At 44.1% G+C, this 135,803-nt stretch overlaps 10 protein-coding genes across 19 annotated transcripts in view; 6 read left to right on the forward strand and 4 right to left on the reverse strand.

Annotated features, from left to right (window-relative positions):
* Nucleotides 1-5,952, forward strand: part of hip1 (huntingtin interacting protein 1) — a 20,837-nt gene extending 14,885 nt beyond the window's left edge. For both annotated transcript variants that reach the window (XM_011618060.2, XM_011618061.2), the window contains exons 18-31: nt 1-86; nt 166-313; nt 391-477; nt 769-876; nt 1,007-1,143; nt 2,053-2,163; nt 2,265-2,323; nt 2,583-2,676; nt 2,897-2,997; nt 3,078-3,183; nt 3,264-3,387; nt 3,516-3,577; nt 3,787-3,901; nt 3,977-5,952. The exon at nt 1-86 is cut by the window's left edge and continues 109 nt beyond it. In XM_011618060.2, the coding sequence (XP_011616362.2) occupies nt 1-86; nt 166-313; nt 391-477; nt 769-876; nt 1,007-1,143; nt 2,053-2,163; nt 2,265-2,323; nt 2,583-2,676; nt 2,897-2,997; nt 3,078-3,183; nt 3,264-3,387; nt 3,516-3,577; nt 3,787-3,901; nt 3,977-3,987 (1,349 nt within the window). In that variant the 3' untranslated portion in view covers nt 3,988-5,952. The remainder of the gene's footprint in view (nt 87-165; nt 314-390; nt 478-768; nt 877-1,006; nt 1,144-2,052; nt 2,164-2,264; nt 2,324-2,582; nt 2,677-2,896; nt 2,998-3,077; nt 3,184-3,263; nt 3,388-3,515; nt 3,578-3,786; nt 3,902-3,976) is intronic.
* A 2,664-nt stretch (nt 5,953-8,616) lies between these two features.
* LOC101067200 (protein yippee-like 2) lies at nt 8,617-18,711 on the reverse strand. Of its 4 annotated transcripts, XM_011618059.2 has the most exons (8): nt 18,494-18,710; nt 15,851-16,076; nt 15,646-15,758; nt 12,138-12,369; nt 11,578-11,621; nt 11,294-11,402; nt 10,176-10,311; nt 8,619-10,094 (listed from the first exon to the last, which is right to left on the reverse strand). In XM_011618059.2, exons 3-7 carry the CDS (start codon nt 15,648-15,650, stop codon nt 10,222-10,224), a joined length of 480 nt encoding a protein of 159 aa, XP_011616361.1. In that variant the 5' UTR covers nt 15,651-15,758; nt 15,851-16,076; nt 18,494-18,710; the 3' UTR covers nt 8,619-10,094; nt 10,176-10,221. The 4 variants fall into 4 exon arrangements, with proteins under 4 accessions (XP_029700182.1, XP_029700181.1, XP_011616361.1 ...); XM_029844322.1 differs by lacking the exon at nt 15,646-15,758 and having other exon boundaries at nt 8,617-10,094; nt 15,851-16,073; nt 18,494-18,711; XM_029844321.1 differs by lacking the exon at nt 15,646-15,758 and having other exon boundaries at nt 8,617-10,094; nt 18,494-18,711.
* A 4,353-nt stretch (nt 18,712-23,064) lies between these two features.
* Nucleotides 23,065-38,773, forward strand: pak1 (p21 protein (Cdc42/Rac)-activated kinase 1). Of its 2 annotated transcripts, XM_011618058.2 has the most exons (16): nt 23,065-23,299; nt 28,554-28,612; nt 29,360-29,580; nt 29,858-29,952; nt 30,652-30,799; nt 30,929-30,966; nt 32,169-32,282; nt 32,380-32,614; nt 34,900-34,963; nt 35,062-35,110; nt 35,248-35,360; nt 35,445-35,562; nt 35,958-36,057; nt 36,161-36,357; nt 36,549-36,686; nt 36,801-38,773. In XM_011618058.2, the coding sequence occupies exons 3-16, from the start codon at nt 29,388-29,390 to the stop codon at nt 36,885-36,887; spliced, it is 1,689 nt and encodes a 562-aa protein (XP_011616360.1). In that variant the 5' UTR covers nt 23,065-23,299; nt 28,554-28,612; nt 29,360-29,387; the 3' UTR covers nt 36,888-38,773. The 2 variants fall into 2 exon arrangements, with proteins under 2 accessions (XP_011616360.1, XP_011616359.1); XM_011618057.2 differs by lacking the exon at nt 28,554-28,612.
* A 1,457-nt stretch (nt 38,774-40,230) lies between these two features.
* Nucleotides 40,231-49,720, forward strand: LOC101066977 (glycerophosphodiester phosphodiesterase domain-containing protein 5-like). Of its 3 annotated transcripts, XM_029843792.1 has the most exons (18): nt 40,231-40,399; nt 41,800-41,979; nt 42,723-42,828; nt 42,949-43,052; nt 43,709-43,793; nt 43,865-43,924; nt 44,010-44,102; nt 44,440-44,533; nt 45,226-45,371; nt 45,448-45,530; nt 45,997-46,147; nt 46,344-46,562; nt 46,740-46,897; nt 47,015-47,162; nt 47,289-47,371; nt 47,909-47,988; nt 48,239-48,347; nt 49,027-49,720. In XM_029843792.1, the coding sequence occupies exons 7-17, from the start codon at nt 44,019-44,021 to the stop codon at nt 48,331-48,333; spliced, it is 1,341 nt and encodes a 446-aa protein (XP_029699652.1). In that variant the 5' UTR covers nt 40,231-40,399; nt 41,800-41,979; nt 42,723-42,828; nt 42,949-43,052; nt 43,709-43,793; nt 43,865-43,924; nt 44,010-44,018; the 3' UTR covers nt 48,334-48,347; nt 49,027-49,720. The 3 variants fall into 3 exon arrangements, with proteins under 3 accessions (XP_029699652.1, XP_029699650.1, XP_029699651.1); XM_029843790.1 differs by lacking the exon at nt 48,239-48,347 and having other exon boundaries at nt 40,232-40,399; XM_029843791.1 differs by lacking the exon at nt 48,239-48,347 and having other exon boundaries at nt 40,232-40,399; nt 41,851-41,979.
* A 329-nt stretch (nt 49,721-50,049) lies between these two features.
* On the reverse strand, nt 50,050-74,277 carry myo7aa (myosin VIIAa). Of its 2 annotated transcripts, XM_029844376.1 has the most exons (51): nt 74,156-74,277; nt 72,025-72,088; nt 67,404-67,517; nt 66,586-66,738; nt 65,825-65,842; nt 65,151-65,335; nt 64,941-65,062; nt 64,428-64,570; nt 63,700-63,813; nt 63,558-63,626; nt 63,344-63,428; nt 63,140-63,216; nt 62,909-63,028; nt 62,650-62,792; nt 62,342-62,552; nt 62,136-62,271; nt 61,922-62,028; nt 61,577-61,714; nt 61,171-61,329; nt 60,293-60,385; nt 59,472-59,566; nt 59,062-59,146; nt 58,722-58,940; nt 58,507-58,614; nt 58,220-58,429; nt 57,936-58,139; nt 57,654-57,830; nt 57,430-57,519; nt 57,232-57,359; nt 56,916-57,042; nt 56,710-56,829; nt 56,219-56,392; nt 55,706-55,933; nt 55,321-55,488; nt 55,041-55,158; nt 54,839-54,965; nt 54,579-54,748; nt 54,230-54,420; nt 53,910-54,034; nt 53,636-53,793; nt 53,188-53,341; nt 52,877-53,032; nt 52,694-52,799; nt 52,499-52,612; nt 52,285-52,375; nt 51,983-52,089; nt 51,696-51,881; nt 51,441-51,557; nt 51,139-51,222; nt 50,947-51,066; nt 50,050-50,763 (listed from the first exon to the last, which is right to left on the reverse strand). In XM_029844376.1, exons 2-51 carry the CDS (start codon nt 72,040-72,042, stop codon nt 50,671-50,673), a joined length of 6,555 nt encoding a protein of 2,184 aa, XP_029700236.1. In that variant the 5' UTR covers nt 72,043-72,088; nt 74,156-74,277; the 3' UTR covers nt 50,050-50,670. The 2 variants fall into 2 exon arrangements, with proteins under 2 accessions (XP_029700236.1, XP_011616358.1); XM_011618056.2 differs by lacking the exons at nt 65,825-65,842; nt 74,156-74,277 and having other exon boundaries at nt 72,025-72,042.
* A 205-nt stretch (nt 74,278-74,482) lies between these two features.
* nlrx1 (NLR family member X1) lies at nt 74,483-81,643 on the reverse strand. The gene is made up of 12 exons (XM_011618055.2): nt 81,449-81,643; nt 80,727-80,780; nt 80,057-80,154; nt 79,590-79,980; nt 79,168-79,399; nt 77,918-79,085; nt 77,379-77,562; nt 77,163-77,258; nt 76,670-76,756; nt 76,004-76,252; nt 75,706-75,910; nt 74,483-75,344 (listed from the first exon to the last, which is right to left on the reverse strand). The coding sequence occupies exons 2-12, from the start codon at nt 80,741-80,743 to the stop codon at nt 75,207-75,209; spliced, it is 2,865 nt and encodes a 954-aa protein (XP_011616357.1). The 5' UTR covers nt 80,744-80,780; nt 81,449-81,643; the 3' UTR covers nt 74,483-75,206.
* A 951-nt stretch (nt 81,644-82,594) lies between these two features.
* efhd1 (EF-hand domain family, member D1) lies at nt 82,595-87,419 on the forward strand. The gene is made up of 4 exons (XM_003976995.3): nt 82,595-82,949; nt 85,374-85,521; nt 86,297-86,431; nt 87,101-87,419. The coding sequence occupies exons 1-4, from the start codon at nt 82,669-82,671 to the stop codon at nt 87,233-87,235; spliced, it is 699 nt and encodes a 232-aa protein (XP_003977044.1). The 5' UTR covers nt 82,595-82,668; the 3' UTR covers nt 87,236-87,419.
* Nucleotides 87,420-87,972: 553 nt separating this feature from the next.
* Nucleotides 87,973-97,983, reverse strand: kcnj13 (potassium inwardly rectifying channel subfamily J member 13). Of its 2 annotated transcripts, XR_003889963.1 has the most exons (4): nt 97,809-97,983; nt 94,192-94,755; nt 91,084-92,601; nt 87,973-89,917 (listed from the first exon to the last, which is right to left on the reverse strand). XR_003889963.1 is itself a non-coding variant. In XM_029843593.1 (3 exons), the coding sequence occupies exons 2-3, from the start codon at nt 94,706-94,708 to the stop codon at nt 92,027-92,029; spliced, it is 1,092 nt and encodes a 363-aa protein (XP_029699453.1). In that variant the 5' UTR covers nt 94,709-94,755; nt 97,809-97,983; the 3' UTR covers nt 87,973-92,026. The 2 variants fall into 2 exon arrangements, 1 of the variants encoding a protein (XP_029699453.1); XM_029843593.1 differs by having other exon boundaries at nt 87,973-92,601.
* A 3,487-nt stretch (nt 97,984-101,470) lies between these two features.
* Nucleotides 101,471-112,611, forward strand: ngef (neuronal guanine nucleotide exchange factor). Its single transcript, XM_011618054.2, has 15 exons — nt 101,471-101,949; nt 103,138-103,237; nt 104,551-104,868; nt 105,042-105,103; nt 105,954-106,204; nt 106,435-106,595; nt 106,679-106,831; nt 108,348-108,477; nt 108,559-108,633; nt 109,139-109,228; nt 109,881-110,044; nt 110,131-110,289; nt 111,113-111,192; nt 111,292-111,396; nt 111,489-112,611. Exons 1-15 carry the CDS (start codon nt 101,742-101,744, stop codon nt 111,731-111,733), a joined length of 2,301 nt encoding a protein of 766 aa, XP_011616356.1. The 5' UTR covers nt 101,471-101,741; the 3' UTR covers nt 111,734-112,611.
* A 7,243-nt stretch (nt 112,612-119,854) lies between these two features.
* Nucleotides 119,855-121,442, forward strand: LOC101065853 (trace amine-associated receptor 1-like). The gene is made up of 2 exons (XM_003976993.2): nt 119,855-120,333; nt 120,427-121,442. Exon 2 carries the CDS (start codon nt 120,447-120,449, stop codon nt 121,440-121,442), a length of 996 nt encoding a protein of 331 aa, XP_003977042.1. The 5' UTR covers nt 119,855-120,333; nt 120,427-120,446.
* Nucleotides 121,443-135,803: the final 14,361 nt, after the last annotated feature.

Consider the following 135,803-nt stretch of genomic DNA (forward strand, 5'->3'; position numbering starts at 1 on the left):
TACAGCGAGTTCAAAGCACCCTGGTGACCGAGAGGGAGAGCGGGGTGAAGACGGCAGAAGTCCTGCAGAACCAGCTCAACGAAAAGGTGCCAAAACGAACCTTTGGGAGTCGATATCCTCGAGAGTGGCTCGTCAAAATCGGAGTTAATGTGTTGCTGTCCACAGGAAAGCAGGGAGCAGGCACTGGAGAGCCAGGTGGAGGAAGCTCGTCGGTCCTGTCTTCAGGGAGCTCTGGAGGAGGCACAGAAGATGGTCCAGGATGCTTTAGCTCAGATCGACGACCCGGCACACATCAGCTGCACCAGTTCTGCCGGTAAGACACGCTCTGGCTCATCGATGGATGCTGTTAGCAGTTTGTGTTGTCACCGTGTCTGTCTGGGACCCCTGCAGATTACCTGGCGTCGCGATGTCAGGCCTCTTTAGACGCTGTGGAGCAGCTCCGCAAGAGCAGGGAAGCTTTCATGGCTGATAACTCAGGTGAGTCCACCGTCGGAGGGGCGCAATATAAACCTACGTGATCAGAAGGCACAAGTTTGGCCAGCTATGTCCTTTTTCTGGTGGAGCTACTTTATCCTCTTTTCTGCTATCTGAGGTTAAAACCACTAGAACTATTAGGTCATTGGTTCAACTTCTGCAGAAACACGCAGAAGCTTCTAAAGCCCCTGTAGCTTCACTGTGTGAACAGAAATACAGCCTGTTTAGCTGTATACAACTATCTACAGAGGCGGGAGTGCGAGCGGTGTCTTAAACCGTCCGCCTTTTGTTCAGGTTTGCCTGAGCTGGTGCGAGCGATCTTTCAGTGCGGCCACCTGATCAGCGACACCATCGTCCAGGGCAGCGCCACGTCCCACATGGTGCCCGTAGAGAAAGGTGAAGGTGAGTCGGCCCGGAAAGACTCGCACACGCGTCTGTTTTGGAAAAGGCAGATTTGACCATCCTGAAGTGAAGCGCGAGCGACTGCAACCTGCTGTAGACACGGGCCTGTGTGTGTGCCTGTCCTCTCTAGCCCTCTCGGACAGCGTCAGGTCTTGCGGGGCTGAAGCTCTGTCTCTGTGGGCTCGGATGAAGCAGCGCGACGGCCTGGCTGCGGCAGACGGTGGCGAGCTGGGGGCCACTCTGGAGGTTATCCTCGCCGCCGCCGAGGTAAAACACTCCACACCAATCCCCAAGCATCCTAAATCAAAGAGTCTCCTCAGGCTCTGTCTACAACCTTCTGAGTTTAGATCTCTCCCAGCGAGTGACCAGGATCTTTGTTCACTTTAAATAGATAGCCAGCAATTTTAGCTCTGCGATTCCCCTTTGCGTAGTTTCTGAGCAGCATATGGAGGCGTTTATGAGTTAATGGGATGTTGAAATAAAAGTTATTTCTGATCAGCAAATATACAAGTGCAACCAATAGACCTAAGACTGGGTCATAAACTAGATGTAAACATGGATCTATTAAGACAACAGGAAGCAGGGACCCTGCTGGCCAAACTGTGGTACTACAGAGATGGCGTCGGTCACGGGCTTCCATTGGGGACCCAGAAGGTTTTTTCCATAGGCTCACGTGGTGAAATAGATGTTTATAACAGCCAATTAATAGTTTGTTGCTACATAAATCTGCTGTAAGGACTCTTAAATTACCAGCTCATGAACGCGCAGCTACAACCACGGAAACTACCGAAGGCTCCGCCCCCAACACGGTATCCACTTCTCTTTATAGATCCATTGACCAGGTCAGCAGTCCTCTGACATGTATAGTTGGACCAGTTTAACCTGGAGGAGACGGTTAAAGTGATAAATAGCAGCATTCTGCAGGATCCAACCATCAGAAGATGATGCACAGACACCGCTTGGCTACAGTTGTCTGTAATTTGTGGTGCCAATTACCAACAAATCCAAACTGGTCGGAACACGTTTCCTTACTGGTGTTGCTGTATTGATGCTACGGCTCTTGTTGTTAGCAGGTCTTTTGTTCCAGTGAGCGCACGTCTGTTAGTGTAAGCATTTCCCTACGAAGAGTTTGAATAAATGTTGAATTGTTCAGTGTTTATTTTTTACTCCATGCAGAAACTGCGTCCTCGGGGTTTGGAGCTCCAGCAGGGGGAGCTGGGAGATCTCGTAGAGCAGGAAATGGCTGCAACTTCTGCTGCGGTGGAATCGGCAGCTGCCAGGATAGAGGTGTGTGTGTGTGTGTGTGTGTGTGTGTGCACGCGTGTGTATTCATGCCCATATTCACAATCCGACATCAAAGTGTCCTTTTTGTGTCTGCATGCTAACAGGACATGCTGAACAAGTCTCGAGCTGTGGATACAGGAGTCAAGATGGAGGTCAACGAGAGGTAAAAGCCTCCAACAGGAGGTTGAAAATTGACCCAGATATCTGGACAAAAAGATTAAAGAAGAGCTGAATTCCTTTTTATTTTGTCAATTCTAGATCCACTAGTGTTATCTTGTGGAGGTTGTGTATTAAGTCCATAACTTAGATGGGGACTGGAGGAGTATTTATTCACCAAATCGCCATCATTTTAGGACAACGAATGACTTTCCTGATGTTTTTATGGTGTTTTTATTGGTGTTTTGGTGTCTGCCGCCCTGCAGGATTCTGGCCTCTTGCACGGACCTCATGCAGGCAATTAAGGAGCTGGTTTTGTCTTCCAAGCATCTGCAAAGGGACATCGTGGAAAGTGGCAGAGTGAGTAATGATTCTGATTCTACCACCCGCAGTCACAACGCACTTTTGGGGACAAAACCGAGTTTTTATTAAACTGAGAACAGAAAACTAGTGGCATATTGTGGCGGCGGTTAGAGCTTCAAAGAGAAGAAACACAGTCCAGTTGACAGAGAAAACTACCTTGGACAACAAGAGCTGTTCTGAATGTTTTCAAATACGCAATTACCATTTCCTCCACCAGGGGGCGGCCTCCATGAAGGAATTTTATGCCAAGAACTCCCGCTGGACTGAAGGCCTTATCTCTGCTTCCAAGGCAGTGGGCTGGGGGGCCACAGTTATGGTGTAAGCATCAGCACCCCCAGAGTCAGTTAGCAGTCAATCCCACGTCCCTCCTGTGAGACGATGGTGCTTTGTTTGTGCAGAGATGCAGCCGACCTGGTGGTGCAGGGCAAGGGGAAGTTCGAGGAGCTGATGGTCTGTTCGCATGAAATCGCCGCGAGCACTGCTCAGCTCGTGGCCGCGTCCAAGGTGAGTCCCGTCGGACCCCGCGCGCTTCGCGCTGTAGACCGACAGATCCACGCGAGCGTTTGCTTCTGTTCACCATCCAGGTCAAAGCAGACAAAGACAGCGGGAACTTGCAGCGCCTGCAGCAGGCGTCCCGGGGCGTCACGCAGGCCACCGCCAAGCTCGTAGCCTCCACCAAGTCGGGGAAGTCTCAGATCGAAGAGACGGGTGAGACCCTGTCCCAGTCGCTCGCCGTTAACGGATTATTATCTCACAACTCTACCTCAGCCGTCACTGATCCTGTTTAGGTTTAAAAAAAAAAACTCCATTTTTATATTTGCCTCTGTGTGTTTTAGACACGATGGACTTCTCCAGCATGACGCTGACCCAGATCAAACGGCAGGAGATGGATGCACAGGTCAGAACTCCGCTTGTCAATAGACACTTTCCCTTTATTGCATTATTAACCTCTGACCCCTGGATTCAATAGAATAGAGAAGAGAAACGCCCCTAATCTGAATTAGAAATAGCACCATAGCTGCGTCTCTGCTGCTTGTGTCCCTCGATGGGAAGAACCGTAGCTAATCCTGTGGTTATTAACGGGGTGCACGTGTCCGTGCGTGGCAGGTCCTGGTCTTGGAGCTGGAGACGCGTCTGCAGAAGGAGCGGGAGCGTCTGGGCGAGCTGAGGAAGAAGCATTATGAGCTGGCGGGGGTGGCGGAGGGCTGGGGCGAGGAGGAGGGTAAGCGCGTCCGACAGGGGGCGCCAACGCTGCAGCGACGCCCCTAAAGTGACAAAGATTCTTTCTCGTTTCCAGGCAGCGTCTGAGTCCTCCCAGTGTCACCGTCCCTCCTGGAAGATGCCGGCGCCCGTCTGTCCGTCTGTTTTAGTCGCCGCCTTTCACCCTTTCCTCCCCTCGTTTTCTGCCGCGTCGCCCTCGGTTTGGTTGTTGTTTAAGCCAAAATCAAAGGTGCGTCTTTTCTAAACGTGCTTCCTGACGGGAAGAGACAACGGCGATGTCCAACACAGGGTTCTCCTCTTCTGTGCCATCTCTTTATCAGACTGGTTTCCCTCTTTGTGTGCGGGTGTTGATTTATTATTTTTTTAATTAAGCACAATTAGGCGTGAACGGCGGCGTTGCACAAGGGCCGAGCTCCCGGTGGAGAGCACCAAGTTCTCTCCTCCATCTTCTTTTCCCCTCGGGGGTCTTCACAGCTGCCATCCTCCTCGTCCTCTCCTCACACCAGCTCACTCGGTTGTATTTCGGTTTATCACCCGCCTTTTTCGCCCGCCTGCGACTGTTACCTTAAACCGAGCGCTGCCATTTCTGTACTCCCCACACATGAGGGTTGTCTCTGAATCAAGAGCAGATCCTCACTTTTTAAGGGCGGTGGTGCTTTCTTTGGTGCACGAGTGGCGAGAGCCTCTTCTGCCGCTGCATTCGGGGTCGGTCTTGCTCTGAAACAGCTGAATCGGGTCAGCGCGACTCACCAAATATCTTCCAGTCTGACAGAAGATGAGAACAGAGAAAAACGCTTTGGAGTAATACCTTTTTTTTTTTTAAATCATCGATTCTTACAAGTTTTTTTCTTAAATTTTTGTTTTATCGGAACCTTTTTGTTTGGTGCAAACTGAGGGAACGACTAAAATCCTCGTAGATATGATGTTCTCCTATAAACGTCAATTTAAGTGACTCCTAAAACATTAGACAGCATCCTGAATATATTAAATAAATGTAATTATTATGATTGCAGCAGATTTTTTGATTGAATTGGAAAAGAAAGGTTATAGTTTGTGCTAATTTTAAAGCATAATAATGGAGCTTTGTGCTTTATAATAATGAATATATGTATTTTAAGTGTTATAAGGCATTAAAGACATGGAGCTCATAGAAAGCAAAGCTAAAACTTCTTATATTAAATAAAAAGCAACGAATCTTACGTAGTCAAAGCGTTAGATGGGACTTGAACCAGCAGGAGCTGGAGCTTAGTCGGGAGGACTAAAACCATCCAAAGTGTTTTTGTGACATGCATTTTATTGTGAAAGGGCTACAAAAGGCCCACTGGCCTGATTATGGGGGCAGACTGATGGACGCCGACGTGGACGGCAGAGGAACTGCGATGTCCATTACCTCCTGGAGACCACGTAGCTGTGTATGGACTCTAAAGACCTTAAACCTTGGACGTGATTTGCTTTCTTCTCCTCCCAGTGCAGTTTTCTCTCCTCTTCCTGCCGACGCCGGCGGATTCTGCAGAAAGACGGACGGTGCCCCGAGTTAAGGACGCGTCTCTCTGCTCGCTTCTTCACGATCGTCTGCGTTTTAACTCTCTCCGTGTGGACGTGGACGCTGGGGTCAGCGGGCCGGAGCCTCCGTCGGTTCCTTTTCAGCCCGTTCCTCCTTGTTTTCTAATGCTGCTCTGGCCTGGTTGAAACACAGAGAGTTTTATTTTCAAGACCGTTCGGTCCAGGATTGTATTTAATAACGATTTTTAAAGTGCTGCGAACCACAACCAGTAATCAGCTGCATCTTTGCCCACATTTGCAGATGTGCTGTGCTTCAAGTGTCTTGGAGGCACCTTGGTTGGTGGGACCCGCTTCTGTTTGTCTGTCCTCCTGTCTGTAGTCCTACAGCTCAGCCAGCCTTTCAAACTGCCTCACAACACTCGCATAGCAACGGTGGAAGCTATCGTCATATGATATACTAAAACTATGTTGGTTGTTTTTTATTTGTACTATTGGGGTTGTTTTTTTCTCTTTTTTTTCAGTTTTTAAAATAAATATTTCAGCTCGTAATGACTGACCTCCCCAGTTTGTTGGTGTTTTGTGGAACGGTTGTCTGTTTTTCCAAAATAAGTGGAATAAAAGTTGGGTTTCTTCAGGACCAGTGGACTCGTCTGTCCCAGTCCACCTTCGCAGTGGTTCCCAGCCTGGGATCTGCCCCCCCGAGCTTCATCTGTTGTGAGGTTATAAAATGATATTTCAGTTTTAAAGATCCCAACATCCCAATCGGACAGTCCAATTTTCTCCTAAATTAAATTCAACCATATTTTTGGCCCATGTCCAAATTCTTGAATCTGTTAAATACCAACACATGTGAGATCCTGTTTGCAGAACAAAGGAAACCCACGTTCCTTTGATGTGTTCCTGGGGCGCCGCTCAATGGGGGCTTTAAGGGGGACCCACCGGGAACCACTACAGCATAGAACACACACACGGTTCACACACTCAGTTTTAAGACTGAAGTAACCAAACTGTCAAAGGAAGAACATGCAAATGGGCTCCTGCTGGCGCCCCCCCTCCCCGGGGCCCCTGCAGAGGTCAGGTTAAATGGATGGAGTGTTCTCTGCCCGCTCCGTCTCCGACCAGAGGGAACTCTCTGGATTTCAGCTCTCTCCGTGTGTGTTTGGCTCCTCGACAGCTCATCAATAACTTGGCGTCTCCGTCGGGACGGAGCTGAGATCCTGGTGCTGTCCTCCATTGTTTTAAAAATCTTTTTTTAGGTTTACGGTAAAAGCAGCGACTCGAACTTTAAAGTGCTCTGTTGGCATTCTGGCGAGGAACCGCAGCAGACGACACAAATCTGTTTGACCTTGGAACATTTTGAGGTGCTCTAATGGTTCCTGCAGTTCCGCAGTGGCAGGATACCAAAGGGACGTTCCATCTATACATACAATGAAAATACACGAACCCTCAATGGTGGAAATAACTTTTTTTAAGCCTTTATCGGATTAGCGATGCTCCCCAGTGATGGCGACTCCTCTAATGAGCATTTAAATCCAGATAAGTTGAGAAAAAGGTGAAAGATGATTAAACAGTTGTATTTTGACCTGCCTAAGAGTGTTTTACAGTGTTAGGAGCAAATATACCACTTTAAATCTGAAGCCTTGTTTGTGTCATTAGTGATCATCCTGGTTTGTGTTAGTGCTGGTTTGCTTGCTGGTCCCAGTTATAGTCCCAGTGCCTCACTAGCCAGAGGCACCAGATCACACTGAAACGGGCAGTATGGCGTCAGTTAGCACTCGACATAGGCGGCTACGACACGATCTCTTAAAGTGAGGCGAAAGCTTTTATTCTGAAAATCTCTTGGGCAATATCTGATGTTTCTTCCTCTGGGTGTGTTGGTTGAGAGCTGAGCGTCGATAAAGTGTTGGGATCGTCTGTCAGATGCATCTGGAAAATCAAATCCAAGCAGTTAATGTTTAAAACCTTTCAATAAATGTGAACAGATGGAGTTGTGGCTATTTATACGCCGACGTGACTCAGGCCAAGCCAAAACTCTCCAATGTGGGTCAGGCAGAGTTTAAAAAGATGAATCTTGTGTCCCACTTTGGGATGTTTTACATCAGTTCTAATCCCGACAGCGGCCTACTTCTGCGGTTGGATCTGGACGTAAACGTCAGCTCCTCTGCTGAGTCACGTGACTCCAGTTTTCCCCTGTGATTCTCATGTCTGTTTGCAAAAACATCCGAATTATTGCAGTACCATCTCGGAAAACTGCTCTTCATTCTATTGTTGCTGTTTTATTTTGGTAAAAACCTTCCAGGAACCCCAAAAGCCCCCGCTAAAGGCTCTTCTGCTACGCCTCCCTCTGTGGTAGATTGTGTCATGACTCATGTTTAGAGGAACATTCATTTCGGTCTTTTTGTATGGAGCAAGAGGCATCGTCCACCAGAGGTTCTGGTGCCGGTCGATGCGGTTTGCTAATGTGTTCACTTTCCTCTCTAATTTATTGATTTGAACCCTTCGTCTCCTTCAGTGTCTGACTCATCCTCGTCATTCCCTGAGGAATAGGAGAAGGCTGAGAAGGAGCTTCTGAGGAATCTCTCACTCACCGCTGATCTTTGAAGCTCTTCCTCGAGGTTCTGCCCCAGTTCTTGCTCTTCATCCTTTCCATCATTTCACTTCCTAACAGCCTGTGATGTGACGCTGTGCACGCGCTGATGAAGCCTCGGAAGTTGGGTGTTTTGATTTAGATACCAAATCAGGTTTAACTTTTCACAAAAACTCTCATTGTATTCTGTCAAAGTTCTTCTGGTGTTTCCCCCATTGGGTGCTCCATCATCCCCTCCATGGCGCCACACAATGCACGTTACCATGGGAACAACATGTCATCATCTTAATATCAGATGGGAAGCAGTGAGGTCGAGCAGCTGTTGCCAGGCAATAATAACAATATGTCAGATATTACCTTGGAAACATTTGAGAGTATCTCAAAAATCTAGAGGACTGATCCAGATGAATCCTTCCAGAACCAGTGTGTTTAGCTCTCAGATGCTGTATTAGATGCTAATCAATCTCAAGTGAATTATAGCGACTGTTAACCTTGTTAGCTAGTTTTCCTTGTTTTGAATTATTCCTGAGTGCAGAACACAGCCTGATGCAGATTTAGATCAGAACCTCTTCTGCGACGAGCCAGAAAGCTCTAAAACAACCGAACTGAGGAAACCCGACTAACTTGTTGAGATATTGAGATCAAGGCACAAAAACACCACATTAGCAGCCGTTTAATGAACCTTTAACGTGCTGTTACATAATATTTGTGCTGTTTGGTGTGTTTAACAATCCTATCCAATTATTGATGCTACGACATATTAACAGGTGTAGAACCCTTAGAACATGTCTTTATTTGTCATGTAAAGTCCTTAAAACATGTTATAACATTATTATAACACAGTCACAGTGATGACAGTAAAGCTTATAATCTTTATTTTTACTTTGTCTTTGGAAATAACACATATTGCCAATCAACAGCCTCGTCTTTTACAAAAGTAATAGTTTCAGTAGAAAACAGTATCATACATGTGTGCGGTGGGGGGCATGACTTAAATCATATTCATTGCACATCTTAACAATTATAAATTAAAGACAATACACATGGAGTATTTACAGGCTGTAACACCGGTTAACATGGATGTCCTTGAATATATTGGTGCCTCTAGTTATAAAGCTGTCTCTGGGATCAGAGCGAAGGCTCCGCCAACACGGCTGTCAACATCACACACCCTCCTTTGTTAGTGGGGCATTAGAAATGGTTTCTGACCTTGGGGTTGCTATTGTATGGTCACTGTTACTGGTTCTGACCGAGCAAACGGAGGCCCATTTTTACTGCTAGCGCGGTGCTAGCTCGGTGGGACCAGGGGCTCGCTGACAGAGCAACATAGTGCACAAACACGGACAACACAATGCTGCCGCTTGGACGACGGAAACTCGGCGGAGAGCCGAGTTCGATTCACACGTGCATCAGGGTTGGAGCAACCGGAAAGAATCGGGAATATAAGATTACCGAACCGAAGGCAAGAAAAACGCAAAAACCCTCCTGGAACCAGAACGGATGGGGGAACATGGATTAGTCTGATCGTTGTGTTGCTCAGTATGTTTTTTATGACAGGGAAAGCTGTTGGCCGTCTGGATTTCCTTCACTCTCCACCAAATCTGCCATCAGGACGGAGAGTACATCCCCTCCGACAGCCATCCAGTTACCACGGAATCAAGTCAGGAGCTTCCTGTCCTGTTATCCTTCCATCCAGATGCTACGCAACTCTACACCCATCTGGACGGGACTCTGTGCCAGCTCTCCCCACCAGACCTTTTCACTGGGCCTGCTGGCGCGGCCCTCAACATCTGGTTTTGCTGTAATCATCTTACGTTCATTCAGAGACAGTGAGTGACCATCAGCTCTTCTGAAGACGCCAGAACTGCGTCACAGCAGCCACGCTGGCGTCCTCCTGATCAATGATCTGAACTCGCGTTCTGTGACTATTATTCACTGGACAAAGTGAAACGCTTTAGATAATCTGCAGGCACAAAGGTCAAAGAAGGAGTGTTGTCATTGTTTGAGAACTATGTTTCAGGAAACATTTGGAAATGGGTTTTCTGGCTGGCCGGCCAGTCACCTGGTCCTGCTGCGTGTGACACCACTGACTCTCTTTGTCAAGCTGGAGGGACGGATAGAGGGATGAGCAGAGGTTACAGAGGTTAATGGTAAATAAGCCAACCCGAATCAGTCCCTCACTCACCACCCCACTCCTCTCCCCTCCCGGGCCTTTCATGGCTGCTCATTCTTTAGTCCCAGCCGTTGTCCTTAATCATGTGGGCCAGCTCGATGATGAACTTGCCCTCTTTATACTTCTGGCTGCTCTCAAAGGCGTGTTCCTGCGGGGCACAGCGCAGGAGCGAGACTTCTTATTTCCCATTAGAGAGACAAACGTTTACACATTTGACGGAATAAAACTGGATATCGGTACAGGAGACATTCAGTTTTGAGGTTTCCCATTAAAGAAATGAATATAACATTTTCAGCATAGCTTTAAATGCCTTTAAATACCTTTAAAAGACAACATGCAAATGGAATAAACTGGAGAGTAAACAGAGAAATAACCACTGGGAAGCTGGAACTCCCGCTTGCTGGCGTTGTCACTGTAGATCATTTAATCAAGATAATGTTTTACTGTCTTAACGGTCCCTCATAGCTTCAAACTGGCCCTACGCTGCGGCCTGATGCTAATTATTTTAATTACTTCATTATTCAAGTGTTTTTTGGCTCTTCGCATGGAAAATGTCTACAACAGGCTAATCCAACAAAAGCGATCAGCTAGAATATCTGCGGCTTCAACGGAGGGTTCCTGGACTGATTTAGTCTGGGTTAAACGGCGCCAGTCAATTTTATGCAGATTTGGTTCCTTTTTTCATTCATGTTGTAAACATTCTTCATAATGCTCATGTAACCAGAAAGCCATGACCTCTGCAGGCTCCTTTCATAGCTCGACACAGTCTGGTATTGACGAGTCCTCTAGCAGCTTTCAGATGTCAAATCAGATCAGCTGCTGGCTGGGGCAGCGAGGACTTCAGCAACACTCCGCCCAACTGCGAAAGTTTGAGAAAGCCCGAGGAGATCTGGGTTCACCTTGAATCTTTTCTATTCAAGCTAGAAGGAAAATCCCCTTTTTAACCCCTGGACACTCGGTGTCATATTAAATAACAGTCACAACTGTGTTGCCTCAAAGGTGCCCCACATCTACAGTTTCTTTGCAGTAAGTTTCTGTTCTCCAGCTTAAAAAAAATCATGTTTCGGAAAATCCATCGGGAATTTGAGGGTAAGACTTGATCGGAAAGGAAACGAGGGTTGTGCACTCACGTATTTCCAACCCAGGGTGGTCTTGCAGTTTTCGCAGTAGATGTCGGCAACGGCGTGCAACCCTGTGAGCAGGACCCTCTCCTCAGCTGGGCCACACCCCACGTTCACCCTGAGACACAGCCAGACAGTGTGTTGTGTATGTTGTGTGAATGCGTTGGATTGATGCCACCCACACGCTGATTATCACAGAGCTCCGAGGTTCAAGGTGGTTCTGGTCAGGTTGTTTAAAAACACACCAGGACGTTAATGACACCCGATAGAAATAGGAGTCTTAAAATACTCACACCGAGTTGAACAGGTAGGCTCGACCTTGGCTGCCTTGAAACGACTGCAGAAACAAGAACAAAAGCTAATGTGGCTATTTTCTTTGATGTCATAAATGCTCAGAAGTTCCAGGTCTCATTGATTTTAGTACAATTCTGAGGACATCATCACAAAAGTTTTGTGTCACAAAGTCTCCTTGCAGTTTTATTGGACTGGTCCAACAAATTCCAGGTGGGTAACCCTTGCATTACTACATGTTTTCTCTGCTTGATGATCAGTTGGGGCTATTGATCCACTGCCCTTTAAAACAGGCTGCCATCAGGTAGAACTTCAGCCAATTAAAATCTTTACAAAGTGGCTCACTGTTACATTCCTATTTAGGCCGGAGCCGCTGCGGCCACAATATTCTGACTTCAGGTTGTGGAAGAAATTGTGATGATTTACATTTATTATTTACACTATTTAGAAGCAATAATAAAGTTACAGAGCAAGTTCACGCAATTAGGTTGATGTTCTATATCGGTAAAAGTGTTATACATCCTTCCAGGGGGAGACATTTTGTTACCATGTCGACACTTACCTTGGAGATGAGCTCATCGTGGTTGGCTAGGTGAGCTCTGCAGTGGATGCAGCTGTAGGTTCGATGGCAGCTAGGCAGATATGCCTGAAAGGTCTTCGAGCGCGTCATTCTGACCATGGGCGGAGTTGGCGGGCGGTGCAAAAATGGACTGCCAGCCCAGGTCGGCTCACAGGGGAAGCACCGCAACACACAGGTGAGTGCCGTGGTGGGAGCTGGGTAGGGCAGTGAACACCTGAGCAGAGGGATGACAAAGTAACAGAAGTGTTTACACATTTGAGAGAGAGAGAAGAACCTTTACAACCCAAACAGAACACCTAGTTTGGCAGAGTAGCGACAACAATAGCTTCCTTAGCAAAGAGAGTCTGGGAATGCTTGATGCCGACCAACACAAGATGAAGCAACACCCAAATATGGGTGTTGACACTCTCTGACAGTCGCCAAACATTGACTCCATTTGCACGCCATTAATATAGACTCAACACTTTCCATCTGTGCTGCCTGGAAAGGATTCTGGGAATCATCTGGCAAGATGCTTGCCTAACCAGAACTTTCTGGCACCGGCAGGAATACCAAGCATGTTTGTGTTGCTCAAGGCGCCAGGAAGACCTACCTTCATTTGCAAATGTGATATGACGGCACACAACAAGCCAAGAAGCTGGGAGGCCTCAGCTACAGACCAGGGTTAAGAGAAGAGAGACAAACAGTGGGACGAGGGGAGAGAGCGTCGATCACAGAGGACAGCGCCAACTAATGAAAACAACACCTGCAGTGACGTCAACCCATCCTGCGGCTCCAGAATTGATCCATCTAGCCCCAGCTGGTGCTGCATCACCACCGCTCACTAATCTCCAGTGCATACTCATTTAGCTTCTGAGTAAAATAGAAACAAATATATCTAAGTAAAAATATGCCGGTAATCTGAGCAATTTGCATTTCCACTGCACCTAAAAGTTCCAAAAATTAATCAAGAAAGGTTGATGACTGGGGGAGTGGTATAGCAGATGGACCAACCACTAGCTTGTTGGCCATTCTTCCTTAGACACATTTCGAAAACCTGCTGAATTTCTTCCTCATCGAATGCTCTCAAAAAGCATCTGAACTTCCAAAAGATCAAGATGCAAACATACAGTCAAGTGGATTCCACCAGTCAATATTCTCCAGCATGCAACCCCAACCCTCAAGAATTCTGGGTAATCTGACAAATTCTACCCCATGACTCTTTTTCAGGGAAATTAGGGGTTGAGCTAGAGTTTTTCTTCCCCGGTTAGTAACACACCAAGCTTGTTTTTAAGGGGGGTGGCTTCTGTCTTATGGTACACAGGTTTAGGGTTCATCCCACTCATGTTCTCTTGTGTTTTTTTTCCCTTGATGTCTGAATCTTATTGGAATTGACATTTTGATGGGTTAGGGTTTGTCCTCTCTCTGACTTTGCCCTTGAATAGTTTCAGGGACCCGTAGGCCTATATGCTACAGATGATATGGAGGCATCAGAGTAAGGATTCGTCTACTCAGTTATTCTACCAAACTACTTTTTTGCTTATAACTATGTATATCTCTAGAACCACATGTTATGACATTTCATGAGTTTTGTTATGCTGCTACATTGTGGGCACTTCTTTGTTTGTTTCTGTGATGGCATTTTGAAAACAAACAAACAAACAGAATAGAATAGGTATTTGTGACTTCTGGAAAACAACAAAAGAGGATTGGCCTTTTTACTCTTCGGCAATATAATCATTTCCAGTGTCAAACAGAGGCAAATAATGGCTCCTGGGCTTATGAGACAAACTGAAGGACATAAATAAATAAATAACGCAGTGAGCCATGCCCTTGTTTTCTCTCCTCTGTCCTGATGCCAACAGCGTGGGGGTAATGGCACAAAGGCATGCTTTGTACAGTTGTCACAGTTGACCCCCTGACACAGTCACAAACACAAACACACACTAGAATGACATTTTCATCGTCAATTTCATGTTGCCATTTAACCAAAGAATCTTCACCAATGTTGACTGCAAATGTTTAATTATCACTCTTGAGTCTGTGGAAGGAAACAGAAGAACCTAAAGAAAACCTACACAAGAACAAACTCCACGAAGGCCCTAAGAACTCAGTGGTAAAAATGTGAGAAATGTGGAAAAGTGAGCTGAATTGATGAGCATAGCATCTCTGTTCATTGCAACACATCCATCAGTTTCTCAGGGGGGTGAGACCAGTCTTACTGCCCTGTTGGGGCACCAGGGGACATGGTGAGGCTCCACTTCACTGCCTAGGAGCAGTTTATTTATGCTCAAATGAGTGTCTTGCCACGAGAGTCTTGTTGAGAAACAGGAGTTGATTACCTTGATGTGTAATGTAAACTTTGCGGTACGTCTCAGTTATTGTAAAATCAACCATTTTTCACATGCTGATCAGCTTTGGATTGGATGATAATCATATATTACCACACAGATGTGAGGATCAGCAAAACTTTAAATCCACAGCTGTTAAAGATAATACTGAACAATAAGAGAGGCTCTGGAAAGGCAGCTGCAGAAGATACAAATCAGAAAGATGACACCAAGCACAAGGCTGCTGCACTCAACCCAACTAATCGATGACTGTAATAATCAGCCTCTTCAGCAAGAAAGCAATTTCGCATTAGCAACCAAATCTAAGTGATTCCTGCAATTTTTTTGAATACTACTATTGTTTTCAAAGTACACCTCTTCCACCATTTTGCTCACTCACCATAATCATCTGCTGTCTATGAGAGATCTCACCCTCAAATACTGTTAACTAGAATAGAACCACTGCAACACCGTTCCATGGATATTGAGCACTAGCAAGAATGGCATTTATTGGGGCAAGAATGGCCTTTATTGGCCAATTTTGGTGATGGATTCAGATTGTTTTGGTTGCATCCTTGGCAACATCTTGAGGTCCCTGTTGCTGGGGCTGGGGAGAGAGTTGTAAGAGAGCTCCAACTGAGGAAATTTCCTTGGCCATGCCAAGGGATTCAAGGATGAGAGGCATCAAAGACAAGACTCAAACTCCTTCGTGCATTCAACTTGTCCATTGGCCTGAGGTCAGTAACCCAAAGTGAGGTCGGTGGTGTTGCCAACTCACAGCAGAAAGATTTCCAAATCTATGAGGTGAACTGGGCAGCCCAATCCTATACCAGGTTTGTGGGGAAGCTCAACATACAGAACACCTACTGTATGAGTGCCGCAACTCTTTTCTTCACATGAGTAACGGGGCGTAGGGTATTTACGATTGTGAGGAGTACAATGTGGTCATCGGAGGAAGGTAAATCAAAGTCCCAAAGTCCAGGGATATGTCTGATCTGTGAGGGAAAAGGCAGCGGTTGCTGATGAGAGAACTTGCTCTTGGTACAAGTTGGGCAAGCAGCCACGAACTCTTGGACTTGTGGTGGCTTGCTACCAGAATCTCTCTCAGATTCACAACATGGTGCACAAAACCTCTGGGTGCGAAGACAGAGGACAGCTATGTGCCCAATATATAACCTCACCTCATAGCTGGGATGGGACAAGTAGATGTTTGGGTGTAATCAGATGTAATCTCCTCAGTCCTTTGGGTCAGGACTTGGCCCTCAAGGGACCACGTTATGCAGCTCTTCCAGTGCTTGAAAGAAATGCAAGAGTACACCAAGGTTTGCGTTCTTTGACCTGAGTCTGAAAGAAAGGTGGAAATTAAAGTGGGAGAATAGGGCCTACCTTGCCTGAAAGGGGCTCAGCCTCTTCATTAGTCCAGAGTTATTCCAAGTTACGATGGTCTGTCCGCACAAGGAATGGTTGGGAAGTTCCTTTCAACCAGTGCCACATTCTTCCAGAGCCAGCCTGACTGCTAACAGTTCCTGATCATCCACATCATAGTTCTGCTTGGCAGTATACAGGATAGGAAGGCACATGGGGGAATCTTTGAGAGAGGAGGCTTTCTCTGCTGAAGGGGACCAAGAAAAATATGCATTAGATGAGGTATAAGGGTATGGCCCTCACAACTAAATCCCAGAACCAAGTGTCTCTGGAAATTTGTGAAGCCAAGGGAGGGTTGCCACTTATTTGGCTTCAACCATCGGTTACCACCTGTATGTTCCTGAGGTCATTGCCCCTGAGCAATAAAAGTAAGATATGGAGAGATGGTGACATTTGAATAATTGATAACAAAGTAACGAAGTAACTTCTCCAAGACATGGCAGAAATGAGTGTCTAAATCTGCCCCAAAAATAATCCAAATGTTGTTGAAATGATTGAATGTGAACCAACTGAGCATATTGTTATTGAAGGCTTAGTAAACAGCGGGGGCACTAATTAATTAATCCAAACGGTATAATTTTATAATGCCCGCTAGGTGTTGGGTCATTTTTTTCATAGATTTGAATGAGGGTGTATGCATTACAGATATATTTCATTTGGAAAAAACTTTCCCCATGCAGCAGAGGCCCGTGGAGATCAGAGAGGGACGCGGGTAGCGGGTCTTTGTTTTGATGCCATTCAGCCCTCTCGAAACCATGCATGTGCTGAGAGAGCCATTCATCTTGCCTACAAAGGAAAACCCCGCTTCAGTCGGCAAGGAGGAGGGGCAGATAATGCCTGACTGTAGAGCAGCAGAGATGTTCTCATCCATCGGCCTCCTTTCTGGTCCAATCAAGGGCGTTAACAATGATACGGGTTGATAGCACAGTCGTCCACTTGACTGTAATGGTCCCTGGTTACGGGGGAAAGATCTGGAGTTTCCTTGAGGGCAGCCAGAAAAGACTTTGGGAAGCAGGTAATGAAGGGAATGGATTCCCATTCAGAGATCTTCAATGTTGCTCAATGAATGGATGGAACGTGCCTAAGTAACCACTGGTGTCCCAGCACTAGCTGGTAGACCAGCACCTGTTCTGTGTGGCCATCTGAGCGTGTTACTACTACTTACAGTCACTGGGAGCACTGGAGCATAATGGTTTACTTCATTTCACTTGTTGAAAGCTGTTTCACTGAAGGGAGTTTTTAAAAGGTTTTGCTTGGAAATTGAAAGTGAACAGCGAGGTGTTTCTCAGCCTTAGAAAACAAAGACTGATTCCAGAACGCTGGTAAGATCAAGAAAAGTCCTGGTTTGGAACTTGGAATGCAGGTTTCACTAGTAATGTTCGGTAATTCCAGGACTCAGCCAAAACGCTTTCCAGCCTGTGGAGGTGAAGATGGGTTGCCCAGGTGAGTGAGCAGGAGCATTGGGAGGCGATGGCTACAGAGTCATCTAGCCACTGGAGCTGCTTATTGAGCTGGGCCTTCTATATATAGATATGCTTCCCTAGTTTACACTGTTGACCTCTCGACTGCAACGAGGAGGGGACGGATCTCCCAAGTCAGTAATCAGGCCGTTTGCTTACAGCACCACATGAGTCCATGACTGGCCAGACTGCGCTGTCAGAACCAGTTAGGCTCAACTCCAACTCAGAATGCAAAACAACCTATAAGGAGGACTTCAGGGTTTTATAGCAAAGGTTGACCCAGCAGACAAAGCAAGTCAGATCAGTAAATACAAATGAAAAAAGCATTGTGCAAAGATGGGAGCACGAGAATTATACTATACATTTAGAAAAGACTCTTCAGGCTGTTGCAATGCTACCAAACTCTGCAAACACTAGATTTAGCACTTAAAAACAAAACACGCCACAACGTTGCCAGTTGGATGAGAGCTTTCAAGGAGTGCAGCACACAGCTGTTAGCCTGTTGTAGAAGTGTAGTCCACCATCATTCATGCTGTTATAACTAGCACATTCATGTTCATAGTGTGTTGCTCGGATACTAAGTGAAAAGCTGGTTCAAACTGCGAAAAGGCTGCGGCTGTAGGAAGCAATGGGCGTGCGTGCGCGCGCCTCGACGCGTTCCAGTTTGCGTGTGCGCGTCTCTGTGGTGAATCAGGCAGTGGCGCACAAGCTGAACTTTCGTCACCATGGAGCAGAGATGATGGGGATGCCGCGGCCCGATGTTGGAAAACACACGCTTGCGCACGCGGGACACCCTCCCTTCCCTAAAAAGCACCAAAGCAACAGCACCCCCCCCCCCCCCCCCCCAACGCACGACAGCCAGGCCAGCACCACAGGGGAGGATGATGCAGTTACTGACACGTCGTAGAACGCGCACCAGGTTCTGAAATCCGAGCTCAGCATCGCATCCACGCAGGCGACACACCGACCCACGACTGGCACGGAACGCGCACAACTGCCAACATAATCAAGACTATTATCACAGCAGACTAATTCCCGCAAACTGCGCACATACATAGATAGATAGATAGATAGATAGATAGATAGATAGATAGATAGATAGATAGATAGATAGATAGATAGATATCAAAAGACATTATTTTACCTGTGAATAGAATAAAAACGAGTCTCCGCGCTGCCAGGAAAATGCCGCACGTCGTTGTTTTATTTCAGTGCCAAAACAGAGGTCCCTTCAGCATTACTGTCCAGACGAATGCCCTCTCCTCCCTGGTTCGGCCCTGGGAAGTCTTGAAAAGACGCAATGTTTTGACGCGCAATGGTGCCCGACAGAGTTTAGGACACCCGCACAGAGAGAGAGAGAGAGAGAGAGACACACACACACACACACACACAGAGGCACACAGAGAGTGAGAGAGAGAGGCACAGAGAGAGAGAGAGGGAGAGAGAGAGGCACTGAAAGAGAGAGAGAGGGAGAGAGAGAGGCACTGAGAGAGAGAGAGACAGAGACAGGAAGAGAGCGTTCTCTTCTACTTACTTCCGGGTTCGCTTATAAAACGCGGCCAAGCTTTTAATAACAAAAGCACGTGACACTCACAATAAACAGAAATTACATTTCGTCTTAATTTACATCTGTTACCATCTAATATAATAATCTATATAGTATATAATCTAACAATGCCCGCTAGTCTGCAGACTAGTAGACATAACTAAATAACTCCCTTTTTAGATTAGATTAGATTAAATTCAACTTTCTTGTCATTACACATGTCACAAGTACAAGGCAACGAAATGCAGTTAGCATCTAACCAGAAGTGCTTAAGTAGCAAATAAAACTGTGATGGGTATATACAATATATACACACAATGAATATGTTTATGATATCAATCTATATGTTTGTATTTACAGAGTTTACAGATATGTAAAGGGTATATAAAAGTCATTGCAACCAAGATAAATATATATACAGGCTGTAACTATGGTGCTGAATTTCCTACAGGGTCAATAGAGGTTATTTATGCAGTTTTTAACTACAGTGGGGCAAAAAAGTATTTAGTCAGTCACCAATTGTGCAAGTTCTCCCACTTAAAAAGATGAGAGAGGCCTGTAATTTTCATCATAGGTACACTTCAACTATGAGAGACAAAATGAGAAAAAAAAATCCAGAAAATCACATTGTCTGATTTTTAAAGAATTTATTTGCAAATTATGGTGGAAAATAAGTATTTGGTCAATAACAAAAGTTCATCTCAATACTTTGTTATATACCCTTTGTTGGCAATGACAGAGGTCAAACGTTTTCTGTAAGTCTTCACAAGGCTTTCACACACTGTTGCTGGTATTTTGGCCCATTCCTCCATGCAGATCTCCTCTAGAGCAGTGATGTTTTGGAATGCCCTTGCTGATGGTAAAGTGGGAGGGGTCAGAGTTCAGCAGGGAGACAGCACTGGACTCACACAATAACGTTACAGTTCTCTAATTGCACACTGAATATTATATATTTTTATATGCATGTTCTTCAGGTAATCTCCTTTCTGTACTATGTGCTGGTAATACAAAAATACCCATCCATTTACCTTGGATTATTATTATACATTTTTTAATACATTTTCTATTGTTATTTTTTTGTATTATATATTTAATATTATTACTTATTGTTCTTTTTCTATCCTTGCATTTCTGAATGTCTTTTCCTCTGTGTGTCTTTGCTGCTGTTGCCCCGTAAATTTCCCCATTGTGGGACAAATAAAGGAATCTGAATCTGAATCTGAATTGTCTGTACAGACACCCAGGGCCGGATCACCAAACAAGCGCCAGTGACAAGGAAGAACCCCTGAGCAGGATCGGGCTCATATGGGGGATCCTCCTGTTGACAGTGTTATATTGAATGAAATCAAAGAATCAATGTTCTTCACTCATTTGTAAGAGAAATGTCAGTCTGGAGATCCTTCATTGCAGATTCAGGACTTCTTATAACCAGCGCAGATGTGCGCAGATCCCTAAAAAAAAAGGTGAACCGGACCTGATTGCATCCATTGCCATGGTCTTAAGGGGTGGCAGATATGTTCACCAACACACCGCTGCTCCACTCTGTAGTCCCCACACCCCACCAGCACCCTGGTCTCTCGGGAGTCCGAGAGCGACTGCCTGAATAACTTAAACCAGCTCACCTCCCTCATCATTAAGTGCTTTGAGCAGTTAGTTAGAACATCCATCACATCCCAGACTCTCCAGAACAACTTCACTTTGAAAGCCAAGCTCCATCGTAGGGGGAAGGTCAGAACTCTGATATCCTGGTACCAGAACAACAGCGTCCATTACAACATCAGTAAAGCCGAGGAGCTCATACTGGATTACAGGAGGGTGGCGAAGGACATGAACTTTTACATACAGCTTTATAGGTTCCAATTTTGATCAATAGCAAAATCAGAAAATACCAGCACATCAGAATCAACGCAAATAGAATCATGGAATCAAAGCAAATATAACAATTTAATATATTTTCTTATCCAGTTCTTTTCATACCCAACTGGACTGGTCTCAAATTAGAATACTTTGCACCATTCTGTTTTGCTTTTGTTTAAGTCAAGGTTGATGTTTAAGACGATGCGTTATGTGTCTAAATCTACAAAATCTGTGTAGTTCCCCCCGGTCGGTAACAATCACATCCGTCAGTGGTTATAATTAATATTTTAAAATTACGGGTATTTTTTGATAAATGACAACTGTAACCGCGAATGAGAAGCCAGATTCGCCATAGCAACACTGACGCCATTGGCTGGGGACGATGCAGGTAGGTCATTAAAATTCCCCCAAATGTCATTTTTTAAAATCACATTCCTGCACTTGGAAGTAAACATATTTAGGATAAAAGCATAGCCGTCGTAGATCGTTTCTATGATTGTGTTAAAGCAACATTTGTTCACTTTGCTTTGCAACGTTCTTCGGGTCCTCAGCGCCCCCTACTGGCGCGGTTCGTGGTTACCGAATGCAGGTCTTGACATGAAGTGTACTGTAATTATTCAAAAGATCAATTAAATAGATCCGTTGTTTCGTTGTTATTTATTGACGCTTACAAAGTCTTTTTTTTAGTTTATAAGAATTTCAAGTTTTATTTTTTCTTTCAAAGCAGCAGCGTTATAAATCTGGTTCGGTGAAAATCACAACACATATTGTTAACACATCCAAATATTCAGTTACACATTTATTAGAATTAACATACTAATGAAAGACTGACTAAATATGAGTGTCATGACCATAATATGATGGTCACAAAATGCGCATAATTATATTTGAATTGACACAAGGAAAATGGCAACTGAGAACTGATATTTTAACACTCGATCCACACATTAGCTAAGTAGTTTATCAATACACGAGGGAAAATGCTATAATTTATGTAGTATTTTGTGAGAAATGTTTTCTTTAGTGATTAAGAAATCTCATGTAGTTCTTTTTAAACGTTTGAAAAAAATAAGCATTACCTTTTAACACAGCAGGCTTACTTTACAGAAGTTATAAAGCAGTGTTTTTGAAAAACAGCCTCTGAAAAAATGAAAAAGTCTAAGAAAGAAATATGTGAAATGACGTTGGAGTGTTCTTGCATACATACTAGAGCTTATATTTGCAATATTGCTGCCATGTGCCTGTAAAGATTTAATCAAAACAAAAACATACGATTATTTTGTCACGTCATGAAGCCTCCAGCACCCTCTAGCGGCCAATCACCGGGACTACTACCCAGAACTGGCTCGTCGCTCAAGAGCGTCATGTTAGGGTCACAATTTAATAACAAATTAAGGCAATTTTGTTGAAAAAATACCCTTATGTATGTTATATACCATGTATTTAACCCACTAATTCTTTACGATGGTGACCAGGATAGGACGGCAGCTTACGGTAAAACTCAACGACTAGATGTATATTCTTTTATTTTTATTATTGAGAGTTAAGGTTATTTTACTATAGAGGAATGGAAAATCTCTGTTTTGTGCAGTCATTTAGACTAGGAAACCTGTACTACAACATCATTATTAATTATGAATCAATTCTCTGCGCAAAAGTCTGGGAAGCACCTTGTTTTGCAACTGAATAATTTGTGGCTCCAAAATATTATCCTCCTTCGGAAAGCAACTCCAACCGTCTTGTTAAGTATTGAGAGTTTTCCGGAAGTGTATAGATAAATAGATCTTTCAAATAAGTCCAAAGTCCAGCAGGGTGTAGCAGAGGTAGGGCTATTAAATCTGTGCGGGAGATCCCGTCAGCGTTAAATCCTATCTCGTATATTTGATCTATAAATGGATTGGGGAGTGTTTTCGGATGCAGCCATGCATCATTTAATAATAGAGATCACCACTCCGCTACTTTTCACGACGCACTGACAAATTCCTTATCCATCCATCCGCATAAATAGCTATTAGGTTTTCATTTATCCATCAAGTGATTCATTTATATTCACCACAAACTACATAAAAGCCGTAATCATGATACCACGTATTCAATAGTTAAAGAGTAAATCTGACGACATCAAGAACTAGACCAGCCCAGGTTGTTTGGACTTGCTTTGTCTGACTTTTACCCGGCGTAAGTGAACGCATCGTGGCTCTCGCTGCAGTGATTGGTCGGATCCACCTGCCGTCCCCGCCCCGGATTCGGAAGAAGCCTCCTTGTGGGCCAATCAGACGCGGAGAATGCAGCTCGCGACCAATAGCGTGCCGGTAGCGCCGCTGTTTTGGGCGTGGGCTTTTCTGTGCGGTCGGGCTCTCTGTGCGGGCTAACAATAGCCCGAGATCGGCAAGTTTACTTCTTTATAAATCACCCAGCGGGCGGCAGCCGGGGCTCAGCAGAGCGGCGCTGGTTCGAGAGGCAGAAGTGTTGATCGGATAGATGAGACAGCGTGTCGCGGCGTCGGAAATCATTCAGCAGCATCCTGGGATTTACCAGACAGGTTTGGTGAGTGGACGCTTTATTATAAACCTCCACACTTTCGTCATCTTCCCATCCAGACACGGTGCGCTGTGGAACGGGGCTTTGCTCGTGGTTACTGTTAATGGAGTCAGACTGTTTCCTCCCTTTCTTCATCTCCATCAGTCCTTTAACGCCCCCAAAGGCCCGTCGGCACTCACAACGCAGGTTCTTACACTCAGGGCTGGATGGATGGTGTGTTTCTTTTATGAGACGCAGGTTTCCTCCCAGTGAAGCAGCTATTTCTGATATGGTCAGAAATGCCTGGTAGTGAGTGAATGAATGAATGAGTGAATGAATGAATGCAATAAGTTCTGCGTGCTTACAGAACAGTGTTGGGTTTTCTGTCTCACCTTTCCCTGAATCAGCATCAAAACTTACCTGTGAAGGTGGTCACACCTGCACATAAGCTCCCCTTTTTACGCCGATGAAGGAGCAGTAAATGGAGCTGTTCAAATTCCTCGTAATTTACCTGACTGCTGCATAAATGGGAATCTTGAGCCCCACTTGACCTTTGTCGTTCCCATCGCACACGACCAACATGCGATTAAGATAAAATTCTTGTTTATGTTTTGTACTAAGACCAAAACTATTCGTGATAAGAACACTTTACTTCCGCCACAGTTGCATAATCCGAACCTCAGAATTACTCTGGCGCGCCAGGCTGCTCGGGCGCTTTGTACTTCATATTTCTTTGGTTCTGCAGCAGCTTGGTGCTCTGCTGCACGTCCAGCTCGTTGCTATGGTTTAACAGTGGGGACTTGAAAAGATCCCCCCCCCCCCACTCCAAAAATCTCTGCCGGGTGACACATTTCTGCCTTTGCACCGTAGATACCAACACGCTGCCGGGCCCTGTGGTCTCCACATAGTAACTTTATGTTCATTTCACTCCTGTAAAGTTGGACATGTTAAAAAATGTCCCTTGGATTTGGTTTTAAAAAGACACAATTCAGCTTGTCTGAAGATTGTATTACTTGAAGGTAGCAACGGTCCGAAGAGATGATGGAACACAGAGGAGCCTGTGGACAGTATCTGGTCAGGCTCATTTATGGGAGTCGACTGCATTGTCAATAAAGAATCCAGATGCAATTACGGAAGTTCTTGTTTCCATCCGGTGTCCCAGCATAATCAAGTAGCGTTGTGTTCAGGCGCCAGTTGGTTTTGTTCTACTGAACAACAGGTGACAAACTTCTTGTCTCATATTTTGTGGTCTCTACCAGAGGTGGTGGGTTAAACCTGCGGACTGGGTTAATTGGTTTAAGTTTGAGAACTGAGGTGCTGTGGTTGCCAGGGGAACCCAAGAGCAGGACTGGATCGGGGCCTGTGATATACAGTGGACTGTTTTTGTTCTTGTTCATAGCGAACTACAATCATTAGTCCCAGGCGCCACGTTTAAACGCAGAGTTTTGTTTGTACATTCTTTCCTCTGCTGTGTTGCTAACCCCCGTCGTTCTGTACCGAGATTATCTTTAGCTGCAGACGTTGATCATTGCTGTCTTGAAACAAGTTGCGTGTAGAGGCATTTTTCTACACTTTACATGGGTAAATAACTCCCAGTTTGAAGAGAACATTAAGAACACCACCACCACCGTGCTAACGTCCTAAATATGCCTAGTCGGGCATGACGGCCTGACCTTTACACGATCCCCCTCCACAATAATGGTTGACATAAGAGACAAGCAGTCAGCATTTATTAGCTCTCATAGAAGAACCCTAAATAAATTAGCTGGAGAGGCTTGCGCTGCTGGTAGCCCTATAAAACTACTGACTGTTGAAGGACCTGCTGCTTTAAAGTCTGCGCAAGAATTTAAAAAAGAATCATGTGCATCAGTGGGCAGCTTGTCAGGTTTCATCAGATAGCAGCATACTCGGCAGAAATAATTAGGCTTACAGCTATGAAACACGGTCATTGTTCTATTTTCTTTGTGAGGCACATTACACATACTGTGTGTTTGTGTGTGTGTGTGTGTGTGTGTGTGTGTGTGTGTGTGGGATTTTCACGCTCTGGTCTTTGATGCTTCAGACTTTAATTGAAAAGACAAAGCTAATTTGGAGCTCAACCTACACAATCTGTTCCAGTAATGATGCTGCTGTGAAATATAACAGTGAATCGAACATATAGAGCACTGGATTGTGCACGTTTCTGTTGTCTATGCAATTTTCAATAAGTTCCTATAAACGGATTATGTGGATAATTCGTATATTGTGGCTTGTTTCGCGCATCAGAATGCCTTTGTCACTGTTGACCCCTTCTGAGTGAACTCCCTGCACCAAGAAATGATGAAATTTACAATAAATGAGATAATAAAATCCTTTTTTTTCACTCTAACTTTGGCGGCGCGTGTTAGCCTGAACTGGTGCATAGCATGTGTGTGTCAGACATCTGCAGCTTAACGGGAGGATTGGTGATTGGAATGGATTATTATTAAAGCTGCACAGGTGAAAGAACAGTATTCGCAGGTAATTATGTCGAATTAACCCATGTTAACGTGTGTTTAGCAACACCTTAATCAGACGTAATCCAGGGCTGCGCTTTTCATCGCCATCCGACCGCCGAAAGGTGTTTTTTCATTACGGTGTTAATGTGTGGACAGCTGCCAGGCCGACTCTCACCTCCTGCCCTCCTTCTGTCTCTTCTGTCGCCGTCTTTCCCTGACAAATCTTCATCTGTTCCCTCTCTGAGCTCCCGATGACACCATCTTGCTGTTTACACACTCACTAGTGACAGCACCCGGTTTGTTTGTGGTGGCACGTAGACTCCATTTGCTCAAAAAGGCATGAAAAAACTGGGGGGGGGGTTTCCCTCGTGTGAAGCAGCGAGCTCCAAGAACAGAAGTCGCTTTTGCCTTATTCACCTGTGTTGTGACGGACATTTTTCACATCGATCTGTACGGAAAGCACTTGTGTAGAGGCGGAGGAGTGAAGCTGCCTCTTCCTGGGACAGGGCGGGAACGGTCCAATCAATGGAGGAATGTGACTGCACCATGTCGAACCCACTGGAGGTAGACGGCAGAAACCTCAGACAGGTAACGGCTCCTTTTGTGCCGTCATCTGACTCTTGGCTGGCTTGAAAGAGAGACAAAGGAAGAAGGTGTATTATAATGTGGTGCTCGGTCCACAGGAACCTCCAAAAGAGTCTGTGGAAGATGATATTAGTAAGTCATTGATGCTGGAACATGAGACTAGTCTGTGCATAATGGGAGGCCAGGATTCATGGTCTCTCATTGTAAGGGATACAACCCCATAGCTTTAATGGAGACTCCTAACTTAGGATGTGGTTCTCTTCATAACATTGGTGTTACTGCAGCCTGGACAAGCCAAAGATTCGTAGATTTAATAACATACAATTCCAAGACTATCAAGACTAGACGATTTGGCTTAAGGGGGAATTTGTAGCAAAGCAGAATTATTTTGAGTGCGTCAGTTGAAGAGGCTGCTTTTCTGCCATGATGGCTCCCAGGATGCTGTGTAGCTTTTATTATTTATGGTGTTTCCATAGTAATGAGGCAGGGGAGGTGCATACTCAGACCGCTGGTAGATTGGCCCAGCCCCTGTGTGTGTGTGTATGTGTGTGTGTGTGAGAAAGTATGAAGGGCTGTCCTCATGAGAACGGGGGCTCGGGTCGTTTGCCATGCATTTTTCCTGCACTGCATCATTTCACGTGTGTCACCAATCTGACCAGCAAATCCCGCTGTGTCAGCAAATCCTGCGGCTGATTCACCGAGTGATTTCAGTTAAAACCAACTTTAAGTCACGCATGGAAACGTGCACGTCAGACACATTTCCGGGATCCTTGCTGGGAGTTTGTAGTATAACTCCTTCCTTAGTAATCATCAGTCCCACCCAGTCCCACCCAGTTGTGAGGCGCACCGACCATTGGGATAGTTCGGAGTCTCTAATCGGCCTCAAGTTCAAATCTGTGTTCTTTGGGAAGACATTGGAGTTGGAGGAGGAACAAAAACATTACAAAAACCCTCAGCCACATAGCTAACTCACAACCGCCTCATTAGGCAAGAGTACTGTGGCTTTTCCACTCGCACCTCGACACCAGACAGCTTTTTCCACTGGAGGTACGAGGTATTGAGAGGTGCTATATGGATTGGATAGGTAAAAAGTACCTAATCTGGTCAGGTTCCAAGCACTCTGTTCGTGCCAATTGACCAGGGGAGTGATGTTTCCGAGCCACCAGCCCAACAGCCTTGCTATGGGGGCCCCACCCACGTCCAGGTGGTCCTCAATCGTACTGGAAAATCACCGAGAACCAACCGTTCCGTGCAGGGTCCAGCCACGCGCTGGCGTGCCGACAGTGCGGAAAAAGGCCTCATTACTGCCGCGGCACGGCGGAATTGTTTGGGTTACTCTAATCATTTCTGCTTAATCTTAATTGGTTTGTTCCTACAGAGTTTTCCAGTTTATGTGTGATTGTTGTGGCCACAATTCCCGATTTGTATAATTCTCAGATTTAATGCTTTCAAAATTAGCGACGTCGGTGTCAAGAGATGCTGAAAGCTGTTTGTGATGTGTCTGCACGTGCACGTGCATTCTATTCCCACGAATGCAGAAGCTGACGCGGCATTTTCTTGGAAACGTCTCATGGCGGCACACGCGTTTTTATCTATATGGTACTTTTCCCAAAGGTCCGATTTTTGAACCCTGCCCTCGAGACGCTGGTGCCAAACCTTTCAATTGTGGTTTTTCTCAGCTACGATCAGATAAACCGCGTTGTTGCTGCTGATTCCTCACATGCTCAAGCGAAATCATAGAGTGGAAAACATACATTTATGCCCTCCAGGTTCACCGCGTGGCTTTTAAGAAGCTTGTGCTGTGGCTGCTTTGTGCGATGAGGAGAAAAGTATTCTCCGGTGAAGCAGCGTCATGGTGAACGGGATTGAGTTTCGTCCCTCATCCGGGTGGGAAAATCCCCAGAAGGCTTTGACATTCCCTTTACTCATCCGTTTGCCGACTATTTACTGTGTTTGCTAGTTCAGCAGACAACAAGGGAGGTATTACTTCCTCGCGTGGGTGCATGTATTTGCTTTATTTTCCACTTCCTCATGTGACTCTACTCGTGGCGTCACGGTGTGATGTCACAGCTTTGGGTTGGCAGACATGTAAAAAAAAAAAAAAGGTCTGTGTCACTGCGGCTCACTTCACTGTCGCTTGGGTGCAGATTTTCAAACATCTACCATAGAGCTGCTTAGCAACTGTATTAGCAGTTCATAGCAGGTTTTTTTCTTTTCAGGTTTCCCTGCTTCAGTCAACAGTGAATATTCTTCAAACTGGGGAAACACCTGGAACCAGGTAATGCGGTTGTCATCCTTTCATTTTCAGGACGGTTCAGGATCATTTCTTGTAAATCTAACCAGGAAATGAAAGGATGATGGTTGTGGTTTGATGAGACTTTGGTCTCCGTTGGTTTTTAATTCATTGTTAAACCCAAGTCAAAGTCTTTGAAGTGGTGGAAGAGAGAATTAGTCAATACTAGAATAATAAGGTGTAGTATAAGGCATTCCCAACTCGGGTACGGGACAGTGCCGCCCCAGTCTCAACAGGGTTCAGTCAGATTAAGATGTTTGGGGCTGAAGGACCTGAAGGACGTTTGCTCAGGTTGTCTTTCTGTAGCTTCAGACTCTGCTTTCTAAATGCTTTTACTGTTTAAAAGCACCTAACTGAGAAATGTACTGGGAAGCCTGAACTGGTCTCTCCGTGTTCACTGGACTGGTTTTTGATGACCGGTGCCAAAATGAACTAGTTTGTGCCGGACTTCCTTCCAACAACCGACGGTGTAAGATTTACAACCATCGGTTGGAAAAAATGTGTTTTTTTCCCCTTAACTATTTGGAAAAACCAGCCTGAGCTCTTCCAAAGGTTCAGGATGTCAGAACTCGGAACTCTCAATCCTTCGATTTGGGGCCGCATGGCATCGTGTATCTGCAGCTAAATGTTGTAATTGAGAGAAAATCAGGGAGAAAGTAATCAGAGGAGTGAAGAGTGTCCAAGATAAAGTTAAAATCGTCACGTGTCCACGTGTCTTTACTGTTTTCACAGGCGAGGTGTAACTGCAGCATAACTGAAAATGTCGGATAATGGGGAGGTCGAGGACAAGCCCCCAGCCCCGCCCATGCGGAACACCAGCACCATGATTGGCTCCTCCATCAAGGACCCCACCCCCCTCAACCACAGCTCTAAGCCCCTCCCACCCAACCCAGAGGACAAGAAGAAAAAAGACCGGTCCATCCGCTTCATCCTGACAGGAGGAGGCGATAAAAGTGAGTGGCACAAACATCCCACCCAGTGTCCCCAAATATTATTACCCAGGATCTCTTAAAATCTTCGGAAACATTTTGTATATTTGTAACAAATTCTTCCAATGCCAGGTCACAGAAAAAAGAAAAAGAAATGTAAAGTCTGTTCCCGTCTTTGCTAGGCTACGCTTGCCATGTTAGTCCATTATGGAAAGCTGTTGATCTTGGCTGGTCATCATAGTGGGCAGAAGATCTCCTCACCAGTATGTCTCATCTCCTTTGTTTGTGTTTTTTTTCCCAGCTTACAAGAAGAAGGAACGTCCAGAAATTTCCCTGCCGTCTGATTTCGAACACACCATCCATGTTGGCTTTGACGCTGTCACGGGAGAGTTTACTGTAAGTGTGTTGTGACATTATCAAAGACACTTATAGCACAACAAAGCCATGTTCTCATGGAAAAGGGACCTTCTTGTTGAACGATTCACCTGATCAAGCTTCAGCGGGAACGCGGACACAGGTGACTTGAGGGACTTGAGCCACGTGTAAGAGCTGTCTGTTCATCACAGAGCTGAACCGGGTAGATGTAAAGGGGAATGTGTGATGGAGTGACCCAGAAAGGAGAAAGAGAGAGTGGGAGAGAGCTGCGAAATAACTAGATGTGACCTGAATATTCATTCAAAGTACAAATATTGTATGACAAGCCAGCTTTGTTCGGAGTCTGCGTGAAGCCTCCCACTCTCTAAAGCCAAGGCCTTGGACGGCCGTTGAGGGGTTTTTTTGCTCTTAGGACAGGTAGCACGGCTAACCGCCACGAACTGCCCAGGCACAACCACCTACGTTTTAGACGCCTCCCTCTGTTGGTGATATGGTGTACAAGGCATGAGCGACTTTCTTGGCAATCATTAAACATCTGGTTACAAACCCCCTCTGAAGTCTCTGAGGACTTCCTGGAGATGGTGTGTGTTCTTGTACTCTCTACAGAGAGTTTGAACTGGGGTTATGTTGGGGTTAGGGTAAGGGGCTGGGTAATGCATTATACCTATGAAAGTCCTCAGAAAGAGACAAGAACGAGGATGTGTGTGTGTGTGTGTGCAGGGGATGCCGGAGCAGTGGGCCCGACTCCTTCAGACATCCAACATCACCAAACTGGAGCAGAAGAAGAATCCTCAGGCTGTCCTCGATGTTTTAAAGTTTTATGACTCAAAAGAAACGGCCAACAGTCAGAAGTATATGAGCTTCACAGGTACACACACATACATGCGCACAGATTTGAAAGTCTGTTGGGTTTTTTTGTTCATTTGCTTGCTAATAATTGTAAAAAATCCATCTGAATTTCTTTTTTCTTGACTTTTCCCTCTGATTTTCTGTGCAGATAAAAACACAGACCCCTACTGCTCTTCCGCCACGATGGTAAGTCCTCGTCGGCTCCTCTCAATCCACTTCCACATGCATTATTCATCTTCTGCAGGCGGGTTTGAGCAAACGGTGGATCGTGGGTGAAGCCAGTGCATTAATTGAATGTTTTGCTTGATCTGTCAGACCTTTTGTGGCATCAGCTCTGCCACTTAAAAGCCTTTGGAATTCTTTATATCTCCTGCAGAGATCTACTCACTCGCTGCTGCGCCTGCTTGAGCTTCTCCCGCATTCACGCACGATTCTCGTCCTGCAGATTTATCCACAGTCATGATTAATCTGATTTAAAATAGTAACGCGGTTAGCCCATCTGCAGCGGAGAAGGATTCTTTCGGGCAGTTTGTCCAAGTCGATTTACCATCACAGTTGATCCGGTTGTAACAGGCTACAAACGATACAGATGGAAGACGGTAAACAGCGCGTGGGCCCTCTCGATGGACGAATAACCCCACAGTGGAACAGTCGGCCGACATTATATACTATGCACGCTCTGCTGGAAAGAGTTTTCTTTTCAGCGAAGTGTTTCCAGCTTAAAATACCACATTAACGGGATGCTAGTCGGCATTCTGCTAGCGCTTCAGCTAACCCGCCGCCCAGCTTGAGATAAACGACCCTCCCTTCTTTCCTGAGTCTGTTTGCTCATGCAAAAATGGTAAATGATTAATATAGATTAAAAATCATTCAGCGCCGAATCGCGATTAATCGAAATTAATCCACAGAAACCTTGTGATTAATCAAATTAGTCATTGGAATCGTTTGACAACACTAATATGGATACGTGGTTTATTTCAAGTCAATAGATTTGATTTTGTTGTCGTCAATTCTGCCTGCGAGTTAGCTCAAATGAACTGATATTTTCTTATGTCGGAGGTGGAGATGTGATAAAGCAAGCTGAAACACAAGGTTCTTTTACTTAAGTGAATCATAACAAAGAAAAATAATCACTCCCTCACTGCAGCATAGTCAGCACTTTTGGTCTCTTCACCTGCTGCCTTGCTCAGATGTGAGTCAGGCTGTCAGAGAGGCAGAAAACGGGAGGGCAGACACGACCTCAGGCATGAAGGGTGATAATGAGAGGGCGGCGAGAGAAAGGGGGGGTGAAACGACGGCTGAGAACGCGACCGCGCGGATGGGTCCTCGAGACACTTGGCGTCTGTACGGATGACAATGCGTTTGACCTTTCACCCCGTTTCACACAGCGCTCCAAGGCCGTGTCTGAGATGCCTGCCATAGCAACCGTGTCTGAGGACGATGATGAAGATGAGGCAGAGCCCCCTCCGGTGATCGCCCCCCGTCCAGAACACACAAAATCAGTAAGGATACACACACACACACACACACACACACACACACACACACACACACACTCAAACAGGGTGTTTTACGAAGCAGCTTTTCTACATCTCTTAGATATACACTCGCTCTGTGATCGAGCCCCTCCCCATTCTTCCGACCAAAGACGCCGCGACTTCTCCCATCTCGGCGCCGACGGCGGCTGCCTCCGGCGTTACCCCGACACCTTCGGCTGAGGGGGCACCCAGCAGCCCTCCTAGTGCAAGCCCCGCCCCCGGGCCTTCCGCAGCCCGCCCCCAGGACAAAACCAGGAAAAAGAAAATGTCGGATGAGGAGATCCTGGAAAAACTCCGTAAGTTTTTCAAACCTGCAGAACGGTGGAGCAAAGTTATTTTAAACCAAAGTACAACAGTCTGGATACTATCACATGTTTTTGAATTCAAAAAAGTAAAGATCGGATGGCAAAAAAGACTAAAAATACTCAAAACAAAAGTTTCTGGACTGGATTATTATTCATCATGTGTGAAAGGAACATTGGAAAGCTCTGATGTTGCTTCAAGGGTTAATCAACAGCAGTTAAATTTAAAGTTTAAGAAGAGTTTAGTCAGGGGCCCCAACCTTCCCTCTGTGGGAAACGGAAGTGAGGCGCTCCCTCATTTCGTGAATTTGAGCATTTTGTGTTATTACATGCAGCATTATTGTTATTACATGCACAAATGTGTGTGTGTGCTTTTGTTACATTGAGTCATATGTAGTGTTCAGCTGTTCAATAGCCGTTCTAAACAGTTGGATGTCAGTGCTGTGTGAAATGCTAATTGTTTATTACAGTGAAGGGATTCATATCCAGAAGCTCGATAGCATCTTGAAGAAACACGTTTAGAATCAAATTGAAAACAACGATGGACGCTGATTGGATAAATTCCCAATGCGGTGTGTGAAAATCAGTGATTGGCAGCTGCCCTGACTTGGAAATTAGATCTTTGCTTTTAAATCTATGATATATACACATTCAAATTTACAGTTTCAAACTAGAACTGAAGAAACCGAGGTTGGGGTGGCGCCCTATCGCCCTCTGTTGGCCAGACATTTCCCACAGGAGTCTTATTTTTTGATACATTTTCTGTATCATTCATACGCTAAATAAGTGAAATTGCCATTTTCAATGTCCATTATTTTGAATGGCATTATTGGAATGGTTTGAAATTGACCTTGAAAGTCCTTGAAATGAACTTGAACTTGTCCATAGAATATGCTTTACAGCCCGCTTTACATGCCACGCCACACAGTGGCGACCAGAATACACGTTATTCGTGTATTAAAACCATTTTAGGGATGCCTTACATCAGTGAAAGTCCTCTAAATGATAGAAGGGGGACAGAAGAAGTTTGTGTGTGTCTTCTAGAAAATGTCGCACTGTGGGGAGAAGTGAGGACATTTTGGCTGGTCCTCGCGACTCCAAAGGCTTGTCCTCACAAAGATAGGACAAATGTTGGTGTGTGAAGAGGAAGGGCCTGTGGTGTTATAGCTGCAGAGGTTCACTGAGGACAGCTTGTATGTGCTAAATTTAACTGCACCGCCCCATCCACACACAATCACTGAGGTTTGAAGTTATTTTAGGCCTAATCTGGTTGGTTGGGCCTTTAGAACCAGATTTATGAATAATATTTAACTGCATTTTTGTATAAATTAATAAGTGCACATTTTAAAGTTGCCAAAATCAAAATTACTCAACATAGACATGCTTTAATAAGTTATAGAGATGCAGGTCCTCCTCTAAAATGCAGTTTTGCTTTGTTTGCCTATGACGTTAGTGTATCAAGACAAGTCCATCAGAAGAAGTTTGTCCAGTCTGTCTTGGAATGTAATTGAAAGTTTACTAAAGAAAAGAGCAGTGTGTGGTTTTATTGTGACAGGTGACTCATATTCTTCAGGTTAACTGATAACAACTGATGGAAATGTAAAAGAAAAGGAATTACACTTTTTGTTACACTTATTATTAGTTATTTTTCTAAAAGAACACTTAAACCACATGGGTGTCATCGTTTACCATAGAAATGTAACTTTCCAGAATTACTTTTGGAGCATTTAAAGCAAAACCTTGCATTTAGTTCCCCTCCTGTATGTGTCCCATTATTAAAACAAGCTGCTGTGGTTTTGTGCTCATTAAATAAAAACCTATTATTTTTAAATCATGCCCACGCCTGCCTAGATGTGCTCAGAGCTCCCTCTGCTGGTAAGAACAGGACACTGCCTGTATCTGACAGGCGTGTCCCCGCCTCCCATCCTCACATCTGATTGGTTGCTCCTGTCTGGTCTCCTGATTGGCTCCAAGTTTTCCCCTTCAATCTCTTTCCTGCTGAAGAGTTATTTAGGATTTATCCTTTCAAGTTCTTTGTCTTCTCCCTCCTCTCTGTTATTGATTCTTCTTGAGATTGGAACATTTTCCTTCACTCCGTTCTACCTTTGTCTTCTCAGCTCTCTCTCCCAGTCAGCATGTTGCATTGAATGCAGTGAATATGTTGCCGATTGGATAAAAATACAGCAGAAAAAAAAGCTCAAGAAACTTTTTAAGTCTTTTTTTTTTAAAAAATCAATCATGAACTGAGGTGTTTTTTCTTTTCTTTCTGTTCGTCGCAGGGACAATTGTGAGCGTAGGAGACCCTAAAAAGAAATATAGCCATTTTGAGAAGATTGGACAAGGGTAAGCCACAAGTCAGTTAGGTAACAATGAGATAGCTGATAATCATTAAAGAGTTGATGTCGGGTTTGCCTGTTTAACCTGGACGTCTGTGTTTTTAGAGCCTCTGGAACTGTGTACACAGCGATTGACATCGCTACAGGACAGGAGGTGGGTGTCATGTTTCAGACCATTTCATTTTCTTCATTTACAGACCATTTTCCTCTCTGCTTTATTCATACTTTAATCAGTCTTGTTGATTTATCTGGGAGTGCTTGCTGGGTTTAACTGTTGTTTATCCCCTTAAGGTTGCTATTAAACAGATGAACCTGCAGCAGCAGCCCAAGAAGGAATTGATCATCAATGAGATTCTGGTGATGAGGGAAAATAAGAACCCAAACATAGTCAACTACCTGGACAGGTGAGAAAATGCTCCAGCTAAAAATACGCAGTAATTATGTAGCATGTTGCATCCACAACACTGTTGATTGTCTAATTTGCACAGTTACCTGGTGGGTGATGAGCTGTGGGTGGTGATGGAGTATCTGGCCGGGGGCTCATTAACTGATGTCGTCACGGAAACCTGCATGGATGAAGCCCAGATAGCTGCGGTGTGCAGAGAGGTGAGCGCTACCTGTACCCGTCTGCGTAGGTACACGCATCCCAGTTAAGTTCCCAAGGTCTTTCAAAGGTAAAATGTATGAAAGAACAGCTGATTTATTGTAAAGAAAATGAAATGTTTAGTGGAGCGCTCACTGCTGTTGACACCTCTGATCTGTTGCCCTCAATCACAAGTGTTTGTCCGTTTCACGCGCCACAACTCAAAGGTCTTTTGATCCACCAGTGGACTTCTGTCCCACCACCAGCAGGTCTATAAACAATAAGATCTGAAACGCCCCAGTCCCCGCGAACACTGTCTACGCCCACTGAACTGGTTGTTATCGTACGGTTGGGTGTCCAGTACAGTTTGGCAGATATGTTGCATTTATGGAACCTTTCTGTCCGTTCTCCTCTGCAGTGTCTGCAAGCCTTGGAGTTCCTCCACTCAAATCAGGTGATCCATCGGGACATCAAGAGTGACAACATCCTGCTGGGCATGGACGGCTCCGTCAAACTCAGTCAGTCTAAAGCGCCTCATTATCTTCCTCCTCCGGTTTCACTCGGACCTGTGGGGAGTCATCGTTGTTCCCAAACTTATGTTTTCATCTCTTATTCTCCCAGCTGACTTTGGCTTCTGCGCCCAGATCACCCCTGAACAGAGTAAACGCAGTACGATGGTCGGGACGCCGTACTGGATGGCTCCAGAGGTGGTGACCCGCAAAGCCTACGGCCCCAAAGTGGACATCTGGTCCCTGGGCATCATGGCCATAGAGATGATCGAGGGGGAGCCGCCGTACCTGAATGAAAACCCACTCAGGGTGAGTTTCTGCGGGGACCAACACCCGGATGAGAACAGCCAGAGGATGTTTTTCGCAAACAGAATCAGCTTCCATTGCAAAGCCACTCCCCCCTCCCTCTTATTATTATTATTATTATTGGAGCTGAACATGAACTAAAAGGTGACGTTTGATGGTAAAGTCCTTATTCTCATCTGCCATGTGTTGCTCAGGCGCTGTATCTCATAGCAACCAACGGTACACCGGAGCTGCAGCATCCGGAGAAGCTGTCGACGATATTCAGGGACTTCTTGAATCAATGTCTGGAGATGGACGTGGAGAAGCGAGGCTCGGCCAAAGAGCTGCTACAGGTGTGTGAAATGTCTACTGATTTCCTGTTTTAACACAGAAACGGTTCCGTTTGTCCTGATATAACAGTAAACGTTTACACAGCGTTCAATGCGATTGCCCTTTTTGTCTTCCAGCATCAGTTTCTGAAGATGGCAAAGCCTCTCTCCAGCCTGACTCCTCTCATTGTGGCAGCCAAGGAGGTTGCCAAGAACAACCGCTAGCTACCTTTGCACTCATTTTGTCCTTTTTCCACCCGTCTACCATGAGGAGGGTAGAGGCCATCTTTACTGTAACGGTTCTACTTTTTATTGTGTTTACGTCATCATCTCAACTTTTGACTCCCACTGCCTGAAAAATGAAGGAATAAAAAGACGGACAGCTTCTTGCTTTAAGGAACTCTGATAGAAGAACGAGGAAGAACAGTGGTGCAGCGATCAGGTAATGGAGCCAGTTGCTTTACCCCCGGACTGTCTCTGCAGTTTACAGTGAAAACAATATTGGAACACCAGAAATCGACATTAGTCACTGATCAAAAACACCACCAACACAAAGTCAATGCTTTATTCCAGATTACCATAGCAATTCCAGAAGGTAGAAAGACGCTAACGCGTGCTGACCCCCCAGGGACCGTCTACAAATCAGCAGAAAACCTCAACACTACTTGCACTACGCTCGATAAAGCAGCCTCGTCTACTGTATTGTTTATTTATTTTAAGTTGCTATTTCAGGTGGTCTGTGCTGGTTGACCTCCTCCAGTAACGAAGTCCACACCAAACCTCCCATAACTATCTTTCAGGCCCACTTTTCTGTGGAAGAGCAGATAAAAAAGTTCTTGGTCAAGATGAAGGTTCGTTAGCCTGTCAAATTGTGCTCTTTTTTTACTTCTTCTACCTCTTGTTTTTGCTCCAGTTATATGCAAATTTACTCCAGTGCTTAAGGAAACCTGGAATGAGCCGTTGATTGTGTGTTGGTGGCGGTTCAGAATGTCCCAGATTTGTTTTTTCTCGTCAGAATCTCCTCCTCTCGGTGTCTTGTCGAGCCGCAACGGCCCGTCTCTGCCGTCAGAGCTCGGCAGATTCTTGTGAATTAGCTCCCTCTCGTGTCTCTGGTGTTCCGCCGGACTGGTGTCATTATCTCCTACCTGGAAGTGCATTGCATTCACTTTTTTTAAAACTGATTCGGAGTGTGTTTGAATGGATGTGTGTATATTTCGGAGCACACTGGGTTCGTGATTGTGACGTTAACCTGTAGTTTTTGTCATAGAGCAGTGGTGGAGGTCTGCGTATCTGAGGAGAGCTGCAACTTTGCAGTAAACTATACAAAAAAACAGAAAAAGACTGAACATGTTCCCAAAGCCATAGATGGAGTGAGGTTGATCTCAAGCGTTTTCCCTTTTGGAATAATTCCTGTTGTGGAAAACTCAATGATTTCAGATCTTTTTATTCTAAATCTAAAGACTTGCTCCACCTATAGCTCTGGGCCATGACCTTCTGCAGGCTCCTCTGGGACCAGACAGAGAGAATGTGCATGTGAACAACCATTTTTTTTATGCGGTACATGTAAGAAAATAGTTGTGCTTATGACGATGTGTTCAGGATGCTAGGGTAGCGTAGGAAAGAGCATATCTTTTTCCTATTTTCACAAGAATGAGTCAAATAAATCCTGTGATGGCACAATGGGTCGTTTCCCTTTTCCTGACTGGTGGACAGTAAGATGTCATTGTTTTTCTTTGTTTCCTGCTGTTCAGAACTCATTGGTTTGGTTTTTGTTTATTTTTTTATGTGTGCTGGAATCACTGTGATTTCCTACATGCACTGAAAAAGATGGTTCGACATTTGCTTTGATCTCTTTTATTTTGCTTTAAAGGTGAAAGGCAATGCTGGAAAAGCAGAGATTCCCTAAACTTCAGACTATTTTAATTATCCTTTTATGACTCGGATAACTTAATTTATCAAAACAACTGCCTTGGTTTGCCGATCTTTAAAATCAAGATTTGATAATCGGATATTAAAATATGTTGCAGTTTAAAAAGTTTTGTAGGTTAAAATAGAATAGGAACTGAAGGTTTCAAAGTCAGAAAAAATGCATTTTCCATGGTTCCTTCCTTCATTCTTTAATAAAAACAGGATTTCAATTTGTGAGCGAGCATTAAATGCAAGAGTGGCAGGAAAAAACTGCCATGTGAAGAAACTTTAAGCCGTGTTAGATGGCAACATGTCCTGAAATCCTACTGAAAATGTAGTTTTCATTAGTGATGCACAGAAATTAAGCTGCTAAGGACGAAGGTGCCCAGTCTGTACGCTGCAACAAAAAATGTAAATCTGCTGACTCAAAGTAAGAGAGAGAGAGAGAGAGATTACATAATTTCTGCTGCAGAGGGAAAAAACAGAACACTAACTGCTCACTCTCTCTCTCTCTCTCTCTCTCTCACACACACATACACTGGGAAATGGCTGTGAGGAAAGCAGATGAGTGAAGATTGCCGTGAAAATAAAGATTGATTCTTGAGGGTGTAGCAAGCGAGCAGCAGTTTATCTGTAAAGTGCAGAGTCAGAGGAGGATGCACATTCCAGTCGGCGTGAACAGGAAGAGCACTTCGGCCAGCGGTTCATGATTTAGGAACGGCATTAATACCACAGTGAACCTCAGGTACAGCAGCTGTTTAGTCCTGTATCTTCTGTCATGTCATATCTTCTGAACACCTGCCGCCTCCACTGAGGTACAGGTGTCTCCGCAGTAAAAGAAAATGCCAAAAAAAAGGGCAAGCTCGCTGAAATCCTGCCCCTACTGTAGTTACGTAAGTGGACCCTGACATTTCCTGCAGGTGTGTTGTCGGCAGTGATTCTCTATTCATCCCACTGTGATGGAATCATCGCTATAGCAACTCCACTGGTGCACAACACATTCACCAACAACCAGCTGGTGGATCTTTATACGTGCTTTTTCTTAGGCTCTGCTTACCCTTAAGAGTCCACAGGAGGGGCTGCAGGGGTGGTAACATAATTACATCCCTTAATTATTTTTTTTCCTTCTGGTCTGACCAAATGAACATTCCATTAAAATATAATGGTTACCTGTTAAGTCATCCCAAGTCTTTGTTTCACACCTGTCAGTCTCTCTTTACCTCACATAATACATTTTTTAACACCTTCATTATGCAACATCCAGCTTGGTCATCACCCGAGCTCGGAGTCATGTTTCTGGCTGAAACTCCATCCTGGTGATCCCAACAAAACAACCAAGCGCTTGCTAATTAGCTCCTATCTCGTGTTTCTGAATTCTGCTTGATGCGCAATGATCGAAGCGGTAGAAGCTTACCTGTGGGTTTAATGTGAGCAAAAACAATGTTAAAAATCAACATGAAACACTCATTTTATGAATAAATCAACAAAACAAATAGGAGTAAAATGGATATTATCGTCTAATCGTTTTGCGACAGTCGTCTCGTGCCAAAACACGGTTTCAGAGAAATGCGGGTAAGCGCTGCGGTGACGTCAGCAACAGGTACGCCGCGCACCGCCGCAGACACTGGCCTCGCGCTTGCGCAGCAACGTCACCGGGCTGGAGCGCGTGCTGCAGGGTGTCGAGTCCAGTGCGCACAGCTGTCGTCGCTGCGCGAGGACTGTCGTGAGCTCGCGCTTCAGAGTAACAACAGTCGTTTGTCGTCTTAACAATAACAACAACAAATAAAATAAAATAAAAACCAGGAAGGGCAGACGGACGGAGGAGGAGGGTAAGAAAACCCGTCGTTTTCTTTCTTAGATGTTGACGTTGTGTTTTCAGTATAGAAATGTCGGTTTGTCTGTGGTTGAGTATTGATCGATCGAGTAACGGCCCCTTCGGGTTCCAGGTGACTATTGGGGATAATAGGATCGATGCGGATCCAGTTTCCGTCTTTCATCCTGCTAAAAACCATCCTGCTGAGTTTAAACCGACTCATACAGTTACAAAAGATGAATTGTTGACTTCGCTACGTTTCCTAAATAGAAAAAAAAAACCCATTAACTATCAGGGAAGCTGTGTTTTTCACACCGTTATTCTTTATTACGTCTTAAGGTTTTGTCGCAACTGTCACGCGGTCTGCTGACATAAGTTTTTTTTTTTTTTTTTTTTTAATATTGCAAACGTGATAGCGATTTTTGTTATGCCGTGGCTTCTTACAAGGAAAATGTTATATAATATCGATGGTAATCGACAGACGCACGTTTTAACTGCGATTGTCGGGCTGTCTGTCCAGGGTGACGTAGCCCGACCAGACGATGGACACTACTGTTAGACCCAACAGAACCTCCATGCAATTCCCTGGCCACTTTAGTACATTTTGGACTGGGCTTGGTTGGATTGTACGTTCCGTCAGCAGTGTTGTAGTTAAAAAAAATAAAATAATAAGGTGTTCCCGACAAAAACATGGATCACCGTCGTCATGACGGCATCAGACAATTACTGCAGCTGCCCTTCACAGCTCAAAGGTTCTGCTGGCGACTCTGGCTGGACTTTATCACCTTCAAGAAACATTTTTTAAGAAGCTCATCTTTTAAATTTCTTGACAGTCCTAAACAGGATGCAGCCATAACAGGATGGAGCTGGACGGTCAAGACAAACTTTGTACATTTGACGCTGAGGATCTCAGAAGAAAGGGGAATGTTAAATATCTATTAAGAATTGACGATGCGAGCAAAGATGCCAAGGATGTTGTGTTGCTAGCTGATGGGAGAGGTGGTGCTGCGGTCTGCTGCCGCTGGAGGCCAAAGGTTCAAAACTGTGGTGCATTCAGCGACGTTCTCATAGACACTTCAGCTCAAGGGGTTTATTTTAGGCAGCTGGTGTCCGTCAAACTCAAACCCCTCAACCCAGCGTCCCCTGAGCTGTGGAAGCTGTGGTTTATATGTCGAATATATCACTTTATCTACAGCTACTTTTCTGCTCTAATATTAAAGATAGCAGAAGCTGCTTCGAAAGGCGCCATTGCTCTTATGGAATTCTTTGACGTTCCTCTCTCACCCTAAAGGCTTCTTCAGGTTTTTGCCATTTGTCTTCAACCATCTGAAAGAAGACTTGTTCCATTAAAACAGAATAAAGAGAGGGACAAATAACTCCATTGTTTTTAAAAATTGAAAACTTGTCTTTTTCTAGGTGAATCTTGTGAAGTGCTCTCTCTCTCTCTCTCTCCCACACACTGTCTAGCTCTCTCTCTCCCTCTCCCTCTCTCTCTCTCTCTCTCTCTCTGTTATGCTGGACTGTGGCTGAGTGTTTGACCATAACCACACCGAAGCTGGGGAAGCTAAAGGTGGTGCGGCGGCAGCTGCTGCAGAGGTAAACTAATATCTCATCACATCTGCACCACATTCCAGACATCTCAACAGGTTTCCTCCGGAGGTACCGGAGCTCTTCACGCTGTTGACCCTTTGTGGACCTTTTTATTTAAGGTTAAAAGTACTCGTGTCAGCAGCCATCTCGTCTTTCCTGCTGGCCTCTCGTATTTTTCACGATAGGGGCATCCATTAAGACCTAGCAAAGAGTCAACTGGACTGTTCAAAGCCATTGGAAGATGGTTTTTTGGGTGTTGGAACTATTTAAGCTAATACAGTATGAAAGCACTGAATAGGTTTCAGAAATTGCTGCCAGTAAGGGTAATCAGCTAGCCAATGGCCCATAGGGACCTCTTGATAGGGGTGCCCATCAGGGGAGTCACTGGGGTCACCTGTCCTCAGAGAGAGTCCAGTGTCTACACCCAGGTGTGAATGGGTGTTTACCTGCTTGGGGCGAGATCTCTGCCCTATGTAGGTGGATGAAAGGATAGGAGGAGGCCTTAAACCCACCACAAACCAACAGCAGAGCCGAAGAAGCGACTTCCAGTTGCTATCATCGATCCAGTTGACACTCTGGCAGAACTTAAAGGATTAAAATAACCTGGATGAATGAGGACCTACATGGACTTCCTGATACTTTGGTCATCATTTCGTTGTCATTATTATTCATATTCGTGTTCTGAAGACATTTTCTGTGCTCCCCTCAGATGACTAATATTTGCTTGATTGGCTGCCTGATTGTACCAGGTATGAACACCAGCCATTTGTATCTTGTCTGGCTGGCCTCTATGGTTGCCAATGGCGACGATACCAACGGGCTCGAGCACAGCCAGGGGAGTGCTGCTGCAGCAAGGTGAACACAGTAAAAAGAGTACAGACAACTCTAGGCAAAACCTTAAATGTCTAATTTTGGGTTTTGTAGAATGTTTATTTGTGCTCGCAGATGGCAGCTAAAATAATGTTTGTGTTGCAGGTGGAATGTGGCAGTTTTGGCCTCCTAATCCTCACCTTCTTCCTGAGTCTTTTATTTCTGTGTCTCTGGATCGAGGTTCCGAAAGATTACAACGATTATGACTGGTGGGCCTCAACACAGCTCAGTTTTTATGTCGCGGACCGGTCAACCGTGTGTGGCGAGATAACCAGTACTAGGTGGCGATTCGTCTTACTTTGATGTTGTTGTTGGGCCACACTGGTTGATCTTCTACATCACACAACAAGCATTCATAAAACAATTATCCAGCAAATTAGCCGCCAAAGCTAAATCAACGACAGTGATGTATGAGTTTACGGGTCATTATTTAGTGTTTGTATGTTCTGAATCAGCATCATCGTTCCAAAAATACTTTACCACGCTTCACTAGGTTCCTCCCAGTTGCTGGAAACAGAAATCTAGCACTCGCGCACTTGCGCAGATTCCATAGGCTAGCTCGCCATCCATGCTCTCACGTAAATCGACTCACAGCTGAGCTGTCTGGTGATTTTAATGTGACTGAGTTCTCTGGGTCGATTTTAATCGAGCTACGGCGTCTACGTGCATTCGATGTTATGGATCCAACGTGTATGTCAACACACTATACTATAACTATAACTCAGCTAAAACTTAGCCTCTCTGGCTCACATAATTAGTCGAGGTCAGCGTTCAGCCTTTGTCTCCAAATTGTTGAGGAGGTTTTAAGTAGCTGTTAGTAAAAAGTAGCCAAATGCACAAATGACTGGGTCATTGTTGTTTTCAGGATTATCTTGGGGTTCTGGTTTCCCTGGACTCTGGTCCTGCTGGTTGTTGCTGCTGCTCTCTTCACATACATCACCCTGCTTCTGGTATACACTCAGTTTGTTTTTAAATTCCTCCACCTTGTAGTTGCGATAATAAAGGTGTCACTATGTTTAAGGTGTTGGCGGTGTGTCTGCTATCAGAGGGTCAGAGGTTGTACCTTCACTGGAGCCACAAGGTTTGTCATTCAGAAAGGCGCCATCCGCTTGTTTTTGTGGTCTCGTCTTTCAGTTTGTATTGAACTGTTTGTGTGTTTATTTCAGGCAGGAATCATGGTGACACTGATATTTTCCATCATGGCTACCTCCATCCTGTCTGATAGAAAAGCTTGGAAGACTCTCCTCCTGTCCCTGCAGGTTAGAAGAGAGACCAAACAAGATTGTAACGGTCATTTTTGTATATGTTCATGTTACATGACGCCATGCAGACTTGGGAAACATACCTAACGTACATCTCCAAACCTGATTTCCAACACTGTAACCCAAAAACCCCGTGGATCAGTTAATCAGTATCCTCTGAACCCACAGTTACTTCCACCTGATTAAGATTTTGTCCATTAAAAAGCCTTTAAAAGTGATACACCGGATTTCTCCTGGTCAACTCCAGCGACTCGTGTTTAAAGTTTTGTGAAATTTTATTTCTGTCTTATGCATTTGAATGATGTGTTGAAAGGCTGCGATGTCGCCCTGACAGGTGACGGCACCTTTCCTCCACGTGGGTGCAGCCTCGCTCATGACAGTTCTCTCCTGGCCAATAGCGTTGCACTTCTTTCGCATGAACAAGACTGGTAACCAAGTCATTTTCACTACTTCCTGTCACACCTTATTGCAGAAGATTGCAGCTGTAACAGCGGTGTAATATGGTGGAATGGCTGAACCAGGCTGACTATAGCGTTACAGCTTTATAAAAGTAAATATATGAAGCGTGGGTACTTTAATATGTCAGTGTGCTCTCCAGAAATTGGTAGTTGTACTGTATGGTAACAGTTTTAATTCAACCCTTTGGGTTTGCTCAGTAACAGCACCTAATACAGCAGTTATCATAAATTACTGATTCCTTATGATAATGGCCACAAACATGTGAGTTTGCACATCCACGGTGCTCCTGGTAGTGTGCATGCTACGCTAACCTGGGCACTCTGTTCCTGCTAAAATCAAATACCCAGGCAGTCACATGGGAAAGGATTATTAGGTTGTTTCAGAAGTGGCATGTAATTGAGCAAGTGAGGTCTGCATTCCCTGTGGGATTTAAACTCCAACCGCATGCCCATCACTCTGCCCACTCGGCTGTTGTCAGTACTAGACCACAATGTTAATCTCAGCATGCAGTTTATTTAAGATAATCCTGATTATTCCCGCATTGTACGTTCTGATCAGGGACGTAATTAACGCTTGAGCTTTATCGGCGTGTCTACGTGTTTTGGCTTTAGATTCAAACGCTGTCCAACGCTTGACCTTTGTGTTACTGTGTGACCTGCAGTGCGCCAGGTTGTCGTCCTGGGCCTCTACCTGTCAGTGCTGTTCACCGTCTACCTGCTGCCAATGGGGATGTTCTCGCCATGTATTAAAGAAAGAGGAAAGCTGAAACCTACACCAAAACTCATCGCCCACGGAGGAGCACCTATGGTAACGGAGGCATGGTTAGCTTAAATGTTGCCGTAACCGGGGAGTTTTTAAGGTTTGTGTGTTTGTGTGCGTGCAGCTAGCCCCAGAAAATACTTTGATGTCATTTGAGAAGGCGTTGGAAGCTGGAGGAGACGGTCTGCAGACTGATGTCACCATCAGGTATTTAACGTGCCTTATTTATTTCACTTACTCTAATCTTGTTCCAACCAATTAGACGACAGGACTGGTGTCCTACACCGGTCACGTTTTAAGCCGGTGAAGGGGAGGGGCCAGACGGCCTTGAGTCAGTTTGAAAATATTATGTATTTCGCTCGGAATCGCCGATACACCGTGTTAAGGTGATTACCGCCTCTTTCTGATTCAGTTGGATATCAGCCTGCCTGCAGGGTTAGCATGCTGTTTACAACTGAACCAGGGAGGATTAGCACCAGGGCATAGTTCAGTCGCAGCCTCTTTAGCGGTGTCTGGCTTCCAGTCTGGTTTAAACTCTGGTCATGTCTGTGTATGTGCACGAGGAGTTTTGATTTCATGTTTGACTATGTGGTAAATATGGTAAAAAACTAAAAGGAAGTTCTGGTCTTCATTATTTAATGGACGTCTGACTGTTAAATGTCGGTCTCTATAGTTACGACGGCGTTCCCTTCCTGATGCGCGACTCCACTCTGAAGAGAACCACTAACGTTGCTGAGGTTTTCCCGAATCGAACACACCTCCACGCCTCCATGTTCTCCTGGGCGGAGCTGCAGCAGCTAAACGCTGGCGACTGGTTCTTAGCGGTGAGACCGTCCACAGACACGTCTTGGCATCTCAAACAAACTCACACGCACCACAAGCGCCACTTAGCTCTAATGTTACCGTGAGTCCCGTGAAGACACCTCAGGGAGTTTGAAGCTTCCTCCATCGGGGTTAATTTAAATATCCAGATGTCAACTTGCGGAACACGTTGACTTAAAGGGCTTCCCTGCGCTGCAGAGGGATCCCTTTGGCACCGCGTCCTCACTGTCAGAGCAGGACTGCTCACGAGTTCACAACCAGTCCGTCCCGTCATTGGCTCAGCTCCTGGAGATAGCGTCTCGTAGCGGCAGCCTGGTGCTGTTTGACCTGCACAAGCCCCCACACGGACATCCCTACAGTCATTCCTACATCAATGTGACTCTTCAGGTCGTGCGCGACCACATCAGCTCGTCACAGGTGAGTGTGCAGAGTAAAAAAGATGAAGATGTGATCAGGTGCTTCGAGACTACAATTAAAGATCCTGAATGAGCTCCCCTGTCGGTTCTGATCATTTCACAACGCTGTGAGAGGACAGGCCAGACCATCCTAGGGTGTCTTCCCGTTAAGTCCTTGTGCACGTCGGTGTGCTTGTAGGTGTTCTGGCTGCAGCCCGAGGACAGAAAACTGATCCATCTCCTGGACCCAGAGCTACAGCAAACCTCCGGAGACGAGGTTTCAGTCCAGGAACTGAAAGACAACAAAATTACCAGACTGAACTTGCACTACAGCGCCATATCGCAGCAAAAGATTAGGTACAAGCACACACACAAACACACACACACACACATGTGGTGCTTGCTTGTGTATTTAATTACAATTCAGTAGTTCTAATTGACTTTTGTTCACCCGCTCTCCCTCTCGGTCTCCAGTAAGTACCAGTCTGAGAACATCAGCACCAACCTGTACGTCATCAGCCAGCCTTGGCTCTTCACCCTGGCCTGGTGTGCCGGTGCCCAGTCTGTAACCACCAATTCAGTCCACATCCTGTCCAAGGTCAACAAGCCGCTCTTCCTCATGGTGAGCTCCTGCTATCATCCACCATATTGCTCCTAATCTGCAATTACAAAGCAGCGGCTAAAGGTTCTCGCAGATGTAGTTTGGGGGGAGGAGAGCTTCAGACAATTAAACTATTTGTCTCTGCAGACTCCCCATGAATACAGCCTGATGTGGATTCTGACCGATGTCTTGTCTGCTTTCCTCATAGTTATGGTTTTCATATTCCATTGGTGGGTACTCACACACACACACAACTTTGTACTTCTATCTTTGTGAGGACATTTCTTGGCATTATGCATAAATACCTAATTATCTGACCCTAACACCCAACCTTAAAACCACGTTTTAACCCTCAAACAGCCCTTTGAGGTTGTGATGACCAGCTAAAAATGTCCTCACTTTGCTAGCAGAATGCAGATTTTTGTACTCACTATGTAGCAAGTAAAAGAACACACACACACACACACTTGACCCGACCTATTTTTTCACAAACCTGAGTTATCCCCGTGAAGTTTTATTTGCAGTGTCCAAATGTAAATTCACATTAAACAACAAAATGATTAATCTCTTTTCATCCCCCACATGTTTTATTGTGTGTTGTGTCCAGATCTATAATTCAGATGATTTATTACAACCTGACATAATTCTGGTCCAGCTTACTTCACTCAAATCCTTCCCAATGTGTCCTCTATCACCAGATTGAAAATGACCAAAATTCCAAATGGTTTCCTAATGAGTTGCAGGCTGACCTGCTGTGTGTCTCACAGGTGGAGAGAACAAGGACTTCCCTTCTGGTCTGGGACTCACCAGGCTCATGAGAATGGAACCTACAGCAAGTTCAGGACAGGTGTGGCACCTTTCGACCTGTCTCCGGTCAAAGTTTGGTTTCAAAGCTCTGCAGTTTACAGTATTGGTCAGCTTATCTGAATTAAACCAAACACACATGTAACAAGGACTTCCCTGTGAAAACAATTGTTCTTAAATGCTGCTAAACAAGAGTCATTCGTTTATTATTGGTACCAGTTCTATGTGTAGCCTGTGCTGTGTAATGCATGCAGTCATTTGCTACCGTGTGTGCACGTGTCCGTGTGTGGCAGACTCTTCAGAGGTCATGTGTGTTCGCTGGAGCCCCCTGCAGTCTGACCCCCCTGCTGGAGCCCTTGTCTCCCTCCCCTTGGTCTTCAGTCCATGACCCCCCTCCTGCATGTGAGCCTCACAAAGCCTGTATGAACCCTCTGAGGTTGAATGTCTTTCAGATAATGGAGAGCATCACTGGGTCTCATGGAGGCTTTGGACACATCCATCCATCCATCCATCCATCCATCCATCCATCCATCCATCCATCCATCCATCCATCCATCCATCCATCCATCCATCCAATCCATCCATCCATCCATCATCCATCCATCCATCCATCATCCATCATCTATCCTTTCATCCATCCATCCATCCATCCATCCATCATCTATCCTTCCATCCATCCATCCACCCATCCATCCATCCATCATCTATCCTTTCATCCATCCATCCATCTACTTGTTTGTGTAGAATGTGCAGGCCACAACTGTGATGACTGCATGAACAACCCTAAACAGCCAGCTTTGTTAGGATTGCACACTTCACCATCAGGTCACAACAAATACCTTATCAATGATTTCTTACATAATTCCTTTTCATTTTATTAATTCGTAGTCAAAGCCCGGTGTAGCCTGGAGATGGACAGCTGTACATATGATGGCACATGAACTTGGATACAGGACGAAATGAAAACAGATTTTCATTGCTCATCTGATTAAGCCATTAAGGATCACCCTGAAACCCCAAATACATGTTGAATAAGGCGCAACCTGAACAAGCGCCTGCAGTTACTCCGTTTGTTTTGCAGAGCTGAGTGACGTGTGGTCCGTTTCCAGCGTCAAAGTGCAACCCGACCAGCCTGGTTCACACAGCAGCCCTGAGTTGCCCACCATCGTAGAGGAGTGACGGATGAAGGGACGGCGAGGGGGCCGGGTCACAGAGCGATGGAGCCTCTTAAATTAGACAGCCGTTGGTGTATCTATATTTTTGTGGGAAATGCAACAAAGCAGGTTTTTTGTAAAGTTGTTTGCATTTTAGGGTTGCCTTGCTGAAAATAGAACAGGCTTTATTTTTCATGAAAAAAACACCAGCTGTTGCTATCAGAAACCTCCATTATGATGCCAGATGTGGAGAGTCAGTGTAAAATGTCTGTAACAACAGTCACTCTGTTTGGCTCAGTGGACAAGAAGGTGTGAGTGAGTCCATTTTTTTAAACATATATAGAATCATCTATGCCAACAACCTGTCCAGGGTACACGCCTGCCTTCTGTGACCCCTGGGTCAGCTTCCAGAATGGCCCCTTGACCCTGACCATGAACAACAGAATAACGATAATACCATGAACTCCTTTCTTCCTTCAACACTCCAGATCTGAGAGGTTCATGTCGCACATTTCTAAGATCACCAGGACAAATGCAGACGGGACCAATAATCAGATGTTAAATGTGAAAAGATTTTGGACTAATTCATGGAAACAAATGAATAAAGTGCTTCAGTAGTGTCAGAACATCTCTGTGGTCCAGAGCAGTTTTTTCAGGATTCGCATTGATCTTTAATGTGACTATAACAATGAACACTGAGAGTGTAGAAAGCCACTTTCCAGCCCGTTGTCATGACTACTGCTCTGTTGTATTAACTCCTGTCTCCCAATTCTTTTAAGTTTAAAAGAACATTTAGTCATTCTTCATTATTTATGGATTTGGTTTATAGCTGTTTGGTTCCTGTTCAGGTTTTAGGATGGAGATCTAAATGATCACACTCATCAAAGGTTGTATAGTTTTCTGCAATCATGCAGCTCAAGATGCAATTATGGGATGATTCTATTGCATTTTTTTTTTTAATTATTTAATTCATGTTTTTACCAGTACTTGCAAACAAGTTAAGGTAGCGTACATTTTCATACAAGATAAAAAGACACGCCAGTGAAAACGGATGGTCTTTCTTTATCTGTAATATATCATGACATCTAAAAAAGACACTCTGCTCCTGTCACAGGAACATGACAGTATTTTACAAAAGCTTCAAAGCTCCAGCATGGAAAATAAATTATCTATTGTCAAAATCAAATATAATATGAACAAACATGTTTCAACAGTATGAGCGGCATACAAGTAATAGAGGTTTTTAAAAATAACAACACGTGTCCACCTCCATGAGACATGAAGAAACTCATGGACAACCTGTGCTGGAACTCTTAGAGGTAGTCATCCTCACTAGACGGCTCATCTTCATCCACGTACGGGTGGCACTGGTAACGGTTGCTGGGGCCTTCCATGGGGTCGTCGCTGCTTGCGGCGGAGGAATTTGCAGTGGAGTTGGTTCTGTCAGAGCTAGCAGAAGGACTGAGACTCATCCTCCACAGCTGGTGGGCAAAGGTCCGCCCCCAGCTGCAAGGCTGGCCAATAGGGCGCAAGAGCCGGATGAGCTCGGTGGCCTCCTGCCAGTAAGAAGTTCACTTGGTCTGAGACCGCCCAGAACGCTGCTTGTTCATCGTGGTCAGCATCTGGCTGATGTAAGAAGTCAGTAGGTCGTCCATTTTGTAGCCCTGTAATAGACAAACAGTAAGTTTAGTGCATGTGTGTTTTAGTAAAGACTAGACCAGCAAAGTGAGGACAATTTCGGCTGGTCCTCGCCACTTTTGTGGTCTGACTGAGGGTTGGGGTAAGGGGCTGTGGGATGCCTATGTAAAGAGAGTCCTCACAAAGATAGAAAGGCTGCTGTTACCCACCAGTGAGGTTTCACAAAGCAGCTTGCTGCCTCTGACCAGGTTGCCGATGGTGATGTGAAAGTAGGTGTTTCCGCTGCTCCAGTTGGAGATCTTCGTGAAGGGGTGGGTGGTCAGGATGTCCTGGCCGAAAACAGAAAAGGACTCTTTGATTTTTCTTGGAGACCCCTGGGGGCCGACTTTACTGGCACCAACCTTGGTCTTCGGGTCAATCAGGCTGACTCCATGCTTGTTGATGGCAATCAGCAGGATCTCTGGAAAGTTGGGCTCTGTGGTTTGCTAAACACAAAAGGCACAATAAAGCGTGTGATAAAATCGTGTACGACAAAATCTTGAAACCAAAAATCGTGAAGTCAATAAAGAATTAATCTGCAAAGAAGAAATTAGAAATAAAACTACCTAAAATGACAGTTTAATATGGGTTTTAAGCATCTTTTCCCATCAGCCATCAGCCATTGGTACTTCGGAGACAAAATAGTGTCATTACATAAGTTTACCTTCACTTCAAAGAAGGCCGAACCAAAGGTAGGCCACTTGTAGATGATCTTCAGAAACATCAGTTTGGCCTCTTCTCGTGATTTCCCAGCCTGTTTGTTGAAGTATGCGACCACAGACTGGAACCACAGCAAAAATTGGTGACAGATAAATAAAACCAGACGGCCGATCCCCAAAGCGATATTTCAAATACGTACGTTGGTCAAGAGGATGTGGGGAAACCTGAGTTAAAGAAGAGTTCAAATGAAAAGCTTTACCCGTTTCCAGTCATCTGGTGACATCTGGCGAATGAGATCCTGGGGAACCAGCTCACGAAGCATCTTAGGAATCGTGGGAAAATGGGATTTGTCGTCTTCGAACTTGACTCGGTAGATGAGGGCCGCAAGTTGAAAGACCTCTTCCCGTGAGCACTTGTGATAGCCCCGCAAATATTTAGGCAGTTCCTAATGAAAAAAGAGAACAACCTGAAACTGTTTTAAACTAAACTAATTTAAGCTTCAAACACGACAAAGTGAAAGCTGCCGGAAAAAAGTCTTCGGTGAACCTGGTAGAAGTGAAAGATGGAGTCGGCAAAGGAGTCCTTCCCTGGAACGGTGCTGGTCCATAACTTCTTCATGAAGAACACCTGGTAGGTCAGACACGGGATGATACCTGCACTCAAGAAGAGGTTCATTTAATATTCTGTACTATTACATAACACCACATTATGTTTTTCAGTGCCTGCAAACCAGTGGAGTAATGCAAATGATGCAAAAAAGGTGCTGATGGAATGATGAAACCACTTGAACTTAGGCCACAAAGCTGGTAATAAATTATTCCTTTTCTTGTTCTTGACTTTACACGAACCGTCTTTAGTAGCTGGTCTTGATTTCTTGATCCAGTCTGTCAAATGTCGCACAAAGTCAAAGAAGAAATCCCCCTCTGGTACGCTGATTACCTACAGAACAAACAAACAAACACACACACACACACACACACGCAGAATGTAATGCATAGTCCAATAGAGTAATCTACTAACTGTACTGCATTCAGACAGCAGGGGGTGATCGAGGTGTCTCACCTTGTCTGAGATCTTCACAAAGAGGCTGAAGCCTTCAGCAGATTTGAGCAGAAGCCTTGTTGAGATGTTCTGACAGAAATCCTTGGCTCGGGTGCTGGACTCCACCTCAAAGGCCTGCAGGTTTCACACACACAACCTTTGTCAAAGTCTTGTTAACACCCAGGGAAGCTGGAACATTTCCAACGTCATTCCTACCTCATCTGTATCATCAGGGAAGTAGACTTTGTGGAAGATCTGCGTGGTCTTATGTTGGATGGCCTCCACTTCCACCAAATGAGGGGGGTACTTCCTGGATCCATTTCTGTTTTTTGGTTGATTATTACAAATATTCAAAAAACGAAGAGTCTGTCTGCTCGTGAAGAGTTCAACAGGCCCTACCGCAGAGCTTTGTGCAGCCTTTGCATGCAGTCTCCAGACAGAGGGTGGTGCTTCTTGGACTGGAGGAAACGCTGAATATGCGGCAGCAGAACGTTACTGGGAGGAAAGAGCCCAGTACACAGCCAGAGCAGCTCCCAGCCTTTCTCCTCACTGTACCTGCAGCATCCCAAACACACGGTTTCATTAGTCTGAATCTCAATACTTCCCAGCCATCTGTGAAGGTTCCAGTCCGAACTTTGCTCCCAGGTTCGGTCGGTACACAGAACAGAGCTAAAGGAGAAAGATCGGTGCATTGACGTCAGGGTACACACTTGATGTGGTTGTCGGTGAGCTGCTTGATAATCTGAGAGTAGATCTCATCCTTGAGTGGTTCAGCCTTCAGGGCTGCTTCAAAGATCTGGTCCGTTAGCTCATTTACTGAGCGCGTCCTTTTGGATGGGTAGTCACCTGTGTACTTCATGATGGGTGGGGCGGCAGTCAAGGAAAGCAACAATCGCAGTACTTTCAGTACTCAATCAGCAAAGCCAGAGCTACTTAGAACAAAACGTCTAGATGTCCCACCTCCCAGGACAAACATCAAGCCGATTCAATTAACAGTTTGGTAAAGGAGTGCCATATATCCAGGTAGACTCTGCAGTAGATTCCCAGATCAGCACTGTTGAGGGCCACTTTTTCAGGCGATCAACCGACATGGCCGTCATGGGGAATCATGCTGAACGAGTGGACGTTGCACACAAGATTGCACCGTTTTAAGGATATCTATAAAAGACAGGCAGGCCTCCTGGGACAGGTCCTCGTGGTTGACAACCTTCTTCAGAAGCGGCTGCTTCAGCGGCTCTCTGGTGCAGCTCCATAGCTTGTCTTTCCCACGATTCTTCGTGACCATCACCCTGCTCAGGGTGTGCTTGGGAGGAGCCCTGTAATGCAGCTGCAGGTTAGTCAAAAGTGTTGCTCTTCAAGAACGAACAACGCAATCAACATACACTGGTCACTCATCACCAGGTATAGTGTGTGTGCACATGTGTGTTTTGACCTAAAATAATCATAGGAGAACTCCTCCAGGGTGTAGGGTTTCACCCGGTCAACACTCTCGGGCAGGACAAGTTGTGACACGCGAACCGACTCCTGACGCTGGGCTGGCGTCATGGTAACCAGCGCCTAATTGGTCAGATTATATCCATCAGATTGCACGAAGACAACAGTAGATCAACTCATGCTTTAGAATTTTAGCGTAAACACCACAAAAAATGCTGTGTGACGTTATCAGAAAGAGGTCCTGTGTGCCTCACAGGACTATTAGAAGACAAGAGAACGCAGGTCTAAGGGTTTAACGTCCGCCATTAAAGTTCTCACCACGAGTTCCTGCTGAGGGCGGATCATGGTGGGCAGGACGTAGACACAGTCAGCTGGGAAATCTCCCCTCTGCTTGCTCCGTTCATTGACGCCGTGCGCCCAGCCAGAATTCAGAACCTGTTCGCCTGTGTCCTGGTCCAACACAATCAGGTCTCCCTTCATGAAGCTCAGGAACGTGGACTCCTCTCCAACTGGGGCAGGAGGGGGAATGATTAACCGGAGCTCTCTCTTTAAACATGCTACCGGTTTGAGGCCCGCTTTATTACCGCAAATACAAAACGTGCAGGTCTCTCAGATCACAACCTACATCTTCCAACCAATCACCTCCAGCAGATTGTTGGAGACTTACTGGGGTTGGGGTTGTCCTGGAGTGCAACCACAAACGTGGACCTCTTCCTGAGGCCTTCCAGGAAGAAGACGACCAGATCACGGATGTCCTCTGCGTTGTTGGACGTGAAGGTGTACTCGTCGCCTTTAATGGTTGCTAACGTGAAACTCTGACTCTGCAGTTTGCTTCCTCTTGAAGACAAATCCAGATTATCACATGTAAAAAAGTGATCATTCTTCAAAACTGTAAGAAATCACTCAGACCAGGCTGGGATTTCTCACCTGCTGCTGGAAACTGCAGTGATTTCTGGGAAGGAGAGCTCCAAAAGCACCTGCTCCTGCTCATCTACAAAGTAAACTCCGGTCCAGTTGACCGCAATGATCAGATCGTTTTTAGGCAAACTGGGACCTTGAAGGAACGTGAAACATGTTTTATGCCGCTTATGATGATTTGTCAGCATCGTGTGTGAACAAGGCCGCTCACCTGAAAACTTGAAGGCTTCGTAGAAACGAGAGAAAAGCAGCGGCCACTTGTGACGAGCAAAGTCAACCACTTCCTCCTTCACCTTCTGGGGATCAAACCTCTTCTGAGCGTAGATTCCCTGCAAACATGTACACGTTTCATTGAGGATGAAATCTAGTCAGAATCTCAAGGTGGCTCCTAAAAGTCCAACAGCTCACTAAAACCATCTGGCTCCATTTGAGTTGACTGACTTCAACTAGAGAAAAAGGAGGAAGAGGTAATTTCCTCTGTTTCCGTTTGCCTTTTTATGTGCAGCCATGATGAAATGAGCCCACTTCTCCACAGTCCTGGAGGTGCTGATCTCTCTGTCAGGAATGTAAGAGGGGATGAGGCTCAGCAGGCGCTCCAGGAGAACTTCGGAACCATAGTCGATGTAATACTGTTGAGAGGCCAGTTCTGCCAGCTCATCCTGGAAAGGCACAAACGGTCAGAATAAAGATGCAGATTTCTGAAGATGAGGCAACTGGGACTAAAGACACCTTCCATGATGTGTGGGATGGACAACTAGCATGAATTAGAGATATTTTAGAGTATTAACCAATGACTCCTGTAAAATGTATGGAAATAAATAAGAAACTGTGTATCACACTATCTGATCAATGGAGTTGTTCTCTTAAAAAACTAACCCTGTCACAGCGGTATTCTCCAAATTTGACCCCCCTGATGATCTGTTGGTAATTGAGGTTGGTGGCGATGAGGTCATCGGAGGGACAGTGCCATGGCGTGAAGATCTCCTTCCTGAAGAACAGCCGCCAGGGGGCGTTCCTCTCCTGGGCTCCCTGTTCCTTGGCGTACTGCTCGCACTGCGACACGGCGTCCATCACGTGATCATTTCCACTGCCTAAAGATGACACCTGATGGAGGAAAAGGCTCATTCGCTGCTGACTCAGATGAGAAATGCTTCTCCTATGTTGATAAAACCAAACGCATCACAAAGGTTAAAAAAAAATCAACTCTGTGGATACCACAGGCCTGTTCAGCAAGGACAGATGAATAGCAAGTATTTCATAGTTTGTATTATATAATGTATATTAAGCATTGAGTACATATGCAACTGTACACACTGAAATTCCCTTTAACCAATAGCTGAGGTCACAGCGACCTTTGACCCTAAAGCTTTTGCCAAAATTTGAACTTACTTTGTCAAATAGTGCAATGTAGAGAGAGAAGCCAAATCGGTCCTGCAGGTTGACCTTGTCAGACAGGGCGGTGCAAAGTTCCTTGGCTGTGGTGGCTGAATCAGCCAGCAGAGTTTTGGTTGTTCCGTCCATAAATGTCACCGGCAGCATGATGGGCTTCTTTGACTTAGTTGCCTGGAAATGAGGATGTCATTGATCAGCTGAACCAGCCCCCACCTCTGAAATGTCTTTTTTGTTATGGGTGATGTCATGTGTGAGCGCGTAGTCGGATATGCAGCCACAAGGGGGCACTGCTGAAAATTTGTGTGTAAAAATGTGTCGATTTAATAAGTCATTTTTTATTCAAATTAGGGTTGAAACTTGCATTTCTTGCAATGGGATATTCATTTTTTGTATTATCATGCTTTAAATTATTAATATTGGTATTACATCACTGTTTGTTTGTGTGTGTGTGTGAGTGCGTGTGTGTGCATATGTGTGTCCGTGCACACCTGCAGCTCCAGCCAGGATGGAGGCTGTGTCCTTGTTCCATTAACAAAGGTGCGTCTCAGTCTCTCTTCACAGTACGGGGCGTACCCCGGGGGCCCGTTGCTGATGAAGTTCCTCAGGTACTAAAGCATAAGACAAACATGACAACAAAGCAACAGTAAATGAGAAATTGTAATCGCTCTCTCCTCAGTGGCCATTCAACTCTCACCTTGACGAATTTGTCCGAAGGGGCGAAGCAGCCGACACACAAAGAGATGAGGATCCAGCCCCGAGCATGAGAGCTTTTGGACGGGTTTTGACTCAGTTGCTTACAGATCTGACAATAGATTTCATCCCTTAAAGACACACACACACACACACACACGCGCACACAGACACAAATTGGCTTCGGAGACTTCTTGTTTTCAGAGACTCAGACTTAAGTCATCATTATTTGGGTGGTTATGGACCCTTCAGCTTAAGGAGGAAGGATGTTATCTGTCAGATAGATAACACTGATGCTAGGGGTGGGGGGTTGGGGGTACCTCAGTGCCGGTCTCAGGATTCCGTTGCCAATGATAAAGTGGAGTTTCTCCAGGTTGGAAGTTGGCCTGTCCTCCAGCATGCTGTTGCCATGGAGACTGTACTCGCCATCATTCAGGCGCTTGGTAACCTGCAAGGCATCCATTATGACGTCTCTTGGCCTGTATGTGAACGCTGCACCAGGGCTTTGGGCTCCTCACCTCCTCGGTGATCTTGGACTTCTTCTTCAGGGTCAGCGAGACCAGTTTGTGCCGAACGCTGTTCTTCTTGTGGCCGTCAGACTGAGGAATCTGGAAGCAGGAAGTCTCAGATGAGCTCCTTCACGTGCATATGATGCACAACAATGGAAACTTACCGACTTAAAGCTGGAGCCGATGTAGCACAAAAGTGGCATGAACAGGTCATGTGAGCGCCTCTATCTTACCTCCCCCTCCCTTTGCAGTGCCTGCAGCTCTCTCTTGTAGGTTTTCTTTCCCAGCGTCTCGTAAATCTTGGTCATGACTGGGATCTTCTCACTGCCGTCGATGATGGCCGTGTGGTATTTGGGCTCTGGTAGGTCTCCCATGAAGCGCAGTATCGTTATCCAAACTGCTAAAGCAGCCTAGCCGAGACAAGAACCGGCATGGAGGTGGTGAACAAGTCCAACAGACAGACAAGCAGACATGGCAACTCTTTGATTTAAGAGTGTGAGAGATTTGTGGCCTACCAGCTGATCTCCCTCGTCATCATGGAACAACAGAGGCTGTTTCAGAGGCCGTCGAACATAAGTATATGAGGTGGTTCCCTGGAAGTAGGTGGCGGCAAATTTGGCAAATTTGTACTCGGACAAATCTTCCTCTTCGTCCTCAGGCAGAGGAAGAGCCTCATCCAGGTCCTCCTCCTCCAGCTCCCGATGAGTCCTTTCCAAGTCCTGTGACATAGAGAATAAGTTGAGTTTAGAATTCTGGAATTAAAGCCACATAAAAACAGTAAACAAAACCAACAGATCACCTCAAAGCCGGCGGGGGCTTGACCCTCTTGACCTGGGAGCGAACTCGTGGTCCCCAGAAAGCCAAACATCTTGTCCACCATATCGGAATCGTTGACAGGCTCCAAACGGGCTTTCTCCATCTGTTCAACCATCTCCTTCTTTTTGCGGGCGTCCTCTCGTGCCTTCTTCTCTCGCTCTGCGTCCTCCTTGGCCAGCTGGGCCAGGCGCTCCTAGAAGCCAACAGTAGAACTGAAGTTTACGGACTTCCCAGGAGATCCAAACACAGAAACGGTTGCTCTTCTCTTACCTGGTGATTGCGTTCGGCTTCAGCCTTGGCTCTTTTAGCAGACATCTGATTCCTCAGCTTGACCTCCTCAGCAAGACGCATCTTCTCAGCCTCCAGCCGTCTGTGGTACTGATGGGGATAGAAACAACTTTCTGTTCGAAACCCCGACCACGACGGACCGCGGAAACCCCGGCCGGTACCATCAGTGCTGTAAATAGAACCGTGTTGGTGTCTACCTCTCCTCTCAGCCTCTTGTACAGCCGGCGAGCGATCATGCCTCTGGTGTAGGCCTGGATGGTTATGACGGCTTGCAGGCGTCGCCTGAAAGCCCAGCGCACTAAGAAGCCCCGGCAGCGACCCTGGAAGTAGGCGATTCGCCGACGGGCCACGTGATAAGATGCACACAACTTCCTGGAACGAACCAAGGCTTGAAGGCGAGAGAAGCCGGCTCGCATCTGCAAAACCGGTCAATTCAAGTACGTTAAGGCAAAGCTCAGTGTCTGCGCGGTGCATTCTGGGAACACGGTACGAGTGGTGATCCAGGACAAACATTTAAAGAACAGAGAGGTTGCTCACAGCTCCATAGTTCTTCCTACACTGATACCCTCGCCACGTCTTCTGGATCAACACCGCTGACTTCCTCATCTTCAGAAAGTTGGATCTGATGGTGGATCAGGATAGAATTAGAGCAAGAGGGGGAATTAAAAACGTTTAAAAAGCCTCAAATCATTGTGAGGACATTTACTAACCAGCCTAAACAGAAGCACCTCAAAACGTTAATTGTTCAAACCACTCATCTTAAAATGTGCCAAGTTAGGGATTAAATTTACTTTGACCAAAGTTTATGTCTTGGCTGTTTTTTGTTTTTTTAAATTTAGGCGTGCACGTGTGCTGTTGGATTTTTGAGTTTAAAAGATTTACTGTATAAGTGTTTTCATTAAACAAAAGGGATAAAGAAAGACAGAGGGAAAGGGTTTGAAGCGCACCTGTCTTTGAAGCCTCGGACAACCTTTTGGATGAGGATGACCTTGTCTGTGATGGCCTTATCTCTCTCGATTTCCAGTAGCATGTCATGGTGATCCTACACAGAAGGACAGCTGTCATATTCGGAGATACTGCACGGCGATATTTCGTGGCAATTAGCCTCATTCATTCAGCAACACAGCTAGATGTTGGAAAACCTCTCTTGCATAGGAAAATCCATCCAGTGGAGATGTTTCAGCCCAGCCTCAGCATGATTTCACATTCCATTAGTGCTCTAGTTTGTAAAAGCCACACTGACATTGAGTCTTTCCTGAAATGTCTTTCTTTCCTGCCAGGAAAGTATGCCTTCTGCCCTGTCCTCTCCTACTTCCTGTCCCCGTTTCCTGGCCAGTCCATCAGGAAGCCCTGATTGAGGCGACCTTATATCCAGTCCAGCCTATGTGTACATTTCTCAGTATGTGGTATCACAAATTAATTCTCCACATACGCAGATGTGAAGCCCCCAGATGTTCAGATGGTTTAATGGCATCAAATCAGATTGTAGAAACAAACCAGGTCCAGAGATACAACGGTTCCACAATAATAGGCTGTAAAAACAAACCACTGGGTCTATAGCATCAGCAGATCATGCGATAACCCTGTCACCATGGAAACCAACTGAAAGTCCTGCCATATTGGTGACTGAAGAGATCAGACGTGAGATCAGAGTTACAGGAGTCACTACGGGGGTTCCTTCTTGTTCTTAAGGGTCATTTGGCTTAAATATGTCACTGTTCCAAACCAGCTGCATCCAAAACAGAAAGACTCTTTAATGAAGATTCACCTTGAGGAAGATTTTTGTCTTTCCCATCTGCCAGTCGTCATCTCTGCCCAACACCACCTCTGAGATCCTCTGACAGGTTCCTTTGAGGTCCTCCTGATAAGAAACAGCAAGAATTTAATCCGTCTTACATCTGACTTAATTACAACCTATGTGGAAAGTGTGTGACAAATACCAATAAGTTTGATACGTATCAGGTTTTTAAATAAACTATTTTGTCTTCGATCCATTTACTTGTCAGTGTGACATGATGTCAGACAAGCATAGATATAAAAAAAGACGGGTTACTGGGGTTACTGAATGGACAAACACTTTAGTTTCATTTAGATGTAATCTACTCAAGAGTCAGCTAGCTTGAAGCTGCTTAAAGCTCCGGTGTCATCTAGCCCCCCACTGGACCTGGACCCTTAGCTGGTTAGCCACAGGGCTGCTGGGCTCGGACCTGCCGGCTGCCTGTCAGATGCAGCTCCGGAGTGGTCGAACCAGAGATTTCTTAATTAAATAGCATTGCAATTAATTGCTTACATTTCTTAAATAGCATTGCTGCAGAGTGGCTCTCTCTCTTCCACACAATGTCACAATTTAGGGAAGCTCATCGAGTCTCCGCAGGAGGAAACATGTCCACCGACAATTGAGTTTTCCAGGTTCCCTTTCAACTCTCCGGTTTAATGGTTTTAAAACAGACCTTTCTCCAAACAGCCACGAGCTCTAAACATGACCTATAATGATAAAAGAAGGAAAAGGACCTGCAGGGGGGCACCTGACTCACGACGTCCATGCTAACCAGGCTGGCACTTAATAATGTAGAGCTTCTAAACCTAAAAGTTCAGTCTTATATCGATCCTATAAGAGGGTTTGTACCTAAACAAACTACACTGTACCTGTTTGTATGCCGGCTTGACTCCAGGCATGAGGACCCTGTACCTGTCCACAAACTCCACAAAGGTGTAGCGGATGGGATATCCGGCACGGCGTATCCGAATAGTCTCCATCATACCAGAGTACCTCAGCTGACGCACGCACAGGTCCCTGTCAAACAGCTGTGGAAAGAGACAAACCTGAGCTGGATCTAGTCACAGTTTGGTGAGCATTTTTAAAGAAACATTTGAATTCACTTTTGCCATTTTAAAATTACATTTATTTTTAATGCTCTTTCTTTAGCCGATACATAAAAACAGCACACGTATTTGCCCCGAACCTGCTGACCGAGCAGCTTAAGCTGAACAGAGAACTGTTGCCCTTCAGGGTTTGTTTAAGTGTATCCAAGTCCAAAGTGCAGAGACTCACCATGGGTTTCTTGTATTCATTGGGCTTGATGCAGCGGACAAAGAACGGCTGACAAACGCTTAAAGTCCTCATCAGCAGCTCCAAAGATCTCTTGAACTGACTGCTGAGTGTGGGCGAGCGTTTCCTGGTCTCGGCTCCCTACGGAGACAGCGTTAGCGTCAGGGTCACGCTGCAACAATGTCCTTTCTCTCTTCCTGAGTGCTGACATTCATCTTTCTCTCTGTTTTTAAATAGGGCCGGTAAACATCCACAGTGTCGCCGCGGCAGCACCGGCACATACAAACACTTGGATACACTGTAAAACGGAACCAGTCAGCATTTACTATATTTAATCATTGTCTTTACCATAGCAACATCGGCCTGGAAGATTTGTTTGATGAATTTGTTCTTCGACGAATGAACTAGTTGAATGATGTCACCATATAAAGTGTCCCTGTTCTTCTCCAGGAAGCCTGCAGAATGTGCAAAAAGGAAAATGCACACACATATTTTTAAAAGTTGTGCAACTAAGTGGTAGAAAGATACATTTTTGAAGCTTTAAACAGGTACAGTGACTCACCTCGAGTCTCATAGTAAACCACACCCGCAAAGTGATGGATGCCAAACTGAGTTTCGTGGTTGTTTTTGGGGGGGATGTAGTTGCTGTTGAGTTTGTGCTGGAAGTTCAGCTTGTTCAGCATTGTGGCATCTGTCCCCTGGAAGACACGAACACGCCAGATGTGACCAAAGTATTCGATCTGTGAAAGGGGTGCCGTCTGCGCGCACCTTAGGGAACCTGCTCTCCTCGTCGATGAGGGAGATGATGTTCATGGGTTTGATGGCGATCATGTCCAAAGCATCCTGGTTGTCGGTGAACTCGATGTGCTGCCAGTTGATGTGCTCCAGGTTGTACTCCTCCTGCTCCAGCTTGAAGACGTGGCGCACGAAGAACTGCTGCAGGTTCTCGTTGGCGAAGTTGATGCACAGCTGCTCGAAGCTGCAGCGACAAAGAATTTCAGAGGGACTCGGTTCAAAAGGCGGAACCGGACCCACTTGTGCGTGTGCGTGTGTGTGTGCGCATGTGTGTGTCGTACCTGTTGACGGTAAAATTCTCAAAGCCAAAGATATCCAGCAGTCCGATGGAGCGTCTGGCGTATTTTGGCTGCGAGAACATCGGCTTGTAAATGGCTGCGTTGATCTTCTCCACGATCCAGACGAACAAACGGCCGTAAATTCCCTGTACACACAGAGTTAACTCTTTAACAACCAATAATACTTTCCTCTCCTCTATTTAAACAATTAATTGACACTACACAACTACATTTCTGGACCACCCTGGAGCTCCATCTGTACCTTGACAAAAGCATCTCGTACGTCCAGCGCTTGATCCATGCTGAGCGGAGTGGACACGGTTTCTCCTCTGGTGATCAGAGTTCTGCTGGTGAGGCAGTTCATCAGATCCTTACAGTCCACCTGCACACAGGAAGGGTAGAGCTTTCCGAGGGCTTCCAGCAGCAGCTGCACATTTCACAGTCAACCAGAACTTTTTAAGGGTTTATGAAGTCACAATTTGAGATCTTTCACCTCGAGCAGAGCAGCAGAAGTGGTCAGATGAGGGCTGCGGACGACTTCGCAAGCATCCAGGTTGTCATAGGTGCGAGCTGCCGTGTTTTAAAGAAATGATACTCAGGTTAAAGATGCCCCAAAACACTTTTATTGAACGGATTTCTATATACATTTCACGATTGATGTCATAAATGGAGAATCTTTCTTTGCTGTGTGCTTTACCATCATATCTAAGGTTTCCCATGTGTAAAATAGCAGCCAGGAGTTTCGAAATCTCCCAGTTCTCTTTCTCTGTGAACATCAACACCTGTGGTAAAGAGAAGATGTTTAAAGAGGTGGAACCTATTTTAAAAGGATTTAATTCTCTGTATACACCCACATATGGAGAACACGTGTCTCTTAACAGCTTAACAATCAGCCTGTGTGGAGTCAGTACCTTCATAGCAGAACGGATGTTGGAGTACTCTTTCATGTCATCGCGGCCGTCACACGTTGTGCAGTTGCCCTGGCAACAGTGAGGGGGGGGGTTAGCGTGACGACAGCAGCTTTGGCGTGGATGAGGCTCAGTTGTAAATTACCATGGTCAGGTAGGTGTAGTCGCCGGCCCTGCTTAGCCCCAGTTTCTTCTTCTCATCAGCAGTCATTCCATTCAGCATGCAGTAAAATATGTGGTAATTCCTCTCATCACAGGCCTGCAGGTACATGAATACACCAAACAATTAACTTAAACTACTGGAAAGAATTTGAGTGGAAGATTGTAACTTGATCAATCAATCAATATTTATTTATATAGCGTCTTTTACAATCAAAATTGTTTCAAGGCGCTTTCCAGAATCCCAGGCGATACGTGAGGACGCCTCAAATTCTGAGGGCTCTAAAGTTTCATGTAAAGTTTTAAGTGATTTCTGGGAAGATTCTGTTGGAGAACTGTCAAACATCTATGGAAATCACTTGGGAAACTTCCAGGAGAAGATGATGAAGAACCATGTTCATTGGATTTTAATTACAAGAGTAGCATTAATTAAACAAATGACAAGAAATTGGCTAAATAATGATAGTTTAAGATCCTGACAACCAGCTATACAGAATGTAATTGTAATTGTAAATGTATCTTTTGATATTATATATATTTGATATTTTTATACCTGTAATGAACTCCTCATTGTTTTAAATATGTGTTAGTTGTTATGGGATCTTGAGCCGATATTAAATATTGTTAAATATTTAACAGATCGTTAAAAAATATATCCTCTAACTTCACTGAACTAGTTTTATCGTGTGCTTATTAGGCGTCAGTGTCTCGTACCTGTCGGCAGACTCTGGACTTCTCCAGCAGGTACTGCTCTATCTTGGCTCCTTCTATTGCTCCTCTCTTGTTAAAGTGGATGTCAATGTATTTCCCGAAGCGAGAGGAGTTGTCATTGCGGATAGTTTTGGCATTGCCAAAGGCTACAAAGGGACATAAAACACAAAACTAAATTGTACTGTAAACAGTTTGCCCATTTAGAGGATCATTTTACATTTGCTTGTTTTTATTTGCCTCCTGTAAATACATTGTTGGTTTAAAATGAACCTCATTATAATTACTGTCTTGTCAGTAATGTCAGTCTGAGGATGTTTGATGCAATGTATGGAAATACTTGAAATGACGCCCTGTAAAATAGTAATGCAACTACACCAACTTAAATACAGAACTGGAGTAAATGCACTAAGTTCTCTATTGTTTGATCTTTTTGGACAACCTTTCCAGTGTTCGTATCTAGCAAGCTTCTGTTTCAGGCGTTAAAATGATTGTGCAGGGGAAGGTGTGTGCTGCTACCCTCCAGGATGGGGTTGGCCTCCAGGACCTGCTGCTCTATCCAGGAGTGTTGACCACTGATGGCCGCCAGAAACTGAAGGATCAGTTTGGTGCTCTCAGTCTTTCCAGCTCCAGACTCGCCGCTGAACACCAACGTAGCCGCAAATACAAATAGTTACGCCAAGCGTCCGGGTTCAGAAAAGGTCAAAGGTGAGAGGGACCAGCCTCTACCTGATGATGCAGCACTGGTCACGGTTGTTCCTCTGCATGTTGAAGTAGCAGTTGTCAGCTATGGCGAAGATGTGAGGAGGCATCTCGCCAATCTTCTTGTTGGTGTACAGGCGGATCTGATCAGCTGTGTAGATCGGCAGCAACTGGTACGGATTGACGGCAACCAGTATGGAGCCAGTATACGTCTGCAGGGAAACAGGAATTGGTTTCATGATCCTGATTAAGCCGAAAACGGAACAGTATGGAAATAATTTGAAATGTCTCATCAACCGTTACTCCAAAAATGAAGATGTTAGATATATATGTTAATTTCATAAACCCTCAAAAGACATTTAAAACTCTCTGGGTTGAAGACAGAACCCAAAAAAGGGTTAATGATGAAAGTCACTGTGTTGATTTAACATGGAAGATAAAGTTTTTAAACAACCACAGAGCTCTGGTGTAGCTACACCCAAAGATAACGTCCAGATATTAACGTAAAGTATAGCACTACTGTTGGACAGGTTCTGGGACTTGACCAGTGCGCTGAAACAACTGGTTCAAAGTTTCCACGTGTACAGAATACACACTGCAAAAATACACTTATGTATAGTAACATAGCTTTGCTTTTAAATTCTGTCATTCTCAGCTCAGATTAGCGTCCAGGCAGGCGGGGGTGTAGGAGCTACACTTACCCTGCCACCACAGTTTGTCTTCAGAGAGAACAGCAGAAGGAGGAAGGCAGGAGGACAGAAAGCGGAGCAGGTGCAAAGCACAGAAACAGAGATTAGAACAGAAACATGTGGATTTAAGGAAATGCTGAGGGACAGATAAGAGAAAAGGTGAACAGAAGCACTCCTTTCTAGAGAACAGAGGGGGTTGATGAAAGTGTACTGGTCTGCTGTAATGGAACCAGACATGGGATACAGGCCTCAATTAAAACAGGTGCTCTAAAATGTAACTGGAGACAGAGTGTGATGATTTGAATGGAAACAGCATAAAAACATCACATCAATGACTGAGATTGTCCTCTGCGCAGTATCTACTGGGATGTACTGGGATGTACTGGGATGTACTGTGCTGTGTAGTCTGTGGCGATATGTCCTCTTTGCATCTTTCTCAATTACTGTGTGTTAGTGGGTTTGGCATCTTTGAACCACTGGAACCGGCTCCTTGTGTTTCCGCTTTAGGACTTAATGGAGGATGTCACGTAGCACCTCAGCGTGTACATTTAAAAAAAAAAAACTTTCATTATGTGACAGAACTGTTTCTACAGGAACAAAACTATTTGTATATGATTATGGTGCTGCAATACTCAATGGGGTTTGTAATGAAACAAACATTTCTTTCATACACTTGTTCCTCAAGAATGTCGGGCAATTAAAGTTGCCATGAGAGCTGCGGTTTACCCATGATGCAACATCTCTCCAAATCACCACCTTTCAAGAATATTTACATATATGAGTTTTTCTCTGTATCTGATGAGCAGGTTGCGGAGGATTCCGGCTTCATTCAGGTCACCGAGGCGTATCATGTCCTCCACGCCGTGGATGGAGGTGGGGTGCATTGGCTTAATGTTGGTGGCGTTCTGGGGGGAGATCCAGTGCTCCTGCAGAGGAACGGGGCTCGATCATCAAACACACCTCATACTTTGTTCAGTTTTAGAGGGTAAATATACACTGATATTTCAAATTTATGTTCAAACTAGTGCAAAATAACATTCAAAATAAGTATTTATTGTCATCAGATTTGTGCAACTTGATCAAGTGGAGAATAATAATCACATTTATTTGCTTGATGTTGTTTCTATGCAGATAATACCATTTTACATACAACAAGTTCTTGTTTTGAACTTGGTTGATAAACTCAAATGGACAAATTTTCAGTATGTGGACGTGTGAAGTACGTTGTTAAAAGACATCTTAATAAAGAAACTGTGCTTAAAAAGTAAAGAGGAAAGTTTAGGCTGTGACGGGTTTCTATGTCAAAACATTACACATTTTAACATTTATTGTGTTGATTATAGTTTACTGTTTATAAAAAATTCTGCTCTGTAGAGGATCCTACATGCCTTTGCAAAACCAGATCATCTTAACAAAGGAAGTCTGGAAGCCCAGGAAGCAAGAATGTTGGTTGTATTGTAACATTGGTATCCAAGCTTTCCTTTACCTGATCATACATACTCATAAATACTGGATTCGTAGCCAGTCGACACGGTCAACATATGTCGATGTGATTGAAAATATCAATGCATCCTGGTAATCTAACACTTACATTGCCTTCGTCATCCGTCACCTGGATCTGTCCCGAGTCACAGAGTTTAACCACGGCACCGATGGGCACCTCAAACTCCCGCCCGCTCTTTAGGTCCAACCAGACGTAGTCACCCTGAAATAATACAAAAAAAAAGGTTTCAACACAAACTCTAAGAACACACAGATAGACCACAATTCTTTTACATTTTTAAATTTTAAAAATTATCCAATTTAAATTAGTTAAATTATCCACTGATCATCTGTTTATTTCTTATATCACAGTAATTGTTATTGTCCAGTATCTGTTATCAGAGGTTTTTTTTTTATGTAACTTTGACAGGTTATGTTACAGAATTCTTGTGTCTAAATGGTTAAAATCCTGATCTCCACGTTATGGAGTTACGATTCTCTTCGATCAACTAGAACTGATGTAATTCAGTTCTGTACTATTTTATCTGCTATTTCTGATGTTATATGTTTCTTTTAAATCAGCACACACAGATATATATATATATAGCTTTTACACTAAATATTTGTAAACGAATGAGCAATAGCAACACACACACACACACACACACACACACACACACACACACACACACACAGTGTACCGGTAACAACGTGCTGTGTTTCATCACAGTATTGACGTTGCGCAGCAGAGCCCATTTAGCCTGGTCCTTCTCATAAATGTCCACATATTCCCGACGCTTGTACATCTTCACGTGCAAACGTGTGACTGACAGAGAAGTCTGATGCCGACAGGCTTCCACACCCAATCAGATGCAGTCTAGCATCACAGGACACAAACTGTCAATAACACCCTGCGGATCGGTCCAAAGGACACGGTAAGTCCTGTTTCAGCAGACACGATATAGAAAAAGCTGAGATGAGCTTAAGCACGGAGAGAACCTGGTCCAGCATCAGTCATCAGGAGGATCAAACATCCTGGCTGGTGACCTGTAGTATGAGACCACGTCCCGTCCCTGACGTTACCCTGCAGCAACATTTTGAGATGACTGTCCAGCTCCCTCACACTTAACCCAGCCCCCCATCACAACCTCCGTGGTCACCCTTAGCAACAGGACATTGCTCCTGCTATCCTGGTGTTGGATTTCTGGATGAAGCAGTCCAAACTGCTTCTGCAGTGTCCCCAACACAAACATGAGCAGGAAAATTTTTTATCTTGGGAGAAATGGAAAAAACATTATAGCAAATACCCCAGATATCCAGTTGTGTCTGCAACTTTACTGTTATTTGATCATTTAGTATCATAATCAAACTATATAATATACGCTTGTAATTATTGAGCTGTAAAGGCAAGACTCATAAAGTCTGAAACTGTAAATTTTTGTACAGGATCCTCTTAAGCAAGTTTGAATCATGTTTAATTTGTGCAGTTACAGATCGCAGACATAAAAACTGAGAAGCAAATTAAATTTCTTTCAACTCTCGGTGGATTAGTTATAAAATGTGTGTGTGTGCGTGTGTGTGTTACATATACCGTGTTCAATAGTTTTGTTTAATTAAGTTAATTCTCCATCGGTCGCGCTGAACATTACACCAGCAAACACCCGCTACAAACGTTAACACACACTAAATAATTGAAGAGGGCGGATCTACAATGTCTCTCCCTTTGTTTCCTCTCTTTCTCTCTTTTCATTCAGCAGCACATCTAATTATTCACACACCTCTTCTTCACTTTGCTCTCAGACGTGACGGGACAAGCAGAGTGACCTTCCATAAGAACAAAACCTGAAGACGAAGCACTTTCACTGGATTTCTAATAGATTTAAATGACAAAGGTTTAAAAAGGTGATAATTACTCAATACCTGTATAAAAGAAACATGTTGTGCATCATTCAGGTAAACAGCCCTAACTGAAATAACTCACTGAGTGATGTGGGTGTGTGTTGTGGGTGTGTGTTCTTGTCTCATCCCTCAGATTAATAATTTAGAGCAGACGTGAGTCAGGTATTTACTTACACCTGCTGATGTCACTGATGTGTACAAATACCAATCCGGCTGCTGTCATTTAAAAAACCTCAACAAATGGAGTTGCAGATGCAAATAAATGCGTGTTCGGAGTTCATGAGATCACAGATTAGATTAATGGGCCCGTAAAGTTTGATTTCTCTTGCAATAGAGGGTCTGTCGTATAGAAAAAATGTGTGTTTGTTTAGTTACAGCTGAGAGGATCTGCCCTCTGCTGGGCTGTTTAGGAGAACCTGAGTTTGGCTCTATTCACTATTTTTCTCTGCTTATCAAACAAACACAAAAGAGAAGGAAAAACAATCTGGGAACAGTTCCAAAAAATAGTCAAGGTTTGGAAAAATACCAAAAAATGAATTTAACATCAAAACACTACAATATAGCTGCATGGACGGGTGTTCTCCTCGATGGGCACTTTGTAAAAATGGAAAAAAGTAAAAAGTTAGTTGTAATAATTATGTAAGGCATCACAAATTCTTAAGTTTAGAGGTTTTGATTTGCTATTCGGGCACTCTGCCACTGGTTTAATTTTGCATATTTCTCTTAAATTGTTTTCTTCCAACTGAAATCTCTGAATAAAGCAGTAATGCCTTAAATGGGTGTTTGTATGAGTGAGTATATGTTTGTGAGTGTGAGAGAAAGTTGTAGGAATATGTGAATATCATCAGCATATTGATGAAACCCCAGAATTTCTTAGTAAAATCCCCCTAAAGGCAGCATATAAACACAAAACAGACCCCAACCCAGACTCATTAAAGAAGTGGATGAAGCCCGTCTAGGTCTCCCAGGGATGTTAAACAACCAAACTGACAGGCAGGAGTGAAAGACGGACTGGAAGGAACCGAAGACCCGGCAGCAGCAGAAGCCTCGCTCCATATTACAATAGAGATCCCTGTTGTTGGGGCAGTTTAGATGCCCTGAGATGAATATTTACTCTATGTCAGGATGAAGAAATATGCACTCTGGTCCACTGACCCCCCCCCCCCCCCACACACACACACACACACACACACACACACACTTACTTCATTTGCATTTAAATGGACTATTTAGATAAAGGACACATGTTCAGTGAGAGTTAACAGTGGTGATCTATGTCCCTGCATTAACTCAGACACAAGTGACCCACTGGCTTTCCATTTGAGTGGACAGCAAAAATGACCCCCTCCCCCCCTTCTGTTCCCATCGACACGGAGAACAAGAAGATTAGCAGCGCACTGATTTACTATAGAGGCAGAAGATGAATTTGGATTTTTATTTCTGCTCAACTAGTAGCAGTTTGCAACAATAGAAGCTTAAAGCAGTGCAGAGCAGCCTTCCCTTAGACAGCTTTGACAGAATATAACCAAGTTTACTTCTTGTATTCAGGGGTAAATTGAAGTAATTGTGCTTAAAGTACTGCATCTTGTAGTATATTCTTACAGGTTACATCACAGAAGGGTTGTTTAAATGGGTCCCCAATAAAATGTACATTTCCTGAGGAAGTAGTAGACTTATAATGTCTGATATGGTCAAACGTTAATTAAATAATGGATCTGTACTGAACTGTGACTGAAAGTATATTAAACACGAAACCTTCTGTTTCTGTTGTAGAAAGAAATGTAATTTTATTGTAACATTAAGATAAATGATCGATATGACTGTTGACTCAAATGTTTAACGTTCTCATCTCCAGGATGAAACCATTTCCCCCAAAAGAGGCAAATGTTCTGATCTCTCGTCTCTTCTGGGTCTTACCTGGATGAGCGTGGTGCATCTGTAGCTCAGACGGCGTATATTCTCCTTCCAGCCTTCTGGACACTCGCACCCATTAGTTTTCATTTCCTTTGTCATGCTGAACAGGAAATGTCCTGCTTTTATGTTAATTAGCTCTTATTGAGCTATGAAAACTGAAAAGTTGTTGCTATAAACCGAAATAAAAAGAGAATGTTGTGGAAAATCTAGACTCATCCAATTCAAACTACCTAAAAAGGTTCAGTAGAAATGTTTTTCCCTTGTTACATTGTGTTAAATCAACGGTTTAAAAAATAGATTTCGTTTGCCCGAAGAGTAGGTCCTGCACCATCTGATGAGGCCGGCGGATGATGTGCAATGAGGGTAACATCTACATCCACAGCGTGTGTGTGTGTGTGTGTGCACGTGTGTGTGCATGCTTTATTGGTTTGTCCCATTTGGGCCTCTACAGCAGGGTAAAGCTGTCAGAGCTGATTACTTGATCAGAAGGCCGACATGTTTAACAAGGCCGAAAGTACACACACACACACACACACACACACACACACACACACTCACACTCACACTCACACACACACACACACACACACACACACTCACAGTCACACTCACAGTCACACTCACACTCACACTCACACACACTCACACTCACACTCACACTCACACACACACACACACACACACTCACAGTCACACTCACACTCACAGTCACACACGCACACACACACACACACACACACACAACTTCTTAACATTTTATTTTAAGACTTCAGTTTACATTGGGTTGCGATGGGTTGATATTACAGCTAGTGAGTTGGACCAAGTAGGTTGGAACAAATAACCGAGGATCTAACCTGGTTTATGTGATCAATTATTCAGATTTTTTATTGTGTGTGTGTGTGTTTGTGTCTGTTTACCTGCTGTAAAATGACCATGTTCTCTTCTTGGTCCTTATGCCCCGACGTTAACCCCTGCAGAAACCTTAGAACGACACACACACACACACACACACACACACACACACACACACACACACACACACACACACACACACACACACACACACACACACAGTAGTTATCTAGTAAATTAGAAAGCTGCTCAATTAATGGACAACAGAATACCAGCGCTCCACCAGAGTGTGGAATTTAAAGTGGTGCAACAGAAACACCCTAAAAATAAAATAAAAGAATTTGGCAGCACATTGTGTGGCTACTTTCATGCACCCGTCTGCCTGCGTGTTTGTCTGGAGTTATCTGTACTCTACTGCCAGTCTGAGCCCTCAAACAGCCATTTGAGGTATCTATAAAATATATAATATGCTGCTTGGTGCATGATTCAGTCACTCATGGTTCAGCTTTGTTTGGGTGTTACAAAATCAGTTACAGTTACTTGTACAACAAAATCTGGGGGGAAAAAAGTCAAATTTGTCCAATGAATTACAAAATGACAGAACCACAGAAGAAAATAGAATAAAAAACATGATTTATTCCTAAGGGCAGGGCTACGGTGTGTTGATGGTAGGTCCAGCCTGTGGTCCTGAGCACTCTGGACCAGGTTCTCATGAAGCCTATCTCTGTATTTCACTCATCCCCCACCGGCCTCTCTGTCCCAGCTGCTGGAAAACACCCCCACAGCGCAATGCTGCCCCCTTCAGGCCCCCCTGGTGATCGCGTTCTTCTTTGCTGATGCTTTTCCTGCAGTTTTGTTTTGGTGGTTACTTCCTTCAGAAGCTAAATTTCATGCTCTATAGTTTGAGTTGGAGATTGCCTGGTCCAGTTCAACAGCTTCGGCCTGTGTTGTCTGTTTTGGAGCTCCCATTTCAGGTGTTGCACCTTTCTGTCGTGTTTCTGTAATCGCCATGCGTTGCGTCATTAATGAAGCTTGGAAGCCATGACACAAACTTCAGGCTTTCAGAGGAGCTTTCATGTTTGGGATCGTGAGCAGATCTTTTCCTTTACCAAACTTTAGTCTTTCCATCATGTCTGCGAAGGATAGTTGTTGCCTGTCAAGCCATAAAACCTCATTTTAGAATTTTCGAGGCTCATCTCGGAACTTTTTGGTCACTCCAGCCTGGATATCCTGTTCTTCTTGCTAATGAGTGGTGACTGTGACGCCTTCACTCCTGCCCTCTGGAGGTCTTTGCTAATGTCTGACACCCGTTTCAGGTTCCACCAGTGGTCATTTCAGATGGTTTAACTGGCTGTGGTCAATATTTGGAATTTCAAAAAGTTCTAATCATTAGGGAAGAGCTACTCAGGTGATTGTAGGGCTGATCTGTTTAACGCTCTAAAGTTACATCAAATTGGACTATGTATTGATTAATTAAAACCACAACTAGATAAATTGTGTGAAAGCCACACGTATGACTTGACATAGAAGCGGCATCGCTCTCTCTCACGCCACAAATACACACAGGCCATAAATCTTTCAGGAGCTAATTACCCCAACCACAGGGGCAGCAGTCTGGAACAAAGGTCATGTTCCTCTCAGGTTGTGCGTTTGTGTTAAAGGCAGAATGTGAACAACATGCAAAAAAAAAGAGGAACGACAGGGGAGAAAGAGGTTGACACCCCAACAGAACAGCAGTGAGGGACATTTGACATTGTATATGTCAACCCTGGGTACCTTCACTTCAGTAGCATCTCCGTAACATCTCCTGATGCATCCAGAACCTTAAAAATAATCTGTCTTCTTATTCTGAAAGACCAATTTTAGCTAGATTCCATTTCCAGTAACATCAGTCTCATTGGTGTGACAGAGATGTTCCACAAACAGAATCTAAAATGTCTCTTTGGAGCATGGAGGATGTTTCAAATAAATGTCTAAAGGATGATTCAAGGGAGCTGAGGACTGTTTCTGCTAACACGGACGAGGTGAGGGCACTTCACTCACCTCACACACACACATGACCCAAATAATTGTATTTTGGATCTTTCAAGTGATTCCTAAAGCCTTCCAGAAAAGGAAATATACAAGAAAAAAGGCAGAAAATTGTCACAAGAGGAAAAAGTTGACATAGACGCAAGCCTGAGACCTTGAACTCACCTGGACTGAAGTCTGAATTCCTTCTTCTGCTGCTGTGAATCGATTTCTGCAGGAGAGGACTTCAGCTTTTACCTCTTTTGGCCATCACCGGTCTCCTCACCCTCAGCCCCAACAAGGGTTTCTTCCCCCATGAGCAGTTGAGCTGAAGCAGAAGTCAATGACTCTCACTCCTCCTTCCTCGCCAGGATTCATAGCATGATGCTAATTTACAGCCAATCAAGCCTGAAAAGCCAGAGAGGGTCAGTGGAGGTTGTAACCAGACACCAGAGACAGACACGGGGAGAGAGAAAGCTAGAGGGAACAACAGACTGAGAGAAAAACCACGGATACTTGGTTGAAATGGATTTATTGATTGCATCAGTAGTGGCATTTCATCATATGCAACATGTTGTTTTGAGCACCGGCCAGTTTTAGCATTGTTAAAACACAGGTGTGTCTTCAGACAGGATGGAAGCTGTTTGCAGCAAAACAAGCGACGGATCCAGTCTTAATTATCCCCTGTTCAAGTATTTAAACCAGTTTTCCATCTGTGCATCCTTTGAAATGACTTTCAGCAGTGGGAAAACAGTTTAGAAGGCATCAATATTTCATGAAAGGCTGTGAATTACAACGGGGACCAAGCAGAGGCCGACCTCTTCAGGACAGATACGGATCATGCGAATCTCTTCAGAAAACATGATGGCGCCTTGAAATGAGAGCACGAGACGACATTTGCTGTTACTGTGTTTGGATGCCCCCCCCCCCCGTGTTGGCTGTCATCAGTGCGACCCTGCGCACGACACAACAGCCTGACGGAAATACTTTAAAAGAAATTAGTATCTAAAATATATAATGGATGCAAACGGATTAAGCATTTTAGCTTTCCCAGCACCAATTTTTTACAGCATTTATTGAGGTTTTCTTTCATTTCTGACATATGTCACCTCATCCTCACTGTGGATGAGGTGGAAGAAGGCTGGTTCTTGCTTTTATGGGCAGCAGCAGCATATTTTAAATGAGCGGTTTCATTTTGAGCGGTGCCTGAAGCCCTACAACTTCCTGTTTTCACTTGTCACGCGGACGGAGGCGGACAGTCTTTCTCAAGGATTTGCAGAGTCTTTCGAACCCCCATCTCCACCCTGCGGAAGTGCAGCCTCTTCCAGAAGCTCGGCTGCTGCTGGCGTCCCCACTCCAGATCCCTGAGGAAGGCCTGATGACAACAAATGGCGGAGAGATGAACAAAGCGCGTGGGCAACTTCAAAAAGATCCACAATTGGAGGATTTTCCTCATCCGCATCATCAAACTTTTCAGCCCTGACGGAAACCAAAGAAGAACCTGGGGGTTCGGAACATTTTGTGAACTGATATTAGCATTGTTTCTATTCGGGACTGCGTCCCCCCTCCTCCCTCAGTCCCTGGAGCAGCCACACCAGAACATCATTTAAACTAAACAAATGCTGTTGGACTCAAAGAGACTGATGGCAACATAGTAGACGTCCAGGCCTGCTTTAAATACTGTAGGAAAATGGCAATACTGCACTGGAAATATTAAGCCAGATGAAGCCGCATACCTTCAGCTGCTGCGTGACCCGGCTGCGGTCCCAGGAGGACGCGTTCTCCCGGATCACGCTGAGGATGGGGTGCCAGTTCTCTGAGATGTCTGAGCCTTCGGTGACAGAAGCCAGGACCTTGACCTGCCTGTCGCTGGGGCTCATGGCAACACCTCGGACATACAGGGACTGCTTCCCTACAACGCTGAGTGGGTTCAAATACAAGCTACAGAGACACAAGCAGAAAAAAAAGCGTCCGAACGATTGACAGGTGGTTCTGTAGGCGTGGAACGCGTGGGTTCGGTGACGAGCTGCTTACTGCACAGTGTGAATAGTGGGATGCTCCCTGCAGGCGTCCACCAGAGCCAGAGCAGCATTGTCTCCGATGTTGTTATAGGCCACATTGAGCTCCTGCAGTGGGTGGTGCTGGAGCTTCTGAGCCAGCTCCAGCGCCCCCTCGTCCCCGAGCCCAGTGTGCATAAGGGACAGGTGCATGAGAGTTTGGTTCTCTGGCAGCGCCTCCAACAGGGTGAGGAGTCCAGACTCCTGCAGAGGGTTGTCACACAGCCTGCACCACAAATGAAAACAGCAATCAGGCGTTTCCCAAGCTAACGCTAACAGTCAAAAGGAATCTTATTAACAGGATTTATTTGTGATTTGAATCACATCCTTATGCTTTTTTTTAAAATTTTGCAGTTTATGCAGTAAGCTGGTGAGCTGGTGTATGCAGAGAAATTGGTCACAGCTTTTGGTGGATTATGGAACCTATACATTATTCTGTATTAATGTAAAGCGATTGAGGTCATCCTGCATGCCGAAAAAGGATGTTAGCTGCACATCTGTCGTATTTATGAATAATAGAAAATTCACTAAACACCCAAAAACAACAGTTAACCTTAAATCTCGGCCAATAATAATACGAATTTTCTGAAGGTTGTCATATTTTAACAGTAAACTCCTCTTAGAAATCAGAAATCAGCCTTACTGTAGCGATCTAACAGAACTGTTGGGGTCTAGCAGCAAATCTCTGAGAACGATGCAGGACTCAGGACCCAGGTTGTTAAACTGCAGACTAGGGACGACAAAGACGGGCACACAGGACACTCACAACGTTAACAAGACATGCCAGACGTGCACTGGTCGCATTCAGCTGAATAGAATGCAGATTCATTCAATTTAATGCCTTTTTAGTACATCCATGATGCCTTTTTTGTCTCTTTACTGAACTATTAGACTTTTTCAGCCTCTCTTACAGCCAGGTGACACCATATCTTCACGTTGATGGCCTGGCAAATATAGAGACGAGAGGATTTCGCAGCTCTGAACACGAGCGCGATGCTGCCAAGATGCATTCGGAAATCAACCGTAAACTCGTTCCTTAAAAGAATAAAAAACTTTTCCACGTAATTAGGGTTAGGCACATCATGAGAGGCATCTTCACTGCAAACCAAAAGCACTGGATAAGGAAGTTGTCTCACTTTAGACTCCGTGTGTGCCTGAAAGCTGGCCCCAGCATCTGGAGCAAGTCCTGGGTGAGGAGGCAGGAGGACAGGTTGAGCTCTTCCAGGAGATAACTACAAAGAACAGCAAACACAACAATGGGCTTAGAGATATGAAATCAACAGTTTATATAATAACAGTAATATGTTGCTGTTTTTAAGCTTTTTTATTTGTCTTATAGAGCTTCCGTGCACCTTGAAGGGGCGCATGACAGAACAGAACTCAGTATGAAGCATTTGAGCGCCGTCATACGGATGTTGGTGAGACGGATGCTTCGGATCGAGGCCAGAACCTCTGCAGTCAGTCTGGGGTTCTGAAACTCGTACAGCAGAACCAGCAGGTCCATCAGCTCTTCTGGTGGCTGTGGCTTGCTGAGCTCTAAAGGTGAATGAAAAAAAGAAAATGAAAGCATATGAAATGTTTTGCTCGTTGCTGCGCAGGCTAACACTGGAAAGCTGGTCATTCTCTTCTCAGGAACAGAGGCAGAGCTGGAGGCCCCATATTATGGGTATTTATATGTAAATATCACATGATCTCTATATTATGATATTAGGTTCATTACAGTCTTTCCTGCTCTGCATTACTGCACAATAACATGAAAGGAATGGAAATGACTGAAGATGAAACTGTCGCAGCGCTATTTCACAACGTTAGCAGGCACTTTTTCAACAGTGTTGGTGTATAGCATTGATGTTTGACGGCACTACAGGACGTGCTGCCGCGGGTCCGTTACCTCTGACCAGATACTTCCTCAGGACGCCTGTAATCTGCGACACAGTCAGGCTCTGGATCTCACAGCCAAGCTGCTGCAGAAGGACGCGGTTGCCGTAATGCAACAGCCCTCCCATAAAGATGGGATAAAGCTCAAAGGGTGGACCTTCGCTGTACTGTTTAGGCTTTGGCCCATGGACTCCCAGGAGGCTTTGCTCCATCTGATCCAGCACGTCCTCGTTGTAGCTGTCTTCGCTCCGGAACATCTCCGCCACCATGGTTCGGGCGATGGTGCTTCTGTTACGGCGGCTGAATTTCTCGTAGAGGTTGGGGAAAAGCTTGAGGAGGTTAAAAACCGCAAACACGCGCAGCGGGATGAACTTGGACAGGATGTTGACCAGGGCGCTGACGTCCTCGCTCGCCTGGCCGATGACCACAGACACTTGCTTGGTCAGCTTCTCCAAAACCGACTTGTTCTCTCCTAAAACCACGTAGAGCGCCGCCAGATACTCCTGCATCCCGTGGACAGCAAACACGTACCGCTTCTCCTCGTTCCCACCGGGCTCTTCCGACAAACGTTTGCCATGTTCTACGCAGGGAGCCAGGAAGAAATCCAAGACGTCGGTCCGGAACATGGCCAGCTGACGCAGCTCCTCGTCCGTCTTGGTCTTCCCTCCCACCCACTGCTCCAGTTCCGCTTCCGAGAACGAGGTGCGTTTGTCGGCCACGCCGTCAAACGCCAGTTTGCCGAGGGTGCGGACGACGTACAGCATCAAAGAACTGTGGTGCTCCTGAATGGGCACGGTGGTTCCCGTGCCGGGGCCCAGCACCTCGCCGCCGAAATTCAGTCTGAGGAAACTGGTGTAGATGCTAGTCAGCGTGCGGGTCGGAGACGCGGCGTCTGTGAAATGGAGGCAATGCAGAGTGGCACATGTGAGCCAGCAGTATGATGGCAGGAAGCAGGCGGCGGCCAGCTGGCTCTCCCTCTGGAGGTTCAGGTAGAGCAGCTCTATCAGAGCTTCAGCCTCCTGTTTACGTGAGGTTCCCACGGTGTCCTGCAGGAGACGCTTGGTGAAGTACGCCCGCTGGCGGTCCGGATCCATGAAGCCGCAAATCTGCGCATAGCGACTCACGTACCTCTGGGGAACGCGATCCACGGCGGAGAGCCTCGTGGTCACCAAGATGCTGGCCTGGCGGACACAGAAAAGGAAGGGATGAAGGCGCCAAATGAGCAAACACTCTGATTTATCTCCACAGGCTTGGGCGTCCCACCTCCGGCAGCAGGTATTTCCTCAGCAGGTTCACTACCACTACAGTCGGGGGCAGAGCCTCGTTAGGATCGCTGCAAAGTTCAGTGGCTCCGATCCGAAAATCCAAATTGATCTTCTCCATTCCGTTGAAGAGGAAAAGCACGTCTTCGGCCTGGTTCCCCTCCCCGCTCAGAATCGGGTGCTTTCTCAAATGCAGGTACTTCCTACTCACGAGGTCCCTCAAGGAAGCCGCCCTATAGGGAATTCAATAAACGCCAGATGAGTTTCACGCCATACATTGTAGATTTTATAGAATAAATACTAGAGGACCACAGCCCTGATCTAGGAGGGGGTTCTGAATAGATCCTGGCTGGTTGTGGAGCTGCAACGTGGCGTAAAAGTCCACACATCAAGGAAAAAGTCAATAACTGAACGGTGTCTTACTTTGTCATCTGGCTGAGGTCTTCACAAGAAAACGGAATCAGCAGCTTGAAGTGGTTCAGCGAGGTCCCGCGACACCAGTCCAGCACCAGTTTCCGAAAGACCGTGCTTTTCCCCGTTCCGACGGCGCCGTAAAGCAGCACGTTGACGCCGCGACCCACGCTCCTGTCAGCGGGCTCAAACAGCTGCTCTACGGTCACGGAAGAGCTGGAGAGGTCGCGGGTTCGGAAAGGGGAGCCCAGAAGGCCGACCCGCTCCGCGGCCTTCCTTTCCACGATCAGCGGGTCCACGTGCATGGTGTCGGGGCTGAAGTAACCGCCAAACTGCTTCTCTTCTCGGGGAAGATGGCTGAACCACAAGAAGAGTTTCCTTTTGTGGATCTCTATGGGATCGGCTAAAAGGCAAAGAGACGATTGATTTAAACGCCTTTTAACATCTTCTCCCTCCGGAAAGTCCAAATCATTTCCTACTTGGTTCCGAGGAGGCGGAGCAAAAGGTGCTGCAGGGAAAGGTGGTGGCTGAAGGCAGTCTCTTCCATCTCCATACTCCACACAGCTGACTCAGCTGTCTAGGAAAGAGGAAACACACGTTTGCTCAGCCTTCGTAGCCTGTGAGAATCATTCCCGTAGAAAAAGGAAGAAAGGTTACTCCCATTCCCAAGGCAACATTCCAGCAGGACCTCATTCTGCCTCTAGTATGTCGTGACATTTACATGTTGGTGCAGGTACAACATGGACAAATCTCCAGGGCATTTAAAATAAAGGAGGCCAGCTGAAGGACCCACCCTGTTGCTCTTTGCACACAATAAGATATTGCTTATCAGAGCTTAAATGTTTAAGACCTACTGGTTCTTAATGACTCGCAGTGGAAATGTAGCCTAGCGTTACAAAGCTAAATGCTATGATCCAAATGTGAGACTCTTGTACAGACTGGGGCTGATTTAAAAACCTCCCCTCTTCCCTCCTCTATCACCACCTTTACACACATTTCCTTTGGGATTAAACTGGGCTGGAAGAGTGGACATTTGTTATGTTGACAGAGGTTTGTTGTTAGCATAGTTATTACTTTGATAGAGCACATCCAGCTTATTCTCCCAATCACTAAATGTGTCCGTGGCCATAAATGCAGATGTCAACCAACCTGTGCACGCAGCTCATCCTTCTCTTGCGCTGCCTCCTTCTATCAGAACGCTCTCTGCTCACAGAAGTCAAACCATCGAAAGAAGAATCAAATCAGACAGAAATAAACCAAAGAATTCCCTTTAGAAGTTTACGGGCAACGACTGACATTCCAAATAGAAGCGGAAATCTGAGGCAAATCATAATGTTGCTTGACTTTGGTGACGTTTCTGAGACTCAGAGATTGAGTAGTGATGGATAAAGGTTGGAATAGTTTGCAAGAATAGTCAACAATACAGAATATACAGTGGTAAATCTGTAGAAACTGACAGAATAATTAATAACAGAGCAAATTCCATCACTGTGCTGGGAGATGACAGCACTTGAACAGCATCTATGTCATTTCTGCATGTTAATAACACCATGCAGCAGAATTAACTCCCCTAATTTTTGATCCTGGCCCTACACACGTATTTATAAGTGACCCCCCGATTTTAACAGTTGCGCTTCAATCAAATTCGAAATTCCATGACAGTCACGTGACGTCACCACATTTCATCGATTTAAAAACTAACGGGAACTAAAGTGGACGTCGTGTCACCTACAGAAAACCCGCCCTGGTCAGGGAACACCAGCCTGCTGTCTGGAGTCCCACAGGTCGGTGTCTTTCTCGAGTGTGACCCTTCGGAACCAGAGCTGCAGGACCGCTGCTAACGTATAAGGGAAATATAGCCAGTTACACACCAGAATGCTTCGGTCCCGTTTGCTCTTCTGGTCTGCACCTGTTCATTTACTCCCGATCCTGTATCCCAAAGCTTCTCATGACACTTGCTAAACCAGCTTCTTAACCCCGAAGACATACAGTACGTTATGTTCCGTGTTCCACTACTCAATTTTACTATCCTGTAGGTTTCCGCGATGTCCCGCCTTCGCTCTGCTCTGATTGGCTGTGATACAGGAGGCGTTATTCCTATTGGTCAGCTGCTAACCAATTACAGAGCCGTAGTCTTGAGAGCGCCTATATAAGCAGAAAACGACCTGAAGATACAGCTGTCATTCTTAGACGTGACCTCGTCGGAGTACGTTTTAAAATTTAAATAACGGTACTTCATTTTATACATTTGCCTGTTTTGGTAGGCTGGGGATCGATCGGAAAGAAGGAACTAGCAAATGCGTGCTGTTGGTCACTTTCTTCCGCCCGTCATTATCTTCTAGGTTCTTTACATTTAATTGATTAATTGACTAATTGATCACATGCTTCTCCAAAATATAATTGCTTACTGCATTTAAGCAGGGCAGTCTGTATGTCCGTTGGGTCTGCTATCACAGTGATTAATTAATGTGTTCCTGCTTTACAGAGGGGCTGGAAAATGTCTGTCACCTCATCGGCAACTTATGGACTCGATCACAAGTTGCACCGAAACTGATGTTTTCATTCAAAACTCAGTCTAATGGATCTGTTGCCATAAAAGCTGTCTGCATCATTGTGGATGGAACTGGGAAGGCTGCCTCTGTGCAACAGAGTCTCAGTGAACGAGCAATTCATGTGGACACCCCGCAGGCTCAACCACTGGGACGGGACTTTTCTCATGATGGGAAGACAAAAAGGGATCACTGCCCCTGAAGCCATTCCAGCTCTGCCTTGGCATGAACATCAAGCTGGAACTCGCTAACCCGCATTGATAAATCCATTTTAACAACCGTCGGGGTGAACGGATATCCTTGCTATAGGCACTTATTGGTCGTGGTCGTATCCGTGGCAAGTGTGAAACAGCCTTTCTATTCTTGTTATCGCAAATTAAAACCAATTACAATGCGAATTGATTTTATTTTTCGGCGTACGCTCTTCTTACTTTGAAAGGCCACCGGAAGCGCGGCTGCCCTCGCGAGGGGCAGCTTGACAGTGGTACTACAAACGCGTCCCCCTCTCAAACTAGCTCAGTGAGCGTTGTCGCATCTCCGTCATGGCATCTGATGAGCTTGTGAGGAAGCTGCAGTCGCGGATGGACGCCTCGCAGCAGGATGAGACGAAGCCGGAGCCTGGATCGAGTCCAGTCCGGCCCAAACCGCCCGCACCCGAAGGATGTGGCGACTCGACCTCGGAGCTGTCAGCCAAACTGACCCGCAGACTTGACATCAACGAGGGCAACGCCGCGCCGCGGCTCAACCGCGTCTTCAACCCTTACACGGAGTTCAAGGAATTCTCCCGTAAGCAGATTAAGGACATGGAGGCGATGTTTAAGAGGTGAGCCGTGTTGACTCGCAGCCGCGGGGATTGGGCTCGGGAGCCCGGAGATTAGAGAGCTGCTGCTGACATGATGGCGCCGGCTGTCAGTCTGATCCGCGCAGGCCCTCCGACCACGAGTGTGAGCTCTTATCTGGACTGCATGCGTGTGTCGTGACCAGGGTTGAGCAGGCCTAAACTGGCAGGCTGCGCTGGTCCAGCCATCACCTAATGGAATGGGTTCGATCGAGGGCTGGTGATTGGCCGGGTTCGGCTCAGGGTGCCAGTGTGCGCCAATGAGACGCGCAGGCTGTCGGGTCGCGTCCTCCCCGTGGTAAAATACAAAAACAGGAATCAATATTACATATTTAACTGCATGATTTCACGGGAATTACCATGACTGTTGGACAGCCTTCATCATTACCAACAGTAAAAAAACGTCCGAGAACAACTGATTAGTTGGTTAAAATCGATTGAAATTATTTTCATCCATCACGGCCTCTAATATCTCATTTATCTCGTGGAAAGTCTCCCTCAAACAGCTGTAAACTCATCTTTCGGCGGGGAATTCCAATTTTTTTTCTCTTAAAGAAGCCGCTTCAAAAGGAGATGCTGGCCGTCCTGCAGCAGCATCTCAAGCTTGTTCTGGAAAAGTGCTTCAACGTGCACGAAAGGAAGAAGTGAACCCTGGAATTGGAGCTCAGTTTAACTGATAGAGTGAAACCCATCAACGTTTCTGCTTGTTTTTGATTCTCGGCTGTTTGGCCTGAACGCCACGTTTGATGTGTCACACTGTGGCGGTCATAAATGGCGCGTTCTGCGCAGCACGCCATATTTAAATGAAGCAGAAAGGACTCCAGTCCACTAACGAGCAGCTCCACATGTGGAGGGCACCCGTAAATCAACAAGGCTTAAAAATACAGATTGCTGAGAATCTTATGCACAAGGAACAGCGCAAATGCCAAACCCTATCTGAGGACTCTATTTTAAATTTGATCGTAGGACAATGTGGCCAACGTTTTGTTGGATTCGGCCTGAGTTTGCGAGTAGTGTAATAACACCGGTTAGAGTAGTGTAATAACACCAGTTAATGTCACGGCTTCATAACGCTAACGTGTTGGTGTGGCGTCAGTAGTGTCCAGCTTTGTATAATTGTGCCCGGATAAGTAAAGCGCAGCGTTGAAATCTATCTACTTTTACCTTCTTCCGAGCTCAGGTAGCGGCTAACTTGGCTAGGCCTAACCGCTAACACGGGGGAAAAAAACGTAAATGGGCACGGGTTAACACACAATGGACTAACAGTTTATTATTCTTTTACAACGGCCCTTTTGTCGTCTCTTTGACAAGTCCTGGTAATTCAGTAAAGTTCTGTAAAGTTCCACGACGTTCACCAGGGGAACTTTGGCCTGTCAATCAAAATGCAACGTGATGGTTTTGAAATTGCCCAGCTCAGTTACACCAAACATCAGGATTTTTGACTGTCTCTTGTGGCATAAATGCACCGTTTGTGATGAGTTTTATTGAGAACTATTGACGATTTGGATATCCTTTTCTTGATAACTGTCTTAAGTTGCGAGTTTTTCTGACGCACCCACAGGTGGAAGCCTTAGATATAAAAAGGCTTGTCTTGTTTTTCCCCCTTCGTTGGCTGATATCTACTGATCTGAGGTGTTGTGACACTGATGTTCCCTAACCCGTCCTCGTTATTGCAAGACAACGTGGTTCGCGGCCTCTAAATGTGTCCCGCGCGAGGTTTAGCAACCTCAGATGTTGGGTTCTTTTGCTTCACTGATCCTTTTCACACACACCACATTCCAGGGGCCATCCAACTCGCTCTGACCTTGTTTTCGTCTGCTGAAAGGATTTGGCTCTGAGACAAATGACGATTGTCCCACAGTTTTAACAGTGTTCCAGATTCAGATTCTTTCTTGTTTTACCGACGATTCAATCGCTATTCTACTCACAACACGCCCAATTATTTTCATGAGAAATAAGGAATGAATTATGGTCCAAAAGGTGAAATCATTATGGGCTGTCCTCAACAAAAAGACTTGGCCAAATTAGTCTGGAGCCAATTGGACATAATGTAATAACTGGCAGCAAATGGTTGGACTTAATGTGCAGAGATCAGAACTGATTTATGGATGTTAAACTTGCTAATTAGCTGCAGACAGTGGCCAGAACCATCTGGCAAGAGGAAAAGCCCGAAATGATTGACCCATTTAATGAGGCTCATGTGTGAACAACAGCCGAGAGACGCGGTAATAGTGAAATGATCATTTACTTTAAGGCACAACTGACACCTTTTAGTTCAGCAGGACGGCCTCTAAGATCTCCTGAAATGACCCAAGGCCACCAAAAAAATCCCAAATCTTTTCTTCAGTCAGGAATGAGAAACAGCAGCAAATGTCCACACTGAAGTCTGAAATCATTCGTTTTCTTTAGGTATGACACTGGTAGAGACGGCTTCATCGACCTAATGGAGCTGAAGCTGATGATGGAGAAACTGGGAGCTCCGCAGACTCACCTGGGCCTCAAGAACATGATCAAAGAGGTGGACGAAGACTTTGACGGCAAACTGAGCTTCAGAGAGGTGAGAGACAGGTTGTGCGGACGGACACACGGACGGTGAACACGGTTTGGTCGCTCTGTTGGACTGAGATCTGGTGCCTGGGGACACAACTGGAGCATAGCCACAGCCACGTTCCTGAAACCAGTTTGAGATGGTCAGGATTTGGTCCATCATTCTGAACCAGCCACCAGTAGCTGGTCCACTGTGGTCCTAAAGGGATGGAGCTGGTTAGCAGCAATCCTCAGGTCGGCTGGTATCAAGAGGTCCAAAGTGTGCCAAGAACACCCCCCCTACACCATTACAACAGCACCAGCAGCCTGAGCCATCGATGCCAGCCAGGATGGATCCATGTTTAAGTTTTCGGACCGTTCTGAACACCCTTGAGATGCTTGTGCGTGAAAATCCCAGTAGATCAGCAGTTTCTGAACTACTCAGACCAGCCCGCCTGGCCACGTTCACCGTGACTTAAACCCACTTCCTGCTTGTTCTGATGCTGGTTTGAACTTCAGCAAGTTGTCTTGACCCCCGGCTACCATCCTAATCCCCATCACATCCAGGCCTTTGCTTCCCCAAGTCCGATTTCTTATGTACTGTTAGAACAAGTTAGAATGAAACAGCAAGTTTGAAGGCTTCGACCCACTTTACAAATTTGGGCCAGACTTAAAAATATGTCTGCAGCTAAAATAAAGCGTGCTGGAACGTCTGACTGTTAAGGAGGTTAATAGCTTTTTCGATCTGATCAGGTTAGCGACGTGACTCCGAGCCGACTGATTGAACTGACGGCATTTTCTTGTAGTTCCTGCTGATTTTCCGGAGAGCGGCGGCGGGGGAGCTGCAGGAGGAGAGCGGGCTGATGGCGCTGGCCAGGCTGTCGGAGATCAACGTCTCCACGGAGGGAGTGATGGGGGCCAAAGATTTTTTCGAAGCCAAGGTATCAGTGTACCTGCGAGACATTTACCATCTTGTGTTTTCATGTGTTCACCAGAAACATGCAAAAGTATTAAATGATATCATTGAAGGCTGAATTATTACAGACTGAAGCAATAATCACTCCATCTATATTTCTAAATTTCTGTCTTCTTGACATCAACGTTGGCTTGTGTGGATTTTGTATCCACTAAAAAATTGTCGGTGTTTCTCAGGAGTAGCTGGGGTGGAGACAGGTGAAGGCGCTAGCTCCAGATAGTTCACCCTAGCGTTCCTGAGGGGGTCGTCTCTGGGACCGCTGTTGAAGTGCTGTTTAGCCTCAAACCAACCTACAAAGCGTCTCATTTCCATTTGCTCTTTTATTTATTGTGAAGATTTATCATGTTAGCAACGCTTACTAGGAGTTTGTTGTCGTTGCTCACACGCAGATTAATACCCGGCACCGCTGTGATATACGCTCGTTATACCACAGCAGGGTAAAACTGGGTAATTGGCACATCGGCGGCCCCAGAGAGACACAGTCTGCTGCATCATCTCACCTTTCCAGCTTCTAGAGGTTTCTAGAAGAAGCTGGAAATGTGCATTTTTCTTGCATTTGCACTGGGGATTGTTGAAGTTACTGGTGATTTGGGTTTGACGGACAGCCCCCCCTACTGGGGTTGTATGTTTCCAGATGCAGGCGGTGTCTCAGGGCAGCAAGTTTGAAGCTGAGATTCGGGAGGAAAAAGAGGAACGCAAGAGGCAGGAAGTGGAGAAGAAGCAGAGACAGGCGGCTTTCAAGCAGCTGCAGTCCGCCTTCTGCTCCTGACCTGGCAGACCAGCACATGCAAAGTGTCAGAAATGCTGACATTTTTAACGCCATCACTCACAATCAGGCACTTTATCTCATCCATAGATACTTTCAAGTAGCTACTTCAATAACAAAAAACTAAAAAAAAAACAACCTCAATCTTATTTTTAAAGGATAATTTAAAATAAAAGTAGAGAGTAAACACAAACAAAGGAAGATATATTTGTGTAATCCGACTAGCATCCTTCTGGGACCTTTCTCTTTAAAAGAATTTTAACGTGTAAGCGGTATTTGTTATTTTTGCTTGTGAAATGTTGATGTCATCTTCCACCTCCCGCATGGTTGATGTCAGTGGGACTTGACATTCCTACCCCAGTGATCTTTGTTCAAGATAGATGTGTTTAATTAAGCAGCGGCTTACAACCTGTACAGCAAAGGTAATAATGAATAAGTCAGTCGCACACACACACACACACACACACACACACACACACAGTAATAAACCAGGAACAAAAGGTCGTGATCCCCCCATTTCCCGACGCATGAAAAGATGACCCACGTTTTGAGGACATTTTTCTTCTTTATTTTTTCTCCTGACAGTGAGATGATTCTCATCATGAGTTAGCGTAACAGCAGGCTAGCTACGCTCGTTAGGGAATTGAAAAACTGATGAACTACCTGCTGTTGATGAGCCCAAATGGTATGAAGTGAACACACGTCCTCCTCTTACTGTCAGGCGTGACGTCATCACGCGGGGATGCTTCAGGTAGCATTTCACACTTGATTGAAGGATCAATCTGAGGGACGCCGCAGCGGCGCCACACAGTCCACACAGTGGTGTGTATGCAGGTTTCCAAAAGGTCTTCTCAGTTTTAAGTGGACGCGGCGTCCCAGCGAATGTCTCAAACACAGTTCAGTTGTCTCACAGAGTCCCATAATATTACCCGTGCTCGACAGATGTTCCGATGTGCTCCTTCAGTCAGGTGGAATCACCTCAAACTCTGGGAAATACTGTAGCAGTCAGGCATCGGAGGAGCGCTGCAGGCTTAACTCCAAAGACCAACTCCACTTCAAAGGCATTATTTTTCCTTTACTCGTCCTGGTGTCTTCGGCGTGTCTGTCTTGACTCAGCCACTCACGCGTGCATGTGAACGCATGATGGACACGGCAGGGGTTCCACAGGCAACAACAATCACAGCATCATGCGATCGGTCAGATTTAAGAAGCAATTAAAGCCTGTAAACTTTCTGTTGAAACAGGACATAACAGGGTCAGCAGTATGTATCCACTCCTAATTAAAAGAGAATTCTGTACATATTTTAAGCACCCAAATGCATCTGGGATGAGGATATATCATTGACACACAGCTAAAATAGGCACAGTCCAGAAAAAACGCTCTGATTTTACTGATATTAACTTAAATAACAGCAGGAAGGCGACACAGGATGCACAAAAGGTCCCTGCACACACACGCAACATATCAGGTCTTTGCTGATCATCAGACGTGTGGCTGAACTGGAGTGTCTCACGTCCTCAGTGTCCATCCTGTCCTCCAGGGGTGCAGGGTGAGAGTGTGATATAGGCAGCGCTTATTGTTAAGTGCACTTTGTGTAACCGATGGCCTTTTCTTTCCTCTGCAGTAAAGTGTCGTTTGTAGTCATGAAGCATCCTTTTATGTCGCATAACTTCTTTGTGGAAATAAATGAGGTATTTTTTCATAAACCTTTAGAAGGTTCGGTGAAACCTGTCCTTCATCACTCGTAAGCGTGTCGTTAAACTCCCTGTCAATGCAAATGTTTGACATGAATTCAATAAAGGACGGGGAAAAAAAACCAACAAGTGACGACTTTTATTGTGAGTCCAGGCAAAGATGTGTATTCTGGGATGAATGTACACGCTAAACATATAAACAACACGCCTATTTATACGTGTAATAGCAGGATCCAATCGATATTTTATATATTCTTCATTTTTTACTTAATCCATAGAAAATGGAGATGACTACTTAATTCAGAAATGTGACATAAATAGACAAAAAATTCTAAATTAATAAAACTATATCTGAATGAACGCAAAGCTAAGGAGAATCACACACATTACTGACACCACTGTTACCATGGATACTCACCAAAACAAGCTTGTTTAGAAAATATTTATTTAATGTATTTTACACTGTACAAAGGCACTAAAGCATGAGAGATACACAGAAATCTCTTTCTTGACAATCACAGAACACGTTTCCTCCCTTATAGTCATCTTTAGCAAAAAGATTTCATTAAAACCAAATAAAAATAGACAAGAACTCGTCTTATACAATCAGCCTTGAAAGGGAAACTTTTACATCATCTCATCTTCCATTTGCTTAAACTTGACATGTATTATTAGAGAAGCAATACATCCTTTTTTATACATGATTATGGCAATGATTTGTCAAAAAAATAAGGCAGCCGTGTGCACCTCAGTCAGCGGACAGTATCATCAGTCACTACAGGACAGAATGTCCTTTCATGGAAGGACAGGACAGCAGAAAACACAGCGGTTTTAAATATTGGCTCTTGATTCTGCTGCTCAATCCAACACGGAAAGCTTTTTTCATGTCGGTTTGGCCCCCAAGAGGAGGGTTTGTGGCTGCTTTAGTCAGGCCTGTCAGCGGCGTCTGACTGTTACGAGGCACCGAAGGAAGACGCGTTCTAACGCTCGCTGTGAGAGGTAGAATAAGCAGAATTGGATTGGAAGTATATTTCACCAAACAGTGATGCATCATCAAAAATCACAAAAACGGAACCGAAAATGGAAAAAAGCCAAATGCCAACGCTTGTCTGAAGAGCCTAGATGTTGAGATTCCTGACCGGATGCTCGGGACAGCCTCTGGATAACAGTACCATGGGACAAAGAGGCTCTAACAAGGACAAACATCTCGTTTTCTTGACTTCACTGTTTGAATTACATGAAGCCAGTTGATCCAAGATAAACCAGAGAACATGGACACATTCGTTCTCCTGCATCCCAGCATCTCTCACTAACTGTGGTGTAGCTCCATGTATAGGTCATGATATATGATCTGGGTTATATACTACAGTATAGCCAAAGGCCGAGCATTGCTGCGTCCCCTTATAATCAGCATTATATTTAGTATTCCCCTACAAAAGCATCCTAAAACTGCCTCCTCTTGTTTGTTCTTGCTACTGGCTACTCACATTAGCAGATAGCAGGATAGTAAATAATTACTCCTCAGGTTCTACACTTTACTGAAAAACTATGACGCTGTTGTCTGAATTTAAATAGGTTTGAAGTCCCTAACATTGTGTTAAGGCTGATATTTCAGCGTTAATGCCCCTTTTCTCCTCTCCATCACATCTGAGAGACATGTCTCACTGTGACCTTTGATGAAGGAGAACATTGTAGAAGCGTGACGTCAATGAATCATGACGTCATAAAAACACGACATGACAGCAAAACGAGAAGCGCTGGGACTGAAGTGATATGTAACATCCGTTATTGTGGTAGCTAACATCAGTTAGCTGTCAGATTCTGATGACTACCTTCATGGATTTGGTCTATCAGATATTCTTTAACTGTTGAACTTGTGGTCATTTAATTCCCCACAAGATGCATCTTGCCATTATTTTTATTAATCTGTTCAATGTCACAATTTTCAAATTTCCTGCTAATCGAGTCACTTTTCACAAACTAGCCTTGTTGTTATTTAGCTCACTGAGTTTACAGACAAGATCTTTACGTAACATCTTCCCATATTTCTCTCGTCTGGCCCGATCTTACATTAGTGCACTGCTGCTGCGGTTTACTATTGCTGTTTTATGTCTGATTATTTTAGATAGGTTAGATTACGGAGGCTGGAACATCACCTGTTCTTTAGCGGTGGCTCAACTTCAAAACAGAGTCAGACAGGAGCAATCGATCACAGCACAGGCTAGCGTGCAGCAGCCCCACATAGAGGAGCACCGAGTGATCGATCAGACAGGCCACAGCTAGTGGAGGAAGATATTTACTGTCGTTGTTTGATGATTTTTCTTATAATAATTGTAATAATAATAATAATGATTGTATCTTTAATTGTGATAAGTAATCTGAAACGGAAGCCTAAACTATCATTAATTAATTTAAGGAAAAACACTTATGCTTCATGTCATGTTACACATTTCTAGGATGCGGCCAATGAACTGAGAGAGCAAAAGAACGATAACACAGAATGTTTTAGATGTTTTAAACGCAAGAGGGGAAGCATTTAACCAAATTTCAATCTATTCCTGATCATAACGTAAATTTAGAAAAGAGAATCATGTTGTATGTTTCTATTTATTTACATTTTTATAAAAGCTTCGCTTTGCTCTATTATTCAAAAAATAATTGTGCAGGGACCTGACATGTTTGAGTAAGTTCCTTTTTTTTCTTTTGTTACATATAAAAAATTCACAGTGTGTTAATAATAAATATTAATGACTACAAAATTACATGGAACTGAATTTGAAATTTGAAATTATACCTCCTGTAATCAGCTATAAGCATAATTAAGTACAGTCACTTTATCATAGCCCGACACACTGGGTTTAGTGTGGGTCTCTAGGATATCTCAAACTGTTTGCTACTCCGAATCATCAAGGAAGGAACTGGGGAAGGTGGATTTGTCAACCAGCTGGATTTCATTTTATTTTAATTAGGTAAATGTACATTTCTATTTAAGCAAAAAAAGGCATAGCTTCAAATAAAAATGATCTGCCCCATTCTTGCCCTTCCTGAAAATCCCATCACAAACTCATTCTGTCTCCAGGAGACTCCGAGTCAGCATCTTTACTCTATCCTCTCGTTGCCTTCACCATTGATTTGCACCACAAAGTCCTTGTTTGATGTTTCCTTTGAATGGGCCATGTCGAAATGTTGCATTTTCATCACGTATCTACCCTGTTCGTCCAGCGCCAGAGCGGGGATGAAGCGTCGGTCAAACTGGATCTCTTGGCGCAGGTAGGAGGTTCTCTTCTGGCAGAAGTCACCAGTTCCTTCTTGTAATGCTGACAGGAAGACCACCAGTTCAAAGTGGTTGTTCCTGCCTTCACACAAGGTGGGGTAGAGAGGGCTCTGCCGGTCCAGGGGGTGGTAGAAGGTGAGGGGGAATATGAATAGGGGGCATGGCTGTTGGCCCAGTTGGTCCAAGTGGAAGTCCACAGAGGTCTGGTGCAGGACCTCTCCTTCATACTCCTCATACAGCACCGCACTCACCTTCACATCGACGAGAGGATGCTGCAGCAGGTTTGTGGCTCGGAGCATGAGGCACGTCTGGCTCTGGTGCTGACCTACCACCGCATAAGGGCTAAACCGGATGGCCCCAGCCCGCATCTGGGGGCGAGCGATTTTGGCTACAAATGCACCTGCGGGATAAGAACAATAAGACGTCACTTTGTATAATGACACTCCTCATTTAGCAATGCAAAAAATCTTAAAAGAGTCATAAATCTCAATCAGGGCAGCAGGAAATAAACTCCAAGCGTGGGCAAACTCAGTGTGAGACGCACATTATCAGTTTCCAACAAGAGTCTGGGCTTAAGCTTCTAAGCAGCCTGGCTCCCATTATTTGTTATTTAGGAGTCCCTCATGAAGATATCATCAAATGGACAACAATGGTGTTCATGGCAGAGCTGAAAACTGAGACATCCTCAACATTCCTGCCTGTTTTCAGTTTAAATGGACACGTGCTGATGCTAAAACTGCAGTTTCTGTGCAGTTAGATGGGATTAAAACAGACTGAAACAAAAACAATTCTACTAGGAGAAAGAAAAACATAATTATTTGAACCACACCACATCTGTGAACAAGTGAGCTCGTTATAGTGATGATTTAGGCCTGTTTCTGGGCCCTGACAGGTCACCAATGATGGGACAATCAACTCTGGATTGGCAGTGAATTTAAACAAAAATGTTAGAACACCTGTGATCTCAGTGTCTGAAAATATACCATTAAAGAGAAATGAATAAAAACACACAGCAGCTTCACATGTAACACGATCAACCTTAAACTCACCCTTTCTCCAGCCTAATTTGCCTGGGGCTCCTTCACAGGGAGGCCTCCCTCACCATCTTAATCTTTCTTAAATAAACATACAACTGATCATTGATTATTGTAATAGTACGACTGTAGTACATGAAAATTGAGATTAATGAAATACGTATTTAAAAAAACCTCCCATGAAAATGCAGTACTAAAAGTGTCCATTAGATGTCACAATTTATCCCCAAATCACTATGAGAAAGAGACAACCAGCGTCCTAATATAGGACCAGTAGATTTGTTCGATTTTACCTTCAAACGGACTTCTACATTTTTCTGAAAGTCAGAAAATAGGGACAAAACAAACTCCAGATTGGACAGTTTTGTTTTTAAATCACAAAAAGACTCCCTCCAGAAAGATGTTTCATCCTGTGCAGCGTCGGTCACAGTTAACTTTCCAGCATGCACTTGACAAAGGTGCACGAGCGCACGTGTGATGGCATTATTGACAATAGAGGCCGTTTATGCATTTACGATTGAATATTTCCACCACATTCTGCATCAATTACACCGCTGTCCTCGCTTATCAGGCTTGTCTGCACGTTGTCACCCAGTGAAAAGCGATAATGGAGTGTAATTTATGATAAAGGAGAGTCCAAACTATTGATTTCACACACACTAACAGAGGGTTGTGTTAAAAAGAGCTGAAGCAGCAGAGTTGACAACAAAGAGTTGTAAACATGTCCCTGGAATGACCCCAGTTTGGTTCACTGCGGTTGCGATATCAACCTGAGAATCTAGTTTAAACACTAGAGTGAGTTCAATCCTCCTTGTTTGGTTGCTAATTAAATAAAGTGTTTTGCTCATGCAATCACCACATTCTGCTTCATTCCGCGTTTTAACTAGCATCTGAACTTCTTACGGCTCGAGCGGTCAGAAGGTCCCTTGCTTTCGTTAGAGATAGATGAGGTTTACCTGTGATGAAGGCTTCCAGCATGAGTCCCAGCAGCATCTGCACAGCCAGAAGAGCTATGGCACTGGGACAGTCTCCACTGGGGAACATGGTGCCATAACCAATAGTCAGTTGCGTCTCCAAGGAGAAGGAAAAGGCAGCCGTGAAGCTGTTAATGTGCTTCACGCACACCACATGCCCCTGCGGGGGCGCGTCATGGTCCTTGACAGCCAGGTCTCCGTTTAGGTGGGCCAATAAGTACCACAAGCAGGCAAAGAGAAGCCAGTGGGACAGGAAGGAGACACAGAAGGCTAATAGGACCCATCTCCAGCGTAGAGCGAGCAATAGTCCCCACAGGTCCTGCAGGGCCAGGAGCCAGGCGCCACGTGAGAACCAGCGCTTGGAGCCAGAAGGGTACAAAGAGGGTGGGAGCGAACAGTGTCCATCTTTGGTGACCAGACGCTGGCGAGGCGGAAAGGACAAGAGAGGCGAGCAGGAAACCTTGCCACCCAGAACGCGACTGTTGGATGTGGTTGTCATGGTTACAGGTGGATTTCAAGCGGGCCGACGCGGGATGTGGGAGGATTCTGAAACAAGACCAAAATAAGAAAAGAGAGATGTTTTTATATGACCACGAGAATCTGGAATAAATCAGCCTGCGCCTTAAAACCGCTCTTTTGGTCTGGTTTGCTCGGGGACACGCGGACACTAACAGCAGTAGCAGCTTAAAAATATTTAAGAATTTGGACCAGAAGAGCGTCCATTTTCATACACATATCTTTAGAAAGCACATAAGATGAGCATGCTTTGATAAATTCACTGTATTAATTTGACCTTTATGGCAGTTCTGATATAGATGAAAGTGCATTTCTTCTTCCTTTCGCGTCCCGATGACCCCACCTAAACCCACACCTGAAGGCTAACTCAGAGAGGTGCGATAACAAAGGAGGGGACACGAGGAGCGCACGACTGAAACATACTGAGACTGGACCATCTGGCACAGAGGGGAAGGGGACCGGGCTGACAGACCTGAGGAAGGAACCAAACAAAACCCAACTCATACAACACAATAACAAACACCGTTTTTTAAACCGTGTATAAAAATAAAACCCAGCAGAAAAACGCTCGTAAAAAGAAAAAAAAATGTAAGGAAGTATTATTAAAGTAGTATTAAAGCGGAATGCATTTATTTTGAAACCAGCACTTGACTGAAGTAGTTCTGAAAACCTGGACAGATGTGGAAACATAATCAATCCTGTAATGCAAAGCTGAACAAACAGATCCGCTCGGATCTGCCGAGCTGTGGAAGCCTTCCTTTAAATCCCGGACCTGAGTTTGTGTCTATAGACCCATCGCGCTAGTAATTTAAACAGGCTCTCCTCTGTGGAGGACCTTTGAGCACAGATGTATGTGCAGCCCTGACAGGCAGACAGCTAGAGTTCTGTCCCCGTCAGAGTCTCTATTTCTATGTCAATATTGTTGCCAGGAGATTAGAGCAGGTCCCAGCTGGGAATCTGTCTGAGGAACACGCGACACGCAGAGTAGGAATGTGTCTTTCATCTGTGGGAAGCTTTAGACTCACTACGTTACATGACTTTCCTCTCTTTTCCCCTCAGCCTTGGAATATACATCCATCTGCATTTAATCCATGTTTTACTGATGCACTGAGAACTCAGGGTCACGGGTGATGTTTATGGCCTGACTGCTTGGTGCTTATAAGAAAGGCCCGATGATGCGTCCGCTGCCAGTGTCAAAACATGAGTGATTGGCGAGACGAGGATGGTAACAAGCATATATAAAGACACGAACCCACTCAAATAAATGCTGCTGCTGGACATTTTTAACATAGTTCAATTTGAATGAAATGGATGTGAATGGTCAAAATCACCCTTTAAAGGCTTTAGCATTTCATCCTTTGGTTAATGTTCAAATCCTCTCTGATGTTATGTCCATATAAGTATTAATGTTTATTGAGGAGGGACAAATGCATCCAACATATCATAAACCACACAACGCAGGTGTCGTCCATACAGGTATCGAGCCACTGTTTAGAGCAGCGACTGTGCCATGCTTGTTACGTGCGCTTGTTACAGCGCATGTTACGGCCAAACTGGTCCCCAGAGCAGTTTCCTATCGGCTCCTCTCAACCGGGCTGCAGGTATTCCGGATCCATTGTGCAAATGTCAGAGATGTCGAGCCGGTTCGCGCGTTTGTGCACGTGGTGATGAAAAATCAATGCTTGTGGAAACTTCCACTAATGTGTGACAGGCGCCATTGTTAGGCGCCATTGATGGTTAAGAATCCACTGGAGACAGAGCAAAAGCTGGCGTACACGCTCGCACCTCTGTGCTCGGGAAAGTACACACTTTGTCGCTGCCCAAAGAAGAATTGCATTGTGGGATACCTAGCTGGCCCTCAAGTCCTCGCACTTCCACCTCTGATGCCTACTTGATAGAACAGGAAGAGGAAGGGCGCTTCTGGGAGAGCAGGAGCAGACATGGCGGCTGACCTTTGGAGGTGAACAGCACTCGGGTGGCCGCCGATGATGTTACACAAGAATGTTTGGCCACCGAGTGGATGGCAGCTGTCACGGTTATCTCTGGTTACTTTATCCAGTAATTCGCGTTTCTGCTTCCAGATGTTGGTGGCACTTTGTTTGCAGAGGCTTCGGTGTCCAGGATGAGAATAATAAAGGTTTACTATTATAATGTTTGATGTCAGAAGGGATTTATTACGTCGCTGCTAAAAAACCAAGTCAGAGGTCAAGGTCATCGTGACCTTGTGTTCTGACTCTGTGGTTGTAAAATGCTCTCAGATGTTTGTGGATATGGAACCTAACCTGGGACTGGTCTACTGAATTTGACCCATCTTCTAAATTCTAAAGTTCCCGACTCTAAAGTTGGAACTTCAGAAACTTTTTCTCACAATAAATACTTGAGATGTACAAACTTTGGCAACAAATTCACCAGGAACTCAAGGAGAACGGAAGGCGAAAGCGATACGATCCCGGCCAGACGTCACCGATCGACATTTGACTGTTAGATGCAAACACGAGTTTACATCACTTTTTTGTTCAGGCAGCACTAAAACTGAAAATCATTAGCGCTTTCCTTCCCAGCCCACAAACGAGACGACCAATTGAACCGTTTCCATTGTTCAAAACTGGCAAAGTTGGGAACAGTACCTGGACTCAATGGCTCTACTTCTAACAATCGCCTCAACAACTGAACAACTTCATGCTACGTTCGCTTCCTTTGACTTTACTCAATCAGGGAGGGCTTCGAAAATGTCTCGCTCGAAGAAAGAGGACAACGTCCGCCGTCTCATACATGACACCGCGGACAAAAAGTACTTTGTGAGAGCGTGGCGACAAGACACTAAGCAATGACAGCTATGCCACTGAGTGGAGTCAGCCATTTTCCGATGAATTTACCAAACTTTCAGCGCCTGTCGTCTCTATTCCCAACAATAAGACCATGAAACATCGCTGCAGTCATAAAACAGCCAGGTTTTCTGCACACAGACTGCTTACAGGAGAAAGAAATGCACATAACTAATGTGATCAGAATAAATCCCCCTTTTTAATCATGGTCTGATTAGATCACTGATCACTCACTGTCCCGGTATCAGCATCACTCACCTAAATCCGTTCAAGGGCCCTAGCACCTTTTCACCTTGGAGGTTGATGTAATCGGGCTCTGATTAGGTCCCTGATCGTGCGGTACTGTCCCAGAGGAGTGAAGCTGGTCTCGGTGTGGAGCCGGACTGAGCAGAAGACTCTGATCTGCTGCTTCCAGCTCTGGCCAGAGGATCATTCAATTGGTCACATTACTCTGCATGGAGCCTATTAGTGTTCCCGGAAGACAGAAGACGGAGGAGGAGGAGGGAAGGGGGGAAGCAACACCTTGTCACAGTTCATTCAGAGAGTTGCTTGTTGCTGGTTGGTGTCCCACAGCTGCTGCTGTGAGAACCTGGGCTGGACCATGAGCGTTTAACCACTTTAACCACAAAACCGGGGCTTTCTTACCAAGTCCTCATCCGGCCCATTGATTTTGCTGCAGCGGAAATAAATAAATGAATAAATTGTTGTTTCTAAAGGGAGACAGCTGAACAGTGAATTCATTCGCAAATGTCTGAGAAATCTATGATTTTTGCCTCTTGCTGCTTCTCGACGTGACTGCCGTCCCAGTGCAACTAGCAAACTGGAAAAATAGAAAAAGAGCAGTTACTGAATAAGGGGGAGGTAAAAGCTCGACGCCACAAACACCAGAATAACTGTAGAAATGTCTTTATTGATTGATTTTAAATGTGAAATGAGACAACGTGATCTCAGAACAGTTAATAAATTAGCTCAGGGTTCAGCGAGAACTCATTTACTGTTGACAGAAGAATAGCACAGCCACATGACAACTTAAAGTCAACACTGTTTTTGACCCCGAGCAGCAGGACGGAAGTATGGGTCTGGCCATTTAACACTTTTTACAGCGTTGCCTCCACCACGTTGCTGTTTGGAGTCGCCCTTTTGGTCCGATATATAATTATATGTTTTATTTTTGGCCCATTCATTTAAAAAAAAAAAAAAAAAGATACGATCTTTTACTTTGACTCGTATCATGTAACACTTACTTAACTTTTCCACCATAATAAAAAGAGAAAAAACAACAGATTTGAGCCCTAGAAAAAGAAATCGCAATGACAAAAAATGAAGTATGTCAGGTGGAGGACGTCAGAGGGAAATACTCAGACAGGAACTGGATCCTGTATAATGGCTGTAACTGGGGCCCATTTACTTTGAACTGGCCTCTCACCTGCTCCATGACTAGCTGCATTAGCAAACGCACGGATATCTGCCGAGTGGGCCGAGGACTCGCCGCCACATACGTACTGAGCCAGCCCACATCCTTAAATCAACAAAGCAGAAATGGATCGCAAATGCCTGCAGTTTTAAGATTAGACCACGGTGGAATGAGTCTGTGGCTGAGCTCTGCAGGGAGGCCAGAGGAGCGTTTATACAGGGGGTTTATCGGATGCCCCATCGGACGCTGATGGGAGGCAGCACTGGGGCTGAAAATATCGCCCCTCTTACACAATAACTTGTTTGAATTGTGTGAAGACTGTTGAATTTAAAGCTGGGAATGTCCCGAACAATAATGGGACGCTTATTAGATCTGATGAAGTGAGCAATTGGAAGCCAACCAAGCATGTGACGAAATTAGAGCAGAGCGCTCGAGGTATGTTAGCTGTGGTGCTTCCAGCGTGACATTGCTGAGTGTTTTAAAGGGTTGCTGGTGCCATCCTGGCCTGCCTGTCTCTAGTGCCTGTAATCAAAGAAAAAATAGGTAAACTATCATTTAAAACCAAATGCTCTGGCTTTACGAATACAACCCCAGTTGGTTTGCTTTTACAACCTGTATCTATGAGACTAAACTTTCCTACAAAGGTTCTTCCTGGATGTGCACATGCACACATATTTGATAAGAGTGTTGTGACTTATTAACCAGGAATCATTAAAGTTATGCTGGATATGTGAAGGATTGCAGCCTTTCTACATGGACTGATGGTTAATACCGGTACATGCTAATTACAGATGCTACATGAGTGATTTTGGATGTACTTACTCAGCTTTCTTCTTGCATCTCAGCGGTCGCTGAGGACCGTGGTTAATGAATTTCATTTGAATTTAATGCAAAATTTAGTGTTGTCTTGATTGATAAAACTAAAACAAGATATTGTTCCTCATCTGAGGCATCCAAGATGTAAATCTGGTCGAAAAAGTCAGATATTTACAATGGATGTGATGAAAATGACGTGTTGTAAGCTGGAGAAAAGCGAATCTGCTTGCGAGACATTTTTCCGTCTCGCTTGTTGTAAATCTTTTGTCCTGATATGGACTAATGTGTCTGAAGTAGTGATACTGTCCAACTACTCGTATTATTGTTCATTGTTTTTCGTTGTTGAGCGACTAGTTTCAGTATAAAACAGACTCAGAGTGCTTCTTTTGTCATTTTCAAGTTATTTCAGTGGCTGTTTTGGGTTTTTCTTTTTTTTTAACAGATGTTGTCCCTCAGTTTATTCCACAACAATTTATATTTATTTAATTTTATAGTTGTGAGGTGAGCACCAATGCACAAACCAGCTTATCCGCACACATAAATGTCGATGTTTTTAGAGCTCCACATGCTGTTTTCCAAACTAGTGAAAAGAAACCAGCAAAATATGTATTTAGTGTAGAAAGAAACGCTAATGTAGCCCTGACACCATCATCAAACACCATCTTACACACTCCAATAACTATTCTAACCAGATATTATTGGAGCAGCAGGGTCAGATGTGCCACTTCAGCAGGGTCAGATGTGCATCTTCTGTTCAGAGTTTAAGACAAAAATATAAATTCCTGAGCCAGAATCATTGCGAGGACTCTGGTAACATACAGGGGAGGTTACAGAGTAAGAAGCACTCAAGTCAAATATTGAAGTTTGTTGAGCTGAATTAATGCAATGCTGCCATCCTGTGACCAAAAGGTGCCACTTAAGTGTCTTTCCTTTCTGCCTCTATAAACAATGAAACCACATGATGCGTTTAAGAAAAAGCATCCACAGATAAATTGAAGCAGACAGCTGTAGCTCAACCCTAAAGTGCCCCCCCTCCCCAAACATCATATTCCTAATCTCAAGCTTTTTGCAAAGACTTATTGTTAAACTTGTTCACATGGTTGGACTACGCAACATAAGTGAATCTAATGACTTTAAACTGTTGGAAAAATGGCGCAGATATTGCAGGACTGCCCTCCGTTCACATTCCCCCCCAGCCACAATTCTTTCAGGACATTGTGGTCTCATTGCTGAGCAGCTGGCAAGCTCCTGGCTGTTGTAGAATGTGAAAAATGAACTTTAAACCCTGTTTGTCAGCTGACATGCGATAAAACTGCTCTTTGAGGCCCTGGCTTAACGTGGCCTGGAGTTTAGCACCAATTACTGCACAGTGTTGGACAAGGAACTGACAGGCAAAGGCACCTGTGCATTTATGAAATACTTTAACCTGAATTACTGGAGCAGGTTGACAGAACAAACACTCATGCACACACACACACACACACACACACACAGGGTGGTTTTCCTGATAGGAAGTGCAGAATGCAGAAAACAATTAAACAGGCAGTAATTAGTCAGGGAGCAGCTTTTCAGGTTTCACCACTGAAGGCGTTCCAGGGCAGAGAGGCGTGAGGCCGGTGAAGCCAGGTTGAGTTGAGGAATGTCAGTGCGTAACAGGGTGGTGCAGAGAAAGGGACAGAGGGAGGGAGCACAGCAGAGGAGGGACAAAGAGCAGAGGAACACAGTCATAAATGCAGTAATTACAGTGTAGGCAAGGGAAGTAAGGCAACGTTGCTGGTTCCACAGGCTGCCAGCTGCTAACACCAGTGGGACTCTTCAAAGAGAGCGAACAGACAGCCGGGGATTAAGCCTGACCAGGAATGGATATTTTCCTCGATTCGGGATAATCATCATTAGGATCCAGCAGAAATTTACCCTCTCCCTGTGTTACTCAAAAGTTAAAGGAACTGGAGTCCATTAGCATGTCTGTGACTGCCCTGTTCAGGGGCAAGTTTGGGCAGAAGTCACAGGACAATCAGGAGAAGCATCGAGCTGCCACGGTTTACCCCGGCCATGATGAGGATGAGGACGATGACTCCAGGGGCGGATTCAGCAGGGATCCAATCCGCAGGAACTCTCGCTTCTACCGGTCCATGCGGAAGAAGAGGCTGGCCTCATCGGAGGCTGAAAGTAAGAACTCTGTGATGTTACTATGATCCAGTGTCTCATGTTACACGGGAGCTCCGTGGCGGCTGAAGCCACGGCAGCAGCCTGGCCACGAACATATGGTTTTATATTACTGTTATTATTAGGAGTGGAACAAAGAGTAGTGCGTCCTATCCTTCCATACAACTCTACATCAGCGGAACTTGAGAAACTAGTTCTGGGTGAACAGAACAATTGCCCCTGTAATAACTGCAGATTCCAGCTTTGGGCACCAGTCTTTTGGCTCCTGACGTCGACTCTGGAAATGATTTATGAATTGTTGGGGGAAAGTTTAGGAGTTAAATATATATTCTACCCAATGTACAGTACTCCAATGTACATTTCAGATCATGACACAAGGTCAAGTGTCAGGTTAGCTTTAGCTTGATTGAAGCCTCAGAAGGAGGGGAAATTATGGTGCAGATGACCTGAGCACTTTCACATGTCATGCGCACACCTGACAGCTGGGAAGGGGATCTGTCTGTCTGTATTGTTGCCCGTCTGTCTGTCTCAAGAAAGGCTGAAGGACTTTTGTCTTCCAGAGATAAATGTACCATAAAAGAGGACAAAGGTCAGATAAACTTCTCTCTAAGAACTTCCCATCTTGCAGGTAGATTAAAGCATGACTGGCCCTTTTATCAACATTTACAATGCCGGAAGAAGCAGAACAAATAAAAGATATGTCTTTTTTATGCCTTCACAAAGCTAATAGCAATTTACGCTTTGCATTTTTTTTAGATGATTACAGGGTATAACATTTAATTGTATAATATAATATCAGTTATTATACATCTAAAGTGAAACATCTGCAGGAAATTTGAACTGTTCATCTGCAGGAAATTTGAACTGTTTTCTCTTCCCTCTGCAAATGATGTTTTTTCTGTTTGTGTGAAGCCATGAGGTGTTTAGAACAATATCTGATGACACCAGATTTGACAACAGACAACAATATTTTAGCTAGTACTTATCTAAAACCACTGAATTTCACTCTGCTACACACACATCAGTGTGAAAACGTTGTGTAGCTTATTTATACATCACAAAGCTTCTCTGTATATTTCTATTTTTATGTCACCTGAACATTGTTACACTCCCTACATGGCAACGATTAACTCTCATTTGTGGATAAAAATATCCAATGCAAACTATAATAACTTCCTTGATTCATTCCAGACTGGACTGGCTCTGACCACAGTCCGTCCAACAGAGCAGGGTTGCCCTCCTCCAACGTCTCTACAGCCCAGAAATCTCCTTTGTTGCCCCAGGCCAGACGGTGAGTTGGCATGATGTCAATGCCCAACCCAAAGACACAAAATAAACACACCCAGAAACGCACGCGCACGCATTCACACACACACACACACACACACACACACACACACACACACACACACACACACACACACACACACACACACACACACACACACACACATGTTGAAATGCACATCCTTGCACTTCTATCTTTGTGAGGACTTTATAAGATAATAATTCATTTCCCAGCTCATGACTCTAACAATCACAACTAACCCCGTAAGCAAACCCATCTGTAGCACCCTTCGATACAAGAGGCATTCCTAAATCGGACCGCCAATCTGACTTTTGCTTCAGGAATCGCGTGCTAATCTTTCCTCGGGCCCTTTCCCTGCGCTCTCCTCAAGCCTCTCTGACACCCTGACAGTTGCTTCTGTGCCTCGGAGGTGGAAGACAAATTTGCAGAACCTGTGTTATTATCGTGTTTTACAATTCACCCACAATGTTTGTGTGACAGTTTTCATTTATCTACATTGTGTTATTAGAAATCCTTTAGTGTCCGTGTGTTTGTTGTCAAGCTAGGCTAATTGGGAATCACATTTGTCAACTGTTGAATTACCCCTGTTTATTTGATGAGTAACCTTGTTCCTTAGCTGAGGGGTGAACGTTTGAAAATGGGCAGATTACACAGTAAACTCAGCAGTAATGTGGTTTGGAAAGAACAGAACACTCTTTAGTAAGTCCAAAATGGGGATAAAAAAAGGGGATATCGAGGAAATTACTGCACAGGTCAACAGCTGCGACCTCTTCGTTGACAGCATTTGTCCAGCCTGAGTTCTGCAACTTGTAAATGATAAGTAAATTTCCCTTTTCTGTTGAAGACATAAGCATTATGACATGGTGATGTGTTAGGATCCAACATCATTAATAATTTAATATAAGCGGTATTAGAGGCTTCAGTTTATGGTTCCTTTTATGGTTTATGGTTTATGGTTTATGGCTCCTTGTGCTGTCTCCATTGTCCTGTCCTGTCTGCCCTTGTCTGCTTATTTCTGACCCAAAACCATCTCAGCGGAAGACAAATCTATTAAAATCAACCTCAGGCATCCTCCAGAACTTTGCTCGTGATTACATCATGATGTAATAAATATGTAGTAATATGTAAATGTGCTCGCTGTGCGTGTTCTGTGAGGAAGTAATCACACAGGTGATAAATCCACAGCTCAATGTGCGTATCAATACCAAAACCCATCTGTGGTTGAAGACCTGCATAATCGGACGATAAAGACAGCTGCTGTGATGTTGAAGGATATTTTCTCTTTGGATACGCAGCCCTCAGCCGTCGCCACAGAGCCATCTTTCTCCAACCGCGTTGCCAGGCAATGGCGAGGCCAGCCGCAGAAACGGAGACGCTGTGGAGAGATCAAGAGGAGAGGTGGGAGGAGGGAGGAGGGTGGACATTTCTGTTGCCTCCGACAGTCGGCATCCAGAATTCAGAGCTGACATGATCAGCTCTTATCGGACTCACAACATCCACAGCAGAGACATCCGAATGCTGTCCGAGCAAACGGCTGCAGCCTGCACCGTGGAGGACGTCAGAGGGAAAACCATGAGCTCAAAACAAGCAGACCAGGAAAACAGCAACCTCAGGTCAGTCAGAATTACAACTTGTGGAATAATGAAAAGATTCCATAATTATTCGAATTCTGAATCCGTTTCATAAGAACCGGACTAATACTCTGTAACTGTTTGCACAGGTGAGATGTCAGGAGGAATTCATTTTTGTGCCGTCCACACCACTACTTACCTTTTTCCCCTTTCAGGTTGCTGAACAATGGAAACAGCTCCCAGAGCACCAACGGCCTCAGCATCATCAAAAGCATTGGTGAGCAGAGACACATCGAAAAAGTTCACATATTTACCTTCTGATATTTATTCTTCCTGAGTTACAACACCTTCGCCGAGCTCTTGATTCCATTCGTCTGTGTCCACCCGCACTGGCAGAGACAAAGATCTCCCCGTATTTATTCCTATTTCGGAGAGGTCTCTCTACATTTATGTCAAATTAAAGAAAGAACAGTCAGAGCCATCCAAAACATGACCGCACCAGCGATACGGCAGGTGCATCAGACATGTCATTTCTCTTTTATTTCTTTGCTTCCATGTGTGTTTTTCAATCTTATGTAATTCTCAGTGCAGTCCTACACCCACCAAAGCAATCTGCAGCATCTGAGATTATGCAACATGCCCGTTAGTCACCTTCCCTCTTCTTACAGGCTACAAATAATTATATCATAAATGGTAAAAGAAAAAGAAAATCTTGGTTCACTCATATTTTTAGTTCCATCAGTTTAAGAGCGAAACAAGACAAAGAAGAGTCCACTTTTACTGGTTGACAGCTTGGGTGGCTTTTGATCTTTGATTAGATAAAAAGCTTAGAAATGTTACAGGCTCGAGTGCAATTTCTAAACATACAAGCCTCCAGTAAACTCCAGAGAAAAACATAACCACATGTATGGATTGTAAAAAAAAAACAACCAAAGGTGCAGAAGAGTCCAAATTGATATGAGAGCTTCAAGAGTCCTTCTGGACACAGCAGAGGCACCGAAGAAGCAGCACAGCTTTGCGGGAACAACAGCCTCAAATGAGGAAATTATACTGTTCTGAAGTTCAAAGAGGGCAGTTTCAAGACCGAGCCAAGACACTTCCCATAACTTCTGTCTTTTGACCGCCAGCGTTCCTGTACCAGGAATACCGGGACACCTCAAAGCAGCAGGAGATCGAGCAGCGCCGACAGCGTGAGAACCTTTCCCCTGAGGTCGGGTCGGGGACTGGGGCAGCAGGGTCCAGCGTGGCCTACCCCCCCACCATACAGCTGCAGCTCAGAAACAACGCTCGCTCTCTGAGCTTGTGGCAGAACCTGGAGGCGGTGCAGAACAGCGGTCTTCTTATGCAGCTGCCACAGAAGGAAGTCATAATGCAAGAGGTGGGCTGTGTTCTGGAAACTAAATGAAAGACAGTGACCATGAGGATGAGAAAGAATAAATAAATCCTGAATTAACCAATATTTTAGATCCTGAAATCCTTTGAGGTGGCTATTTGACATTATCTTTGGAACAATCTCCTTGTAGAACCACATCATATCGGGTGTTTAATAGGTGTTTAAGGTGTGCCCACCATTGCTAAGGTGGATTAATGATTCTCTTTTCCTTGTAGGCTATGTTTGAGCTTGTTACCTCAGAAGCATCCTACTACAAGAGCCTGGAAATTTTAGAGACGCATTTTCTCCGTAACCCCATTTTATTTAACACCCTCAGCCAATCAGACATGCATTTTCTCTTCTCCAACATTGAGGACGTCATGAAAGCAAGCGAAAGGTGACGTCGAGTAGTTCATGACATCACTTCCTTTCTAAAACCTGGGTTTGGATTACCAGCTATTGTCTCTCCCATTTTTGCAGGTTTCTCATGGACCTCGAGCACAGAATGGAGGAGTCCATTTTGATTTCCGATGTGTGTGACATTGTTTACAACCATGCAGTGGAACACTTCAGTGTCTTCATCTTGTATGTAACCAACCAAGTGTATCAGGAGAAGAACTACAGGCGCATTTTGTGAGTACACCTTTACGTAGAAAAACATCTTTTGTAGCGGATGTAGATCTTTTAGCTTCAACCAAAAGTTGTCAGATTGTTATAGAAGGTTTTTTCCCCATTGTCAAGACAATAAACACATTATATAGTAGAGGTGCTGATGGTTCCTGGGCTGGTACCCATATAAAAGCGCGTATTTGGGTTCAAATTAGTTGAATTGATTTGTCCTTACTAGTGCTGTGCAGCATTCCAGGCGTGAAAAGCCAGTTGGAACCAAACAAAAATTTGACCAAGAGCTCTTTTTACATCATCTGATCCTTTGATTAAAAGTGGATCAGACCCTCCTCAAAGGAACAAAAACCGGTGTGTGAATTTGCGCATTGCGAGTTATTATAAGTGAACAGGTATTTAAACACAACAGCGACAGTGTTCATGGCTCACAATAAATATAATGCCTCCCTCATTCATTACATACCTGCAGTGACATTCCCACGCAATGAAAACAGCAGACAATAAAAACCAACTGAGATGCTATTTGAAAAAAATGAAAATAACCAAGTAATTAATGTCAAAATTCATTAGAACATTTATTTACATGTGTGAATATGATGTAAATACATATATAGATTAAATACATACTGTATATAGATTATACTTGATCCAGTGAAAGTCAATGTTGTGTTGAAGCAAAGATCTAAAGGGCTTGGTAGGAAATTACCCTCACGCAGGTATGTATCACGCACAGCAAATTGTTGTGGCTATTATCAATCCACACTACATTTAAAAGCTGGTTCCACACTGGCTGTTACTGCTTTTTGAAAGGCTACAACAGAAATTCGCTTTACTTTTTAGTTGGCACCAGGACGTGTGAAAATGCAGGTCCAGGAAAGTCAGAATATTTTGACACTGCTAATGTGAAAGCACATTTCTCTGTTTAAAAAAAAAAAAAGCCAGACAAGGAAGGCTTACGGGTGATTAAGGCGGAACAAGTTGAACCGTGATTCACTTTGACAGGTGTCGCGTTGGAGGAATGAAGACTGCGAGTCACATCCATAATCGTTAAAGTCTTATAAAACAAACCCAAAAGTGAAACTTTCTTCACACACTAAAGAATTTAAAGAAGAAATCCATTAAAGGGCTGCACAATTTCCTTTGCGAGGCATGCCCCCAACATCACCAGGTATCATTAATGACACTTTTTGCAGTAAAATTTTGGGATGAAATGAGGTAAAACCTGTTTTCCTCCAATTGACAGGGGATCCTATTGTTTTCTTTCCGCATCATTGAACTTTGTGTAGGCGGAAGCGCATCGCTTTTTGCTCTATTATACAAAAATGCATACATGCAAGTAAAGATGGATTTTACTATTCCCATAAACATCCCAGGAAATAAAAACACGTTAGTTTTCACGGTATTAGTTGGAAAGTAGGTCGGTTTGTAAGTTGGTTTGTATTCCTGCTGCGAGCACAAGCAACTTCGCATTTTTCAATCTAATCTTAATTTGTGTTGTCTTAATCTGCTGGGGATTTTTGTGCAGAGAGGGAAACCAGGCATTTCGAGAGGCCATGGCTCTGCTGGAGAAACATCCGTGTGTCAGAGGCCTGTCTTTCACCTCTTTCCTAATCCTTCCTTTCCAAAGAATCACAAGGCTCAAGCTGCTGGTGCAAGTGAGTAAAACATAGCAGCACTGCAAAAAAGAAAGGGCTGTATGGTTTAGTTGCTTTGTGACACCCGGTTTCTCTGCATAGAACATCCTTAAGAAAGCAGAAGAAAACTCTGAGAGGGAAGCAAACGCTATCAAGGCACATCAACGACTGGAGCAGGTGAGTGACTGAAAAGGGGTTGAGCAGCGTTTCACATGAGCTCTGATGGAAGTACACCAACTTTAAGGTGCTTGTATTTCCATTTCCTGCTACTTTAGCTTGAGGATTAGGTCCACATGAGAAAGATTTATTTGAATTTTAGCTCTGTTGCCTCATAGCAAGAGGGTTCAGACCTTGGGAGCCTTCTGTTTGAAGTCTTCATACACACATGCCATTCACTCACTCACTCACTCACTCACTCACTCACTCACTCACTCACTCACTCACTCACTCACTCACTCACTCACTCACTCACTCACTCACTCACTCACACACACACACACACACACACACACACGCACACGCTTAATGTCAGTATCGCCCTTATATGCGTGTGTTTGACTGTGGGAGGAAGCACGAGTACTTGGAGAAAATACAATCTCCACATCGAAAGCAGGGAGCAAAACCAGATTTCTCTTGCTATGAAGGTTCTGGTCTGATGGCAAATGTTTGCGTCCTTCCTCAGATTGTGAAAGAGTGTAATGAAGGGGTACGAAAAATGAGTCGCACCGAGGAGCTAATCAACATTGAAAAAAAGCTGGAGTTCAAATGCAAGGTAAATCAGATTTTATGTCACTTGTGAATTATAATATTATTAGTATTTGTTTCCTCTGACCATTTATTTGAAATGCTGCCATGCTCTTTTTCCTAAGGGAAGGGTATCAGATCTGCTCAAATCCTCAGTTTTTGCAATGTACTTTTTGCTAACTAACTGGCCAGCACACATAACAAGAATGGAGGATATATTGAGTCATTCACTCAGTATATTAATTTTCATTTATTACCTTTTCGGGGCCAGTTTTGCACATTTCAATGAGATGAGTGTTCCCAATTAGTTGGTGATTCAGACATAGCAGGTTTTTGAAAACAGGAACAGATCACATTTGTTCTTCACTTCAACTTTCAAATATGCACACTCATTCCAAACCAGGTTTGCTTCTTTGGTAAGCAGTATGTAGTCATGATAAATTGCAGTATAATTAATTTGAATATGAAATAATGTTGCAATATAACAGCTCTGTTTGAATATTCTCTCGCTCTGAAGGATGGAGGGTATTCAAAATGGAACTGCATATGAAGGGAAATTAGAACGCAGCTTTATGAGGAGCTTTGTTGGGGATCACAGGCTTTGTCTGCACATCCAGGTTGACCGTATGGAAACTTTTTAGCCAGACAGTTGTTGATCATCTCTCTGTTCGCCCCTGCAGTCTGTGCCCATCATTTCTCACTCGCGGTGGTTACTGAAGAAAGGTGAAGTGCAGCAGATGTCAGGACCGAACAGCACGAGGACCATGAGGTCTCGTAAGCTCTACCAACCGCTCTACCTGTTCCTTTTCAACAATCTGCTGCTGGTCACCAAGCGCAGCTCAAGGTAAAAATGGGTCTAGTCACTTGTTTTGATGCAGGCGTACGTGGTTTTTGAGCAAGTTGAGGATATTAATCGAGGCTTGTTGTCAGTGGGGACAAATTTCAGGTTCTCAACTCATGCACACGGGCCATGTTGCGAACTGATGATCTGGAAGACCAGGGCCAGGTCTTGGCAAACGTCTTCAATCTCAGACTTCTTGAGAACCAAGAGGATCGTGAAGTCCGCTACATGCTCAAGACCACCAGTATGTAAGTACCTGAAAGACCGTTACCTCTGTGGTCTCCTGACAACGAGATGCGTGGATGTTATTGAGACTGCAAAACAAGAATATTACAGCTCTTGGTCTAATTTAAACCTCTGGCACAGTGACTGGAGGGTGGGCCTTAAGACAGGACAAATGGGTTGGACACAGTGTAACAGAGGACACAGTCTGACTGTCAGACAAATAAAATTATTTCTTATGGTGTAACATCATGTCATAATAAATAAAAATGTATCAATTTTTCCCCATCAATCAACACTCAGTAGAGTCCAAACCAGATATTAAGAAGAAAATCAAAAATTAAGTGAAAAAAGGACAAACTGAAATATCATATGAACATCAATATTGACACAGCCCTTTACAGCTCGTAGAGCACATCAGAGCAAAAATGAGATCCATGAGGTCAGCAGAAAGGCTGAAGAGCTCAGTCAGAACTGTAGCAGGATACAGAGCTGGACAAGGCTGGAAACACATTCTGCTACATTTATTTATTATTATTTGTTGTTCGTATGAGAATGTGATTGAAAATGAAGCAGATTGCTCTTTTTTCTAGCTTCGACCAGTGAGAGTCTTCAAACATTGTTGTAATCCAGACAATAAATCAAGACAGTATGACATATCGATGCGGTGTACAAGAACTAACAATGGAATCGGTTCAGTCATGACTGGCAAACAAAGGTTGCACAGATGATTCACTATGGGTGGAGCCAGGGATCAACGTGCTGGTTTTACGCCAGCTACATGCACTGGTACCTTTAAAGCTTTCCCAGTAATGCGCTGCTGACACTCTAATCATACTGTGTGGGCAGGAGCGATAAGCTGCGATGGATGTACGCGCTCACTCCCAACCGGCGGACACGTTTTATGTCTACCAGCACCCACCAAACAGGTGAAGTGCAATATCATGCAACACTGTGACTGAGTGCAGCCCTCTGGGTGCAGATGTGGATATTTGTACTTCAACTCTGTGATATACACTGTATATCAGACTCTCCACAGGTGCAGTGTATTCAGTCTTACTCCTCTCAGGAGCCTGATGAACTCTCCATTGAAATGGCGGATGTTTTGAACCTGTTAGAGAGAACAGACGATGGTTTGTAAAGAGCTTCTAAAACAACAGAAAACATTTTTTTATACTGGTGCAATTTTCTCTACATTGTGTTTCTGTGCTTCTTCTTTTTGTAGGCTGGATGCTGGGAGAAAGACTCCATGATGGCGAACGGGGCTGGTTCCCCAGTCGTGTCGTGGAAGAGATCCAGAGCAAAGAGGTCCGTGCTCAGAACTTGAGAGAAGCCTTTAGGATTCAGCAGGCCCAAGAGGGGGGATCGAGCAGAATCGGTATACGGCCAGGCCGTCGTACTCCCAAGACCTCCAGTGTCTCCAGCGCTTGGCCAGGCCAAATGGACAACAGCAGCAAAGGAAAACAGTAGATCACTAATGCTGAAGAGTGTCTTCATTTTGATCCGTAAGCACTAAAAAGCCTATTTACTATACTTGTGAGTTGATTCTGAACCTCTGACAACTAGTCACTTTAATTTTAGCCAGTTAAGCAGTGATTGTTTTGTGGAATTTGTTTGTTATGAACAACTTCATTTGATCATTTATCCCAGTTTACTTTGTACCAGCGATGCGGCATGATCTAAATCTGTGCAAGAGGTGTTTTATTAACCCACAAACTGTAGTGTTTGAAGCATGGAGCAAACCTAAAGATTGCATGGTAAGAACCTGTGAGATTTGTCTATTTCAACGACATTAATGAGCGTTAACACAACTACATACAACATAAGAAATCAATTTTAAAAAAGAAACCCTATATCAATCTTTGATTAAATTGGTTAATTATGCAATTACGTTGGCTCAGCGGCATGACTGAGCACTTAAATCTCATGAATATCAAACTCTGACTGGCTGAAAATATTCTTGTATCAACGACAACTGTGTATGTTCAGTTTGGCTTCACAGTATTTCGATTCCAGCAGTTTAGATGAGTGTGAAACACACCGACGGAGTCTTTACATAGTGTAGCTTTTATACGGAATGCCACTTTGAAATGGATTGCTTTTGGAATATCATCACACACACACACACACACACACACACACAAAGATTTTTAAAGGAATTGTAATGCCAAATATCTGTATTCTCTATGATGTATGAATGACAATGCATGTTTGTAAAGCCTGATTGTCTTATAGTTTGTACAGTAATGAAAAGTGTTAATTGTTTAAATTAATCGTAATTATTAAATAATTGCTTTCATTTTTTTAAAGGTGTAAATAACTGTTCATAAAAAAGATTTGATCAGTGATGGCGTTGATTCTCCATTTGTTTTTTATTATTCTATGTCATTTATAGTTTTTCCATAACAACAAATCTAAATGGGATTTATTTTTAGTGCAAATGTTTATTACACTATAAATTCAGATCCAGCTGGAACACAATTCCAGCGCTTCCTCTTTTGTTTGTGTTCATATTATTTAACCAAAATGTATTTACCTATAAGTAGAACACATTTTTATTCATTTACTTGTTAATTTAAGCTAAAATATACAATTTATTTTACATTAAAACAAACAGTAAACCTAACAATAATTCCAAAACTAAATATCAGCACATCGTTTATTCTTCTTTAGTCGATGTTTAATGTTAACAGGTCACTAATTTGTTTACTCTGGTAGAATTATGATGAAGCCCCTCTCCAAAATCTGGACAATAATGAGCTCCCTGGCCGAAGAGGTGCCAAAATGGATGGTGGTAATGACATCCCAGTTCCTAAAGACGAGACTGGAAAGATGGCAGATCCATGTTTGCATTCCCAGTGGGATGTTCTTCGCACCTCTAATTGATGTTTGTTTTATGTCTTTTTGTATGTATGCCAACCGTGGGCATGATGCAAAGGCAGGAAATCCTTTTCAATGTCTAGTGTTTATCTGCAGACACCATTCATCTCGTCTTCTTAACTGCTTTATCCCTTTAACAGGGGTCGCGGGGAGGGTCCACGATGGGCGAAGGTAGGGTCCAACGCTGGATGAGTCGCCAGTTCATTGCAGTGCCCTATATGAGCATTTGTAGATTCAGTACCTTGCTCAAGGGTACCTCGGCAGTGCTCTGAAGATGTTCTGGCATTTCCCCATATTACCAGAACACCTTCCATGTTTTGTCGGCACTGGGGCTTAAACCAAGAACCATGCCGTTCACAACCCAGTTCCCAACAGACTGAGCAAACATCATTCTCCAACATCAAATATTAATCTTCATATGAGTAAAGAATACTTAATTAAAATAGAATGTCAGTCCAAGTCCATACATGCAAGCTGTAAATAAGGGAAAGTGACAGAAAGTAACAGTAAAAAATGCAAAGTAGATGTAAAATCTATTAGAACTTGCAGGGATAATTGCAATTTCTTACATGAATAAATCCAAGATCCTTGCAAAAGCATGATTCAAGTGTAACTTTCCAACAGTGTTCAACATCTTAGAGTAAGACAATGCCATTAATTCTGGAAGGTCTTTTGTCTTGAATGCAGAAATTCAACAAGATTAACCAAAACTCTCAATAATCCGAACATGCTACACAACTTTTGCATTGGTGCTAATGTCAGACAAGAACTCTAATGGGATTGATTTTGAATGCACAGAATAAAAATTCATGTATGTAGATGTGCACTGCCCGTGTGCAGAATGTGCATATGGAGGAAACCAACCAAAATGATCAAGAGCATGAGCCTTTCCCTGAGTTCCCGGAGAACAGACTGAAATTAATTTTGAAGGGCACAACATTGTGACAATGGTATTGGTATGTGCAAGAACTGTGCTTGGTCTGTTGATTTCAGCCTTTACTTTGCAGTGCCCACAGCTGATCACTGGGTGGATTCAGGTGCTCATAAAACCGAAGGATTTCATTACTTCAAAAGAATGTGAAAGGTAGCAACTGTTATGTCACCAGAGCATTATTGTCAAACTACAGATCTGTTTTTCCTGAGTCATGCAGTTATTTAGCTAAAGGCTTTAGTGAAGACAAAGCTCTTTCTCTGGCACCCCACAGATCACAAACGCACCACTGTTGTTTCCAGGAGTTTCTCTACCATCGACTAGATTATACAACCTTTCATGACCAAAGAAGGCCAAAAATACATTCAAGACTCTCTAATTTGAGTCTTTAGTTCTAGCTGGAGTTTCTGTGTGGGATGGACTGCTCACTCAGCATATCTGTTGCCAGTCTCTTCAGCTTGGTTATTTAAGGCAGCACTTCAGTCACTAGATTGTTCAGCTGGTTAGTGTCAGGTTTCTGCAAAGTTCTGGAGGGATTCCTTAATTTCTGTCTGTGCAAAATGCTTTGTTTAATACTTTACTGTTGCCTGCCAAGATTTCAGCCAGCATCTGTGACACTACAATGCACCCTCAACTCTGCCAGTGCTGCGGCAGCTTGACACTCCCACTTGGTAAAACATACCGGGACTGAAACTAACTTCCAAGCTTAGATGTCTCTTTATACAGGCCACAGCCTGCTATGTGTAAAACTTAATCAGTATTCAAATTTCAGAAAACTGACAGAAAGAAAACATGTAACTACAATGAAATTCAACTTTGTCCAGATTAAACTTACCGGTAATGTGAAGACAGTTGTAGACTCTATGGAGCCTTTAAAGAGTGCATTGCAGGTAAGAGGCCACCTTAACTTAATGTTTTCAAAAATAATTCAGGAGCAAGATTTTCAAAAGAAATAAACTTATGCATACATTGTTGAGCCTTCTGGACTCATTTTTGTTATGACAAATTTACTTCCAAAAAACTGCTGAAGGCATCTGCAGAGTGAGTCTGATTGACTTCAGCAAAAGGAAACAAATGAGACTCGGACCGTATTATATATATATATAACAAAGGATTGATGATGTACTCTGCTCACATCCATCCATCCATTCTCTGCCGCTTATCCGGGGTCGGGTCGCGGGGGCAGCAGCCTAAGGAGAGAATCCCAGACTTCCCTCTCCCCAGCTACTTCCTCTAGCTCATCCGGAGGGATCCCCAGGCGTTCCCAGGCCAGTCGAGAGACATAGTCTCTCCAACGTGTCCTGGGTCTCCCCGGGGGTCTCTTACCGGAGGGACATGCCCTGAACACCTCACCAGGGAGGCGTCCAGGGGGCATCCTGACTAGATGCCCAAGCCACCCCATCTGGCTCCTCTCAACGCGGAGGAGCAGCGACTCTACTCCGAGCTCCTCCCGGATGGCAGAGCTTCTCACCCTATCTCTAAGGGAGAGCCCAGCCACCCTACGGAGGAAGCTCATTTCAGCCGCTTGTACCCGGGATCTTGTTCTTTCGGTCATGACCCAAAGCTCATGACCATAGGTGAGGGTAGGAACGAAGATCGACCGGTAAATCGAGAGCTTCGCCTTTCGGCTCAGCTCTCTCTTCACCACAACGGACCGGTGCAGAGCCCGCATTACTGTGGACGCCGCACCGATCCGCCTGTCGATCTCCCGCTCCATTCTTCCCTCACTCGTGAACAAGACCCCGAGGTACTTAAACTCCTCCACTTGGGGCAGGATCTCCTCCTTTACCCGGAGAAGGCACTCCACCTTTTTCCGGTTGAGAACCATGGCCTCGGATTTGGAGGTGCTGATTCTCATCCCAGCCGCTTCACAGGCGGCGGCGAACCGATCCAGTGATAGTTGGAGGTCACGGGCCGATGAAGCCAACAGGACCACATCATCCGCAAAAAGCAGAGACGCGATCCTGAGGTCACCAAACCGGATCCCCTCAACACCATGACTGCACCTAGAAATTCTGTCCATAAAAATTATGAACAGAATCGGTGACAAAGGGCAGCCCTGGCGGAGGCCAACCCTCACCGGAAACGAGTTCGACTTACTGCCAGCAATTCGGACCAAACTCTGGCACCGATCGTACAGGGAGCGGACAGCCCGTATCAACGGGCCCGACACCCCATACTCTCGGAGGACCCCCCACAGGACCCCCCGGGGGACACGGTCGAATGCTTTCTCCAAGTCCACAAAACACATGTGGACTGGTTGGGCAAACTCCCATGTACCCTCGAAGACCCTGCTGAGGGTGTAGAGCTGGTCCACTGTTCCACGCCCAGGACGAAAACCACATTGCTCCTCCTGAATCCGAGGTTCGACTATCCGGCGGACCCTCCTCTCCAGTACCCCTGAATAGACCTTGCCAGGGAGGCTGAGGAGTGTGATCCCCCTATAGTTGGAACACACCCTCCGGTCCCCCTTCTTAAAAAGAGGGACTACCACCCCGGTCTGCCAATCCAGCGGCACTGCCCCCGATGTCCACGCGATGTTGCAGAGTCGAGTCAACCACGACAGCCCTACAACATCCAGAGCCTTAAGGGACTCTGGGCGGATCTCATCCACCCCCGGGGCCTTGCCACCGAGGAGTTTTTTAACTACCTCGGCAACTTCAGCCCCGGAGATACGAGAGCCCATCTCCAGGTCCCCGGGCCCTACTTCCTCACTGGAAGGCGTGTTGGTGGGATTGAGGAGGTCCTCGAAGTATTCCTTCCACCGATCCACAACATCCCGAGTTGAGGTCAGCAGCACACCATCACCACTATACACAGTGTTGACAGTGCACTGCTTCCCCCTCCTCAGACGCCGGATGGTGGTCCAGAACCTTTTCGAGGCCGTCCGAAAGTCGTTCTCCATGGCCTCACCGAACTCTTCCCATGCCCGAGTCTTTGCCTCGGCAACCGCCGTAGCTGCACTCCGCTTGGCACGCCGGTACCCATCTGCTGCCTCAGGAGTCCCACAGGCCAGTAAGGCCCGATACGACTCCTTCTTCAGCTTGACGGCATCCCTCACCGCTGGTGTCCACCAGCGGGTTCGGGCATTGCCGCCACGACAGGCACCAACCACCTTGCGGCCACAGCACCGGTCAGCTGCCTCGACAATGGAGGCACGGAACATGGTCCACTCGGACTCAATGTCCCCCGCCTCCCCCGGGACATGGTCAAAGCTCTCCCGGAGGCGTGAGTTGAAGCTCCTTCTGACAGGGGACTCTGCCAGGCGTTCCCAGCAGACCCTCACAACACGTTTGGGCCTGCCAGGTCTGTCCGGCATCCTTCCCCACCATCGGAGCCAACTCACCACCAGGTGGTGATCAGTTGACAGCTCCGCCCCTCTCTTCACCCGAGTGTCCAGAACATGCGGCCGCAAATCCGATGACACAACCACAAAGTCGATCATCGATCTGCGGCCTAAGGCGTCCTGGTGCCAAGTGCACATGTGGACGCCTTTATGTCTGAACAAGGTGTTCGTTATGGACAATCTGAGACGAGCACAGAAGTCCAATAACAAAACACCACTCGGGTTCAGATCAGGGGGGCCGTTCTTCCCAATCACACCTCTCCAGGTCACACTGTCATTGCCAACGTGAGCATTGAAGTCACCCAGGAGGACGAGGGAGCCCCCAGAAGGGGCACTCTCCAGCACTCCCTCTAAGGACTCCAAAAAGGGTGGATACGCTGAACTGCTGTTTGGACCATAGGCACAAACAACAGTCAGGATCCGTCCCCCCACCCGAAGGCGAAGGGAGGCTACCCTCTCATCCACCGGGGTAAACTCCAATACACAGGCACTGAGCCGGGGAGCAACCAGAATTGCCACCCCTGCTCGTCGCCTCTCACCATCGGCAACTCCAGAGTGGTAGAGAGTCCAACCCCTCTCAAGAAGACTGGTTCCAGAGCCCTTGCCGTGCGTCGAGGTGAGGCCAACTATATCTAGTCGGAACTTCTCAACCTCGCGCACCAACTCAGGCTCCTTTCCCACCAGAGAGGTGACATTCCATGTCCCTAGAGCCAGTTTGTGCAGCCGGGAATCAGACCGCCAAGGTCCCTGCCTCCGGCTGCTACCCAAAACACAATGCACCCGACCCCCTTGGCCCCTCCTGCAGGTGGTGAGCCCACGGGAAGGGGGTCCCATGTTGCCTCTTCGGGCTGCGCCCGGCCGGACTCCATAGGCAGAGGTCCGGCCACCAGGCGCTCGCCAATGTGCCCCACCCCCAGGCCTGGCTCCAGGAGGGGGCCCCGGTGACCCGCATCCGGGCAAGGGAAACTTGAGACCAATGTTATTTATCTTCATTAGGGGGTCCTGGGCTACGCTTTGTCTGGTCCCTCACCTAGGACCTGTTTGCCATGGGTGGCCCTACCAGGGGCATATAGCCCCAGACAACGGAGCTCCTGGGATCATTGGGACACGCAAACCCCTCCACCACGATAAGGTGGCAGCCCAGGGAGGGCTGCTCACATCACAATTCCAATTCCAATCATTTATCAGGCAATGAAAACTAATATTGTTCATCTAATACAAAGAGCAGTATTAGTACTTACAAATCACAAAGTATTGAACTTAATCTCGTTAATATCAATCCACATTAAATACTATGGCTGTGCTGCTCTACAACAACCTACTATATCACCTTGCTTCTCGTAAATGAAATTATGCTTATGAAGGTGGCTGAAAATGACAATTAAAGTGCACAGTTGAAATTTCTGCTGCTGTTGACAGTAGTGCTGATGAATCGCTGGGCACCATCCTTTGTTAGAAACGTATCCCATCAAGTGGGGCAATAATCCCCCTGCCTAAAATGAGTGCCACACCTCACCGTGAGAAGTTTCTTTTCTTCAGCTGCACAAAGCGCAGTCACAGGAGATCAAATTGTTTTTTTCCTCTGTTGAACCTGTGGACTCGATGTCTTGACAGGCTAGAGTTTGTATAACTTTCGCAAATACATGAATTTACCATGTTGATGAAAAATTACTATAATCCAAAACTAAAGTGAAACACACACTGGTTTACAATAACAACTACCGGTATTCCATGAGCCAGGGGCCCCAAAATGAGCCATGTTATTAAATTGGTGGCCAAAGCTTGGGGTAAATTTTTTGCTGTATTGCTGTACACACGGACAGGAAGACAACTCAAAGTGCGTGCTTCAGGATCAGCTGATCCATCACTTGACCCTCTCTCCTGATTAGGGCAGGTATTTGATCGCCCTCTCTTTACCTGGTCACTGTTGATTGTTCAATCAGGCTTTGTGCTTCAGAGTTTCCAAAAACCAAAAACCAAAAACTAATATCTCTGCTTTGCTAGCATCTCTGCACGCTAGCATCTCTGCTCCTGGCTCTGATAATAGCTCCAACATCTTTGTTAATATTTCGGCTAAAGGCTCAGCTAGCATCTTCCTTAAGGGCAGATTGGGTTTAGCACTGCCAGCATGTAAATAACTGCAGATCAGATAAAAGCACAAATATCTTGAGGCTGATTGACAGCTTCCCAAACGTGGTTTTCTACACTCATAGATTAAAAACTCCCTTCTCCTCCTGGTTGAGTAAAGTTTTTATTAATTTGACAGTTTCTATAAATCCAATCAGTGGACAGAACAAAATTGTTCAGCAATACTAATACTGGAACAAACTGACAACTAAGTGCTCCATTGTGACCTTCGTTACTGTTAAGAAATATCTCGCTCTGTTAGGTTTTTACAACTCAGTCATAAAATATGGTAGTTGACTATGAGCTCAAGTTGCAATTTGATTTAACAACATATAAAAATAATGGTCGGGGGTTTCCCTTGGGTTTAGGTGGGTACTTTAAGAAAGCAAAACAAAAGTCCTGCTGGAGCCATGGTGCAGAGAGACCAGTGACCTCCCCCCCGAGCAGGTGACGAGCAGCTCTGGCCACACTAAGGTGTGGCTCATCCCTGTAAACACAGAAGCTGTTGTGCAATTGGAGGTGAATTTTCATAATAATGGTCACATTCTGCAAGTATCACAAAACACACTGAGGACGTTTATTTTGAGAAAACAAACGTTTTTGATGATGTGAATATTGAAATGCTGTGAAACAAATTATAAGGGGACATTCATCTGTTCATTTAGACGATGCACAGGGACACCGTGTCAGCGTATCCTCAGGGGGTTTAGTATTTAAAGTGTGGTCACTGGTCAGAGAGCTCAAAGTCTGGGTTCTATAGCTGTAGTGTCCAGCTTGATGAACAAGGTAAGGATGGCATTAAAACATAGCCGTGTTTAACAGCTTGTTATTTTTAAAAATATTCTGGTGTTTCACTCTATTAGTTAACTTATATTTCAGGTTACCCTCCTGCTCAACGGATGGAGCTGGTATTCTGTTACGAGTCCCGAAACAATTCCTGTGTGAAAACCATCCATCCACTGCCCATACGAGTCATCCTCTACATCTTTCTAGGGGTCATGGTCATCATGACTGTGTGTGGAAACCTTTTGGTCACTGTTTCTATCATCTATTTTAAGCAGCTCCACACTCCAACAAACTACCTAATAGTCTCTCTTGCTGTGTCTGACCTTCTCTTGGGGTTGGTGGTCATGTTGCCCAGTATGATTCAGGTAGTAGAGACTTGCTGGTATTTTGGGGACATCTTGTGTAAAGTCTACATGAGTTGTGATGTCATGTTGTGCACAGCATCCATACTTAACTTGTCTTTCATATCAGTTGACCGGTACTATGCGGTGATCCATCCTCTCCTGTACAGAAGAAAAATGACTGTTAATGTTGTCTTGCTCATGATTCTTACCAGCTGGGGTGTTTCAGGTGTTGTAGGTTTTGGAATGGTTTTTTTCAAGCTGAATATTTTGGGAATTGAGGATTTCTACTACAACTTTGTTGCATGTGAAGGAAGATGCGTTTTGTTTCAGAGTGGCTTGTCAAGTACAGTCTCGTCAGTCCTGTCCTTTTATATTCCAGGAATAATAATGATCAGTGTATACATGAAGATATTTTTGGTAGCAAAGAAACAATTTCTCAGCATTCAGAATGCGAGCTGCATGACCTCAGCACAAATTTCGAATAAAAAACAGTCAAAGGCAACTAAAACCCTTGCTGTCATCATGGGAGCCTTTCTTTCATGCTGGACTCCCTTTTTTGTTTGTAACGTCATGGACCCCTTTATCAACTACTCGACGCCAGCTGCGTTGTTTGAAACATTTGTATGGGTAGGTTTTATTAATTCAACACTCAACCCTATTATCTATGCCTTTTTTTACAGTTGGTTTAGAAAGGCATTTAGCTTGTTCGCCTCAGGAAAGGTCTTTAAAGCTGACATGTCAAACATTTCCCTGTTCACTGAATAAATAACATTGTTAACGTCTCAGACCAGTTGATGCTAAGAATACATGGGCTAATGTCTGAGAGGTATCCATGATATTGCCTTTTATGAAAACATAAAAGAAGAAAGTTTTAATTGTTATTAATTTTGATATAAGAAAGGAGATGTTGGTAATTATTTCTGTTTTAAGCAACATTTTTTTATTATAAATAACATGATTTTAGATAACAGTTTGCATTGTATTCATTTAACATGCATTTCTTAGAACAGATGCACCAGGTCTCACCAAACCTTGTCTTTTAATTTTCTGTTAGAGGAGGTAAAAAGGGACTGCATCATTAAAAAAATGCATTAGTCTCAAGGGAGATTTTGTTTGAAAGTTCTGTATCTTTTGAGCATCACACGAGTTCTTAGCTGTGCTGTCCTTTGCATTACCACTTACAGACCATCGCATTGCTCTATTATAGTGAATTATCTGAGCCTTTGTCAGTCATACACTCCACCTATAACAGTATTTTAGTTTCAGCTGTAAGAGGCCCTGGTGAGAATGGTGAGGAAACACTACCTAACTGCTGCCAAAAGTAAACCTGCCGTTTCTTTGTCATGCAAACGCGGAGCTACTGATGCATGCTTTTATATCGTGTCACTTGGATTATTGCAATGCCCTCTCTGATCTTCCCAAAAAGACTCTCTAACCTACACTTATTACAGAACTCAGCTGCTGCAGTGCTGACCAGGACCAGAGTGTGGTAGGACATTACAACAGTTTTAAAATTGCTGCCTTGGTTCCCTGTATGTCTCCAGATTGATTTTAGGGTTGTTTTTTTTTACTAGCTTTTAAATGTCTTAAAAGTCTTGGACCATTTGATCTGCTTTGATCATATCAACTCTCGTAGATCCTGAGGTCTTTTAATCATTAGAAGAGAAACCCAAGGTGAGAAAGCTTTTGGTTATTATGGCCCACATTTGTGGAACAGCCTGCTGAGGAGCTTTTGATATTTTCTTTAACTGAATTTATTTATTTATTAATTATTCCTTTAACTATATTTCTAGAATTTATTTACATGTCTTTTATTCCTTATTATATTATGGTTTCAAGACCGAGCATCTTATTATAATCTTCTTAATTCCATATGTATTTTATTGTATTAAAATCCTTATTTCTAATTTTAATTCAGTCATATCCATGTATGTCTTCCCTGTATCTCATGCGTCTTATTCTATCGCAGTCTTTTAGTTTTTTAGCTCCAGTGTTTTCCTCATGGAGGCCCTCCATGCCAGAAGCCATGTCCTCAGGTTCCTCTCCCTCCCTTAGGACAAAGGGACTGTGGGGCTCAGCATCTTGTGTGACGTCCCACGAGTCCATCCAGATCAAAGTGGTGCTCCCTGTGGCCTTAGGCTGGGATGGCTTTCAGGGTGGATGGCTGTCACAGCTGGTGTTTCCCTCACCTTGATCTTCACTGCCACACTATATCCCTCCTATATTGCTGTATTTATGTGCGTGAATCTGTGTGTGTGAGTGTGAAATAAAATTGTATTTAAATGATAACCACTCTTCAGTAAAAGAAAGTTGTGTGACTTATTCAGCCATACCATTTTGTCTGTCAAAATTCCCAGGTTGGAGTTGTCTGGTACATTAGAGTCCATAAATATTCCATCTGAGGGGGTGATACCCATCTTTCTTCACAAACCTGCTACAGCCAGGCTCATATATTACAGTACCAATAACAAGCAATAGATGTCACTGCTTACCCATATATTGCTTTCAAACTGCAGGTGCTAAGGTCATGAAAATAAGTGGATTAGTCTATGCCCAAAGGGTGAGCTACAAATAATCTTAGATTTGCACATGTCTTTTGCTATGCACAAATATAAATCTCCTCTGTGACTTGTGTTGTGACTCGTATCAGAGTTATTACAACTGCATTCAAATAGAGAACCATTGTGAAAGCTTGTACAAGGATCTCTGCTGTTTGGGAAAGACTGTGCAACAAAGGGTACAGGTATTCAGTTCTGACATGTTTTCATAGCAGATCATACATTTTTATTGGTCACTATAGGTGGGGAGGAGTCATCGTTTAAACTTTAACTCTCCCATAATAGCTCTTCGTTCTGTCTTCTCACATCCACCTATCCAGAGAGACGTCTTCTTAAATGTATTTATGATATATTTTTGTCTACCCTCCCCTCCCTGTGCAGTTAGACATGGAGAAAAAGTTGATGAATAGAGCAGTATTTAGTAGTGATGTTTTTTGTTTTATAAAAATAACTATATCAAACTGAATGTTTCTTATGGATATATTTTTGGCATTGAATTGAATGCGATGCATTAAACTTATTCCACGTTTGCCTGTGAGACCATAAAATTGTGATAGATTAACAAACACTTGTTATTAGCAAGAACAATAAATAATTCAACAACACATTTTTGAATAATTTTGTTATTTACCATTGGTATAAATTAGGCGAAAGTGCCCAGCTCTGAATTTAAGTATTTAAGTTGGTAAACCCTTAATACTGCAAAGCACCCCTGCCTTGAATTGCATTTCACAACTGTTTGAAAATTAAACTAATTCGACTGAACATTGCAAAAAAAAAAAAAAGGGGGGGGGGGGATGCTTACTCATGATTTAATAATTCATCAAATATAGAGTAGTATGACAGAATAAAAGAGGAAAAACATTCCCACCATCTACAACTCTTTTAAAGAGCGAAAATATCCCATATTTTTCTCACCATTAAATCCTGATAACATTTACTGTAAAACAGAAAAGACCCTATAAACAAATAAGCAAACTATAACAAACATAAACAAAATCTCGATTTCTACATTTCTGTCTAGCGTTTGTGTGAATGCTTAACAAGCTGATGTAAACGGGGTCAACAAGGCATTCACTGCCTTTGTTAAAACAATGGACTGGAGTTGTAAAGGTCATCAGTGACCAATGGGTTTCAATGTATTCATAGTAAAATTAGCAATCATGAAGAATTTAAACCTTTCATTTCTAAAGGCATTGGAAAAGGCTGTGGGTAGTGTTTAAGAATGGAAACCAAAAGCAAGAGAAAACAACTGGATTCCAGATGAGAAAATAACACTAAAATCTCTGGTGTGTCCTAACGTGAGCAGGAAATGAAACAGACTGAGGAGTGAGTTTGATTTGTTGATAAAAATTGGAAAAAAACAAAAAGATGTATGCTAAAAGTGAGGTAATCACATTCAGAAGACCCCAAATTAAGAAGTGTTGAGTGGTGTGTTAAAAATGCTTTTCATTAGGGTTGTCTTGATTGTGAATTCCTCTACACAGAATCGATGCCAATATTACTAAATAAAAATGAAACAAAAAATGAATGTTCATCACAAAAATAACTTAAACACTGGCACTGACTTGAAATTATTAAATGCTACTTCTTGGGATAAAAAAGGACTGGCCAATTTTTATTGTTCCCTCAAATTTAGCATTCACTTGTCATGTGATATCAGTAAGTGCTATCTGTTGGGGCGGCTGTAGTTGACTAAAGCAACAACCTGTAATGTACAGAGGAGCAGATCACACCCAGAAGACCTCAAATGGAAACACTGTTGACTATCATGTTCAAAAGTGCTTCTCTTTGGGGTTGTCTTGATTGTGAATTCCTCTTCACTGTAAAAAAAGAAACGTGACATGAACAAGTTATTCACAAAAATCACCCAAACACTGGCACTGACTTGTAATTAGTAAATAGGGTAAGTGCTATTTGTTGGGGTAGTTTTACTGACATTTGACAAAAGACCATGTCTCTAAACAAACATCAGTTTTTTAATCATCCGCATAGAATTTATGAAATCTTTATTTCTACATTTCCTTCTCGTGTTTGTGTGCATGCCTTAAAAGCTGATTCAAACTGGGTAAACAATGCATTACTGCCTTTGTGAAAACAATTGTCTGGAGTCGTTAAGGGCTTCAGTGACCAGTGAGTTTCAATGTATTCATAGTAAAATTGTCAATTGTGAACAATTTGCACCTTTCATTTCTGCATGAATGTAGGCGTGACACGGCTATGGGTAGTGCTTAAAATGGACAGTACTGTGGAAGCAACTGTTAGCCACTGCTTCTGGAAACCAAAAGCAAGAGACACAAACTGGATTCCACATGATGAGAAAATAAAATCAAGAAGTCTGGTCTGCCTGACGTGAGCAGTGAATGGACCAGAGACATGAGTGAGTTTGATTTGTTATTGATAGGAACTGGAAAAAGTATAAAACTGAAATGTATGCTATCAATGAGGTAGTCATATCCAGAAGGCCCCAAATTGAGACACTGTTGAGTGTTGTGTTCAAAAGTGCTTCCTTTTGGGGTTGTCTTGATTGTGAATTACTCTACAGAGAATTATAGCCACAATTACGACAGAAAAATGACACACAAAATGAATGTTAGTCACAAAAATTACCCAAACACGAGCACTGACTTGGAAATACTAAATGCGGCAAGTGCTACTTGTTGGGGTACTTTTACTGACATTTGACCAAGATGTTGGTTGAAAACAAGTAATGTCAGAGGCACTAAGAAAAGTACTGGCAAGTCTTTATTGTTCCCTCAAATTTAGCATTCGCTTGTCATGTGATATCAGTAAGTGCTATCTGTTGGGGCGGCTGTAGTTGACTAAAGCAACAACCTGTAATGTACAGTGGAGCAGATCACACCCAGAAGACCTCAAATGGAAACACTGTTGACTATCATGTTCAAAAGTGCTTCTCTTTGGGGTTGTCTTGATTGTGAATTCCTCTTCACTGTAAAAAAAAAAAAGAAACGTGACATGAACAAGTTAGTCACAAAAATCACCCAAACACTGGCACTGACTTGTAATTAGTGAATGGGGTAAGTGCTATTTGTTGGGGTAGTTTTACTGACATTTGACAAAAGACCATGTCTCTAAACAAACATCAGTTTTTTAATCATCCGCATAGAATTTATAAAATCTTTATTTCTACATTTCCTTCTCGTGTTTGTGTGCATGCCTTACAAGCTGATTCAAACTGGGTAAACAATGCATTACTGCCTTTGTGAAAACAATTGTCTGGAGTCGTTAAGGGCTTCAGTGACCAGTGAGTTTCAATGTATTCATAGTAAAATTGTCAATTGTGAACAATTTGCACCTTTCATTTCTGCATGAATGTAGGCGTGGACACGGCTATGGGTAGTGCTTAAAATGGACAGTACTGTGGAAGCAACTGTTAGCCACTGCTTCTGGAAACCAAAACCAAGAGACACAAACTGGATTCCACATGATGAGAAAATAAAATCAAGAAGTCTGGTCTGCCTGACGTGAGCAGTGAATGGACCAGAGACATGAGTGAGTTTGATTTGTTATTGATAGGAACTGGAAAAAGTATAAAACTGAAATGTATGCTATCAATGAGGTAGTCACACCCAGAAGACCTCAAATGGAAACACTGTTGCCTATCATGTTCAAAAGTGCTTCCTTTTGGGGTTGTCTTGATTGTGAATTACTCTACAGAGAATTATAGCCACAATTACGACAGAAAAATGACACACAAAATGAATGTGGAATAGTCACAAAAATTACCCAAACACGAGCACTTGGAGACTTGGAAATACTAAATGCGGTAAGTGCTACTTGTTGGGGTACTTTTACTGACATTTGACCAAGATGTTGGTTGAAAACAAGTAATGTCAGAGGCACTAAGAAAAGTACTGGCAAGTCTTTATTGTTCCCTCAAATTTAGCATTCGCTTGTCATGTAATATCAGTAAGTGCTATCTGTTGGGGCGGCTGTAGTTGACTAAAGCAACAACCTGTAATGTATAGTGGAGCAGATCACACCCAGAAGACCTCAAATGGAAACACTGTTGACTATCATGTTCAAAAGTGCTTCTCTTTGGGGTTGTCTTGAATGTGAATTCCTCTTCACTGTAAAAAAAAAAAAGAAACGTGACATGAACAAGTTAGTCACAAAAATCACCCAAACACTGGCACTGACTTGTAATTAGTAAATGGGGTAAGTGCTATTTGTTGGGGTAGTTTTACTGACATTTGACAAAAGACCATGTCTCTAAACAAACATCAGTTTTTTAATCATCCGCATAGAATTTATAAAATCTTTATTTCTACATTTCCTTCTCGTGTTTGTGTGCATGCCTTACAAGCTGATTCAAACTGGGTAAACAATGCATTACTGCCTTTGTGAAAACAATTGTCTGGAGTCGTTAAGGGCTTCAGTGACCAGTGAGTTTCAATGTATTCATAGTAAAACTGTCAATTGTGAACAATTTGCACCTTTCATTTCTGCATGAATGTAGGCGTGGACACGGCTATGGGTAGTGCTTAAAATGGACAGTACTGTGGAAGCAACTGTTAGCCACTGCTTCTGGAAACCAAAAGCAAGAGACACAAACTGGATTCCACATGATGAGAAAATAAAATCAAGAAGTCTGGTCTGCCTGACGTGAGCAGTGAATGGACCAGATACATGAGTGAGTTTGATTTGTGATTGATAGGAACTGGAAAAAGTATAAAACTGAAATGTATGCTATCAATGAGGTAGTCACACCCAGAAAACCTCAAATGGAAACACTGTTGACTATCATGTTCAAAAGTGCTTCTCTTTGGGGTTATCTTGTTTGTGAATTCGTCTACAGTGAATTATGGCCACAATTTGGACACAAAAATGACACACAAATTGAATGTTAGTCACAAAAATTACCCAAACACGAGCACTGACTTGGAAATACTAAATGCGGTAAGTGCTACTTGTTGGGGTACTTTTACTGACATTTGACCAAGATGTTGGTTGAAAACAAGTAATGTCAGAGGCACTAAGAAAAATACTGGCAAGTCTTTATTGTTCCCTCAAATTTAGCATTCGCTTGTCATGTGATATCAGTAAGTGCTATCTGTTGGGGCGGCTGTAGTTGACTAAAGCAACAACCTGTAATGTACAGTGGAGCAGATCACACCCAGAAGACCTCAAATGGAAACACTGTTGACTATCATGTTCAAAAGTGCTTCTCTTTGGGGTTGTCTTGATTGTGAATTCCTCTTCACTGTAAAAAAAAAAAAAAGAAACGTGACATGAACAAGTTAGTCACAAAAATCACCCAAACACTGGCACTGACTTGTAATTAGTAAATGGGGTAAGTGCTATTTGTTGGGGTAGTTTTACTGACATTTGACAAAAGACCATGTCTCTAAACAAACATCAGTTTTTTAATCATCCGCATAGAATTTATGAAATCTTTATTTCTACATTTCCTTCTCGTGTTTGTGTGCATGCCTTACAAGCTGATTCAAACTGGGTAAACAATGCATTACTGCCTTTGTGAAAACAATTGTCTGGAGTCGTTAAGGGCTTCAGTGACCAGTGAGTTTCAATGTATTCATAGTAAAATTGTCAATTGTGAACAATTTGCACCTTTCATTTCTGCATGAATGTAGGCGTGGACACGGCTATGGGTAGTGCTTAAAATGGACAGTACTGTGGAAGCAACTGTTAGCCACTGCTTCTGGAAACCAAAAGCAAGAGACACAAACTGGATTCCACATGATGAGAAAATAAAATCAAGAAGTCTGGTCTGCCTGACGTGAGCAGTGAATGGACCAGAGACATGAGTGAGTTTGATTTGTTATTGATAGGAACTGGAAAAAGTATAAAACTGAAATGTATGCTATCAATGAGGTAGTCACACCCAGAAGACCTCAAATGGAAACACTGTTGACTATCATGTTCAAAAGTGCTTCTCTTTGGGGTTATCTTGTTTGTGAATTCGTCTACAGTGAATTATGGCCACAATTTGGACACAAAAATGACACACAAATTGAATGTTAGTCACAAAAATTACCCAAACACGAGCACTGACTTGGAAATACTAAATGCGGTAAGTGCTACTTGTTGGGGTACTTTTACTGACATTTGACCAAGATGTTGGTTGAAAACAAGTAATGTCAGAGGCACTAAGAAAAATACTGGCAAGTCTTTATTGTTCCCTCAAATTTAGCATTTGCTTGTCATGTGATATCAGTAAGTGCTATCTGTTGGGGCGGCTGTAGTTGACTAAAGCAACAACCTGTAATGTACAGAGGAGCAGATCACACCCAGAAGACCTCAAATGGAAACACTGTTGACTATCATGTTCAAAAGTGCTTCTCTTTGGGGTTGTCTTGAATGTGAATTCCTCTTCACTGTAAAAAAAAAAAAAAGAAACGTGACATGAACAAGTTAGTCACAAAAATCACCCAAACACTGGCACTGACTTGTAATTAGTAAATGGGGTAAGTGCTATTTGTTGGGGTAGTTTTACTGACATTTGACAAAAGACCATGTCTCTAAACAAACATCAGTTTTTTAATCATCCGCATAGAATTTATAAAATCTTTATTTCTACATTTCCTTCTCGTGTTTGTGTGCATGCCTTACAAGCTGATTCAAACTGGGTAAACAATGCATTACTGCCTTTGTGAAAACAATTGTCTGGAGTCGTTAAGGGCTTCAGTGACCAGTGAGTTTCAATGTATTCATAGTAAAATTGTCAATTGTGAACAATTTGCACCTTTCATTTCTGCATGAATGTAGGCGTGGACACGGCTATGGGTAGTGCTTAAAATGGACAGTACTGTGGAAGCAACTGTTAGCCACTGCTTCTGGAAACCAAAAACAAGAGACACAAACTGGATTCCACATGATGAGAAAATAAAATCAAGAAGTCTGGTCTGCCTGACGTGAGCAGTGAATGGACCAGAGACATGAGTGAGTTTGATTTGTTATTGATAGGAACTGGAAAAAGTATAAAACTGAAATGTATGCTATCAATGAGGTAGTCACACCCAGAAGACCTCAAATGGAAACACTGTTGACTATCATGTTCAAAAGTGCTTCTCTTTGGGGTTATCTTGTTTGTGAATTCGTCTACAGTGAATTATGGCCACAATTTGGACACAAAAATGACACACAAATTGAATGTTAGTCACAAAAATTACCCAAACACGAGCACTGACTTGGAAATACTAAATGCGGTAAGTGCTACTTGTTGGGGTACTTTTACTGACATTTGACCAAGATGTTGGTTGAAAACAAGTAATGTCAGAGGCACTAAGAAAAATACTGGCAAGTCTTTATTGTTCCCTCAAATTTAGCATTTGCTTGTCATGTGATATCAGTAAGTGCTATCTGTTGGGGCGGCTGTAGTTGACTAAAGCAACAACCTGTAATGTACAGTGGAGCAGATCACACCCAGAAGACCTCAAATGGAAACACTGTTGACTATCATGTTCAAAAGTGCTTCTCTTTGGGGTTGTCTTGAATGTGAATTCCTCTTCACTGTAAAAAAAAAAAAAGAAACGTGACATGAACAAGTTAGTCACAAAAATCACCCAAACACTGGCACTGACTTGTAATTAGTAAATGGGGTAAGTGCTATTTGTTGGGGTAGTTTTACTGACATTTGACAAAAGACCATGTCTCTAAACAAACATCAGTTTTTTAATCATCCGCATAGAATTTATAAAATCTTTATTTCTACATTTCCTTCTCGTGTTTGTGTGCATGCCTTACAAGCTGATTCAAACTGGGTAAACAATGCATTACTGCCTTTGTGAAAACAATTGTCTGGAGTCGTTAAGGGCTTCAGTGACCAGTGAGTTTCAATGTATTCATAGTAAAATTGTCAATTGTGAACAATTTGCACCTTTCATTTCTGCATGAATGTAGGCGTGGACACGGCTATGGGTAGTGCTTAAAATGGACAGTACTGTGGAAGCAACTGTTAGCCACTGCTTCTGGAAACCAAAAGCAAGAGACACAAACTGGATTCCACATGATGAGAAAATAAAATCAAGAAGTCTGGTCTGCCTGACGTGAGCAGTGAATGGACCAGAGACATGAGTGAGTTTGATTTGTTATTGATAGGAACTGGAAAAAGTATAAAACTGAAATGTATGCTATCAATGAGGTAGTCACACCCAGAAGACCTCAAATGGAAACACTGTTGACTATCATGTTCAAAAGTGCTTCTCTTTGGGGTTATCTTGTTTGTGAATTCGTCTACAGTGAATTATGGCCACAATTTGGACACAAAAATGACACACAAATTGAATGTTAGTCACAAAAATTACCCAAACACGAGCACTGACTTGGAAATACTAAATGCGGTAAGTGCTACTTGTTGGGGTACTTTTACTGACATTTGACCAAGATGTTGGTTGAAAACAAGTAATGTCAGAGGCACTAAGAAAAGTACTGGCAAGTCTTTATTGTTCCCTCAAATTTAGCATTCGCTTGTCATGTGATATCAGTAAGTGCTATCTGTTGGGGCGGCTGTAGTTGACTAAAGCAACAACCTGTAATGTACAGATGGAGCAGATCACACCCAGAAGACCTCAAATGGAAACACTGTTGACTATCATGTTCAAAAGTGCTTCTCTTTGGGGTTGTCTTGAATGTGAATTCCTCTTCACTGTAAAAAAAAAAAAAGAAACGTGACATGAACAAGTTAGTCACAAAAATCACCCAAACACTGGCACTGACTTGTAATTAGTAAATGGGGTAAGTGCTATTTGTTGGGGTAGTTTTACTGACATTTGACAAAAGACCATGTCTCTAAACAAACATCAGTTTTTTAATCATCCGCATAGAATTGATAAAATCTTTATTTCTACATTTCCTTCTCGTGTTTGTGTGCATGCCTTACAAGCTGATTCAAACTGGGTAAACAATGCATTACTGCCTTTGTGAAAACAATTGTCTGGAGTCGTTAAGGGCTTCAGTGACCAGTGAGTTTCAATGTATTCATAGTAAAATTGTCAATTGTGAACAATTTGCACCTTTCATTTCTGCATGAATGTAGGCGTGGACACGGCTATGGGTAGTGCTTAAAATGGACAGTACTGTGGAAGCAACTGTTAGCCACTGCTTCTGGAAACCAAAAGCAAGAGACACAAACTGGATTCCACATGATGAGAAAATAAAATCAAGAAGTCTGGTCTGCCTGACGTGAGCAGTGAATGGACCAGAGACATGAGTGAGTTTGATTTGTTATTGATAGGAACTGGAAAAAGTATAAAACTGAAATGTATGCTATCAATGAGGTAGTCACACCCAGAAGACCTCAAATGGAAACACTGTTGACTATCATGTTCAAAAGTGCTTCTCTTTGGGGTTATCTTGTTTGTGAATTCGTCTACAGTGAATTATGGCCACAATTTGGACACAAAAATGACACACAAATTGAATGTTAGTCACAAAAATTACCCAAACACGAGCACTGACTTGGAAATACTAAATGCGGTAAGTGCTACTTGTTGGGGTACTTTTACTGACATTTGACCAAGATGTTGGTTGAAAACAAGTAATGTCAGAGGCACTAAGAAAATACTGGCAAGTCTTTATTGTTCCCTCAAATTTAGCATTCGCTTGTCATGTAATATCAGTAAGTGCTATCTGTTGGGGCGGCTGTAGTTGACTAAAGCAACAACCTGTAATGTATAGTGGAGCAGATCACACCCAGAAGACCTCAAATGGAAACACTGTTGACTATCATGTTCAAAAGTGCTTCTCTTTGGGGTTGTCTTGAATGTGAATTCCTCTTCACTGTAAAAAAAAAAAAAGAAACGTGACATGAACAAGTTAGTCACAAAAATCACCCAAACACTGGCACTGACTTGTAATTAGTAAATGGGGTAAGTGCTATTTGTTGGGGTAGTTTTACTGACATTTGACAAAAGACCATGTCTCTAAACAAACATCAGTTTTTTAATCATCCGCATAGAATTTATAAAATCTTTATTTCTACATTTCCTTCTCGTGTTTGTGTGCATGCCTTACAAGCTGATTCAAACTGGGTAAACAATGCATTACTGCCTTTGTGAAAACAATTGTCTGGAGTCGTTAAGGGCTTCAGTGACCAGTGAGTTTCAATGTATTCATAGTAAAATTGTCAATTGTGAACAATTTGCACCTTTCATTTCTGCATGAATGTAGGCGTGGACACGGCTATGGGTAGTGCTTAAAATGGACAGTACTGTGGAAGCAACTGTTAGCCACTGCTTCTGGAAACCAAAAGCAAGAGACACAAACTGGATTCCACATGATGAGAAAATAAAATCAAGAAGTCTGGTCTGCCTGACGTGAGCAGTGAATGGACCAGAGACATGAGTGAGTTTGATTTGTTATTGATAGGAACTGGAAAAAGTATAAAACTGAAATGTATGCTATCAATGAGGTAGTCACACCCAGAAGACCTCAAATGGAAACACTGTTGACTATCATGTTCAAAAGTGCTTCTCTTTGGGGTTATCTTGTTTGTGAATTCGTCTACAGTGAATTATGGCCACAATTTGGACACAAAAATGACACACAAATTGAATGTTAGTCACAAAAATTACCCAAACACGAGCACTGACTTGGAAATACTAAATGCGGTAAGTGCTACTTGTTGGGGTACTTTTACTGACATTTGACCAAGATGTTGGTTGAAAACAAGTAATGTCAGAGGCACTAAGAAAATACTGGCAAGTCTTTATTGTTCCCTCAAATTTAGCATTCCCTTGTCATGTGATATCAGTAAGTGCTATCTGTTGGGGCGGCTGTAGTTGACTAAAGCAACAACCTGTAATGTACAGTGGAGCAGATCACACCCAGAAGACCTCAAATGGAAACACTGTTGACTATCATGTTCAAAAGTGCTTCTCTTTGGGGTTGTCTTGATTGTGAATTCCTCTTCACTGTAAAAAAAAAAAAAAGAAACGTGACATGAACAAGTTAGTCACAAAAATCACCCAAACACTGGCACTGACTTGTAATTAGTAAATGGGGTAAGTGCTATTTGTTGGGGTAGTTTTACTGACATTTGACAAAAGACCATGTCTCTAAACAAACATCAGTTTTTAATCATCCGCATAGAATTTATAAAATCTTTATTTCTACATTTCCTTCTCGTGTTTGTGTGCATGCCTTACAAGCTGATTCAAACTGGGTAAACAATGCATTACTGCCTTTGTGAAAACAATTGTCTGGAGTCGTTAAGGGCTTCAGTGACCAGTGAGTTTCAATGTATTCATAGTAAAATTGTCAATTGTGAACAATTTGCACCTTTCATTTCTGCATGAATGTAGGCGTGGACACGGCTATGGGTAGTGCTTAAAATGGACAGTACTGTGGAAGCAACTGTTAGCCACTGCTTCTGGAAACCAAAACCAAGAGACACAAACTGGATTCCACATGATGAGAAAATAAAATCAAGAAGTCTGGTCTGCCTGACGTGAGCAGTGAATGGACCAGAGACATGAGTGAGTTTGATTTGTTATTGATAGGAACTGGAAAAAGTATAAAACTGAAATGTATGCTATCAATGAGGTAGTCACACCCAGAAGACCTCAAATGGAAACACTGTTGACTATCATGTTCAAAAGTGCTTCTCTTTGGGGTTATCTTGTTTGTGAATTCGTCTACAGTGAATTATGGCCACAATTTGGACACAAAAATGACACACAAATTGAATGTTAGTCACAAAAATTACCCAAACACGAGCACTGACTTGGAAATACTAAATGCGGCAAGTGCTACTTGTTGGGGTACTTTTACTGACATTTGACCAAGATGTTGGTTGAAAACAAGTAATGTCAGAGGCACTAAGAAAAATACTGGCAAGTCTTTATTGTTCCCTCAAATTTAGCATTTGCTTGTCATGTGATATCAGTAAGTGCTATCTGTTGGGGCGGCTGTAGTTGACTAAAGCAACAACCTGTAATGTACAGAGGAGCAGATCACACCCAGAAGACCTCAAATGGAAACACTGTTGACTATCATGTTCAAAAGTGCTTCTCTTTGGGGTTGTCTTGAATGTGAATTCCTCTTCACTGTAAAAAAAAAAAAAAGAAACGTGACATGAACAAGTTAGTCACAAAAATCACCCAAACACTGGCACTGACTTGTAATTAGTAAATGGGGTAAGTGCTATTTGTTGGGGTAGTTTTACTGACATTTGACAAAAGACCATGTCTCTAAACAAACATCAGTTTTTTAATCATCCGCATAGAATTTATAAATCTTTATTTCTACATTTCCTTCTCGTGTTTGTGTGCATGCCTTACAAGCTGATTCAAACTGGGTAAACAATGCATTACTGCCTTTGTGAAAACAATTGTCTGGAGTCGTTAAGGGCTTCAGTGACCAGTGAGTTTCAATGTATTCATAGTAAAAATTGTCATTGTGAACAATTTGCCACCTTTCATTTCTGCATGATGTAGGCGTGGACACGCTATGGGTAGTGCTTAAAATGGACAGTACTGTGGAAGCAACTGTTACCACTCTTCTGAAACCAAAAGCAAGAGACACAACTGGATTCCACATGATGAGAAAATAAAATCAAGAAGTCTGGTCTGCCTGACGTGAGCAG

The sequence above is a fragment of the Takifugu rubripes genome, chromosome 11 (assembly GCF_901000725.2).
Source record: "Takifugu rubripes chromosome 11, fTakRub1.2, whole genome shotgun sequence".
Lineage (NCBI taxonomy): Eukaryota > Metazoa > Chordata > Actinopteri > Tetraodontiformes > Tetraodontidae > Takifugu > Takifugu rubripes.

Excerpts from the sequence above, each read along its gene's own strand:
- LOC101067200 (XM_029844322.1), bottom strand. The coding sequence starts at position 15,879 with ATGAAGAGGCTGAGCCCCTTTCAGGCAAG. Across the intron at positions 11,622-12,137 it reads ACGATGAGCTCATCTCCAAG|TCGTTTCAAGGCAGCCAAGG; the intron begins GTAAGTGTCGAC and ends TTGTTTCTGCAG. Across the intron at positions 10,312-11,293 it reads CCACCCTGGGTTGGAAATAC|GAACACGCCTTTGAGAGCAG; the intron begins GTGAGTGCACAA and ends TGTGCCCCGCAG.
- pak1 (XM_011618058.2), top strand. The coding sequence starts at position 29,388 with ATGTCGGATAATGGGGAGGTCGAGGACAAGCCCCCAGCCCCGCCCATG. Across the intron at positions 30,800-30,928 it reads GAAGTATATGAGCTTCACAG|ATAAAAACACAGACCCCTAC; the intron begins GTACACACACAT and ends TTTTCTGTGCAG. Across the intron at positions 32,615-34,899 it reads GGAGATCCTGGAAAAACTCC|GGACAATTGTGAGCGTAGGA; the intron begins GTAAGTTTTTCA and ends TGTTCGTCGCAG.
- LOC101066977 (XM_029843790.1), top strand. The coding sequence starts at position 44,019 with ATGGTGACACTGATATTTTCCATCATGGCTACCTCCATCCTGTCTGAT. Across the intron at positions 44,534-45,225 it reads CTTTCGCATGAACAAGACTG|TGCGCCAGGTTGTCGTCCTG; the intron begins GTAACCAAGTCA and ends TGTGACCTGCAG. Across the intron at positions 47,372-47,908 it reads ATGGTTTTCATATTCCATTG|GTGGAGAGAACAAGGACTTC; the intron begins GTGGGTACTCAC and ends TGTGTCTCACAG.
- myo7aa (XM_029844376.1), bottom strand. Across the intron at positions 63,217-63,343 it reads GGGAAACCTTAGATATGATG|CTCGCACCTATGACAACCTG; the intron begins GTAAAGCACACA and ends AAAACACGGCAG. Across the intron at positions 54,749-54,838 it reads ACTGCAGTTTCCAGCAGCAG|AGGAAGCAAACTGCAGAGTC; the intron begins GTGAGAAATCCC and ends TTTGTCTTCAAG.
- nlrx1 (XM_011618055.2), bottom strand. Across the intron at positions 76,757-77,162 it reads AGGCACACACGGAGTCTAAA|TCTGCAGTTTAACAACCTGG; the intron begins GTGAGACAACTT and ends TGTCGTCCCTAG. Across the intron at positions 76,253-76,669 it reads AGTTCTGTTAGATCGCTACA|GCTGTGTGACAACCCTCTGC; the intron begins GTAAGGCTGATT and ends TTTGTGGTGCAG.
- efhd1 (XM_003976995.3), top strand. The coding sequence starts at position 82,669 with ATGGCATCTGATGAGCTTGTGAGGAAGCTGCAGTCGCGGATGGACGCC. Across the intron at positions 82,950-85,373 it reads ATGGAGGCGATGTTTAAGAG|GTATGACACTGGTAGAGACG; the intron begins GTGAGCCGTGTT and ends CGTTTTCTTTAG. Across the intron at positions 86,432-87,100 it reads AAGATTTTTTCGAAGCCAAG|ATGCAGGCGGTGTCTCAGGG; the intron begins GTATCAGTGTAC and ends GTATGTTTCCAG.
- kcnj13 (XM_029843593.1), bottom strand. The coding sequence starts at position 94,708 with ATGACAACCACATCCAACAGTCGCGTTCTGGGTGGCAAGGTTTCCTGC. Across the intron at positions 92,602-94,191 it reads GCTGGAAGCCTTCATCACAG|GTGCATTTGTAGCCAAAATC; the intron begins GTAAACCTCATC and ends CTTATCCCGCAG.
- ngef (XM_011618054.2), top strand. The coding sequence starts at position 101,742 with ATGTCTGTGACTGCCCTGTTCAGGGGCAAGTTTGGGCAGAAGTCACAG. Across the intron at positions 110,290-111,112 it reads ATGCTCAAGACCACCAGTAT|GAGCGATAAGCTGCGATGGA; the intron begins GTAAGTACCTGA and ends CTGTGTGGGCAG. Across the intron at positions 111,397-111,488 it reads GTTAGAGAGAACAGACGATG|GCTGGATGCTGGGAGAAAGA; the intron begins GTTTGTAAAGAG and ends TTCTTTTTGTAG.
- LOC101065853 (XM_003976993.2), top strand. The coding sequence starts at position 120,447 with ATGGAGCTGGTATTCTGTTACGAGTCCCGAAACAATTCCTGTGTGAAA.